Source organism: Ziziphus jujuba, chromosome 5, assembly GCF_031755915.1.
Source record: "Ziziphus jujuba cultivar Dongzao chromosome 5, ASM3175591v1".
In the NCBI taxonomy this organism is placed as follows: Eukaryota; Viridiplantae; Streptophyta; class Magnoliopsida; order Rosales; family Rhamnaceae; genus Ziziphus; species Ziziphus jujuba.
In genome coordinates, this window is record NC_083383.1 from 8,625,290 (window position 1) to 8,769,468 (window position 144,179).

General features: G+C 33.1%; 11 protein-coding genes across 33 annotated transcripts; 4 read left to right on the top strand and 7 right to left on the bottom strand.

The window, feature by feature from the left end:
• Positions 1-27,685: 27,685 nt before the first annotated feature.
• On the bottom strand, positions 27,686-30,607 carry LOC107420289 (dihydroflavonol 4-reductase). Its single transcript, XM_016029219.4, has 6 exons — positions 30,388-30,607; positions 30,116-30,285; positions 28,852-29,046; positions 28,586-28,745; positions 28,213-28,405; positions 27,686-28,093 (listed from the first exon to the last, which is right to left on the bottom strand). The coding sequence occupies exons 1-6, from the start codon at positions 30,503-30,505 to the stop codon at positions 27,853-27,855; spliced, it is 1,077 nt and encodes a 358-aa protein (XP_015884705.1). The 5' UTR covers positions 30,506-30,607; the 3' UTR covers positions 27,686-27,852.
• An 8,660-nt stretch (positions 30,608-39,267) lies between these two features.
• On the top strand, positions 39,268-42,523 carry LOC107420267 (mannan endo-1,4-beta-mannosidase 7). Its single transcript, XM_016029177.4, has 5 exons — positions 39,268-39,684; positions 39,820-40,017; positions 40,525-40,647; positions 41,607-41,800; positions 41,894-42,523. Exons 1-5 carry the CDS (start codon positions 39,355-39,357, stop codon positions 42,354-42,356), a joined length of 1,308 nt encoding a protein of 435 aa, XP_015884663.3. The 5' UTR covers positions 39,268-39,354; the 3' UTR covers positions 42,357-42,523.
• Positions 42,524-42,574: 51 nt separating this feature from the next.
• On the bottom strand, positions 42,575-47,044 carry LOC107420179 (glucose-1-phosphate adenylyltransferase large subunit 1). 2 transcript variants are annotated; one of them, XM_048475566.2, is made up of 15 exons: positions 46,480-47,027; positions 45,898-46,183; positions 45,674-45,796; positions 45,362-45,535; positions 45,084-45,176; positions 44,927-45,010; positions 44,779-44,834; positions 44,507-44,600; positions 44,170-44,355; positions 43,973-44,053; positions 43,686-43,772; positions 43,507-43,611; positions 43,155-43,261; positions 42,966-43,026; positions 42,575-42,843 (listed from the first exon to the last, which is right to left on the bottom strand). In XM_048475566.2, the coding sequence occupies exons 2-15, from the start codon at positions 46,129-46,131 to the stop codon at positions 42,742-42,744; spliced, it is 1,587 nt and encodes a 528-aa protein (XP_048331523.1). In that variant the 5' UTR covers positions 46,132-46,183; positions 46,480-47,027; the 3' UTR covers positions 42,575-42,741. The 2 variants fall into 2 exon arrangements, with proteins under 2 accessions (XP_048331523.1, XP_048331524.1); XM_048475567.2 differs by lacking the exon at positions 43,973-44,053 and having other exon boundaries at positions 46,480-47,044.
• A 4,261-nt stretch (positions 47,045-51,305) lies between these two features.
• LOC107420268 (large ribosomal subunit protein bL31c) lies at positions 51,306-52,183 on the top strand. The gene is made up of 2 exons (XM_016029178.4): positions 51,306-51,461; positions 51,606-52,183. Exons 1-2 carry the CDS (start codon positions 51,393-51,395, stop codon positions 51,936-51,938), a joined length of 402 nt encoding a protein of 133 aa, XP_015884664.3. The 5' UTR covers positions 51,306-51,392; the 3' UTR covers positions 51,939-52,183.
• Positions 52,184-59,341: 7,158 nt separating this feature from the next.
• LOC107403685 (uncharacterized) lies at positions 59,342-60,723 on the top strand. Its single transcript, XM_016010592.4, has one exon. The coding sequence runs from the start codon at positions 59,638-59,640 to the stop codon at positions 60,451-60,453; it is 816 nt and encodes a 271-aa protein (XP_015866078.1). The 5' UTR covers positions 59,342-59,637; the 3' UTR covers positions 60,454-60,723.
• A 3,613-nt stretch (positions 60,724-64,336) lies between these two features.
• LOC107420246 (abscisic acid 8'-hydroxylase 2) lies at positions 64,337-67,839 on the bottom strand. The gene is made up of 10 exons (XM_025074601.3): positions 67,538-67,839; positions 67,066-67,387; positions 66,578-66,727; positions 66,260-66,446; positions 66,080-66,159; positions 65,877-65,963; positions 65,648-65,726; positions 65,437-65,543; positions 65,215-65,333; positions 64,337-64,695 (listed from the first exon to the last, which is right to left on the bottom strand). The coding sequence occupies exons 1-10, from the start codon at positions 67,780-67,782 to the stop codon at positions 64,578-64,580; spliced, it is 1,494 nt and encodes a 497-aa protein (XP_024930369.3). The 5' UTR covers positions 67,783-67,839; the 3' UTR covers positions 64,337-64,577.
• A 41,607-nt stretch (positions 67,840-109,446) lies between these two features.
• Positions 109,447-112,460, bottom strand: LOC107403688 (probable jasmonic acid carboxyl methyltransferase 2). The gene is made up of 4 exons (XM_016010595.4): positions 112,288-112,460; positions 111,768-112,172; positions 110,121-110,393; positions 109,447-110,014 (listed from the first exon to the last, which is right to left on the bottom strand). The coding sequence occupies exons 1-4, from the start codon at positions 112,360-112,362 to the stop codon at positions 109,655-109,657; spliced, it is 1,113 nt and encodes a 370-aa protein (XP_015866081.1). The 5' UTR covers positions 112,363-112,460; the 3' UTR covers positions 109,447-109,654.
• A 3,958-nt stretch (positions 112,461-116,418) lies between these two features.
• LOC107403689 (probable jasmonic acid carboxyl methyltransferase 2) lies at positions 116,419-118,847 on the bottom strand. The gene is made up of 4 exons (XM_016010596.4): positions 118,688-118,847; positions 118,009-118,413; positions 117,227-117,499; positions 116,419-117,071 (listed from the first exon to the last, which is right to left on the bottom strand). The coding sequence occupies exons 1-4, from the start codon at positions 118,760-118,762 to the stop codon at positions 116,589-116,591; spliced, it is 1,236 nt and encodes a 411-aa protein (XP_015866082.1). The 5' UTR covers positions 118,763-118,847; the 3' UTR covers positions 116,419-116,588.
• A 3,210-nt stretch (positions 118,848-122,057) lies between these two features.
• Positions 122,058-129,809, top strand: LOC107403694 (inositol-pentakisphosphate 2-kinase). Of its 9 annotated transcripts, XR_003053855.3 has the most exons (11): positions 122,068-122,253; positions 122,530-122,652; positions 123,105-123,308; positions 123,887-124,034; positions 124,738-124,778; positions 124,898-125,008; positions 125,294-125,893; positions 126,251-126,448; positions 126,565-126,581; positions 126,683-129,189; positions 129,381-129,415. XR_003053855.3 is itself a non-coding variant. In XM_016010604.4 (9 exons), the coding sequence occupies exons 2-8, from the start codon at positions 122,551-122,553 to the stop codon at positions 126,401-126,403; spliced, it is 1,359 nt and encodes a 452-aa protein (XP_015866090.1). In that variant the 5' UTR covers positions 122,070-122,253; positions 122,530-122,550; the 3' UTR covers positions 126,404-126,448; positions 129,381-129,415. The 9 variants fall into 9 exon arrangements, 5 of the variants coding, with proteins under 5 accessions (XP_024924118.1, XP_024924116.1, XP_024924119.1 ...); XR_007241360.2 differs by having other exon boundaries at positions 122,063-122,253; positions 126,287-126,448; positions 126,565-129,189; XR_007241361.2 differs by having other exon boundaries at positions 122,063-122,253; positions 126,290-126,448; positions 126,565-129,189.
• A 2,075-nt stretch (positions 129,810-131,884) lies between these two features.
• Positions 131,885-136,670, bottom strand: LOC107403693 (bifunctional dihydrofolate reductase-thymidylate synthase-like). 12 transcript variants are annotated; one of them, XR_003053854.3, is made up of 11 exons: positions 136,414-136,670; positions 135,944-136,012; positions 134,751-135,726; positions 134,608-134,652; positions 134,203-134,268; positions 133,772-133,832; positions 133,548-133,693; positions 133,351-133,474; positions 133,096-133,202; positions 132,461-132,633; positions 131,885-132,130 (listed from the first exon to the last, which is right to left on the bottom strand). XR_003053854.3 is itself a non-coding variant. In XM_048475190.2 (11 exons), exons 4-11 carry the CDS (start codon positions 135,717-135,719, stop codon positions 132,547-132,549), a joined length of 1,605 nt encoding a protein of 534 aa, XP_048331147.1. In that variant the 5' UTR covers positions 135,944-136,012; positions 136,212-136,294; positions 136,414-136,670; the 3' UTR covers positions 132,133-132,546. The 12 variants fall into 12 exon arrangements, 11 of the variants coding, with proteins under 11 accessions (XP_048331147.1, XP_024924112.1, XP_048331145.1 ...); XM_048475190.2 differs by lacking the exon at positions 131,885-132,130 and adding an exon at positions 136,212-136,294 and having other exon boundaries at positions 132,133-132,633; positions 134,751-135,719; XM_025068344.3 differs by lacking the exon at positions 131,885-132,130 and adding an exon at positions 136,212-136,294 and having other exon boundaries at positions 132,133-132,633.
• Positions 136,671-137,049: 379 nt separating this feature from the next.
• On the bottom strand, positions 137,050-143,046 carry LOC107403691 (phosphatidylinositol/phosphatidylcholine transfer protein SFH8-like). Of its 3 annotated transcripts, none has more exons than XM_016010599.4 (15): positions 142,884-143,046; positions 142,631-142,740; positions 141,688-141,985; positions 141,481-141,580; positions 141,025-141,291; positions 140,850-140,927; positions 140,616-140,717; positions 140,470-140,519; positions 140,275-140,374; positions 140,076-140,174; positions 139,848-139,961; positions 139,223-139,355; positions 138,404-138,807; positions 137,500-137,574; positions 137,050-137,382 (listed from the first exon to the last, which is right to left on the bottom strand). In XM_016010599.4, exons 2-15 carry the CDS (start codon positions 142,662-142,664, stop codon positions 137,359-137,361), a joined length of 1,878 nt encoding a protein of 625 aa, XP_015866085.1. In that variant the 5' UTR covers positions 142,665-142,740; positions 142,884-143,046; the 3' UTR covers positions 137,050-137,358. The 3 variants fall into 3 exon arrangements, with proteins under 3 accessions (XP_015866085.1, XP_015866084.1, XP_015866086.1); XM_016010598.4 differs by having other exon boundaries at positions 142,858-143,046; XM_016010600.4 differs by having other exon boundaries at positions 137,050-137,379; positions 142,858-143,044.
• Between the last annotated feature and the right edge of the window lie 1,133 nt (positions 143,047-144,179).

The following is a 144,179-nucleotide window of genomic DNA, read 5'->3' on the forward strand; positions in this document are numbered from 1 at the left end:
GAACAAAAACAATAATTTTTATTAAATAAAATGGTTTCAAATATATTTGCAATAATATTCTAACCCTTTTAAAAGTTCATTTAAATTTTACTTTCATAGTATTTTTAGATTCAAAATTGTTTAGCATATATTTATGTATTATATATATTCAAGAAATAAACGTTAACCGTATTTAGGAAAAAAAAGATAATTACGGTTGTAATTTTTTTTAATAATTACAATACCATTCAAAGATATTAATTTCTAGTTAATAAGAAAAAAATAAAATAATAAAAGGGCTCATATTATTGCTAATTTTATCAGGCAATTTAATATTCTAATAACGGTTTTTTTTTTTTTAAAATAGCCATCTCGTAAATGGCTTTTTGAAGAATAGTAAATTTAAAAAAAAAAAAATAACCATCTTTTAGGACATCCAGACTAAAATACCCTTTATTACTATTTTTTTTTTTAATCTTTTTTCCCTACCAAAAAACTTATTTTCTCTGCTTTCCCTTTCCCTTTCCTTTTTGAAACGCAGTAAGGCCTTCGAACACACTATGGCTTTACCTTTCCCTTTCGAAACATGCCATTCAAACACAGCTAGGGCTTTCCTTTTCCTTTTGAAATAGACCATTTGACCCTACTCACAATTCCTTTCCTCCTATCCATTATTGAGGTTCAAGAAGCAACCTCTGCTTTCACAAATCCAAACTACGAAGCTGAGGACCCAAAAATCTTCGTCCTTTTCCATTGCTGATGCTGCATAGTCCAACTTCTTCAAAGGTTAGGTTCGCTCCCTTTTTCTTTTAGCCTTTCCCTTTCGAAACACACCATTCGACTCTGCTCACAGTTCCTTTCTTCCGATTTGTTATTGAGGTTGAAGAAGCAACCTCTGCTTTCACAAGTCCAAACCAGGAAGCTTAGGACCCAGAAATCTTCCTCTTTTCCCGTTGTTTATGCTGTACAGTCCAACTTCTTCAAAGGTTAGTTTCGCTCTTTTATTATTATTATTTTTTTTTACCTTCACTTTAATATCTCCGCCTATTCCCTGTAAAAACTTTCAATTTGATTCCGCTTCTCAACTGGGTTTTTGTTTTCCTTATTATTCCATCTTCATTTTTACACATTATGTACCAAAAAAGTGGTTTTTTTTTTTTGTAGATTTTTTTTTTGGGGTTTTGTACATATAATAGATAGATAGACATTGATGTCTATGTCTGATAAGGAGATCTCCAGCGTCGGCATTAGTGGTGGTGGTGGGTGTGGAGGTGATGATGGTGATGAAGACGACGATGAGAGTGGTTGTGTTTGTGTCTGATATGGTTTCGAGGGCATTTTGTTTTGGATAACATGCCTAAATATTTGATGTTGACTGTTTCATTTTATTGTGTAAGTTGGTGCCAATTACTCTCTCTAGTCTAGCCCACATGGCGATGATTTGAGGAAGGGAATTCATCAGTGCTATGCATATATATCTGGGAAGTAATGTGAAATTGAAATGGTTAGGGTGTTCTATAGGCATTTGGCATGCTCTTCTCCAAGTACTTGAATAAGTTTTTAGATGTGCAAATCATCATTTATAGTTGAAGCATATAGGTGAAGAAATCATTCCTTTACTCTCTACAGGCCCTTAGCAGATACCATAACTTGATTTTAAAAGCTTGATATGCATAATATTATTCTTGGTCCATGGATTTCTTTATTTCTAGTTCCAAGAAACCTTTTCTTGATTTTTGTGGGAGACAACACAAACACCTATAGCTATTAATGAGATATTTTCTTGAGAATGAGAAGATTTTGATTGCTAAAATCACCATAAGAGTATCTTATAGAAAATTATTTCTGCTTGGTTAAGCATGTAAACTTTCTGGTTTAACAATGCAAGGAAGATCTAGTTGTTAACTGATTTTTTGAATAGCTTCTTGATGTGTATTTGCAATTATAATATGCATGTCTTTTATAAACTTAAGAGGCTATGCAAACAGGATGTCATTTAGAAATGAACCTTTTTATGTTTCTGTGGCTTAAATTCAGATGTCGTTTAAAATTACATGTATAGAAAAACGAGGTTACATAAGTTGCAAATATGGTTTTTGCTCTTAGAAAACTGTTTGTATATGGGATTGTTGACCCTGTAATTCTAATTGGTTTTTCTGAATTAGTAACCTGTTCTAATTCAATTCGTGAATTGTAGGTATATTATATCATTGAAATTGCTTGTCATTGTTGTGGTCAGTACCTCTGGGGTCTAGCCTACATGTTTCCTTCTCTATTTTTCTGGGATTCATTGAGCATACGTTGAAAAACATATAACTTGTTGGACTTCCTCTGGTCTTTCCTGCCAAGTGACTCTTAGCTTCTCACAAGGTTCAAGATGATGCTTCCACCATTTAATGAATTTTGCTTCAAGCTCAAACATTCAATTATAGAAGACCATTTATTCAACAACAATGACAAGAAAAGAAAAAAAAAAGGATAATGGACGATCATTAAATTTCTTGATGCATTTTAGTTTAGGAGGGCATCTAGAAAATGCACCAAAAATTACTGCAACAAGAAAAAGAAAAAAAAAAAAGGGAGTAGAGCTGGGCAGCAAGCAAATAGCTAAAGAAAGTTCGAAGCATATGTTTAGTTACATAATCAATTTCAAAGATCCCTATATAAGAGCATAAGATTACAAATGAAAAAGTCTCAAGTACAAGGATTTAACCAGAGAACTTATTTTTACATCAGCACTGAAACATTGAAATTCCTCATAATATTATTTACAATGTCATTTATCTTTTTGTCTCTTATTCTCTTTCCCTGTTATAAAGAGTTCTGCTGAAACATATAATGAAGTTTAGCTTTTCATTCACATGCTGTAACCTGTTTGAAGCCTTCCCTCATTATGTAGTGAAATGAAATTTAACTTTTCATGCATATGTTGATTGTTTTTGTGTCTTTATGGTAGCATGTTGCAAAGGATGGTTATAAATTTTTCGACTTCCTAGTACTAATCTTTTACTGTTAGTTCTTCATAAGTTGATTTTTGACAAATGACCATAAAGTACAGGAGGTGAGGAGTTGTCAATGAAATTATCAGTTGCTCTTCGATGTTGTCTTTTAGGTGGTAAAAGTGGAGCCGATTATTCTCATTACACTGAAAAAGTGACCATAAAATTTCCTTTTCACATATGCATTTTTTCAACTGGAAATATGCATGAATTGCGTATTACATTTATTTTTCTACCCCTGTTGATCTTATATAGAGGTTGTTGTAATTTGTCTTCAGGTGCTGGAATTTCCCTTTCATCTTTAGTAGTTGTCGAAGGAAAGATTTTTTGGGATCCTTACTAATATTGATTTTCTATATTTTTCAGTATTGAAGGAGCAAGTGATGGACTGAGTAGAAAATTGAAGCAGAAAATTTGCCATCGTTAGAGTTACAAGTGTTTGCTGAGAAAATTACACATACACTTACAGAGATAGAGAAAGAGAGATATATATATATATATATAAATAGATAGACACTACTAAAAAAATGCCTTTTAACAACCATTAATTTGGTTGCAAAACATCCTATTTTGGCTGCCAGTGGCTTTTAGAGACCAAAAAACCATGGTCACCACGTGGTCGCTTAAACGTCGTAACAGATTCTATTTAGTAATTAATATATGTTGGTTGCTAAATCAGTTGAGATTTTAGTGGCTAGTTTTTAAGGATTTTGTGACCATAAATTAGTCTTTAAAACTCCTTGAATATTAAAAAGGACACCAATTTTAAGCTTTTACTGACCAATTATAAAATATGAGCAACCAATATTTTGTCACTCAATGCTGTGTTGGTGACTATTTATAGTCACTTTAAGCATATATTTTAGTCATAAAAACTTATAACTTCATAACCAAAAAATGTTATGGGACCAATTATTAAAATATTCATGGCCAAAATTATGGTCACTAAAAACCGTATTCAATGACAAAACATTCCAGTCATCAAAAGAGGTTTTGAACGACCATGTAGTTGGTTGCAAAAATATGGTTTTAGCAGCAATGTGATTTGGTCAAAGAATTTAGTTAGTTAATTTACTTATTATTTGGTCCTTAAATAGTGTTTGAGTGACACATTTTTGTAGTCATTAAAATTGTTGGTATAGTGGCTAGTTACAATTGGTGGCAAATTTTATTACTCTGTAACTATTATTTGATCATCGAGAAACCTTTCACTAACGAATGTTGTGGTTAATAATAATCATTGCTAATTTGAAATGCATTTTAATGACAAAAATATTAGTCACTGTATCCCTTTTTCACTGTATACCAAAATAAAGGGCATTATCAATTACCAATAGTGGGTTTCTATAAACCTTTATTTTGGTATCCATTGAATTGGTTGGTGAAATATAATTTGAGTGACCAATAGATTAGTAATGAATTATGCTTATGAATGTTAATAAATATTAATAATATTATATAATTTCAATTATATGTTTAACCAAAAAGTATAAAACTGATTATATTATTATGAATTTCATTACATACATGAAATTGATATCACACTATATTTACATTGCAAACACAAAATATTAAAGAAGAAAAAGCATCTGTATATAACATGAATAAAGCAAACAATATAATTTATACTTGTGAGATGCTACAATGTAATTTGAAAAGCACGCACCAATATCCATGGTTATTGTAATCGTACCATAAACTGTATCAACGCATGTTTGTTGTAATCATACCATCTCATTCTTATATATAAAAAAACATTAAAAAAAAAATTGAAGACAAAATACAAATGAAACAAATTAGAAACAAATTACTAATTGATTGATATATTGGGGAAAAAAATGTGCATAACTGATTCAGCTCCAATAGTATTCTATAATAAATATCCCTCACTTCCATTGAAAATCTCCAAGAACACTAAATGCATTTGTGAATATTTGACAAATAGAGGCAATAATAAAATTTAGGGAAAAAAAGACAAACTCTAAAAAATGCAATAATAATTTCACCTATAGAACATTTTCTATTAAGCCAATAACATTCATGATTGAGCATAAATTCACAAATGAAAATACATAATTAATTTTCAATCAAAACAAACTCTACACAAATATACAAGTAATTCTCAATCTAAAAATAACTTGCACAAGGTAAAACATTGAAGGAAATAGAATCACTGTTACTCTAAATATTATCATGAATTGGAATAAAAATAAATATACATATGTGTATATATATATATATATATTTATATATTATATATCTAATCCTCCTAATTCACTTTAAGAAACATCCTATTAGGATCATGTTCGGCACTGTAGATGTAATCAATTGCAACACAAAAAAAAAAGGTACTCTTTTTTGTCATTAGGTGCTTGTCCAAGGTGGTACGATGGTGCAATATATTTTATTATGATGACACCCCTGTTTTAAAAAATAAAAGCATATTGGAATTGATGATGACATAAAAATGAAGAAATTATTAAGTGACAATATAAATATAAGTAATTAATATATGCAAATAAACCACATTCAAAAGACAGCGTAGGTTATATTAACCTATAGTTAAAATGGAGCATGATCAGCATAAACATGAATATAAATCATTACACTGATACAACAGTATGATGAAGAGAAATCATTACATAAATACAACAGTACAAGTAATTAGTATATGCAAAGTGAAGGAACTTTCTAATATGTCCAAGGTGATAACATGGTGCATTATAATCATATTGTGATAAAACTTTAAAAAATAAGAGTATATGTAAAGTGATGACAATAAAAACAAAAACGAATTATTAGCTGACAATATGAACATTCTGGACTTAATATATATATATATATATATATATGCTAGTAAGCTATATTAAAAAAGCAACATATAGTTATATTAAATTAGTTTGAAATGGAGCATAATCATCTTTAACATGAACAGAAATCATTACATAGGAAACTGAAAAAAGGAAAAAAAAAATATAGTTATTTATGCAAATGAGTCAGTATCCTCACCGGTTTCACCATTACTTAACAACTCATCTTCACTATCATTGTCGGTTTCCTCATTGTACTCCCCATTATCTTCATTCTCTGTGCCACTATCTACATCTTCATAATCTTCACTCTCTGCACCACTCTCTGCACCACTATCTGCATCTTCAAAATCTCCACTCTCTGCCTCACTATCTGCATCTTCATAGTTTGTTGCACTCTTCAAATTAATTTCTATTGGGTCAATATCTTCATGATTAAGACATTCAATATCAATTGATTTAAATGAATTTTGAATGTCCATTGAATCATTTTCTTGATAAGCATCCAACTTATAAACTTCAAATGAATCACCATGATCATCACCTTCATCTAATCGGTCTGGAAAATCCCACAGATGACGGTGATGCACCTTCCAAACCACTTTCCAATGTTGACCCATCTTGTAACCATCCACGTAAAACACTTGTTTAGCTTGTGAGGCAAGAAAAAAAGGGTCGTTCTTATACCAATATGAAGTGACATTAATGCTTGTGATTTGAAACTCTATGATCATCTTTTTCTTTTTCACATTTGTGTCAAACCATGCACATCTAAAAAGTACAACACAGTGTTTGGACCTATAGTCTAACACAAGAATGTCTTCTATTACCCCATTAAAGTCACAAGATTCACCATCATGATCACCTACAACCCAAATTCCACAATTTTGAGTGACACGCCTATCATCACGAACTTTTGTGCGATATCGATCTCCATTTACTACACATCCACTATATGATCTTATTCCATAATCAAGACCACATGCTAGTGAGTACAACTCATCAGTTACCATTGGATATTTACATCTACTGAAATATTTTATCTGTGAAAATGTAATTTTAATTAATTAACAATACTTACATATCAAGCTGGAATTTTACCTTTCATAACTAAAAAATACATACTCGTTGTTCAAACCATTGTAGAAATTCCTTTTCTTGTACTTGTAGAATACTTGTGACACCCCTGTTTTGCAATAGTTTGGTGTGCTCACTACAAAAATGTAATTTAATTAGGAGTATGGATTTATAATTTACTTATTTTGAACTTCAACTAATAATATATAAGTTTTGGTTTTTACTCAAAATATGGCTGCAACTCACAGCAATTGTAAAGGATGTACCAATGAGCTTTTTTATAATCATCATCTTTCAGTTCAACAAATTGAGGTTTTCCCAACAAGTTCACAGGTTGAGTGAATACTGACAAAGTCGAAGCAATCTAATTCTCACCATCTTTATTATGTTCTGGTCGATTGAATCGAGTTTCAATACTATGAAGGTACATTGAACAATAAGTTAATGCCTCATTGACAACATAACCCTCTGCTATTGAACCTTCTGGATGAGCTTTATTTCTCACATATTTTTTCAATGTTCCCAAAGCTCTAATAATGAATGAAAAATATCATAAAAATAAAAAATAAAAAAATAAAGTAAAAAAATAAAAAAATTAAAAGAATGTAAAATGATTGATCAACTTTAATAACCAAAGGCTTTATCAACTTTAATAACCAAAGGCTTTACCTTTCAAAAGGATACATTCAACGAGTATGTACTGGTCCTGCCATTTTTGCCTCATATGGTAGGTGAACTGCTAGATGAACCATGATATCAAAAAAGGCTGGAGGGAATATTCTTTGCAATTTGCACAATGTAAGTATTATCCCCTCTTGTAACATATCCAAGTCTGAAACAGATAGAGTTCATGCATAAAGTTTTTGGAAGAACATGCACATTTCAATAATTGCTCCACAAACCTCTTTCTTAATGTAAGGTCTTATATCCACGGGAAAAAGTTGTTGCAAAAGAACATGACTATCATGAGTTTTCAAACCTGATATCTTACCATCCTTAATGTTCACATTCTTTGAAATATTAGCAGCATAGCCATCTGGAAATTTGACAGACTTCAAAAACTTACAAAACTCATGTTTTTCATCCCTTGTTAACGAAAAACATGCCAAAGGTTTCAAAACTTTACCGCCAATTTCTTGTAAATGCAATTCTTTTCGAATTTTTATATCCTTTAAATCCAAACGTGCCTTATCAGTATCCTTCGACTTACCTTTGATGTCCAACATTGTTCCAACTATATTATCACAAATGTTTTTCTCAATATGCATCACATCCAAATTGTGCCGAAATTTTAATTTAGACCAATATTCTAGTTCAAAAAATATGCTTTTCCTTGTCCAATTTAATTCACAGGCAGCACGTTTTCTCTTTTTATCCACATTGTTAGGATGTTTCCCCAGTCTGCTCTCAATTGTCCTATCTAACTGTTGTAATATTTCAGCTCCTGAAAACTGCCTTGGAGTTAACCTTCGTTCAGGCTTTCCATTATATTGTCGATTATTTCTCCATGCATGATTTATGGATAAATATCGATGATGTCCCATGTAACAAATCTTACTTCTTAAAGCTTGGGAAGAAGTATCTTCATTACAAGTCGGACATGCTTTGTATCCTTTGGTACTCCATCCAGAAAGTGTTCCTTATGCTGGAAAGTCATGTATTGTCCACAACACTGCTGCATGCATTGTAAACCTCTCCTTTTTAGAGATGTCATAAGTGGTGACACCATTTGTCCATAGATCTTTCAATTCATCAATCATAGACCGTAAGTACACATCAATGTCTTTTCCATGTGCCGTTGGGCCTGGTATTAATAGTGACATCATCGAAAAAGTCTCTTTCATGCACTTCCAAGGTGGCAGGTTATAAGGCACTAACATCACTGGCCACATGCTATACGAAGTATTCATGTTACTAAAAGGATTAAATCCATCAGTGGCAGCACCTAGCCGGACATTACGAGGATTCATAGCAAATATCGGATATTGTTCATCAAAGTGCTTCCATGCTTCTCCATCTACTGGATGCCTCAATACTCCATTTGTGTTAGGACGCTTCTCTTTGTGCCATCTCATATCAATAGCAGTATGGCGAGATGTGAATAATCTTTGCAATCTTGGAGTGATAGGAAAATATTGAAGCACCTTTTGAGGGATCCTTTTCCCCTCAGTACCTTGAAATTTGTATCTCGGTTCAGCACATATTGGACATTTATCCAATTCAGCTGATTCTTTCCAAAACAATGCACAATCTCATTTACAAGCATGAATCATTTCATATCCTAATCCAAGTGCATGAAGTGTACATTTTGCCTTGTAGTAAGACTTTGGCAATTTAGTACCCTCTGGAAGTGCTTCCTTGAGAAGTTCAAGCAACATACTAAATGACTTGTTACTCCAATGGTTTAAAGCTTTTATATGCATTAACCTGACCAAAAAAGTCAATGCAAAGAACTTTGTACACCCTGGATATAACTCGCTTTCAACTTCAGCAAATAATCCTGAAAATTCTTTATTTCTATGATCTTGATCTCCAATGTGACCTTCATATGCATCTACATCAATATCCATGTCACCTGCAGCATCTTGCAATGCTACCATCATATCATCATTATCATCTTCTTCCCTATCATGTTCAACAGCTTCATCATCTTCCTCAAAACCCATTTCAATACCTTGAAAATTCAATGCCTCTCCATGATAAATCCAATTGTGATAATCTGGTGAAAATCCTTTCACCCATAAATGTCGTTCAACTACACTTATATCTTGGAAATACACATTCCGACAATATCGACAAGGACATCTAGTCCTATTATCTTCATCTAAATGATGTTTAGCCAAGTCAATAAATGATTTAACACCATTTGTGTATTCATCTGACAGCTTATCATGACACCATATCCATTTTTTTTTCCATAACTTCCTAGAAGAAACCAATAGTATAGTTATAAGGATATAATATATCAAGCACTTAAAATAACTTAACTTGTATAATATTGAAGGTAAAATGGGTTTAAGTGTCTCAATACACAGCAAGATAGCAAAGGATAGGAAATTAAAAGAATAATAAACTAGTTAAATAGCAAAAGGAGAACAGATATTGCAATATTCATATACTCAAAGACATGAAATGGTCTATTTAAAAAAAAAAAACAACAAAAAGAACAATGATAGGTATACTAAGCATTATTCATTCCACTAATATTTGTTTTTGGAGTATATTCATAGCCATCTAGAATTAACATTGATAATCAACTTCACTTTATCATAATAAAGATAAAACTTCAATGACCTTGTGTCCAGTGTGTTTTCTTATAGCATGATCCTTTTTAAAGGTGACAGCAAGGTAGTGGAAGCACAATGTCAGGAGATGCTAATATATATTTATGTATCACATAAAAATTATATGTATGTAGATATACTTTCTTGAAAAAAATAAGAATAGAAATTTCCAGCTTACTAGGCATTAAGTTATGGCTAAACCGTGTGATATAGAGTTATCTTGTAACATAATATTTTAAATAGAATGTGGACAATGTTATTATGTTTCTATGATGACTTGGTTTACAAGCTGATTTGGAGTTTGGCAAGTATCCCTACATTTGGTTATTTCAATTGCTCTGCCACATGATTTTTGGGCTCAAGTTCGTGTAGATGCACTACTTTTATTGTTTTTGCCAAAATAATAAATTAGTTTTTTCAATCTTATTGGAGGGTAAGTCAAATGGAAAAAACCACCTCATCCACAAACAACCAAACCATAATTCCAGGAAATGACATATAATTACGCTTAGAAATTATGAAAACCAAATGGGATATGAAAATGTAATTTGTATAAGTCATAGTAACTAAAAGTATTCACCTAATCCTATATATGCTGCAATAAGCTGTAAGTTGTTCCAACAAAGAATACAGGTTACATATATCTGTTTTCCTATTGACTCATCATGTAGTTTGGTATGAACCCAAAAACAAAAATCTGATATATTTTTCAATATTTACAGTACTAGAACTCTGTCATTTACATAAAGACACCACAAACTCAGAAAGAAAAATGTCTCTTACCAAGAATGCCTTCCTTAGGTTATGAAGAACCTTTTCCCTCTCGGCTCATCACATCCAGCTGAAAATCCAACCAGCTCCTCAATCCGGTTGCTTTCGTTTGATATGTATAAAACCCAATCATTCACGTACAGAAATACCTTACAAGCTGAGCAAAAATACATATGAAGAATGACTTATTCATTCAACCAAAATTCTGCAATTGGACGAAATTTGATAGGTGGTAGCAGAGGTAATAAGCTGTATTTTGAAAAGAAAACAAAACTGAGAGAGAGGTTGAGAGTGTTACCTGTCGAAATGGACGCACAGAGGGGTGGACTCCTATCACACAAAATGTTTCAAATGGGGATTTGCTTTTGCTAAAACGTAAACATAAGGGAGAGATTGGGATTTTAGCAAAATGAAATAAATGGGAAATATGGAAAAAGGCGGCAAAACTTCCCACCAAAGTAGAAATTCATATTTGGGTTTCACTTTCCAATATAAATTTTCGTTTACTTTCTCTATTTTGCTTTCTTTTCTTTCTTTTTCTCTTTTTTTCTTCTGTCCAAATCATATGAACCTAAGAATTAACCATATAAAAATTTAATATTCATATGACAAATATTGTAATATACATTTTTATAAAACAATGTCCATATATATATATATATATATATGTTAAATAACAATGAAAGCTATATGTATGGAAAGTGAAAAATGTATTTTGTCCATCTTAATTAATCAAGTGTAAATTATTAGGAAACATATTTATAATGTGGTTAAGTATCAAAAAAATTTATGTGCATTTGCAATTATTTTATATCATGATCATGAGTTTGAATTTAAACACTAATGATAATATATATATATATATAAATGTACAAGTATCTTTGTAGATTAGTATGTAAATAACATCTTTCTTTGTATGATAAAAACTATAATAACATAACAAATGTTCCTTGAGAAAACAAAGAAGGATCAAAATCATAATAATTAAACACATATTTTATATATAATTATACGGAGACATATAGTATCTCAAATAAATTGCGGACTATATATATATATATGGGGTCGTGTTCTATCAAAAATATTTGACAAATATGTTTGACAAATCGCACTAGCAATTGCAGGATCATTCAATAGTTGAAAATTGATATATTTTAAATATATTATAATTTTGAAAAAGAATTATTTTTACTATCTATTTTAATAAAAATAAGCGATTATTTACCATTAGCTAATAACAGTTAAGGATCGCTAATATGTGTCAAACCCCTAATTTGTACACAGTACATTCCCCTATATACATATAGTTACTTATAAAAACTATGCTATAATACATCTAAGTCCTTAAAATTTGTAATAAGAGTTTGTTATAATTTGATGTTAGAAAAATACACTAAGACCGTGAATGTTAGACGTTTTCCATCAAACTATTTGTACAATCAAAATATCTTCCAACAACTTATAAATATAAATTTCACAATTAATCATTAAGGGAGTAAGAATTTGTAAATTTTATAATTAATTATTAAAATAAAAAACATATAATCATAAATAATTATTGCGTTATGTCGATAATAATCGTGGCACTAATTTGCGAAAACAAAAAAAGATATGAATATTAAGTAAAACAAAAAGATTTGACAAATACAAATCAATTACATTAAAAGTGTTTTTGCAGGCATAGAACTAATTATTAATTCACAACACGTTTATTATAAATTCATAGTCAAAAGTTAAGCATTCATTAAGGCACAAAATATATATACATATATATATAGATATATATATATATATATGTGTGTATACATATAATTTTGCCTGTGAACAGTTAAAAATACATTAAAAATTAAAAATAAGTTACTTCAAAAATAAGTATAACATTAAAGTTAGTGAAAAAAAAAAATTGAACTAGTGCAAAATAAAGAAAATGCAGCTTGCCTCCTCTCGAGTTTAAACAACATTAATATAAACAAGCTTTTTTTTTTTGTCTCATATGTTTATTCTTGTTATTGAGAACAATAAAATGTAAAAAAAATAACAGAAAAACAAAATTAAAATCATGTAGGGGAGAGATGGAATCCCACAAACTATTTTTCATTTTGCATTTTTTATCCTTAATTTAATTATTTATGTTTGCATTTTTGTCCTCAAGTTCGTTTAACCTCCTAAACCTTTAAAACATTGCAGTTAAATGTTGTTCTACCATGGAGAGGGCATAGTATCGAATTCAGCCAAAATCCATGTCATAATTATAGGATTATAAAGTAGTGTCCTTGCCTACACATAATTGTCATTGCATACATTTATATACTTACACTACAAACATAAAGTAGTGTATCAAAAGGACTGTAAGCTAAGCACTTGTGCCTATACATGCTTTGCAAAAAGACTTGTGATTGTAAATGTCTATAACCATGCATAGTGCCAAATATTCACCTGTGAATGCAAATATTTTGCATTCTAACTATGTACACTATCAAAAAATTATGTATAGGTGAATTTTAATGCTATGCATATCACAAGCAGAAACCATAACATCAAGTGATTGTTGCAGTAGGTGGTGATGGTGGCGGCGACTGGCTGGGACTTGAAGGATGCTGACTCACATCCAAGAATGCAGAAAGTCTAGCAATGAGTTCTACCTGTTGATCCATAACTTGTGCAAGTCTTTTTACCTCAACCTTGTAATCTTCAAGCTTTGTAGCCAACTGAGGGGTAGGTTGGTTAAGCAGCCTGCTATAGCTTTTTCTTGGAGCTGGTCCAACACCAGAAATGAATCCAGCATTTCTACCTAGGACTCGTGCACGAATGTCAGCTTCCGTAAAAAAAACCGGTGCACTAGTATCATCAGAAGAAGCATCATCTTGTGTCTGCTGCGTTTGTGCTTCTTGTAGCCGAACCATCTCATTCTAACAACATGAAAGGTATAAAAATGTCATTATAAGATATTACAAGTATATCAAACCAGTTAAGGAGTGATAAGTAAAACTTACATATCTTGATTCAGCTATAACATTATTCCATCCTTTTTTTTTGTGTCCAGTGTGTTCTCTTGAAAAACTCAATCTCACCAATTGGTTCATTTGGAGATGACTACAAAATAAAAAGAAAGATAATTTTACTTGCATGCTTAAACAAAGGGAAAGTCACCTTCACATTTGGGACTAAACCTTTTGTATGTATATGTATATATATATATATATATATATATGTATGTATATATAGACACTTATATAACATTATAATCATAATCTCCAACTTCAATTCAACATCCCAATGAATCACCAAGATTCATAGCTTAGAAATAGCTCACAAACAAAGGTAACAACAAATCAACAGAATCACATAGAACTATAGCTACAAGGCAGTAGAAATCCAATATCAACAAAGTTGAAGCATAAAAGGTTTGTCGAAATAACAAAGGTAGTAATAGTAAATGTCCTTTTTAGCTGATACTGTTGACATTTTTGCCTTTTTATCATGGCAATGAAACTAAATAGTCATTAAAGCCATGGAATTCTAAGCTCAAACCCAATTCTGCTATAGATACATGACACATATTATAAACTGTCGAAGGACCAAAACTAGTAAAAATCCATTAGCATCCAATGACAACCAAATTTCAATAGACATAAGATGCATGAGCAAGAGGTTTATCCTTAAAATTGCTAAGTAAACACTAAGATATCAAAGATATTAATGCAATTGGAAATTTCACTTACCAAGCACTTTATGAACCGACTATTTACCATAATATGGAAAAATAATAAAGAAAAAATAATCCATTCTCAAATATAACTAAAGTAATTGTTGAAGAATGTCAAACCAGTGCTCCCTTGTTGCAATAAACGATCTTGATCCAGCATGATGATTATATAGCCTTTTAGCCCTATTACATTGCCCTGCTTTAGAACGTTTCTGTATATATAAAATAAATGGTTTAGAATATGATAAAATATACACATGATTTAAAAAAAGTTTGAAACAGTTTAAATAGTTCTAACTCACCAAAAATTCTGGACTCTCAAAATGAGCACACAACCAACCACTCCCAATCTTCTTGACATCGTAGTCTTTTTGGTCTAAATTGCAATGGGTCTTTGCCTTGCATCTTACACAGCTTGAAATGATTGTTGCAATAACTCCTATTGTTTTTGTACCTAGCACGACAATGCCTCTCAACAATCTCTATCCATTGAGGATCATTCAGATCAATGTCAAACCGATCCTTATACACAAAAGGAAAATAAAACCTTGTTAGTTATTATAATACTGATATGGTATATTAACGATATGAGTCTAAGTTTTACTCACAGCAATATGTTTGTAGACAATTTTCCTTTCATCATCAGAAGCATAGTTCCATCCCTTCAATCTTGGTGAAACAAAGTTACACACAGCAATACCAATCTGATTGGCAAAGGGAGAACAATGGTCACCATATGCATGCATATCCCCATCACTTACTTGGACGCGAAGTTTAGTATTGGATACCATTGTTTTAAGAATTTCCAATCCTCGCGTAATGCCACGTGTATTTTTCTTCATTAAACCTACAAAGTGAAATAATGTTAATTAATAATACTATGTAATATATATTCTTAATTTACATAACATATATGATAGATTACCAACATACCAGTGGATACAGGTGTATCTTCAATACTCTCATCTACAGGATCTATAGGAAAATGACCTCTAGACGGTGTAATGTTTGGAATTGGTGTTTCCACATACTCTGGACCACTAGGTATTGATGTCTGACTAGGCGTTGGTGTTGTGGAACGATCTGGTGTTTGCATAGGTTGTCGACCTATAGGGGATGGTGTCTCCATAGGTGATGCAGTCCTTCTAGATGATGCTGTCGTCCTAGGAGACCTCCTAGGAGCCAAATTCTCTCTTTGTGATGGTGTCTTCCTAAGGACCAAAGTCTCTCTTTCTGCTGGGATCGTCCTAGGAGACCTCCTAGGACCAAAGTCTCTCTTTGTGCTGGGGTAGTCCTAGGAGACCTCCTAGGAACCAAAGTCTCTCTCCCTGGTACATGTCTTGATCTATTAGGTGGCATATTTAAAGGAATATTTTGGCAATATTTGTTTCCCCTATATTACCATCCTGCAAGCATAAAAAATAATATCAATACTATATCTAAGGGATTGATATTGTCAATAATCTTAATCATTCAATCCTTTTGTTATATGTGTATATATATATATATATACATACATGTATATATGCATAAATGAAGCAATCATCACTGATCTTGTAGAAATGTTATAGTCCCTTCTTATTCTATTTCTCAAACCCACATATTTATATATGTATATATATCTATATAAATGGAGGATGCCATCAGTATTCTAATCTCCACAAATTATGCACCATGCCTACACAAGGTGATCATAAATAATAATTAGACAATTAGTTATATATATTCAACAGGAGTTATTCTAATTTGATTTCTCCGTTCAATTCCCAATATGCAATAATATTATATATTGATATTCAATTACATTTTGCTATGTTATGGGTGTTTATTATTAGACAAGTTACAGAGTCCATTATTCAACATTCAACAATTTAGAAGTTCTTAAAAGTCCCAATCCAAAAAAACCGAAATATAGTAAAAATCTAGAAACTGTCTTATTTGTTTATAGGTTGGAAAACCATATTTACTTCTTTACCTCAAGTTTTTTTCCCATTTTTGGTTACCCTTTTTTTTTCTTTCTTTTTTCTTTTCTTTTTCTTTTTTTACATTTTGATTCAGTATCTCTCAAAAACAAAAAATCTCAAGCAATCAAATTACGATGCTTGTGTGTTTTTTCAAAAGCAACAAAGCAGTTCAAGAAAATTCCAATCTATGAAAACACATTACATTATGTTAAGAACATAGGAAAAAAGATAAAAATGCAATTATGTATCAACATGTGGGAAAAATTTCTAGAACTTTATTGTTTGAAAATATCAACCACATTGCCAAAAACCAATAACATATAGGGCCAGAGACTCCTCTCACTCAATATACCTATCTCTCACAAAACACCACAACAAACATAGAGGGAAAAAAAGAAGAAGTTATAGATGTCTCTTACCAAGAATAGATTTGCTTCCTCTCACGTCCCTAATAAATCCTTCAATCCTTCCTTTATCAGCTCATTAAATCCAGTTGACTCTTTTTCATACGTAACAAAGAACTAACCCATCTTTCACCTACATTTCATGGAATGAGCAACTTAGGGAAAAATGAAGAAACAGAGAAAAGAAAAAGCACAGAGAGAAAATGGGAAAGGAAACGCACCTGAGATGGAGCTTGAGAGAGATGCCAATCCAAGCAGTCAGAAGCAACGAAAGGTCAGAGAGGTGAGGCAATCCAAAGGGGGCAGCACAACTCTTGGAGAGAGTTTTAGAAAGGAAATAGGGCCGGTGCAATTTTATCATCTAAAAGGATCATCCATCCAAAAATGGTTCTATGGGGATTGTAACCAAAAATACAAAAAATATGGTTGTAAACATTTAATTTTTTTTTTTTTTTTTTTAGAAATGTCAATTTTGATATTTTATATGATAAATGCTTCAATATAAAATATTCATATAATAATGTTATTAGTTATATATAAAGTATCAATTGTTAACTAAAATTATATGTGTGGATAGTGGTTAATATAACTACTTCACAGAAATTTAATCAAGTATACAATTATTAAGAAACATCTATTTAAACAAGGTGGTTGAGTATACCATGATTCACACTTTGATTTTAAATTTTTTTTCTTATCATTTTACCCTAAACTCTATTGCTTACTATCATTAGTGCATAATGAATTTCATCCAAAAATATTGAAAAAATTGTCAAGTAAGTACAAACTAGAAGGGAGCAAAATGCAGCTTCATATAGGTTAGGGACTACATGTCTAATCAAATCTAAAATAATTATAAAATCTGTTTTTTTTTTAAGTAAATATTTCTTTACAAAATGCAGCTTCATTGTGGATTATTTTATTAATATTATTATTAACACCGTCTGTATCTATTTAATAGCCACTGACATGGTATCTCAAACCATTAAATTACGAATTTCATGTTTCTTTTTCTTACATTTAGTCAAGGTTCTCACTTCCCACCAAAATGAAAAAGCATGTGGATGGTTTCCCGCCCTTGCATTTACTCACCAAACATAGTTGGTCGCTGACGGCATTAAACTAAACCTATTATAAACTTTTTTTTTTACATTTTATTATTTTAAATTCTATTTAGTGACCAATATTTTCGTCACAAATATAACATTTGACCACCCAAAATAATTTGGTCGTGGAATGCCTTATGCTAACATTATTTGCTATTTTTCCTTAAAAAAAAAATTTTAACTTATATTATTAGTGATTAATATATTGGTTGAATAATTTCCTTTATAAATACTTTTAGTGACCAACAGTGGTTGGTTGTTGAAACTTCATGTTCTCGCCAAAAAAAAAGGTGGGAAAGCTTCCCGTCCTGCCTTTTTAACTACCAAATAGTTTTTGGTCAGTGAAAATTTATATTTGTGACCAAATTTCTGGTCACCATAACAGGTCAACCAAAATTCTACACGTTTCTCTTACTATCGTTTCTGCGACTAAATATCGGTCGTTGTTTTATTCATTCAGTGACCATTACTTTTTCGTCACTGATAGCATAGTCGGTAATTCCCTTTTTTTTTGTAGTGAGAGAAGCATTGGTGGCGGTTTGTCCCCCATTAATGTAAATTGCTTCTCTGAACAAAACAGAAAAATGTTGCAAACTAATTTTGCTTTAATGTAACGAACTAATCTGAGAACCTTTATTTATGCTGTATTGAATGGTTTTTCAGAATTGTTGATAATTTCCATGATGGATTATTTTAGAGATGATAAGTCATCTCTTTATAAATTGCTCAATTTCGAACCTTTGTCATTATGAGCTATGCTTATAATATTGTGTTATTTGGTATGACAGAAATGTTTGTGTTGCATGGTTAGAATGTGAAATGTGAAATTAAAACTATTATGAAGTTGTGTTTTTGTTTGAATTTAATGGGAGATTTGAATGTGAAACCATAATATATGTGTTAGAACCATAGGTTTTCATTAGGAAGCAATGTCATATGCCCATGGTTGGTTTGTTGCCTAATGTATAGTGTACACTAATAAACGAATACACAAATTCTTCGTACAGTACCCAATAAATTATTGGGCGTTCTTTTAATGGTTTCTTGATAAACCAGCGTTTATATATAGATGCAGGAAATCCACATATGCACTGGTTCGAAAAGATTCTTTAGCCATTTTCATCACAATTTTGCACAAATCCCGTTAGGTGTATGTCATTTAGGTTTTGAAAAATTTTCCGCTTGGCGGAAAACTTTTTCCTCCAAGCGGAAAAATTTTTCTCCAGGTTTTCCTCATATCAGAAAAAATGTTTCCTCCATATGTTATGCTTTGCAAATAAATGGATTCAGATTACCAACAAAGGTTTTGGGACTCGGAGATATCGAAGATAAAGGTTAATTGTAGATCGAACTTCTGGAAAGCCATGTCGGATATTAAGTTCAAGATGACTCCAGCCCAAATAAAGAAGTTCGAGGATAGCTTTTTTGGCCACTTTTTGAAAGCCAACGAGATACAATTTAGTGGCCACATCGTCAAGACCATGCTGTATAGGCAGTATGTTTGCGACAACAAGGATTCTATGGTATTTGATTTTGAAGGGCGTGGTGCTAGATTTACGAGGAGAGACTTCACTATAATTACAGGTCTACAGTTTGGTTACAAACCCAATAGGCGGGTTAACATCTCTACTCGTATTAGTGACACATATTTTGGTAGAAAACGAAAGGTCACTAACTCGAAGATAACCGAAGCTTTCATGACTGCACAGTATCAAGACGATGATGAAGCCGACGATGATAGATTGGAGTTGGCTTTATTATATTTCATAGAGATAGTTCTTCTAGGCAAAGAAAGCATGGCCACCGCACCCCATAATCACTTGGAAATGGTGGACGATTTAGAGTACTTCAATAACTATCCATGGGATACTTTATCATATACCACCACCATTAGATCGTTGAAGAGTGCTTTTGAGCATAGAGAGTCCATGGCTTTAAATAAATCAAAGAGTTATAGTGTTTGTGGGTTTCCTTTGGCTTTCATGGTAAGTTTATTACACTATTGTTTAGAGTTTGTTACACTTGTATTTATGGTGTGTATTTCTTTACTTATTCATTATTAATTTATTGTTTGACAGATTTGGGGTTTTGAGACAATTCCTTCGTTAGATCAAGCATTTGGAAAGAAGTTGCCGGACATGGCATTCCCTCGAATTCTCAATTGGCATATTTCATAAGTGCCAAGATTTGAGAAGGCCACTGAACTCTTCAATCATCGTGATGTAAGTATATGAGTTCTTCCACTTATATGTACATATATATATATATATATATATACATAAATATACATTCCAACATAGTAATATTATTTATAGACTTTTGCAGTTAGTACTTAATAATCACTTGATGATAATCCCTTTTGTCTTTTGCAGTATCCCGTTCATGACTTAATGAATGTAACTGAATTTGAGCGTGCATATACTAGCAAAATTACATGGTATGTACATCATGACACTACTCCATACAGTGTTGCACCTGCTGTCTGAGACAAGCCACCACAGGGAAGTCATGGTGAAAAAGATGAAGGTGTTCCACTTACAAGTAGTGAAGAAGAAAGAAATGAAAACAGGCGTCTGTGGAAAGTAAGGGTAAAGGAGGGAGGCGGCGATTGGGAGATAAGCCGACAGACCAGCCTTCATCATTGATTGCAGGAGTTGCTGCTCATGTTCATGTTAAACCATCGACTCCATCCCAACCTCCAACGACTCCATCCCATTATGAAGTTTAAATAAATATTATGAATGTTTATCTTTTTTATTATTTCAAGCACTAATCATTATTGTTTCTTTTAGGTACCTTTGAGAGAGAGATTAACTATCCTTGAAGGTGAAGTGGCTAATGTACGGCAAGACTTTAAGGATTTAAGAATCACCATGCTTAGAGAGTTTGCAAGTTTGGAGACCAAGCTTGATAAGTTAATGAAGCACCAAAGAGTGGGAGTTGGTGCTGACGGTTTAGGAGATGGGATGGAAGCGAACATTGAAGGGGATGAAAATAAAGAAGAGTTTGGTCCCGATGCAACCCCCGTTGATAGACAGTCACGTCCATCCATTGTAGACGATGCAGGACCAAGTGTTAAGATTATCGAGAAAGTGTCTCCATCAAAGTTTCCGACCGGGAGACGTGCAAGAAAGGTAGCAGCTGCTAAGCAAAGTATAGATATTAGGAGGCGGGATAGGAAGGCAACAGCAGCTATTACAACTCCTTACAGTGTTGGAGGCTTGTGGAAAAAACTACAGCGCACTTTACCCGGTGCATTTTCTACTTTGAAATTCGACCATACAAACCAGTACCCACTCGACTTGTAAAAAATTTTGACCAATTTATGAAGTTCGATTGGGTAGCAAAGGTTGATATGAACATTTTGTCTATGGGTAAAGACTTTTTCCAGTTGCTTATAACCAGTGAGAGGTGGCTGACTCACGATGTAAGTATTTTACGATCAAGATTTTTATTTTATAATTTGATAAATTCCATAGATAGTCGTTCAACTGCATGGATGTAATTTAAAATTAACTCATCTTTCAATGCAGCATATGAAAGTCCTGCCTTACTTATTTCGTGTACGTGCCAATCGATTCCCTGATGTTCTTTATCCTAGTTTTGAGGTGATAGATGGAGGATTTTGGGTAAGTAAAGAAGTTTTAAAGGCTAGATATCCTATATGTGGCTATTGTGATTTTGGGTAACTAATAATTTATTTTGTTGTAGGTATACATTGAGCAGTGTTATGGAAAGTTTCTCGCCAATCCATCTAATTTCCAATTCTCATATGCAATGCAAGAATATGTATTAGGGATTCGAATGAAGGAGTCGAAGCCATGGAAATGCGTAAATCATGTACAATATACATGTCCAAATTGACAGTTGTTAATTCTAGGGCACGTGGACTTGAAAAAGTGTCGTATGACTGTATATGACTCAGATAAGGCTGGCAACTGAAATAGGAGAGAAATTTATTTCCAGAAATTATGCATTATGTTACCTTATTTACTGCAGTCTGCATCCTTTTATGAGCAGCGGATGGATCTTGTAGACTCCGTTGATGAGTTTACATGTAAAGTGGCATAAAATTTTCCTCAGCAAAGTAACGGGTAAAGCCCCTTAATACGTACATATTTGTTGAATAAATATTAACTATTGAATATGGTTCTAATAATACTAATATATATTATAATAATTGTTTTCTTGTAGTGGTGATTGTGGCATGTTTACACTCAAGACCATCGAGTTTTTACATGCTAGATGACCAATGACATTCACACAAGATGACATAGAGTTCTTTAGGAGGAAGTATGCATATAAGGCTTACAACAAAAAACTAAGTATATGAGCTGGCTTACAATATAGATGCATATTCTTTATTATATTAGACTTTTAATTGTAAAGATAATGGTGGCTTATAATGTTCATTTAACAAAGATAATGATGTGTTATTGATGTAAGGATAACTAATTGACCTTATAGAAAATGTGTCATGTTTATTTATTAGAATTCCATTATGTACAAACGTCTTACGAGCTCAATTGCAGATTCTAAAAAATTTTCCGCTTGTCGGAAAATATTTCCTCTAGGCGGAAAACTTTTCCTCCAGTCGGAAATCCCATCTGGATAATTTTCCGCTATACAGAAAATTTTTCCTCCAAGTGGAAATTGTTTTTCTCTGGTTGGAAAATTTTTCCTTCAAGCGGAAATCAATTTCCTCTTGTTGGAAAAAATTTCCTCCAAGCAGAAATCGTTGAATAATTTTTTCTCCTATCAGAAACTAATTTCCTCCACTTAGAAAATCAATTTCTAATAGATTATTTAATTTAATAGTGGAGTAAAAAAATTGAAAGTGTAGACAAATATTATATAAGATGAAGATGGATTTAACAAAAAAAGTATTGACATTTAAAATCAATAACCATTTTAAAGAAAAGAAAAAAATGATACATATTTGTTTTTCTTTTCAAAATCATTTGGACATTTCATAAAATGAGATGTAAACTAAAGATTTAAAATCAACTCCAGAAAGCCTCTTTTCATTTGGGATTAAATTCAAAAAAAAAAAGATTGCTAATAAATCTTCCACCATCAAGTAGAAAATATAATATCCAAGATATGAAATAATTATCAAAACATATTAAACCATAACACTAAATTAAAACTTTCTAATTCGAAGCATAAAACAATGGATTCGTACATCTTTGCTTATAATGTCCAATACCACCGCATCGGCTACATTTACGTCCAATAATATCTTCACCTTCGGATGATATGTGTTGCATCCTCAGCCTATCGGCTCGCCTACGTGTCCATCTTGGTGGAAGAACTATACGACTTGCCATGTCATCCGGGGCATGCCACTATTTTTCATCTAACACAGGGTAAATTGACTCAACATAAATTGCATGATATGCATCCGCGGTGTAGTAATGAGAACACACGCCATAAGGAGCAATTTTGCAATCTCTGCAAGCGATAATACAATGATCACAAGGATATTGATCAAGATCGAAGACTTTGCATGAGCATGTTTTTTATTGGAGATTAACTGTACCCTTCGAACTCCCATCTTCCACAAGAAATTCATGCATATTAATGGCTTTCACACGTAGTCCGATGGACTCCAAATTTCGTAGTTTGAGTTGCTCTTCCATATGGTCAGTCACAGGCTTCATCAATTTTGCACTTGCAATACGTCGCTCATAAAACCACATTTGCAGTAAATCCCGTATGTGCTTAATTAATGCTACTATTGGCATCTCTCTAAAATTTAACAAAATACCATTCAAGCTTTCTGCAATATTGGTGGTCATGATAGTGCACCTTATACATGGAGAAAGTGAACGTGCCCACCTTGTAGGGTCACATGATCAAATGTACTGGGCAGTCCTACTATTTTTTGTCTCAATTTATCCCATATAAAACTCCAAATCTTCAACCAAATATGGTGTAGCTACGAGCATGAAACATTGTATTATTGTTTCATCTTTCGCAAGTCCATTTACTTTAATATTTCTGCTTATATGGTACGTGCATAGCGCATGGTATACATTGGGAAAAACTTTGCGTAATGCCTTTTCAATAGCGGGGTGTCTATCACTCACAAACACCAAATTCGGGAAGTATCCAATGGCATCCTTGAGGTTTTGGAAAAAACATGTATATGCTTGCTTGTTCTCTCCATCTTCACTGCCGAAATCCAAATGATATATTTGCTTATTGCCATCCATGCCCGATGCAATATACATATACCCTTTGTATTTCCCTTTCAATGTAGTCACATCAACAGCCAACACGGGTCTTATGTGGGATATAAATCCCCTAATGCTTGCTCCAATTGCCATAAAGAAATATACAAAATTTTTATTATTGTCTGTTTTGAAACGTGTAAAAGTCTCAGGGTTCTTCGACACTAACTCATAACAGTAGGCAGGCAACTTAGCAAAATTCTCCTCTAGAGATCCCCTAGCACTGTTAAGTGCATACTTTTTACTTCTCCATGCTTTGTTGTAGCTTATATTCACCCTATATTTCTACAAAAAATCATGTTGAATTTCTTTGGGTTTATAAACACGTGCAATACTTTCATATTTAGATTTGATACATTGCCCGATAATCCGGCTATTGACCTGCTTATGTTCTCAATGCACGATATCTAACGAGCAACTGTGTACATTATCAAAAATTCTCACAACAAATATTTCTCCATTTTTAAATGTGGTTGCACGTAGTCGCCATTTACAAGTATTTTCCAGCCATACAACCTCATACCGTTGTGTAGTTAACCATGTCACCTTAAACTCCTTATTTTCACGCATGCAATAGATACTCAGTTTATTCTGTAAGTCATGTTTGTTGCGAAATAATTGTCCAACTACTATGCTCTCACAGCCAGTGAACTTTGATGAAAATATGGTCGTAGAACCACTTCTGTTGCTCGATGATATGTGGTCACTTGTAGCACAATGAACCCTAACATCATCAACTCCTTCATTGTTATTTCAGGATACATATCATTATCATTGTCCGGCAACTCATGATCAAAATCTACATCATTATGATCAACATCATCCCCTACTGCATTGTAATTCTCATCATGATCAATATTATGCAACTGCTCATACTCCTCATCGTTAGGAAATCGTTCAGCATTATCACCTCCAACATCAACTCCTTCGTGGATGTTAAATGATGTCCAGGCCCCACGAACATCAACTTGATCTCTAAACTGATTTTCTTGAACCATAATTTCTTGAGATGTAGCCTGAATAGGTTCAGTACCGGAAACTTATGGTAGACGAATGCCAATTGGAGGATAAGAAAAAGAATGAAGATTACTCCCACTATCCGAAGCAAAGGCTGTTTGATGAACATTTCTAGATACATGTTCAACTTTGAAATCACCTCAACATACAATGGAGGTCGTATCATTGTCATCCCTCCATTGCTCACTTCTTGAAGAAAGCATTTCACATCTCTATCACAGCGTATTTCTGTAGGATCCAACTTTTCTGCACATCGTTCATATATCCATTTTAACTTTAGTAAATATTCATTTCTATCTATCTCAATAGAATTGAAAATCTCATCCTCTAACTCTGATTTTGTATATCTCTTGCCGACGGAAACCATTATATTTTTACCATTTCGATATTCTCAATTACCACCATCATTTTGTACCAATATTCCATTGTATAAAACCGCAATTACAATATCATCATCTTCCATTTTACTATAAAATTAAATGAATAACGTTAAACTAAATCAATAAATATATAAAAATTTGAATAATAGTAAACAAACATATTAACTGCATTAAAAAAGTTGATTCTGTTTTTTTTTTTTTTTGGCCAAATATAGTTTTTTTCTACTGGCGGAAAACTGGCGAAAAATTAGTGAAAAACTTGCGAAAACTGACAAACTGGAGGAAAATGGCAGAAGTTCATCTTTTTCGCCAAATTTCCTCCTTTTTTTACTGTTTTTCGCAATTTTTTAGTTTTACACAAATTTTCTCCCATTTTCAAACCATATGCCACTTAAGTATCTTTAAACTCGCATATAACAGCTCATAAATTAATTTCTTACATACCTATATTAAATAAAAAGCTTAAAAATTCCAAATCTAACAAAAAATATAAGAAAAAAGAGAAAAAAACACATATTTCCTCAGTTTCATCTAATAAGAAAAAAGATAAAAATTTTACCTGAGTTTAGTTTCAGATATGAGAAAATACAAGAAAATGAAAGTGAGAGGAGATGAGATGCAAAGAGTGTTTGTGGCCTGTTAGAGAAACCCTTGTACAAAACATGAATGGCTGTGTAGAGTAAGAAGGAAAGGATAAAAAAAACATATTGCGTAATTTTCAATTTTGTCAAGAGTATTTTTATCCCAAGATGACTAAATTTTTTATAAAAAAAAATTATTATTTTTTAAAAAACCATTTACGGAATGACTATTTTTCGAAAAAACCCAATTTTTGAAACTATTTTAAATATATAAAAAAATAAAAAACATATAAAATATTTGGGGCCTGATCAATTGGGAATCTTGCATACTAGGCCCATGGTCAGGGCGGCCCCTTTGTAACTCTATGATATTGTATCGAACTTAATGTTTGTTTTTGTTTTTCTAATAAATTTGAGAGGATTCCATTTTTGAGAGGCAAGTGACAATTCTTTTGTTTTTTTTTTTTTTTTTCGGATACTCAAATTAAGTTGCATTTTTTCTTTCTTTCACATTTATATTGTATTGAACTACTTTTTATAAAATTTTGATATAATTTATTATTTTAATTTAATTTGTTAAAAAAAAATTGTATATTAGAATAATATAAGAGAATATATTTTGGTGAACAAAATTGACAACATACAAAAATTAAAATTTTACCAACAAAGTACTAATTGAGTTGGTAGTAGATTGCAATCCTAATAATTTTACCTGCTCAGGGATAGAATTTGAATTGGAGTGACTTTTGTTGGAAATGAAATACCTATTAATACTCTAATTCACAAATATAGAACAATATATGGTATCTTTTTATCTTCGAGTTCGAATTGGAGTGACTTTGAGTGGAAAACAAATGCTTATTAATGTTTTAATTCATGAACATCGAATAATATATGTTATCTTTTTTAAATTTCACGTGGCGCTTAAATGTTATAGGCAATATATATATATATATATATATAGATGGAAATTCTATGGTGAGGATGGTCTGCCTGATGATCACAGTATTAGTGACGGTTTTTCATAGTATTAACGATGGTTTTTTAGAAAATCATCATCAATACTATGAAAAACCGTTACCAATATTATTCGTATGAGGACAGTCCGCACTATAAATAAACGGACTGTATATATATATATATATATATATATCATTAAAAAAAAAAAGAAAAAGAAAAAGATTTCTTTAGCTGTGTTTAGACTCAGGTGTTCTGATGCCCGTAAGCGTTACGTACTAGCAGTTTTAGTTTTTGGGCCCGCAATGCAAAGTATTCAAAGCATAACATCGACTCAGCCTGACAAGGCCCAATAGCACAAACCAAAACATGGATTACTAACGCCCATTCAGTGGAAGACAAGCTATGCATTCATTAAACCTGAAGTTTACGAATATTATTAAGATAAACTTAAACCCCATAAAATTAAAACACTCTTTTTTTTTTTTTAATTTTAAACATAAAGATGGAAGGAAACCGAAGAAACTGATCTCAATTCTCAAAACGACAGACTATTCTTTTTTTTTTTTTTTTTTCCCCCTTTAGTTGGAATCGTTAGCTTTGACTTCTTTTTCTGCCGAATCGTTGGCTTTGACTTCTATTTTTGGGGAATCGTTGGGTTTGACATCGGTACCAGGAACCGGAAGCAACCCCTTTGCACGGCATGCTTCGACAGCTCCTGTGAACATGTCCTCTAACGTATACTTGAATTCAAACCCCAAGTCCGTCAGCTTCTTCGAAGAGAAATGTACCTTCTCTATGTTTTCGTCTATGCCTTCGAACCTGAAAATTAATTAAACCAAAAAATGTTTGCTAAATTAATTAATAAATCCCATTTATGATATTATTATATATTAAATTGAATTCAACGAGAAATCTTGAAGAGGAGGGATTTTAATTACTTTGTGGGAACATTGTACTCAGGGTACTTTTCCCTTAGCAATTTGGCAATTTCGTAGATAGTGGCATCGCACTGAGATGCAAGGTAGCGACCCTCAGCTTTAGGATTCTCATACACATAAATATGAGCATTGCAGAGATCATCCAAGTGAACAAATTGACCTTGCTTTATGATCCCATAATGATCTTTATTTCCTGTTATATATATATATATATACACATTAAAAAAAAAAAGAAAAAGGCGAGCGGAATTTAAATTTTAGTGGAAATAAATTTGAAAATTTCATCTTACTCCGAAACGATATATAATATATACTAATTGAAATAGAAAAAATTGGCATTGGAAAAATAATAATAATAATAATAATAAAGTACCAGTAATGGGTGAAAGACCGGTAATGAGGCTGGGTGGCATGGATGACATGAGAAATGGACCAACAACTAAAGGTGGAATAACACTAACGAAATCAAGGTTGTGTTCCTTGGCAAATTCCCATGCAGCTTTTTCAGCTAGAGTCTTGGAAACGAAGTACATCTATAAATTAAACACAATGCAAATCCACAAATATTAATTATACCTGACCAATTGATAAAATATTATTGTTCTAAGGTCTTTTTGGTGAAATGACATATATACATACCCATCCAGTCATCTTTTTGTTGCGGCAAAATTCAACGTCGCTCCAGCAGGTTTCATCGTACACTGGCTTTGTTTGCTCTTCAACGTCAATGGTTCCTGCTGATGATGTAAACACTAGCCTTCTTACGGTCTTTGCATCAACACAGGCTTTCATGATGCTCAACAACCCTGCTATTGTTGGCTTTATTACTTCGTTCTGCCAACCAATTAAGGAATTTGGTAATCCCTCGTTCAACTTAACTGTGCCAAATTTAAAAGCTAGTTTGATAATAAATTTCTTTTTTATTTTTATTTTTTTTAAATATATATAATTGATTACTAGTTCGTTAATATTAATTAATAATAATTAAAATTTATTAAACATATTAATTAATTAAAAAAATTAAAAATTAAAAATTAACAATATTTTAAATTGTGTTTCATTTTTAAATTTTTTTATATATATAATTAATAGAATATCTAATCACTATCAATTAATATAATAAATTATTAAAATAAATAAACTATATATAATTTAAAAAAATAAATTTATTATTATACGGGATCTAAGATTTTGATTGAGTGTGTCAGATACTAATTCCATAAATTTTAGTTGGAAAATAAATATATATCTTTTCAAAATAAGACTTGACACATAATAAAATGGATTGTTTTGGAATCCTGGTGGAGTGGTCCATCAAAACATTAGCAAATAAAGAGTCCTTGGCTCCATTTTACCTATTCTCTTAGTATTCTTGTCTCTTTGTCATTTTTATATTTCCAAATAAATTTTTTTATTATATTTCTTAATCAGCATTACGCGGAATTGTGGCATTATGATGCTTTCCCAACTTTGTATTATTGGTTATCGTTTTCTTAGGCAAGAAAGACGGTCAACATTGGGTCCCACAATTCGAATAATTTATACCAAGAAAAGCAGCCTAATATCAGAATGAAATCACAGACTACGACATATTTTCTACTCACCTTCACCTAATTTGTTCTTTTTTTCTTTTTTCTTTTTTTGTTTTCCTTTTTACTTTGAAAGCTCCGGTGATCTGCTTGACCCACTCTCCGATACCCATTAAAATTCCGATCACCACCTCTCTACTGAACAACAAAAGTACATAAAAGTTTTTAAGATTTTCCTTTTATGGTTTGATTGCATGACTAATGGCCAGCTAGTAAGTCATATTAGAATTGCAAATGAGTTTGAGCGTACGTCGTCTAACTCATAATCAATTCACACTATATTTGCATCTATACTATAAACTATTTTAAGTTACCTCAGGATCCTTGGACTCGAAATCCATGGGTGTGGCCACATGGAACACTCCGGTGCATCCTTTAATAGCTTCGTCAAAGCTTCCCTCCTCAGCCAGATCAGCCTTCCACAGTGTCAGGTGGGTCTGAGCCTTTGGCAATTCCAATAGATGCTTCACCTTCTTCATGTTCGCTGTACCAAATTATAAAGTTAAATTTCACAAACACACACACAAATATTAATTAACAAAATACAAACAAAAAAATTTAAAAAGAAATAATTTGAGAGCCGGACCAGGGTCACGCACGGTGGCTCGGACTCTGTAACCGCGCTCTAGAAGCCTCATGACGAGCCATGATCCGATAAAACCAGCGGCACCAGTGACACACACTGTCTCAGACTCAGAACCCATTTGCTGTTTTCAGTTTCTCTTACAAAAGATGGAATTATTAACCGGAAAACAGTACTAAAAAAGAAGGTTTAATTTGCTGGCAAGGCCGTTCTTACTGAAATGTCTGACTATAAATACTTTATATTATAAGATTATAATAATATGAGCCTTGACCTAACACACCTCACATGCGCATTTTAGCTTAAACCCTCAAGCCTTCCATAACGTGACTACCTAACGGTTTGCACGTGGCTGGTAGGTGATAGCTGCACGCTTCACTTGAGTCAAACTTCCAAGTCAATCTCAATCTGATTTTCAGAAGAGGAAGTTTCTAAATAAAATTGAAAAATACAGACACCAAATTTGTTGCATGCTCAGACATAATTTAAGCAAGCATTTTTCTTCACATTTGGAATGTGAAATTAATGTCAAAAGATTTAAATTATTATTGGACTAAATTTTCTTCACCGTACTGATCATGAAGTAAATCACTTAATAGACAAGGTTATGGTGCCAAAACTACATGGCATATTGTAAAGGGATCCAAACATCCCTCCTTGAATTTGGTAGGCACGGTAATCCACTGCTTATGAAATAGTTAGGTAGATGTATTAAGCGGACCATTGAAAAATTTTGTTCGGTGGAGCTAGCAGAGAAAAAAAAGGATCGGAAATTGGAAGATAGTCAACACCATAAAGCACTGTATAACCCCCCAGGAAAAAAAAAAAAAAATGAAAACAAGAAAGAAAAAATGCTTTTATATTTATATATATATATATATATATATATAAAAACATATATATATTAGAATAGGAGATTCGAATTTCGATATGCCTATAGAAACAAATAATTTTTACTACTGAATTTTTATCACCGAGCTGTTTCGTATTAATAAAATAAAATTGCTTTAATAAACGCTTAGAGTAATAAAAAAAGGATTTGGATTTTTTATTAAATATAGTATACACAACGAAAACAAAATTTTTTAGTTTCTCATTTATTTAATATATATATATATATATTTGAAAGGATATATATATATATATATATATATTTGGTAAAACATTTATTTAGTAGTTTATTATAGTAAGGTTGACTCGGATTAGTATGCCAACCACATTCACATCTGAAAAATTATAAATTTTAAACATTCAAATAGAGGAAAATTTTAAATTTTAACATTAAAATAGAGAAAATTATTGTAAATAATAAATATATATCTATAGATAGAGTTTGTTGTAATTTCTTGGTTTTTTTTTTTTTTTTTTTTTACCAAATAAAGCAAGTGATATTTGTACAAATACAAGCATCGTTCACAGGCCTGGTAGTATAGCAGCCGTTTTGTAGTGGTGGGTCGCATATATCAAATGGTATACATATGCATTGCCTTGTTTTATTTTCAAAAACTTAATAATAAATACCGGCTAATAAATCATCACATTATACATGATTATTACAGATGTTGACGGATAATAATAAAAAAAATATATATATATATATATATATATATATAATATTGAATATAATTTCCATGTTTATTGTAGTGATTGGAAGAGACTTTGAAATCATGTCCTATATAATGCATGTTTCTCTTGGAAGAGATTTAAATTATTGATGATATGACGGTTTTTTTCTTGGAAATCGATATCAGGTATTTTGCACTTCATATAATTAGTCACTCGTTCGTGACTTGTACCTTTCATACCACGAAAGATTTAGACACATTTCATATATACATACACGTGTGTGTATGTTGTTTAACAATTATACGAAATATTGTCCCTTTTTTTTTTTCTAATTATCTGATATTGTAATGAGGAAAATTGTTTGTGGTATGAAAGCAACATTTTGTAAGTCAATTCACGAATTGACTTAGTATTCTAAGTAATCTAATTACTTAGAAAATTCACGAATTTACAATTCATAAACATTTTGTAATGAAGAAAATTGTTTCTAATTATCTGGTATTGCCTTTTGCAAATAAGTACTAGTTTTAATTATTATCGAACTTACCCCCCCCAAAAAATAAAATAGTATTGTATTCGGAATAGTTCAGTTCAGTTGGCAATCACAGTTATTTATAACTTTCAAATTTTGGGTTTAAGTTCTGATATTAAAATATTTTTTCCCGACTTATCGAAAAAGAGAAAAAAAGAATTTACCAAAAAAATAGTATTCTACTTGAAACCTAAAAAATGTTGCCCTGTGACTTTTCGTATACTGATTTCTCCATATAATTGGTCTTTTACTTTTCTTCATCATGATTAATTAAGAATTATTAGATCTTTATAACTGCATGATATACATAGAAATTCTAAATCAGAAATTGGTAAAAAAAAAAAAAAAAAAAACGCCATTAGAATTTTATTTATTAACTTTTGAATTACTTTAAACAAAGTTTATATATATATATATATATATATATATGAGTGCTCTTAGAATTTTAACATTTTATTAACTTTATGTAGATATCATATATATTTTTAAATTATAATCCTTAAAATAATCTAAAACTTAATAATAAAGATAGCCGTCCAAATAGAAAAATTATATATATTAACTAAAAATAAACTGCATATAATGAATAAAAATGGTGCAGAAATGTTTATCTCCAAATCTTTTCTTTATGATAGTGTTAACATTTGTCGCGGAATACTTCTTCCAAACCTGAATTAATCGGTGAGAACAGAGAAGCTTTAGCCCACAAACTTTGTCAATGGGCCTTTAGTGTAACAAATATTGGTCATTTAATTGCCCATGTCTCATCCAAAGAAAAGAAAAAAATCCATTCTTTTCACGTCAATAATTTTGCTTCCAACTTCTTTACTCTATACTAAATAAATTACCAATTATACACTTTTAATTTTTTTCCTTTAATAGCAGAACCTTTTTGGTAATCGAAGAAAAAAACAAAAAAACAACGCTCTAGGAGATGCTTTTTTCAACCTCATGATCCGATCTTTTTCAACCTCTACATACAAGTTGATTCCAATTTGTTCTCTCTCAAGCTTGTCGACATATTTCAATTCTTTTTCTGTTGGAATCATATATATAGCGAAAGTTTGATCGAGATTGAATAAAGCATGTGATAAATTATGTTATTATCCATTAATTTTACTAATCTTTATACGCAGGACCTTCCAAACTATTCGATAGATTTACAGGTGGGCACACCTGATCACAAAAGAAACAAAAAAGTTAATCTGAAAAAATCCTGAAACTCACAGTTTCTGTTTTTATCTTAAGGTGTTTTTAATTATTTACTAAAATCTCAATCTCTAGAAAATAATACATAAAACTTATTTTCTGGAGGCTAATAAGCAGTGTATTTATATACTGCTAACCCTAATCTTCCTAGGGCTTCATAACACCTTGGGCCCATTTAATGGGTTCTTTCTTGTATCTTAATAATCAGTTAAATAGGCTCTGTCCTTTAATGAGTTAGTTTGGAGATCCCACGACCCATTATTAATCAAGACTTCTGATCATGGATTAGTTTGCTCCAAGAACATAAATCCAACACTTCCCACCTTGAAGCCTAAGTCATATCTGCAATCCTTCTCTATTTCTTCCAATTCGTCCAAGCTTCAATCAATCCTTTTCTGTTTCTTCTTATCCGCCCAAGCTTCAATAGATAATGATGACATTAACTGAGGTGGGAATGAGGCAACGGCACAAGAAGCTCTTCAATTAATGATCGAACTGGTTATGATGGAATGCAAGTTCTTAAGGAGGTAGTTGATGGATGTGGTGGGTGTGATTTGAGTTGAATCAAAACATATGAATTTTTGTTGTGAAAAAAATTTGTACATCCTGCCTTTGTGGAAAGGGGTTCCCGATATAGATGCGGATAATGTATACCTCATATCAATCCGAGGTTGGAGATACAAATTCAGCCCCTGTTGGTGAGGGGGCCTCTATCATGGGACAAGGTATGTAATTGAGCGCAAAGTATATTCAAAATCAAGTAAAATTACCTTGTCCCATCAAGGATGGGCCCTTTCCTGATAAAGATAAGGTAATTTTAATTAATTTTATCTATACCCTATCCTTGTTCTCACAGTAAAGGGTTCATTTTCAATAGAGATTGTCATGTTGTTTTCAACTTCGAATTGATATGATTTTTTTAAAAAAAAATATATTTTTCTCATTCTTTTTTCATATTTCCTTCTAAATATTTACAAATAAAAATGAAGATAATCATCAAAATAAAAGAAATTTGTAAAGCTACAAATCCTGAATATATCAAACATGTTAAATTTTTTGATAAGGTTCGATAATAATGAATGATGCAAAGCAAATCCACTTTTTATGGGTTTATTTAAATAATATAATAAATGTATTTTGGATAATTTGTTGGATAAAAAAAGTGAAGGGTGGGCAAAATTATCAAACATAAAAAAAGATGGGAATATTTAATCATTTTGACTGAGGATGGACATTTTTGTATTTTCCCCTTTAGATTATCTCTACGAGTATTAAATCAGGCCCATGTCACCACTGCCACCACGAGGTCATGTCATCTGCATGCTGATGTTTCGCATTTGAAAATTGCTATAGCTCGAGTTTATGCTAGCTATACATCATTCCATATTAAATGAAAAATTAGTAGCTTTTTTTCACAGTAAGAAAATAAATAATAGCTAAATAAGTACTTCGTCTTTAATAATAATATGAATATGTATATCTCGCTCCATGCCTTTCTTTTCCCACCGTAATAATATGATAAGAGTCGGTTACTTTCCCTGTGCAACGTGCAGTTTAAAAATCCGACAACCCAATTTGAAGAACTAGACTTTTTTATGGGCCCAGCAGAGGCCTTAAAATGGGTTACCAAAACTTAGTCCATTCGAAGCCTGATAGTGTTAATCTAAAAGTAGAGTATAAATCTCCCATCGTTTCACCTAGATGTGGTAATTTGGATTATGATACGGTAATACGGTTCAAAAACGGAATAAATGGATTTGAATTTATTATAAATAGATTTGGATCATAATCGGGTTAATCTGTTTAACACGATTATTAATAGTGTTATTTTCGGATTGATCTGTTTAACTCGAAATTGACCAATTACGATCCATTTATTAAACGTATTTCAATCCGACACGATTAGACACCTATTACAACCCATTTAAATTTAATTTTAAATTAATATTTTATCACTAATATAATATTTAATAACTAAAAAATATTGTAAATTAAAAATTTTATAAAAATAATTTTCTATTACTAATTTTTTAAAAACAAAAAATACATCTTTAATAAAACAAAAACATAAAAATAAAAATAAAAATAAAAAATTCGGGTTAATAGGTTAATTTTCTTGTTAACGGGTTAATAGGTTAGTTTTCTGGTTAATAGATCAATTTCAGGTTAACGGGTTAATAGGTCAATACGACCCGTTAAAATAATCGTGTTAAACGGTTCGTGTCGTGTTGATCTGTTTATAAACAGGTCGGGTTAGTGTTTTGGATACCTGACATTATTAATAAATGGGTCGTATTCGGGTTAGGCATTTTTGACACGATTATTAAACGGGTTGACACGAACACGACCCACGAACACGAATTACCAGGTCTAGATTCACCCCTAAATGTATAAACTACATTGTTATGAATGAACCAAGAGTCTGAGTGATTTCATTTTACAACTCATATTTTGAGCTCACAATTTTTTATTTTATTTATTTATTATTTGTTATTATTATTATTATTATATTTTTTGCTGTGAATCTAGTTGACACTCTTGTATATAGAAGCTTAAGATAAGATATGGTACCATGACAAGTATCCACACATCAATAACAAGATTTCACGGACAAGTCAATTTTATCCTCTACCTTCTAACGAAAAACGACAGAACTGGAATTGTTCAGGGCAAGGACATGTGGTTCATTGCACCTTCTGCATCTATAAGACCAGTTCTCTCAATATATCAATAATGTGGGATGCATTTTGGGTCGTTGGGGTACATGCTTTTGAATTATATATATAATCCCCTCCCAACCCAAATCGATATCCACCTCCGGTTGAGTGGTCAGCTCTCCATTAATTAGCCAAAATCCAAACCCAGACACATCGTAATTTACTGTTTTTGCTAAATTATCTTTGACGCTGCAGAACTGAATAATATATATAAAATGGAAAATTATCTTCCTTTTTTTATTTTTTTTATTTATTATTATTTTTTTTTTTGGGTGGTTCCTAGCATTCTGGCCGAATCAGATTGTGGAAGGAAGAAGGCACAGGAATTTGGGCAGAGACAGTGCGTCTCTGCAGCACACCCACAACCACAATTGAAGCCACGAAAGCGCGTCGGTGTTTGCTACTAATATATTATATTTATTATTCTATATATATTTTTGGTAAATATTCTATATATATATATATTTTTTGGTAAATTAGTAAATATTATATAATATATATATATATATTATAATTTGCATTTCTAAATATTCATATATTAAGATTCACATGCTCTCAGCTAATATATCTATATATCTATGTTAAAAAATTCACATGCATTGCTAATGAATATTATGACAAAATGGTTGGGAGTGGACCAGGTTATCACGTGTGTACCATACTTGCCGTCCTTTCATAAGGTTTGGATAACCGACGTGATCTGATTTCTGATACAACTTTTTATTATGAACCACTAGTTTAGAAATTGGATTGCTCTAATTCCTTGATTTTATTTTCTGCATGACATAATTAACATTAAAGATTACTCAACAGTTAACAGCCAGTATATAAGAGTAACCAAGCAACCAAAAAGGGGTTTAAAAAAAGAAGAAAAAAAAAAAAGAATAAATGTAGAAGGCAGTTAATTTAGAAAATAACACTTATTAGTAATCTAGTTATCCGAAAAGACCAAAATGCCACTTTAATATTGTTAATTACAATAAAAAAATGAAACTATATAATTAAACAAAAACCAAAATAGTATAATGACTAATTTATAAAAATGATATGAATCTTTATTTTTATTTTATTTTGCTATCTAATTAAAACCATATTAAAAGAAAGATAACAAATTCTTGTGACTTAAGAGAGGAATTCCACCAAATCAGCACTGACCACCAATCACGCAATGGATTTGCTTTCGCTTCCATTTTCTCTTTATTCTTTTTATTTTTATTTTTATTTTTTTGGTCTTGGTAATAAATTCTGGCCTTGAATCTTTCACTTTGTCGCCATTTATGTGTTGTGTGATCGGATGGGAATGTTCCTCGTATGGTACCGCCTGCATCTGGATCGTGTTAATTTGTCGCATCATGTGGCTATCAAGATCGGTCAACATCGGTCAACATGAACCATGTTTGATTTTCTATTGCAACTTGTCCACCCCGAGGTGACTTTACAAATAACGCGTCCTAGCAGCGGGTCGCATTCTATCAAACATAGGTTCAAAACATCGCCGTGATGTACGCAAATCTTTGAATGATTTATAGCTCTGCTTTCGGCTCTGCACTTTTCGCACATTATACTAACAAATCAGGGTAATAGCTGAAAATCTTTAAAAATCATTTGAGAAATTATTTCAAAACGCGAATCAACCACGAACCTAATTTGTTTTAAAAATTAAAAAGAAATATTCAGTTACTGTAAATTTATAAAAATTAATAGTATAATATTGCTAAATAAAGAATTATTCTGTGGAATAAAAAACAAAAAAATGAATGTTATATCTCTCGAAGTAGCATTCAATTAAAAAAGGGAGGTTTAAGTAATGCCATGCAACATGCGTATGCGATACGTGTACGTATGCAATTCCCTTTTATGTCTATATCATGTTATATGTGACCTCATGACTTGACACTTACGGTAACTCTTGCAGCTATTGAATGGAAAATTTTGTCCACAAAAAAAAAAATAATAATAATAATAAATAAATAAATTACCTCTATTTAATTTCAAGAAAAAAACTCTTTTGTCATTATTAAAGTTCACAGTTTTATAACATTTATTATGAAAAATGTAATGATGATAATTTCTTTTTAAAACTCTGCCATTGACATGTTCTCAATGCGAATGTAAAATGGTTGACAATAAATCTCAACACGTTGCTAATCAAATATATGATAATTTAAAAGAATATTGTGAGAAATATACTCCAGGTTTAGGGTTTAAAATTTAACATTGATGAAATCCCCTTCTCTATTGTAATGAATTGTAAGATTGATTTAAAAAAAAAAAAAATCTATGTTTGAATTGATTTGACTAGAAATAAAAAAAAAATATCTGACTTCTGCATTACAATTTAAATGTCAAATTACAATATTCAATATATATATATATATATATATCATCTCAATCTGATATCAACATTGGAGTATTTATCAAAAACAAAAAGATATCAGAGATGCTTTTACTTTTGAAAATAAATAAATAGGCTTTTTTTTTTTTCAAAAAAGAATATAAGTTTTTATTTCCTAAAAAAAAAGTTGATATATTGCCTATAAACTCTATAATATTTCCTATTATATACTGTAATATTTCATCATTGAACCTTTTACACAGTCCATGGTAATTATTGGAGGCAAGAAACATAGTCTGACAGTGATATATGGATGGCTTTATTGCTATCGAGAATTGATTACACCCAATCCATATGGAAGGACATCGATACCCCCATGAACTTTCATAGAGAATACTAGAAGGCCAGGACATTTTTGGCTTTTCAGTTAACAATAATTACAGCAGAAATAGTAGTTTAACTGCATAATTACATTTTTCTTAGCAAATAATTTATTACAGATACTACCATAAACATGTCTTGAATTTCTTGATATTGCATTTCTCATTTCTTTATATGGCCTTCAGTGCTTCATTTCTTTAGACATAGAAATAGAAAAAGAGATTAAAAAAATGAAAATAGAAAAAATGAAGCATTATTGCGGTTTGGTTTTCATTATTCTGCTTTTCATTCACAACCAGAGAGTGTTTGCAGAAGATGGATTTGTGAGGACCAGAGGAATCCAGTTTATAATGAATGGAAGCCCTTTCTATGCAAATGGGTTTAATGCCTACTGGTTAATGGTCGTAGCCTCAGACCCATCACAGAGAGACAAAGTTTCATCTGCCTTTCAAGAAGCTGCAAATCAAGGCCTTAGAGTTGCAAGAACCTGGGCTTTCAGCGATGGTGGATATAAACCATTACAGTACTCTCCTGGCTCTTACAATGAGCAAATGTTCAAGGTTTTGTGTTTTGTATATGCCTTTTTATTGAATCTTGTTTTAATTTTATTAAATTTTTAGATTTTTTTAATTTTATGTTTTCTAAATATTTCCATTCAATTCTGTTTTTCGGAAATTTTTTTGGGTCCTCCAAAGGGGTTGGATTTTGTGGTATCTGAAGCAAAACATCATGGGATTAAGATGATATTGAGTTTTGTGAACAATTATGAGAACTTTGGAGGCAAAAAACAGTACGTGGAGTGGGCAAGAAGTCAGGGGGGCCAGTCTATAGCATCCGATGACGATTTCTTCTCCAACTCTGTCGCTAAGGAATATTACAAAAACCATATCAAAGTAAATAACCCTCTTTCTCTCTGTTTCATTTCTTCTTCTTCTCCTTTATTTTTTTTTTTTAATATTTTGTTTCATACTTGGGAAAAGTTAGGAAAATCACAAATGAGTGGTTATACCGAGCACATAAAAACCATAAATGTTACTAAATGCGTTAGATAAAGCTTTTTCAGTTTTTAGTTTGTTTATTTCTTTCTTTATGATATTCTATAGCAATTAGGAAGAGTTTTTATTAATTGTTTGGTAGTTTGGCAAATGTCAGATGGATCACGCCTTAGTAGTTGGGATTAATTAAATTCCTATAAAAATCAATATATTTTTCCAAATTCAAGAATAGCTTTATTAGCATTCTAAAGATTGTTTTTTCTTTCTTTCTTTCTTTCATTTTTTTTTTTCCCTAAATACCTGTTTTGCGGCATGTTATTTAATTATTTATTTTGGCTAATAAGCATAGTGGTTCAATTATAAAAATTTATTAATTTATTTTTTTATTTCCATATTATGTGACAGACCGTACTCACAAGAAAGAACAGTCTGACCGGCATTGCATACAAGGATGAGCCAACCATAATGGCATGGGAACTTATGAATGAGCCCAGATGCACCTCTGATCCCTCAGGAAAGACCATTCAGGTTTGGAAATCGCACCCACCTTTTGTTTAAGATGTTACAATATTCTTTGCATCAATTAATTTCTAAACTTTGCATTAATTAATTCTAAACTTTACATTAATTAATATGTTTTAAATTTTAGGTGAGCAATGCAATGGTCTTCCGTTTCTTTTTAGTCTTTTATTCTTTACCTTATTATACCAGGAATTTCAGTTTTTAGTATCTGATCTGGTCAAAAGAAAATTTAAATTAAAAAAAGATAATAACATAAAAATGACTTTTTTTTTTTTGGAAAATGTGTGAGACAATTTTTATTTATTTGGTCAATTGTAAATTTTATTTAATTTTTACACGTGTCACGTTTACATCAACCGAATTCTTTATTTTTTTATTTTTTTATTTGTTCTGTAAATAAAATGAAAAAATAAAAATAACATAGAGAGAATTTATACCTAACCTGTGAATTAGGCGTAGCGTTAAGTTTTGATTAGTTGAAGTGAAGCATGGTATGCATGTGAGCTCACACTTGCACAAAGCTGAGCTAAGCAAAAACAAGTTGCTTCACGGTTCCACCATTCAACACTGCATTGAGCAAAACAAATATGAGGGGCTTAGTAGTGGGTAAAGCATTGGCTTTTTTAGATACGAATTTAAAGAAGAAACCAAAAATTACGGGAAAAAGTCTTTGTCTATTTCTTTATGTTCCCGGACCAAAAGGAATGGAAAATAAAAGTAAACAAATAAATATTACAATATTATAAGTTTGTCTTACATGGTGGCTTGCATTACAGAGATAGCATCTTTTATGGGAAAAATAAACTTAAATCGCTTTCTCCCAATTCCAATCAAAGTATAAAAAATAAAATATTTTGGATGGAAAATTGTTTTTATTGCTTTTATATGCGTGTCAAAATCAGAAGGAAAAACTTAAAAAAAAAAAACGATATACGAATGTTTACTGTGTTATATTTGTCTCAAAGGCTTGGATTACAGAGATGGCATCCTACGTAAAATCAATAGACAGCAATCACTTGCTGGAGGCTGGTCTTGAAGGGTTTTATGGGTCATCAAAGCAGCAAATCAATCCAAACTTTCAAGTGGGTACAGATTTCATTGCAAACAATCAAATTAATGGCATCGACTTTGCAACTGTTCATTCTTACCCAGATCAATGGTAAAACTATACACCTTCTCTAGTCCATATACATATATGAAAAAAATTGTTTATAATGTCCTGAAAATTGGTTTAATTTCTTTGTATGTGCAGGTTATCTGGCTCAAGTTTTGAAGCTCAACTCTCATTTCTGAACGGTTGGGTTAGAGACCACATACAAGATGCACAAAATGTACTTCAGAAGCCCGTTCTCTTTGCTGAATTTGGCAGATCTTTGAAAGAATCAGGATATAATACCAACCAAAGGGACCAAATTTTCGACACCGTATACTCAGCCATCTACTCGTCGGCTAGGGGTGGAGGTGCAGCTTTTGGTGGTCTGTTCTGGCAACTTCTAGTTGAAGGAATGGACTCTTACCGAGATGGGTACGAAGTCATCTTGAGCGAGAGCTCTTCGACTGTTACTCTAATTGCCCAAGAGTCTCAAAAGCTTGGTCATATTCGGAGAATGTATGAAAAGCTGAGAAACATTGAGAAGTGGAAGAAAGCAAGGGATATTAGAAGGGCCCAGTGGTGGGCTGGTGCAGGGAATAAGGTTGTTGGTAAAGGAAACTAAGTAACAGAGTGCTTGTGAAATTGAGTGTTTAATTATGTGCTCCAAAAGTATACCAAGCATGGAAGCTTTCTCTAATTTAACCGAAAAAAAGAAGTACGTTTTCTCTCAGAGATGGTTTATATTCATTCAAGAGAGTTTAAGCTAATAGAGTTTTGTGACTTTATTGATCGGATTGAGTTCAATTCCTAAAATTCCTATCCTTGTAATAGTCCTGTGAATTCTAGTACAGATCAAAGCAAGCTTTTATTAAAGCAACTAGTAGACTTTCTTACATACATAAAATGCACGTTTAATTTACATCTAAAAGAGCAGTTCGTCTACATGAAGTTGAATAAGGAACTTTCTCAACCTGAATATGTGTCGCTTTCGAAGATTTGATAAAAGATTAAATAACTGTTCCATCTTTAATTGTTGCATTCTTCAGTATGACTGTGATACCAGACCTAATGTAGAATCCTTCCTTTGGCCTCTCTGCTTCTTTAACTCCCTGACAAGTCAAATCAGTTCATATGGTAATTTGTCAGTCAAACAAACACGATAAATTGATTTTGGATTGTTTAAATTCCCAACCAAATTTACTATTTAAGGGTCAACTAAAGGTATACTTACATCACCATTTGTGATCACCACATTTCTTCCAATCTTGGCATTCTTGTCAATGATACAGTTCCTTTAAGAAATTAAAAAGACAAATAAAAAAAAAAATTCAGCTATGGAAATTTAGACTAGGGTAATTCTCATCTTATCCTTTGTGTCTTAGGTGCATGTGTGAAAGACATTCAATAAATGAAATCATACCTGATTTTGGTATCCTGCCCAACACCAATTGGAACTTTTCCGTCAGCTAGCAAGGACGCAATCTCGGACTCGGTTTGGTAGTAGTCTGCACCCATCATCATAGTGTCCTGCAAAGAAAATAATCAAACTACCTCATCTGTGTCTAATCCCAAAAAATGCAAGGCAACAATGTCACGCTCATGGATTAGCTAATGAGTGGAGCTTATGGAAGCAGTTCATTAGCTTGTACCAAGGAAACATGAAGAAGAATGACCTAGCCTTCTTCCAGTCAATCTCTCATCAAAGAGAAGCACTATATTTTTAGGCCAGTATAATCCCAAACAGAAAACTAGAGCCGAAAATGGCAGCTAACCTTTAGTTCTACACCTTGCTCCAAACGTGAACGCACACCCACTATAGAATGCTCTACGCTACATTCCCGCAAGAAGCAACCATGAGAAATTATTGCATCCAAAATCTGCAAGAATCAATTTGGTCATGAAAATACATACAGCATAGATGAAGCCATAAACTGACTTAAGCAGCTTATACCCTGCATTTTTCAACTTTGGTTGGCGGCAAGAATCTAGGAGATGTGAAGAAAGGTGTCTTTGGATCATAGAATTCAAATTTCGGTGGCTGCATGGAAGAAAAATAAATGATCAATTCGCAGAGCCATAGCTGATTTAGTCATGTAACTAAACAATTCAAGTACAAAGAGTTCTACATTTTTGCATGAAGTTGATTTCTAAATTACAGCAAGTGACAAGTTAGGGCTTCAAGTTGTGACAGTGTTACAAAATAACTGGCAGTGATAAAGGTTTGACAGTATTACTGACCTGCTCTGTCAGGGCCAAGTTGGCAGAAAAAAAAGACTCTATGGTTCCAATATCCTCCCAGTAGTCATTAAATAAATATGCCTAACATTGATGATGAGTTCCAAAACTTAAATATGTCAATTATGACAAATTTGTAGGATTGAAAAGATCTAAAACTACAATGAAAAAGATGATATTTATTTGTAATGCCGTCTTACTTGGACATTGTGATCTCTCACAGCTGATGGAATAATTTCAGAACCAAAATCATTGCAAGAAGGATAGCTCCACCTTAATAGCTTTAGTAGGACATCAGTCCTAAATACATAGACACCCATCGATGCAATATAAGGGTATTTCACAGCATCAAGCTTAGAGAGACCTAGAAGAGTGGTATCAACTTGCTGCAGATGAAAAAAATAGTCATTATTAAACTAAGGCAGATAATACACAAGCTAGGATGAAAATCAGTGCAAACTCTTTTCATAATCCTAAATATTCAGTTGAGGGGCAGGAGATAAATTAACATCAAATAACAAAGGAAAGTTTAATCACCATTGCTTTAAGATCAGGGCCCTTTGGTTTCTCAGCAAATTGAATAATGCGTCCTGCATTGTCAATTTTCATCAAACCATAATCTGATGCACGACTGCAAGAATATTCAAACCCACAAGAGAATAAAATATAAGTTAAATACAAGCACAAAAACAAAAATGGAAGGATGTACATTTAGAAAACTAGGAATTGAATTTCATACTTTAGTACAATATACAACACGGATACATACACATAGATGATAGGTTCGCTATTAGTTACATGAGACATACCCGTCATCCATGGGAACACATGAAACCGTTATATCAGCATTTGTATCAATATGCCTCTGTAAGAGCAATGTATCTTGTTATTAAGGATCTTCTTATATTAAAACGGGGGTTAAAGAACTATTTTGCTAACGATGAATTGAATAAATACCTGCACAAAATCCATATAGTCCATCCGGTAAAGATGATCACCGGACAATATCAAAATGTGTTCAACATTCTTGTTCTTGGCATCCTGCAGGAATAATTGAATATCATTTACTCTACTCAAGACTACTCTTTGAATAAGCGAAACCATAGGCACCCACCTCAAAGACCCATATAAATTGCCTCACAGCATCAGCAGTTCCTTGGAACCATTTCTTCCCTCTTTCTCCTGGTGTTTGAGTTGCAGCAAGAACCTGTTTCTCCAAGAAATATTCTATTACATTATCACATGACATGCTAAGACTTCCACAAGAACTACAATCATCACATGGCATGCTAAGACTACCAATTTCTAAGTTCATTATCAGTAGATGGCAACCAACCGAGACATATAATTAATGAAGGTCTAAACTATTTCCTATTGCGTAATTTATCTCACCTCCACAAACCCATCTCCAAAATTCACGCCATTTCCAAAATTGTAGGTACGAGCAAGGTGCCGATTGAGGGAAAACGAGTTAAACTGCGTTAATATGAATATCTTTTTTATACCACTGTTGATGCAATTACTCATTGGTATATCAATCAGCCTATAACACCCTCCTATTGGAACCTGCAAATCCGACCAAAATGCTTGTAATCGTCCATGTTGAACATAAGTTTTCAACTAATATTCACAATCCACATTTGAAAACCATTGAACTTTTCAAGATGGACAGCTTGAATGAAACAAATGATAGTGGCATCTTACCGCAGGCTTGGCTCTTCTGCTAGTAAGAGGAAACAGGCGAGTTCCAGCACCTCCACCCAATATGATCGAAGCTACATTTTTGGGTTCTGCTTGTGGAGTCTCAAAAATTGGTGCCTGAACGGTCTGAAATCAAAATTCAAATTCAGTAAAAGTTGGATACCCACATCAATTTCCCAAATGCTCTTAGTGTCAAATATTTGGTAATTACAGTGATTTTGGCTTACCACACTCTCTTTGTTTATATTCGATGTGAGAACTGAATAGGACGCACCAGGCGTAAGCTTTCTAACTCTGCTTTCGCTTTTTAAACTCTTCAAAAGTTGAGCACTCAAACCTCTGCCTTTCAGACTCCCCCTGATACTCTCCCCCCAAAATCCTGTTCCTCGATTTCTAAAACCTTGTTTGCTTGCTTTAACTAGATGCACATTACCATTCAAGTTCGCACAGCAGGAATCCATGATTGAACCAACCACAAATCAAAGACCCAGACGGCTTTCCACAGGTTCCAGTCTAGTGTGCAAAAACCAAAATGAACGAGGAATCTCAGGAAAATCAATTTACAATATAGCATACCATGAAACAGGAAACAAAAGAGCTACTTTCAAAGAGAGTAAAATGTGTTCACACCAACAAAAAAGAAAACGAATTCCAAAAATAGCAAATACCCAAATATGATTACCAATGCGCAGATCACAAAAAGAGTAGCTTTTGAAAAAAAAAAAAAAAAAAAAAGGGGCACCCAAATGCAAATAAACAATAAAAATAAAAAAAATAAAAAAATAAAAAAGATCAGATTTTTATGTAACCTCAAAGTCTAAAGTCGTAAGTTCACTCGAATCGCCAGATTTTTGGAAGATTCCCAGCACCGTAATCAACTTGTCCTGCTGAAGAAAAAGCAAGTTGGCGCGATTGGATGTGTGGCAATTGTAATGAATAGGATGATGAAAGTTGATATTGCCCCTCTGATCTGTCACGAGAAAAATCTCAATCTGGCTTCAATATTCAAACTCTTTTCGCATTTTTCAATATGGGAAATGAGACTGCGGGGCTGCACAGTAGTGAGTGTTGCAAATTTCAAAGGTTTGAACGAGTCCATCATAAAATCAAACTCTATCTATTTTTAATTAAGCACTCTACCTATTTTTATTTAGCACAACTTTTTCACACACACACACACACACACACACACATATATATATATATATATATGCATATATATATATGCATAGACTACAAAAATCCTGGATTTAAAGTTAAGGTGGGTTCACAACTTATAATTTATAATGAAGATAAAAAATAAAAAAAATGCGGTGCTTTTTGAAGTTTATTAAACTCAAGCTGCGAGTAGAATATTTATATTATTATATATATGTGCACATGCAGATCCGAAAGAGGAGATGTACGGCCAGGAATCAGAGAGCGTGAGTTGTGCAGGTTTAGATGCGTCAGTGAGAGAAAGGTAGAGATTTTTTTTTTAGCGTAAGATAAGGATGACACGTAGCAATGACAGTCCTCCCGTGGCGGTCAATTAAATAATTGAAAAGGACACCTTACAGAGTCTATGTGGCTGTTGATAGTGAACCGCTATGGAAATGGATGGCTAGTATTACTTTCCAGACTGAGGTTGAAGTCACGTTCACAGTGGCTATTAACTTAGTATCTCTGTCCCTTCGCTTAACCCCACCTACACCTATTCTTTTATTCTATTGGTCAGGACCAGCCAATGTATCACGCCTTATGCTACGAGTGCACTATATGATCAAAGTCCCAATTGAAAATAAAAAAAATAAAATTTGAGCTATTAGTCGACTTGATGGTGGATGATTTATATATATGTATTTTTTTTTTTTCTGGGTGTAATTAGTACAAATGATACTTGATTAATGATTATTCTGATATATTTTTTAACCGAAAAATATAAATGCTAAATAAAACTTTAGTTATTCTCATGATTTAGATATAGCATGTTTTTCAACTGGAATTAACAATTAGAAATTCGGATAGCTCTCTTTAATTAACAGCACCAACTTTATTTTGTTTTCCTTTTATATATCATTTTTTTTTTCTGCAAACATATAGTCTTTATTTTGGATTTTATAATTAACGAACAAATCTTCAATTGGTTGTGCATTTATACTATTTAAAAATTAATATTAGCATTTTTATGGGACATCAATTGTTATTTATATTAATCATTACAAATATCTTTAATAAATAAGAAACATGGTAAATGGCAAATACTACGTCACACATCATTTAAAAGTTTAAATTTAAATTTAAATATTAATTATATCTTTACCTAATGATTAATTTTTACTAAGTGGATATCTCTGATTTAAAATCAAAGATTCTATGAGATTACCTAAAACTTATTATCTTTATATATAATATATGGAGTTTTTTTTTTTTTTTTTTGGGTGAAGCATAACATATAAGTTAATTTTAACTACTCCAAGTGACTTTCTTCCACTTTTTGAATAATACAAGTCTAGATAAAAAGAAAAAAAAAAAGAACAAGAAAAAAAAAAACTAATGTAAAAAGTTGTTAAATATGTGGAATCAAAATATTGTCGAGTCTGAAATATGATTTTAAATAAAATATATTATATTATAATATATATATATATATATAAATAAGTAATCAAAAACACATATTCAAAAAATCAGTATGAAAAAATAAATAATCCAAGCAACCCATATGCAAATAAATAATGAAAATGAAAAAAAAAATTCAAAATTTTTATATAACCTCAAAATCTAAGTTTATAGGAACCTAAGATTTTTGGATGAGCCGATGTAGCAACATAAGTTGCTTTTGCCAATTGAAAAGAAAAAACAATGTTAAATAGAGATTGAATGTATGGTATCAGCGATAATAATGAAGACGATAGGCGATGAGTTTAAGGACGGTGAGTAGCTTTGGTATACCCTGTGATTTTTTACGAGAAGAATCTCAATATGGGCTTCAATATTCAAACTCTTTTTTCATCTTAGCAGTATCAAAAAATCATATTATTGGCAATAGTAATTGTGAATTCAAAAATTTGAATGAGTTCACCTTGAAATGAAATAAAAATATATATATATATAATATGAGAAATTTGACAAATGTGTGAAATCGAAGATGTTTGATAGCTTTAAAAAAATACTTAAAACTTAATAAAAATATCATTATATTGTAGTATATATATATATGCACATGCGAATGCCAAAGAGATGTATCGCCGCTCCATATGATTAATTAAGTTGCTCCTTGAGAAAAAGAAAAAGAAAAAGAAAAAGAAAAAAAAACCTGAGAAACTAGTCAACTTGATGGCGGATGATATTTTATTTTAATGTTTTTTGAAGGTGTAATTGATACTTGATTAATGATTATTATCCATGTCACTCATCCTCACTTGATACACCAATTTTAATTTGTTTACCTTTTTTAGGGTTGTGTTGTTATTTTAAGAAATATAATAAAAAATATTAATATTTTAGATTAGCTTAATTTTTTTCTACCAAGAGAGAATTATGCATTTCATATATGGTTAAGGGAACTCATATTACATGAAAAATATCATACGAAGGAAAAAACAGAAAAAAAGATTACATGAAAATATTATGTATGTAATCAAATACAATCTGTCTACATTTCAAAAAAAGAAAAAGAAAAAAAAGGGATAAATAAATAACATCTTTCTACAATATTATATTTTTCTTCAGCATGGGATAGATTATATTGGAAATGGGGGTTTTAAAGTGACAGAGGGAGTGGGGAGCAGCATCCTATTCTCTGACTAATTGTCCGACAGCGGTGAAATTTATTACTGGGGCCCATTGAAAGGCAGTAAACACGTTTAAAACCAAAATGAGTAAAATGGTATCATTCCTTTTCTTCTCAGGTCTTTTTATTATTTTTTTGTTTGAACTACTCATGATTTTTAATTTGGCTATTTAAAATTGAGATTAATGAGTGATAACAGATTAGTAACCGTAGCTTCTCATCAACATGTTTACAGATTAAGAAAAAGGAAGTAATTATTATTTATGTTACTAAATTGATTAAAATTCTCTTTAGATATAGGAAGAAGGTAACGATTGATTTTTTTTTATTTATTTTTTTATTGTAGTTAATGATAAGCAATAGTGATAAAAGTTTGCAGTTTGCATAAACATAACATAATAAAAATTTGCAAGTTGGCAAAATATTACGGCCCCTCAGCGTGAATCACATGGATCCAAGAACATCATAGCTATGGGGAACAAAGACATCGTTTTGATGGACACACACAATACAAACGCAAGCCTCGTCTTGCTTTTCCTCAGTTGACTCAATCAGAGACATAAACTCCTAAGTGCCACGGATGCAGCAATGTTGACCATACACGTGTCATAAGTTGTGGTTTGGTAGTTTTAAGTGGGCCATCATTTGGTAACGCAATATCATTATCTTCTTGCCACTCTATCTGAGATTCAATGGACTACTTAGTGTAGGGTAGGCCCAATGGTGGGTCTATAAATAATCATTTTTCCAGTAAGACATAAAACTATTAAAGTATTATTGTTGGAATAATTAATTTAATAAGACTACAAAACTATAAGGTATTATTGTTTGGTATCTGAAACGAAAAGAAATATATTATTGTTTGGAATAATTTGTGTGGGATTTCAGTGGCAAGTTGGCGAATTGGTGTGTGGAGGACAGTGTTTGATAAGAAAGACGCACTTAAAATTCAGCGAGATTCCCAGCCCCACGAAGATTCAGTTTTCCTAAAACGTGAAAAAGACAATGCAGAGCCCTGGGAAAGAACGAAATGCTACTTGACGATTATTTTTCTGATTCTGAAATATTTACCCTCAAACGGTGGAAGGAAAACAAAATCTTCTTTGTAGTGTTCAGACAATGTTGCACTATACGATCATAGAAAATATAAGAGTTTGTTGGGCTGAATATTGGAAGCTACATTTGTGAATAGTTTTTTTTTTTTTTTCCCCCTTAAAAAATTGTTTTTAGTTGTTTTTTTTTTTTAACCAAATTAGCTAGTATATAAACTATTTAAAATTTTCCATATACTTTCATAAGAAAAAATAAAAATGTTCAATCATTCGAATTATTTGTTTCGTTTGCTACTGTTGTAAGTTAGTTTATTTTTTTAGTTGTAAGTTGGTTTTTATTAAGTGATGTTAAAATTTTTGTTTTTACATTGTTTGGTAAACACTAAATGATATTCTCTGAAATCTGAATGCATTTTTGCTTTCGTGGTGTCTATTTTTTAGAAACTAATTTAATAGCAGTTTTTTATTTTTTGTTTGTTTGTTTGCGTGTGTGTGTGTTCCTTTTCCAAATAAAAAACAATTTCCTACTCCTGGTGTTGGTTTTATAAATATACACTGAGCATCTAATTCTATTATTATTACTATTGTTTTTTGTGGAGGTCTTATATGGATTTAAGATTCAAACATACAAACCGATAAACAATGCAAAAATAATGCATTGCTACTTAAAGCCTCAACCTCCCAGCATGTTGGCCCAAAAGCTTTAACCTAACAAACATTCAAGAAGACTAGAGTAGGCAGTCCACAAATGCCAAACATTCCCTAACACTTAAGCCCAAAATATTCAAGCCCATCTGGCTGAGGCTCAGGGGTGATTCGGTAACTTCATCCGCACATTCACATAAAGCCTCATCTTTATCATCCACTAACCTCCCGTAGCTCCTCGCAGATACAGGAAATGGCGCTCAATCTATCCAACGTCTTCCTCCAAGGAAAACCCTGCCCTGCAGTCCTCCCTCCGAAGAAGGTATTAAATTACTATAATATCCTTCTCGCCTAACCTATCACCCGGCTTAATTACCCCAAAATACGGCATCCATTTAATCTGCCGAAATTTCTTGTCTTTTTTTTTTTTTTTTTTGTTTTTTTGTTTTTTGTTTTGATTTTGCAGGGCAGTGGAGTTAGCAATTATCGAGCAGTGGTGACTTGCAGGAAGAAGGACATACACCCGCAGTTCTACGAGGATGCAAAGGTGTACTGCAATGGGGAGCTGGTGATGACCACGGGTGGGACCCAGAAGGAGTACACGGTGGACGTGTGGTCCGGCAACCACCCTTTCTACCTCGGAAACCGGTCGGCTCTGCTCGTCGACGCCGACCAGGTTGAGAAGTTCCGCAAGAAGTTCGGCGAGCTGTCTGAGATTATGGAGATTCCAGTTCTCAAGGGGGAGATTGTTCTCCCATCCAAGCGCAAGTCTGCTGGCAAAGGAGGCAAGAAAAAGTAGAAGCTTTTGGATTCATTCATGGACTCTATTAGGTAATTTCAAAATTTGATAAAAAAATTTTAACAAAAAAATGTTGGGGTTTGATTTATCCAGTTACTGGCACGTGCAGTTTTGATTTGCTGATACATGCTTTTGCCAATTGTATGAAAATGCCAATTGTTTATTTGTTAATATGCTTTATTGACCTCTTATATAGAGTTGCTTGATGCGAGAACGCAATATAAATTGATGCTTTGTGTGTGAAATCATTCATTTTCTTGAGGCTAAATTGTCACTACTGGCAAAACATGATGGATGAATAACAGGATTAGTAGAATAACAAGACATGCTTGTATGTTATAAACGGAGAAAGGAAACTAGTTAGTTTTGATAATGAAACTTATGCCGGTGCACGGCCTTGTCTACAATTCTTGTTCTATGGACTTGCTTTTTTAATTAGGTTTCGTTTATTTTTGAGGGGAAGGAAAACTATGTTTAGGATGTCCATGCCGGTGTTTTCAGGCATTGAGTTGGGCTTTTAGAATCTGATCTACCAAGACTAATCATTTATGATAGGAAGAACAACTGCACTATAATTTGATCACGAATAATATGAGGCAGGCACACTCTGGTATACACACATTCCTTTTCGTAGGGGGGTTCATTATGTGAAAGAAAATGGGGAAGAAATTAGAAGGATTTCAGTGCATACCAGTGGAAATACGAAGGAACAGGAGGAAAGTGAGTAGGAGTACATAGGAAAGTGGATGTCTGGAAAGCTTGGCCATATTTGCTTTTGGGTCAAAAGTGAAACAAAGGATCTGGCTTCTCGGTATTTTAATGTTAACGTTATTTATGGGTTGATGCTTCAATTATCCCCATGCTTTCATGTCTGAGTCAATACCCAAAACCGGCTTACAAGTGACAGGTGGATCATTTGCTTTGCAAATTGCAGTATATGAATATGAGCTAAAATAGATGTCAGCTCAGGGTGGCTTTGAAGTCTTATACATGCCAGATGATAACCATGGACATATGCAACAGTTTCCACCTGATAAATGTTAATGAATAGTTGAAGTCTAGTCTTAAAATCTTTTTTGGCTATATAAGTTATTAAAAGACTTAAATTGAGTTTTCGAGCGTATAGGAAATAGAATTGGCTCCATTGGTGCGTGGAAGCACAAATTTTGCGCAGATGCATCATTGTGCCTGATGTGGCCAGTACTGGAAAAACTCGGCTATGTCATAGTTTGTGGTCATTTGATTATATCACAGCCTCACGGGTTCTACGTGACCCAGAGGTTGTGGTGATGTAATTAGTATAAAAACAGGCTCTCTTGTAATGTTGCTCCAGGAAAGCTAATAAGCAGGTTTTTTTTTTTTTTTTTTTTTTTTTTGGGGGCTCAGATATAAGAACGTATTTTTTATGTCTCGTTCTTAACTTTATCAAAATTTCTTTATCGGCCACATCTATCTTTGACTTTAATTTCTTTCCACATGTTGAAAAATTGTTATATAGATTTTTTGATAAATCGTGATTTCATCTTCGATGGTGATTACCAACTATAAGGGACAAAAATTTGTTATTCTTGAATGTGGTGTTTTTTTTTTGGGTAGAAATTTATAATATGGGCTGGGCTTTGACCTGTTATGGTAGTGGTTGTGCTGCTTGAATTGATTGTATACGAGCCCAATGTTAAACGTAACTCTAGGCCATAAAAGAATTTAGAAGGTAACTTTTTGTAAACTGGTTGATTTCCTTACGAGATGAAACTTTTGTTGGCCCACAAATTTCTTTTTATATTAGCACAAGATGAGAGAGTGCGACCAGCACATGACAAGAGAGTGACCGCCCCACTCTTAAACCACCTCCAAGTGAGGTTTCAACTCAAAACTAATTGGTTATGGATGAAGTTGTCTACTTAGGTTATAGGTGTATGTTTTTTATATTTCCTACCAACTTGCAAGGATCGTCCTTGACAATGGCTTTCATCTCCATCTCGCTAAGAGATCCAAAATGCCTACCACCTTTCAATTTTGTTCGGATTCACCTGGTAATCTTTTCCGGCTTTATCTCACTGAAAGGTTCAAGAGGTGGCTAAAAGGTCCAAGATGTCTGCCACTATTCGATTCCGTTCGGATTCACTCGGTAATCAATACCACTTTATGAGAGAATGTGACCGGCCCACTCTTTGCCTAAGTCCACTTGCTTTGGTCCGATTGAGGTTTCAATCTAAAACCAATTGGTTACGATGGAATAGCCCACTTAGCTTGTATGGTGTATACTCTTTCTACCATCGCTCGTTGTGGGACTTGGTTTGCGTTCCCAACAGCACACAATAACATCAAGATAAATTTCAATAGAAATATCCAATTACAGTAGTTTTCACGTTTAAACTACTTGTTACAAATGTCCAATTACAATAGGTTTTAAATATTTTATTCTGTAGCTTTTAGTTTCCTATTTCCTGTAGAAAAAAGCAGTGAACAAAAAGAACTTTATCTTTTTGATGGTGGGGTTTGGAGGAAGGAGACATTTTTTTATACCTTTTTCCGAATGAAATAAACTTTTCACCCCTATCACATTGTTCCTGTGTCTGGGCTTGGAGGATAACCTAATATAATGAACGATATTTGACATGGATAATTAGAGAAATAGGTGAAGACAACGAGTATAAATCATAGAGCTAATGGTGAGCCCTCCGTTGAGGGACCCAACTTTCCACAATACAAAGCATTACACCCTTAAAAAGCCGAATTTCCAAACATTGTCTCCAAGCGGACGCAGAAGATCCTTTGCGAAAACTACTTATAGACAGTAATTACAACTTTTATTCCCTTTTTTGGGCCCCATTAGGTCCATAACTAAGCATGCCTTGCAGTCTCTTTTGTTGTGTTGTTCATGAAACTTATTTTATTTATTTATTTTTTATTTTAAAGTGTTATTTTATTTATTTTTTATCCTCAATCACGGGAATTTTGGCTCTGAAGGGATGATTTTGGCTAATCATATCCAGCACTGGATTAAGATATCCTGCTTTCCAACCTGCATTATCTGAATGAACAAAAAAGAGGTTCATTTTTTTAGCAAACGAAATTGCCGCTCTTTTTGACTTTTTAGCCCCCAACTTCCATACCGTAATTATATAGTAGCTTAGCGCTATGTTTGGGATTTGCATTTGAATCACATACAATTACAAAGAAACTAAAACAAATACCGACCTTTGATCTTTCTGCTTGGACTCACTTAACCACTGCTAATTGTTTCTTTTCTATATATTAAAAAATTCTATTTAACCAACAAAATGCGTTTAACGAAATCATTAGCTTTCTTAACCTGTGGCCCACCCCTTGAATCCAAACAAGGCCCAGAAAAGAGAATAATATTCAATCAGAATGGCAATTAAACTCAAGATCTTTGTGGATTGGGTAACTTTGTCGTGGGACCGACTGACCATGTCATCATCTTTGAGTGGTTCATTATCCATTTATATTGTGCCACGTATATTGACGGGAAGGTTGGAGTCTCTCACATCAAAATCACAGAGGACAACAAATTTGAAAGAAAGAGAAGGTGTATGAATATGAAATGTGCACGTTGCATCCGAAACTAAACAAAAGGGTCGGGTCACATGCACATTACGGTTGATTGGTGGGTCATTTCTGAAGTTCAGAACAGCAATGTAACGCTATCATGGGGATTGCTTGGTGACACCAAGGTTCAATACTACGATCAAGGAGGACCCAAATGTGCAACGTGGCATAATCTTAGTGGGTCAATAATTGTTCACGTAGTTTCAGTGAAATGTTGTAAAGTTGGCAAAAAACAGCAAGAATTAGTCCTTTTTTTCACCAGAAAAAAGTCGGTGAATCTGCATAGGAATGAGTTTGTCGAGAATTTACTCCTCGGAGAAAAAGTAAAAGAACGAAATAAAGGCTTATGACTTCACTTTAATTTCCTGTGAATCAATTTCTAGAAAGAGGCTAGTTTTTAACTGCCCATTTTTACTCTATTTTTTGTCCTCACCGCTTTAATAACTAATTTTAATTTCCATTTCTTTTTAAACAAACCAAACCCCCCCCCCCCCCCCCCCCCCAAAAAAAAAACACGGGGCGCCCCCAAAAAAAAAAAAAAAAAAAAAGAATTCTATTGGCTATTCAAGTGTCACATTTTTTGCGCTTCTCTATAAACATATTATTATCTTAATGATTTGGGAGGCAATTCCAACTGGGGCTAGTTGTCATGTCAGAGTGTTTGGTTAAGTTTTTCTTCCAAAAGCAACAATTTTTTCAATGCATGGCAATTATGAAAACTTAAAAATCTTATGTATATAGTGAGAATGACATAACTATAGAGGCACAATATATTAAAATCAGGTAGTTAAATTACTGAAATGAGATTAGAAAGCGAAAACTATCTAACATAATCGTTTGGAAAAGTAAAATTAGTCAAAATGATGATGTTGTGATCATTAAACAAGTTCTTTCTACTACGATTTCAGTCTAATTTCTGTACCTAATTTATGAGTTTCATTTAACAAATAGTTTTTTCCGGTACATTTCAAATGGAATTTCAATATATTTGATATATATATATATATATATGTATATTTTTGAATATGAAATGGTTTTAACTAAAAATATTGTATTAAATAATTTGATAATGGATCTCTACTATTTTAGCAAATCAGTTGGGATTTGATTTGAGAAATGTGTGACTGATTTATGTTAAATATTTGACCGCCTAAAGAAGGGAATTTTAATGATTTTTCTTTTTCCCATTAATTGGATCTTTATAGCTAACCTTGAAATTAATGAAATGGTATATAGGAATCCTTGTGTGGGGCTTTTAGTTGCACTAAAAAGATGAGAAATAATTGATAGTGGGAAGAGAAATGATTACAAAAAACATGATGAAGACTAAAAGCTCAATTAATGTTGGCTTGGAAAGAGGTTGATCATAGCATGTTTTGGTCGGATAACTCCAAATAAACCCTAGAGATACATTATTACCTTTTCATTTTCTGGGACCCATCCAATTATCACAGCTTTTCCAAGTAACACTATAATTTTAAGAATAATCAAACATCATCTTCACCTAATCTTAATCACTCCATCATGGAAGTCAAAAGTTAAATTTGCATATGTACAGGCATGAGTTCAATCAATGAATATTTTATTTATGAATTTTCTGTCGACTTATTTGTTCAGCTGTTTGAATTACACTAACTTAATTGGGTACGTGCATCATTATCCTTGTTTTGCTTGAATCTTACATTTTTTTTTCTCTTGCATGCTCATTAATTTGATAGTTTTAAATGCAATTTTTCTTCTTTATTTTTCTGTGTTTTCATTTTATTTTAAATCGAGCAACAATAATGTCATATATATATATATATATATTTGTAAATTAATTTGTTAGGTGTCAAATACTATTCACGACAAATTACAATTAATCTTAACAAGAAGGGACAAATCAACAGTACAATTATATATCATTCTTCAATCTTAATTGCATACTCATGACTCACGCGTAAGTATGTGGTTAACTAAATATAACCTTAATTTCTATTCAAAAGGAAAAACAAAAGAATATATAGCTCGATATAATTTCTTTTTTTCTTTTTTCCCTTTTAACGAAAAGCAGACAATATAGGGTTTATAATAAGTAGGTAAATTAATATGCATATAGCGTAAATTTCTAATGATGTGATTGGAGAATTGGGAAGTGTTTATAATTATACATGGTTGGTGATTCAACAAAATATATATATATATATATACACACATTAATTGTTGGGCCCAATTTTGAGAAGTGGTGTGCAGGACAGAACAATATATTTGGCAGCATTCATATCTACGTGGAGAGGAAATAGGCTGAAATCCTCCAACATTACTTTTGTAACATTTTATAGTTGAGGTCCCAGTTGTTGAGAGAGAGTGAGAGACTCTGTCAATTTGCTTTTTGGTAGTACCATTCAAAAAATCAGGGTATGCCTCACGTGAAATCCCCTTCCAGCCTTCCACTAATTAACAACTAGAACTATTTACCAACTTCTCCTCCTTCTTAACAGTTTCTTTTTGCCTTATGCTCAGACATGTCCCTCTCTGTCTTTCTTCTGTCTGTGTTGGCCTTTCTCACTTTCTTTGTGTCTTTGCAATCAATGTTTCATGGGTTTTATCGTCTTCATCCACTATGTTTATCAGCCTTTTTATTTATTTTTACTTCTTCTTTTTTCATTACCATCTTATTTCTTCATGAGGTTTCATGAAATTTCCATGAAATACTACTTTCCATGACACTTATTGGCCTTTTATAAAATTATTATTATTTTTTAAAAGATAAATTAAACAAGTAAAACAAAAAAAATATATATATATATATATATAAATGTGCGCGATGAAACAAACACTTTCACCATCCTTATTCAATTTTTAACTATTCAATACCAAGTACATGTTCACAATAACTAGCTTGTGTAGTTCAATTTGAGATTTGAATTAATATTTTCAGATTTCTCCAAATGAGAGAAAAGAAAAAGACAACAAAAAAAAGAAGAAAAAAGAAAAAAACAAAGAAGCTACCTATGATCTATCAATTCAATTCAAAAAGAAGTATATTTTCTTTTTATAGTTTCCTTTTGGCAAATGGCAAAACAGAAAAAAGGACACAAATCCACTGCGTATTATGACAAGGTAAAAAACAAGTGTGCACTTCTTTCATTTGTTCTGAAAATGGAAACAAATTAATATCTATTTGCATCGGGACAAATTTTTATAAACATTCTTTTCTTTTCTTCCCAAATTTATTGTATTGGTGCATTATTTTATAAAATGTTTTAAATTATGCATAATAATTAATTAACATTTTCAACTCGCTCTTTTTTATAATAATAATAAAGAACTTTATAATTTTTTATTATGTAGATAACATATATATGTAAGCAAAAAAATAAAATAAACATTAAAAAAAAAAAAAAAAAAAAGATACTGTCATGCATAAGAGGGCAAGTTGGCAAGTGCAGTGTGTGTCCTAAAAGAGTGCAATCAGCGAAGCTACCAACCCACGCGTGGGCGTCTTTGGTCCGATCCAATCGTGGTTTGGTCCCTCTGCAGCTTCACATACCCACTTCCCCTCTACAAACAAAATTTTTTTTTCTTTTCCCTTTTTTCTGAGCACATAAAATAATATAAAATAACAAAATAATAAAATGATAAATTTTTAAATGGCAATTTTTTTTTTGGTAAAATAATTTTTAAATGGCAATTGTTTGAGGATGATTAATCGTCATGAGGTCTAGCAGAAGGCTAACAAATCACGGAAAGCAAAATCCTCTAAGAGTTTTCCAACCCTTAAAATAAGAAAAATAACCGCCCAATAGAAGAAGGCCACCAATACATTATTTACTTTCATATACCAGAGAGCTGTGCCTATAAATTCCCCATGCTTTCTTTTCCATTCTTATTTCTCATTTTCCAGGAAAATTTTGCTTAATTTTCTCACTTCCTTCCCATAAATATATCTCCTACCAAATCAGTCGCTACACTAAAACACTCCTCACCCCCTCTTTTATACACAAATTTATTTGCTTCGCTCTTCGAGCAGCCATTTCCATCGAATTCACTCGTCGTGAACATAATCCTTAAAAACCACACAAAACTTCTCCTTATAATCTTTCTAGTTTCTCTTTTCAAAATATACATACATATATATATATATATGGATTCACACGAATTCGATCATGTCAAAGCTGAAAAAGCCATTGCTATGAGAAGGTACCGACTCCGAAGAAAATTGAAGTGGCTTTTCGAGGCTTGCGCTGCACTCTTCTTCCTCACTTGCTCCACCACATGGCTTCCGATTGCCACGGAATTCTGTGCCGGTTTTTCCCGCCAGTTGATCGCCGTCTTCAAGAGCCACCTTTTCGTCTTTGTGCTCTTCAACTTGATCATCTTCCTCATCTACGCTCTGTCCGCCCAAGTCCCCACCGAAAAACACCTCTCCGGATCCGGATCCGGACCCGATTTGTACGACGAGTTCGTCAGCAACAGCATGTCCAGCCGTAGGATTTCCACTGGCAGCGAATCTCCGGCCCCGGCTCCGGCACCCGAAGTTGTCTTCGAAGACAAACAAATCATTTGCTCCGAGAATGTGGCTTCCCCACCATCTCAAAACAACCGAGACGTCGCGAAACCAAAAGGCTCGGCTTCTCAAGTTCGAACGAAAAGTGCTGTTTGTACGGACACAGGGAAGGCTTTGGTGGTGAAGTGTTACCGGAGGACTAAATCGGAGAATTTCAACCTAGAGAAGGTCGAGAAGCCGCAGCGGCGAGAGTTCCAGCGATCGGATACGGAGATAGAGCCCGGGAGGAGATCGAGCTCCGTGGACGACCAAATGAGCAATGACGAGTTTAACCACGCTATTGAGACTTTCATTGCTACTGTAAAGTCGATTCAGAGGAAAGAATACAAAGAAGAACAAAAAACACAAGGAGGAGACCTGCCTCTCACTCTCTCTGTCAGTAACTCCGTCTGAAAAAAAAAAAAATTATATATATATATATATATATATTAAAGGGAAAAAAAATCTACGGAAAGTAAATACGAGGCTTTTGTGTCCTTGTAATAATTTGGAGTGGAAATTAAGAGGTTCTTCTATGGGTATATGAGGAAGTAAAATTAAACTCAACGTCCATGTTCTTTTTTTTTTTCGTGTGAAATATCATTGTACAGTTTCTCTCCACCGTTTATTAGAATGCATGTATCAGAAATTTTAATGGAATTTGATCGATGCATTTTACGTTTTTGCTGATTAACAGTCCCTGTTGTTCGTTTTCAGTTGACTCTTGGATATGTGTTTTGGACTTAGGAGAGAATATAGGACACATTTTTCATATTTTTTAATTGATTATTGAAAAATCAAATTAGATTAATAATTTAAGTGGAATAGTGGGTTCATTGGGATCGGTTATGAATTAATATGGTTTTTCTTTCTTTTATTATTATTTTTTCCCGATAAGTCCTTGGTAGGTACAGTTTCTTTCTTATGAATAAAGAAATGAGTTTGAAATCAATAATTAAACGGAGGGGCTATATTCTAACTTGTTTTGGGTGATTAATGGGAGTGTTTGCTACCTATTTGCCGTATCCTATTTGAGATTCTGAGAGATCGATCAATGTAGAGTAGTCCGCTGAAAGGGACTGATCCAGATATTATTCCAATAGTTGTAGAGTAGAGAACCTCTATAACTTGTCTATGCACAAGTTTTACGAAGTTTCCTGTAGGCCGAACTTGGTTTTGCCCAAGAAATCCCAAATGGGACTTTAAAATTTAGATGAGCCAATGAGGGGAATGGAATGGAATCCCTTGAATCTTGGATATCAATGGAGTATATATATATTGATTCAATTTCTTCAATGTGTTGTTGTGTGGGCTAGCTAGCTAGGATCAAAAGGGTATTTTATTATATATTAGTCAGCTTTGGAAAACTCGTCACGGTGGGGTTGGAATAGCGAAAGTTGAAGCATCATGTTGCCGTCTTCTTTAGGGTGGATTATGGGAAAGAGTATTGGTACTACTACTACTAATGATGTTGGTTTTAATTTGGCCACAGATTTTTGTTCAAAAACAGCAAGGAAGGACAGTATGATATAATAAATAAAATCAAAATCAAAATTGTAGAAATTGGAGTGCAATTGTATTGATGACCATATGATTGATGGTCATATTCGCGGACTTTTATGGCCTTCTTTTCAAAGTTTTGCCGATTGCTTAATAATGTCAAGGGCTTGAAATGGTCCACTCTTCTCAACAGAAGACTTGTAAATATTCTAAAGCGTGTGTAATCTTCTCAAATAAAGAAAAGGGAAACAAAATCACTTTTTGGTCCGCTTTTAAGCATGCTAGAGCATTAGATTATTGCATAAAGAATAATTGGTACATCTCTTGGTTGGGTTTGTCATAATTACTTACACTAACCAGTGGGTGTCCTGTGAAACTACTATTTGTTTTTATTCTATTTTTTTCTTCTTATTATTTTTTTACAATCTCTTTAGCGTTCTAATGGATCTCTCACCCCCATGAAATACGCAAAGTCACCACAAGCCCTTTTTCTTCCATCATGATTTTTGTAGGAACGTGTCAATGTCTTTCCAATTTCTTCTTTTCTTAAAATTAAATTTCCCTACCTTTTTCTTTAACATGAAATTTTCCCTCCCTTGATTATATTTATCTGTAATGGGTATATGTAATTTTTTTTTTTGTTGGGACCCATTTAAGGGAAAGAAAAAAAAATGGGAAGGAAATGTTTTCTAGTGGTTGGTTGCAGAAAACAATAGCCTTTTGGTGAGGAGGAGAGGGTAATATTAATTTGTTATTGAGGATTCTTTACAATAAAGCAGCCTGCTCTTATCCGCTTGTGGAATTATGAATTAACAAAAGGAATCAAAAAGGGATTTTCTTGTTTATTGACAACAAACACTTCTCGGCTCCCTTTCATTTCTTATCCGCTAGCCACCAGCTTCCATGCCACCTACACCCTCCTATTTCTATATCTACTATTTCTATATCTATATCCATGTCTATATTATAGACATCCCAATAAATAATAGTTTGAAGGTAAATATCTCTATTCGTACAATAACCCCATATTTGGCCGACCCATTTGGTGACTTCAGACACTATATATATACATGTACTGATTTAATTTTCTGAGAACTATTATATATATATATATATAGTGAATTAAGGGTTCTGCTTAGCAAAGGTGGATGAGGACTCCTGTCAAGTATTATGTAATTAGATAGTTGTTCTATAAAAACGTAATAATTTTACTTTTTCATCATTCAATTTTAATAATATATAAAAAAATAATAAGAAATTAATCAAAAGGAACTAAGGTTGTGTATACTATCTACTAGATGAATAAACTCTTTTGCATGTCCCTGGGCTTTTTGTCATTTCCTGTAGCTCTACTGCCCGCTAGCTGTCAATATGGCAATGTTTCTGTGTAACTTTTTTCTATCCGCCAGATTTAAATTTTTGTGATGAACCTGGGCCTGGTCGATAACTGGTCAGCAAAAGCTTGCTTAATTGTTTTTTCAATAAGCCTGGTTTTAGTATTAGGAATCTCACGGACCATTAGAGGGATCAAACATACCCATAGTTTATAATCCTGAATTCCTAACTAAAAAGGAAAAAAAAAAAAAAAAAAAAACCAAAAAAAAAAAAAAGTGGGATGGAAAGAGGTCACTAGATTACATTGAGTTGGGTGTTGATGACAAACAAAGAAGCAATTTGATAGGACCAGTCAACATCATAAACAATATAAATTATTAAAAACCTTCTTTGCAGCCTAAATTTGCAACAAATCTTATTGAAAACAAGAATTTTGTCAACATCATGCCGAGTTGCGAGGGTCAGTAGCAGTGATATAAATTATTATTTTCATTTTATGTTTGTTGAATGACTTAAGTAAATTAATGAATTTAGAGCATCATTTGCAATTTTTTAACCATTATTTTTTCTCATATTTTAAGAAGCTGAGCCACCCAAAAGGACTCCCACACGATTATAGTGAAGTAGATAATGAATGGATAGGACAGCTTCCAAATTTATAATACTATATTAGCACTTTAATTAAAAGTTGAAAATTAATTGAAGAATCTAAAACATATAATGTATTAATAAAGTAGAAGAGGATATTAACTTCGAATTGACTAGAAAATATCCCAAACCTAAAATGCTCTCTCCTTTCAAAAGCAATGAAAAATTATCACTAACTTCTCTCAATTAATAAATTTGTGTATATATGTATATAATTGTCATATAGAATGCAGAGACAAAAAAAATCCCAATAATTAAACGTGCTATATATATATATATATATACACATTACAAGAATATAATTAAGCTTAAAAGAGGTTCCCTATATTTAAAAAATTGTGAACCTGAGATGTGTACCTTAAATTGCAAGTTTAGTTGCGTGTGATCCTAAATTGCTTAGTTAATCAACAATTCCCAAAATGGAGGACACAATAATGATTTGGCAGGGGGTCAAAATTGTTGTGCTTTTGTCCTTAATTTGCCCTTATCTGAGGCTATTCCCTTCTGTCCTGTTTTGGAATTGGAAGCCCAAACAGTTGGATTTTCTTGGCTTCTTCTGCCCGGATACCAAACATCCTATAATGCATAATATTATTATTAATACTAACTATAATAATAATGCAGGTTAACGGTATTTAATTTCTTCATGACTATATTTTTAATCACCCTTCTACTACCTTACCTACAACAAGATCTAGAGGTGATTGCTTTGTTCCCTATTCTAAATTTTCATAGAACATAGTAAAAAATAAGTAGGGGGTTTTTGCTTGTCATTTTGTAGGCAACCTGTATTACTAAATGGCAAAGATAATATATTAAATTTTGTAAAAATTGGGACAACACGTGTGCCTTCAATGGCGAATGTCTTCCAAAATTTTACCAAAACAAGTTTAGATAAATATATTTATATGTTATTTCTTACAGTTGATTAGTAGGAATTAGGTAATATCCTGCCTAATCTCAACTTAATTTAAGTATAGAATAATATTGTACAAGCAACTAGCGCTTTGCATAGTATATATTTTGGGGGTATATTATTATTATATAATCTTATATCAGTAAAACCCATCCGTGTCCTTCAAGATACGTGTCACAATCACAGGACAGCCGCTTTTCAATCTGGAAAACAGAGCCCACTTCTCAATGCTGGGGTCTGGGTCCATCACCTTCCACCTGAACATAATTCAAATTAATTCACCACTTAAATATTGCTTTCAACTTTCCAAATTATTATTTAATTTTTTTATGAATTATTAATTTTATTTTTGCATCACTGTGTTGAATTTGAAGATGGTATGCTTTTAATTAGCTATGTTATTGTTTTTTATTTGAAGTCTTTTTTTGTTCGGCCTGCAATATGATTTGTTGCAGGACGCAAACTTTCTGCGACAAAAGTGAATTATTCAATAATGCTTTTCCTTTAACGTTTGTTTCCAATAAATCAATTAAGATTTCAAACAAAAAGCTAATAATCGTGTACCTAAATCTATTACTTATACCATATGGCAGTTGTTGCCGTTCCTTTTGTTTAACACTATAAGAGGACGACAATGGTGCAGCCACAAAAAGTCTGAGAGAAATATGTTACAAAATTCAAGTGCTTCTTTCCACATTCAGCACAGGCTAAAAAGTTTCTGAAGGTATATATGGATTAATATACAAAATATATATATAAAAAAAAAGTAATCTAACCTGTAGGTGGTAATCAGACGGTGGAGAAAGACCATCATCATGGCTTTAGCCATGTTCATTCCGAGGCATGTCCTCCCTCCCATTCCGAAAGCTAAGAAGCTGTAAGGTTTTGATTCATCCTAATTAACAAGAAATTTATATTTTAGTTGATTTATATGAATTCCCCTTCTTTTTCCAATTGAAAGTGTTAAAATATTCTCAACTATTAACCAGAAAACTTACATCAAACCTTGAAGGATTAAACTTGTTTGGTTCATTGTACACCGTTGGATCAAGGTGTACTGATCTGGCATCAATATTAACATTCCACCCCCTTTTGATACTAAATCCTACAGTAGAGAATCAGAATCATTTAAAAAAAAAAGAAAAAAGGAACAACTAATTGCCATATTATTAGAATTTCTATGATTAATTTTGTGATTAATAAACGGACCGTCTATCTCACAATCCTGGAGTGCTAGTCTTGGGAACCATGGTACTACAGATGCCATTCTCAAGGATTCTTTTACCACCTGTACTCGTACACCATATCAATATAACAATTAGTACTACCCAAAAACAACATAACCAGTTTTTCTTTTTTTTTTTTTTTTTTTTTTTTTCTTCCCCTCAGATCAGACGGTCGAGAAACCGCCTTAGGTTGGTGCTTAATATTTGAATACCTTGGAAGCATATGGCATTTCATTTAGATCCTCCAAGCGGATAAATGACTCTGCTGTTGATTTACTTGCTAGCTGAAGTTGTTCATTCTGTCCAATATTCAACCAAATCAATTCTGATTGAATAACTTCAAAAATTAGAGTATAAATCAAAAACAAAAATGGCGGTCAGATAAAGTAACAGGTAAAAGCTGGTTTTTGGTTACCCTTAGTATCTGAAGGACATCTTGGTTTTCATCCAAGAATTTCACCATCCATGTTATTGCACTTGCTGTCGTATCTTGTCCTGCTCGCACATATTTTTAACGACATGTCGTTGATAACATTTAACATCAAAGTATTGTATTAGCATATCATATATATAAGGTCCAAGAATTAAGGTTGACCTGCGATGATCATGGTAAGGATATTATCTTTGATCTCTGAATCTGTTAGCCTAGTAGTGGTAGCATCGTTACATGCTTTGTCATCCTCGGTCAACAAACGTTGTAGAAAATCTTCTTGGAAAGCTCCTATGCCTCTTCTTCTTTCACTAATTTCCTTCTCGATTAGGCTCATGATTCTTTTTCTGGCCTGGATAATCAAAAATACTTCTTTCATTTTTCAAAAGGATGTTGAGTAAATATTTTGAAAATTTTTGTATCTTATTGTTTTTTAATAATCCTTGAAATAATAATAATAATAATAATTTTTTTTTGGGCTACCTGAAGGCCTTTATGAAACCTACTCCCCGGTATTCTCAAAGGGAATGCAAGCATTGCTTCGCAAACATGAGCCACTTCCTTCTGCAACATCTCTAATTCATTTCCACCTTCTAGGCTCATTAACATTTTGCACATGGCATTACAAGTTATCTACACCAAATACAAAAGATGTATAATGTAATAAGACTAAAATTTTCAATAACAATTCGGTAATCTCACTTTCAATAGAAAATTACTAATCGCAATCGACCAAAAATTTATTGACCTAATGAATGGAAATGAATCCACACACCAAAACTTGATTTGTGTGTGTGTGTGTGTGTGTGTGTGTGTGTGTGAGAGAGAGATGGTAAACAAACAAGGTGGATTGTCAATGGAACCCAAAACTGTTATTGCCCAAGAAGCCAAATGTGGGCTTTAGTGATTAATATGTGGGCCTATATATTGGGCTGCAATTAGGAGACTGCAAAGTTTTACACACAGTTTACCTGAAGCGCTTCATCGAGAACAATTACAGTGGATTTGTGTTCCCAGGTTGTAAGATTTTCACGTATAAGTTGATCAAACTGTTTGATAAACAAAGACATAGAACTGGTGGTGAACAAATTGCTGAGACGGCCTCGGATCAGCTTGTGGTGTTGGTAATCAGCGCATAGAAGGCTTTGGTATCCGACCAATTGGGCAATGGACTGTATGTATCGCTTTGTGAACTTCCCCAAGTCATTGTTTAAGATTGTTTTTGCTGACTCTGTTCCCGATACAAACACGTGTGTCTCTCCAAATATGTAGGTCCTGAAGCACCTTCCATACCTGTCACAAGTCACAACCATGGAGGTCTAATTAATATTCTTTAATTAAGCCTTTATTAATCATAAACTTCAGATTCTTATAATATGTATATATCCAACAATTAATCCTTGATTACGAGTATTATAATTGGAAAAGAGAGGTTCTATATACCAGAGGCGACGAATGCGAACAAATTCATAAAACCCCTTGCCACTTTTGATAGCAGCCATAAACTGTAGCGTTTCTCCTATCAACGGTAGTCCTCGACTGCCGGGAGGAATATCAGCCGTCGATTCTTGATTAAGGCTCTGTAGTGTCCTTACAAGCTGATACATCAAAAATAACAAGATTATACCCAAAACAAGCACTGCAAGAGAACAAAAGCAAAAATGTGCATAGGACCAAAGGGTGGCCATTCTTTTTTTTTTTTTTTTTTGTTTTTTTTCCTCTTCTGCTACTATCTTCTTCGTTTTATTGTCACACACACACACACACACACACACACACACATATATATATATATATATATATATATATGTATATATATATATATATATATTAAGAGTGAAATCTTACATTTTAAATAGCTTTAGGAAAAATAAATAAAGCGAGATGTGAAGTGTACGGTGGTGAGGGCTAAACTAGATTGGTGGTGTAATTAAATTGGCCGACAGAGTTATGTGAAAGTTGAAATTAACCAAGGCATCCACTGCGTAAGAAAAGTGGAGAATGCATTATGTGTTTGGATTGGAGGCATTAATAATCGCTACCGACACTCGTCTCATCCAACTGCTTTCTGTCCCCCTACCTAGCAAACGGAAAAACGTATAGTTTCCTGGCTCATCACTATCATAACATCCCGTTCCCGTTCATAATTAATTCCTGAGATTATCATGCAAATTATCTCCATTCGAACTTCATTTAAAAAAAAAAAAAAAATCCATCCTATTAGAATTTGAATACAGATGTTGATCACGGATTTGAAATCTCATCTTAATGAAATATAATTAACAAGTACATTTTGGTTGTGGAAAAACAATACTTGATGTGCATAGATGGGCGCCTTTTTTTTTTTTTTTTTTTTTTTTGTGTTGGTGCATTGATGATTTTGGTTGTTAGAGCATATAATCCAAATTTCTTCCATTTTTTTACTAGTTCTTCAATATTTCTTGTTCCAAAAAAATTAAAATATATAATCCAATTTCGATGACTTTTATAAATTCAAACTTTTCAGAACAATTTTATGAGATTGTGGTTTAATTTAATGCATTAAATTAACGAAATTATATACGAAAAACAAATCTAATAAAGAAAATAGTTGATCAAGTGTAAAGCTAATAAACATATCATCATATTTATCTGTGTAGGATTTACAAATAAAAAATATATATATATATATATATATATATATAAAAGAATGTTACTAAATTTATTCATCAAAAAATTAATAAAAAAATTTATAACACATATTTAAATATTATTTGTTGATATATTTATATAATTTATGAAAAAATCAACTCTTGAATAGATAAATAAATTTAAAAAATAAATTAATTAAATATTATTACATTATTTATTATACAATTTAGTAAATAAATTTGGTAAATTAGACAACTAAAAATAAAATCAAAGAAGATTTAAAGTCTTTTTGTGAAGTGTGGATATCTATAGTCGCTTTGTAGAAATTAGAGCAACATATAAAAGGAAGTTAAAACTGCTTAATCTCTATTAAATTGGAAATCTACCAATTTAAATCTGTTTTTTTTTTTTTTCTTTGGGTCGTTTACATGAATATTTCTACCTTCGAATCAATTACATGGTTTCTAATTGTATATTTTACAGGTCTACTGGTAACTAATATACTTCTCCGTCTTATTGAAATGGAGCGGATATATCTTTTTAATTGACCTAAATTTGCAAGTGGAGGTACCTAAAATTTCTGTCATTAATAAAACTAAAACTAATGATAAAATAAAATTTTATTTGGATAATGATGTCTAGTTTGCAAACACTGAATTATTCATATCTCACTCTATTTGACTTCTAAAATAAAGAAAAATCTCACTATTTTTGTCTTCATGTCTATATCGCATGTCAAAAGCATTATTACAATTAAAAATAAGATTTTGATTTGTGACAAATGACAATTTAATTACATGGGAAAGGCAATGGGGACTGGAAGAAGAGTGCACAAAATGCAAACTGTTTTTGGGTGGTTTAGCGTTTAGCCTTTTAGAAAGTTGGCAATGGCTCAAAAATCTGATTAAAGTAATTGTTAAAAAGATCATTTTGTAAAGAATCTATATTCTGGGGATGAAGGGCCCAAGAAGGAGCTTGCCAAATTATGGACTGAGTTTCAGGTCAGGATCAGCAACCCAAATCCGCTATGCCCGTGCTCTCTGCTACATTTGGGCCCAAAATTTCCACTACGGCTTCCTCAATTACCAGTTATGGATGGCGTTAGACTGCTCTGCAAAATTTGGATAGTAGGGGTAAACACACAAATGCCCATGTGAGAGGCACAATGTAGAAAAATACCCACATTTCTCAATGGTTTAATGGTTCTATCCAATAAAATACCATTTATACCCCTTTTTACTACTTCAATGGTTTGAGGTCCTCTTTAACCTCTGTAAACAAATTGATCGCTTCACTCTTTTTCAAGCTTGCCCACATCCTTCAATTCTCTCCCCACCACCCCGAAGCTCAAGCCATGTTTGCAATCCTTCTCTATTTCTTCCAACTCGCCCAAGCTTCTGTTGATGATGACGGCATTAACCTCAATTAATATTTTTATTCAGTTGAATTTATTTTATGGGGTTTATGTTTAGGCGCATATCACACAGTGAGATTGTGATGGAAAGACCTTGATAATTTCATTGCTTTTCTTCTTCTTTTATTTTATTCTTTTTACCCCTGTTGCATGCAATCATTGGCGTCTCAAGCTAACAAAAAAATGCATGGTCTTTTCTCGACTTTGTGGACATGAGGCAAAACTATTGGAAATAATGTATGAATATATATGTAAATACATATGGATACAACATAATAATGTAAAATAAAATTACATAGATATTCAAAGAATTTAGAACTTGTATTTTCTTAATTGATCTGCTTTCTGGAAGTCTAACTGAGGTCTGTGTGATACCATAGTGTCCTTAAGACGTTTTACGTCCACCGGTACAGGAGTTTTGTGACGAACATCTCCCAAGATACAACGGTTGCAAGATCTTGGACACGGCACCTCCAAAACCTTCCCTTCGAACTTTTGCGTACCTTTACTTTACCACCGTCACTATTTTCTCTCTGTATTTTTCACGTAAACAATTCAAGAATTTTTCTCTGTATATTTTCCAAAATTGAAAGAACTTTAAATCATACGTGCAAGCAACCACTTCTCAAACAAAGACCTGTAAACCCTCAAAACTCAACCCCCCACATTCAAAAAATTCTTTCATTTTAAAAAAGATTAAAATTCTCATTTTTTCAACCAACCCAAAATCATTCACACAAGTGGGCCTGGGCCCAAACTTTAACAATCCCCGACATGAATGATTTAATTTCTAAAACAAACATAACTTTGGTGGTAAAACTCTACAATTGGAACCTGCATAGGATAGATAGATGTTACTCTTTAAACCTTCTCTTGTGAGACTACATCTTCTTTACTGACTTATGGTAGATGCGATATCTTTAAACTATTTCATCTTTTATGTAAATGACAACATAGCCCACACATGATTCCTTCCTGGCACACTTAAGTTCTCACTGTTGTGTTCATTTTGGCACTAAACACCTCTTTGATTCTGCGAGAGTTTCTTAAGAATTGCTCCCTTAACAATTCTCCTTTGAAGCGGCCACTCTTCTCTCTCACATAAGTGATTCCTATTCCCAATGTAATCAACATAACTATACATAGATTACCACATACACTTATAGGAATCATTAAAAACATACTTTATGCTTAACCTCTTTCTATCACTGTTTGTCATAGGAATGAACGGAGAATTAACCCCCCACAGTGATCCATACCAGTCTTTACAATTGCGTTATCCCAATGAACCTAGATCTTGGGATCTCCAGTCAATTAGATTGGGTTTCCATTGTATCAACTTTACTCACGGGCTTCAATCCTATTCCCCTCGATGATTTCTCAACTAGTTCTCTATTTAACCCTTTGATTAGCGGATCCGCAATGTTATCTTTTGACATTACATAGTCTATTGAGATAACTCTAGTTGAGATTAACTGTCTTATGGAATTATGTCTATGACGAATGTGTCTAGACTTTCATTATACATAATATTATGTGCCTTGCAAATTGCAGATTAACTATCACAATGTAAACTTATTGCTGGCACAGGTTTAGGCCACCTAGGAATGCCCTCTAAGAATTGGTGTAGCCATTCTGCCTTTTCACCACATTTATCCAATGCGATAAACTCAGATTTCATCATGGATCGAGCTATCACAGTTTGTTTTTGAAGACTTCTATGTCACGACTGCACCCGCTAATGTGAACACATAGCCACTAGTAGACATTGAGTTCTTAACATCTGATATCTAATTTGCATCACTGTATCCTTCTAATACAGTAGGATATCTTGTATAGTGCAGACCGTATTCATGAGTATATCGCAACTATCTTATTACTCTGACGATTCCTTTCCAATGATCTTCATTTGGATTACTCGTGTATCAACTCAGTCTACTTATAGCGTAGGCTAAGTCTGGTCTGGTGTAACTCATCAAGTACATCAGACTTCCAATCACCCTAGCGTATTCCAATTGAGATACACTTTCCTCTTTATTTTTGGATAAGTGTAAACTCAAATCTATCGGTGTTCTGGCTATACTAGTATCATTATTACTAAATTTAGCCAGTATTTTATCTACATAATGAGTTTGACTAAGAATGATTCCATTCGAAGTTCTTGTGATTTTCATATCTAAAATGACATCAGCAAGCCCCATATCTTTCATGTCAAATTTGGAATTTAACATGGCTTTTGTAGTTCGGACCATATTGTCATTACTACCTACTATAAGTATGTCATATACATACAAACATAGAATGACATATCCATTCTTTATATCTTTTACATAGATACATTTGTCACATTCATTTATTTTAAATCCATCTTTTAGCATAGCATTGTTAAATTTTTTGATGCCATTGCTTTGGAGCTTGTTTAAGTCCATATAAAGATTTTACCAATCTACAAACTTTCTTTTCTTATCCCGGAGCAGTGAAACCCTTAGGTTGCTATATATAGATCTCTTCATCTTGATCTCTATTAAGAAATACTGTTTTCACATCTATTTGATGTACTGCAAGATCCTGCAATGCAACGATTGTTAGTACCATCCTCATGGAATTTATCCTTGTTACTGGAGAATAAGTGTCAAAATAATCAAGGCCTTCTTTTTGCTTGTATCCCTTAATTACAAGCCTTGCCTTATATTTATCTATTATTCCATTTGCTTTCAACTTCCTTTTAAAGATCCATTTGTAACCCAAAGGTTTACAACCTGGAGGAAGATCTACTAATTTCCAAATGTGATTCTGTAAGATGGAATCAATCTCACTTTTTACAGCTTCTTTCCATAAATTCCCTTCAGGAGAATTTATAGTTTTTTGGAAGCTTTAAGGTTCACTTTCTAGCATATATGTAAGAAAATTCGGATCGTAGGATTTTTCGGTTCTTACTCTTTTGCTACGTCCAATCTCATCCTCAGTCTCATCTTCATTCTCTTGCTCTCGATCACTATTGTTATCATCATCACCGATAGCATCGTAAGCTCGTTTAGACGAAATCGATCCTTTTTCCACTTTATACGGAAAAATATGTTTGAAAAATAATGCATTTCTCGATTCCATTATTGTGTTCTTGTGAATATCAGAAATATCTGACCTATGTACAAGAAACCGATATGCACTACTATTCTGTGCATATTCTATGAAAATGCAATCAATAGTTTTGGGACCTATCTTCACCTTCTTAGGTGTAGGTACCACTACTTTATCTAGACACCCCCACACTTGTAAATATTTGTAGGAGGGTTATCTTCCCTTCCACAACTCATAGGGTGTCTTTACTTGATCTTTCAGGGACATCTTATTTAAAAGGTCATTCGCCGACAAAATGACTTACACCAAAACTTATCAGCATTGTATTAATCATTTCTTTCAAAGTTCTATTTTTCCGTTCAGCCACACCATTTAATTGTGGCGAATATGGTGGAGTAACTTCATGTATTATACCTTGTTGAGCATAATACTCTCCAAATGGAGTCACATACTCCCTACCATGATCATTTCTGATCACTTTAACTTTTTTGTTAAGTTGATTTTCAACTTCCGTTTTATAGAGAATAAATTTCTCTATAGCCTCATCCTTGCTCTTTAGTAGGTATACATAGCAATATTTCGTGCTATCATCAATAAAGGTGATAAAATATTTATTACCACCTCTAGTCGGTGCAAATTTTAAATCACATACATCACTATGTATTAAATCCAAAGGTTCATTATTTCAATCAATTGTTTAATATGATGACCTCGTTGATTTTACTTCCACACAAGCTTCACACTTATGACTGCAATCAATTTCAAACGTGGGAATATGATTTAAGTTAATTAACCTCCGCAGAGAATTAAAATTAACATGTCCTAGTCTACCATGCCACAAAATGGAAGACTCAAGCAAGTAAACAGAAGAAGTACCAGCTTTATTTATTTGTTTTGGCTTTACAATCATTCCATTGAGTTTAAATAAATCATTGACTACATAGCCTTTTCCCATAAATATCCCAAATTTGGACAAAAAAACATTTTCAAACTCAAACACTAAATGAAAACCATATTTGCTCAGCAACAATCCAGATACCAGATTCTTGCAAATGTCTGGAACATACTGTACATTATTCAGAGTCAATTCTTTCTCGCAATCATCTTCATGATTACTTTGCCCTCACCTTGGATTTCTGAGGTAGCGGAGTTCACCATGAACAATTTTTCCCCATTCTTCTTAAGATCGAAGGAAGTGAACATACTCCTATATGAACACACATGGTGGGCCGCACCAATATCTACACACCATTCTTTGGAATTGGATCCCACCAAGTTCACTTCAGAGATCACAGCACTAAGGTAAATGTCATCAACGTCTCGAGTGATCTCTTCCATCACCTGTGCTTGGTTCCTCTTTTTATATGGTAGCCTGCATTTCATAGCTCTATGATCCATCTTTTCACAGTTAAAGCACCTGCCTTGAAACTTGGCCTTTTTGAAGATTCCTCATTTAGGCCTCAACTTGGAAGCTTTTCCAGTTTTCTTTTTATTTTTGGATCTCTGACCATGCTCCACAACATTGGCCTTCAATCCGGCCTTCGAAGCTCTCTTATTAGACTTTCTACTGTCCTCTTCAATGCGAAGCTTGTCAATAAGAGCCTCCATATCCATCTCCTTTCTTTTGTGCTTCAGATAATTCCTGAAGTCACTCCAACTTGGAGGTAGCTTCTCAATCATACAAGCCACTTGTAAGGCTTCATTCATGATCATCCCTTCAGTAAGCATTTCCTAAATCAGCACTTGCAACTCATGTACTTGGTTTATTAATGGCTTCGTATCCACCATTATGTAGTCCATGGCTTGTAATAAACTTTTCGCACCTAGTATTCTCAATCTTGTACTTGCTGTCTAGTGTTTTCCACAGCTCCTTAGCTGACTTCGTGCCACAGTACACTCCGTACAGGGCATCAGAAAGGTCATTCAGGACATAATTCTGACATAGTTAATCGGAATTATTACATGCATCCACTGCCATGAGTGTCTCCCCATCACTCTCTTCATTACTGGGTGGCGTATCTTCAGTCAAGTACTTCGCAAATCCTAGAGCGGTAAGGTAAAATAGCATTTTCTGCTATCATCTCTTGAAGTTTGCTCCATTAAACTTCTTAGGCTTCTCTGCATGACTTGCAGAAGGAGATATCTGAATCCCAGAAGTCTGAGTAGGCACAGTCCTATTGTCTTCACTTGCCATTTCTGTACTATCACAAAACAGATATCAATTAGTTGTTATTTTTTTTCACAACAAACTAATTATAAGCAATTTCCAAAAGGAAAACACACAAAAATGTGATTTTTAGGATTTCTGAATACACTATAAAAATTATTGTATACACCCAAAAATACTGTTCACATGTCACTATTCACTGACATGTGGCACTATGCTGACGTGGCATGCTGCCACATGGAACTCCTGACGTGGCATGCTGCCACATCATCATCCTACTCACGTGGCACGTTACCATGTCATCACAGCTGATGTGGCATACGCCATATGGCCAATAAGGCTGACGTGGCGCACGGCCACGTCATCAATGGGCTGACGTGTTAACGCCATGTGGAGACAGGGCTTCCGACCTTGTCCGACACGTTTCACCGCCAGAGGCTGACACGTGTCACTTATATCAGGTCGACACATGGCATATCTAGAAGGCGACATGTGGCGCTCTGTGAGACCGACATGTGTCACCTGTAATAGGTCGACACATGTCTGCACTCATTGTGTAACACGTGGCTTAACATCTAGTCGACACATGACCTAGCCATGGGATGCCACGTCACCTTGCCACTGTGCGCTATTTGTCAACATTTTGTCTCAACATGTGGTGATTTCTCGTCGCGACACATGACGAGCCCAATTGCAATCGAGCCGTTTCACTTGGGCCTCTATATTAGGCTGAACAGTAGCCTATCCTAACTGCGGGCTAGGCTGTGAGACTGGGCCAGGTCCAACAGAATTTAAAATTTTGGCCTACTGATGCAGATTCTTACCTAAACTCGTTTTTTTGACCCATTAACCCGAATTTTGACTCGTCTTTAACCTCTAGCTGGGTTTTCTCGATCCGTTTTACTGGTAAATGGGTTTTTCAGACCTGGTTGGTCAAAATCTATTGTTCCAGCGATCAAAAATTGTAAAAAATTCACCAAAATGTTTAGAAATTCATGGGCAAATCAATTTTGGAAACAATTTTAATTTTAAAATAAAATTTAATAAGTGCCTAAAAAAAATTTTCAAACCTCACGGGTTTGATGATTTTTTTTTTCTTCATCAAAAACCAAAGCACACAGACAAAAAATAACATATATACGAAATAGAAACATGGCATGTATCTGTTTGGGTAAATCAATTTTGATTAAAAATATAAATATATAAATATATTATATACATGCCCAAACATAAAACAGTACATGGGTATGAACCCTTTTTTTTTTTTTTTCAATGAGAAACGCATAGTAAACACAAAAATAAAATTTCCACATATATATATATATATAAAATCAGTAAAACGTCTTAAGATTGTTGGAAATAATGTATGAATATATATGTAAATACATATGGATACAATATAATAATGTAAAATAAAATTACATAGATATTCAGAGAATTTAGAACCTGTATTTCCTTAATTGATCTGCTTTCTGGAAATCTAACCGAGGTCTGTGTGATACCACATTGTCCTTAAGACGTTTTACGTCCACTGGTGCAGGAGTTTTGTGACGAACATCTCCAAGGATACAACAGTTGCAAGATCTTGGACACGGCACCTCTAAAACCTTCCCTTCGAACTTTTGCGTACCTTTACTTTACCACCATCACTATTTTCTCTCTGTATTTTTCACGTAAAGAACTCAAGAATTTTTCTCTGTATATTTTCCAAAACTGAAAGAACGTTAAATCATACGTGCAAGCAACCATGTCTCAAACAAAGAGTTGTAAACCCTCAAAACTCAACCCCCCACGTTCAAAAAATTCTTTCATTTTAAAAAAGATTAAAATTCTCATTTTTTCAACCAACCTACGATCATTCACACAAGTGGGCCTGGGCCCAAACTCTAATAATCCCCGACATGAATGATTTGATTTCTAAAACAAACATGACTTTGGTGGTAAAGCTCTACAATTGGAACCTGCATAGGATAGGTAGACGTTACTCTTTGAATCTTCCCTTGTGAGACTACATCTTCTTTATTGATTTATGGTAGACGCGATATCTTTGAACTATTTAATCATTTGTGTAAATGACAACATAGCCCACGCATGATTCCTTCCTGGTACACTTCAGTTCTCACTGTTGTGTTCATTTTTGCCTCGAACACCTCCCTGGTTCTGCGAGAGTTTCTAAAGAATTGTCCCTTTTACAATTCTCCTTTGAAGCGGCCACTCTTCTCTCTCACATAGGTGATTCCTATTACTATTGTAATCAGCATGACTATGCATAGATTACCAGACACTCCCTTATAGGAACGATTAAAAGCACACTCATTGCTTAACCTTTATTTCTATCACTATTTATTCATAGAAATGGGTAGAGGACTAACCCCCACAGTGATCCATACCAGTCTTTACAATTGTATTGTCCCATTGAACCTAGATCTTGGGATCTCAAGTCAATTAGGTTGGGTTTCCATCGTATCGACTTTACTCACAGGCTTCAATCTCATTCCCTTCGACGATTTCTCAATTAGTTCTCTATTTAACCCTTTGGTTAGCGAATTCGCAATGTTATCTTTTGACTTTACATAGTTTATTGAGATAGCTCCAGTTGAGATTAACTGTCTTATGGAATTATGTTTACGACGAATGTGTCTACACTTTCCATTATACATAATATTCTTTGCCCTGCTAATCACAGATTGACCATTACAATGTAAACTTATTGCTGGCACAGGTTTAGGCCACCTAGGAATGCCCTCTAAGAATTGGCATAGCCATTCTGCCTCTTCACCATATTTATCTAATGCGATAAACTCATATTCCATCGTGGATTGAGCTATCATAGTTTGTTTTAAGCATTTCCACGTTATGGCTGCACCCGCTAATGTGAACACATAGCCACTAGTGGATTTTGAATCCTTTATATTTGATATCCAATTTCCATCACTATATCCTTCTAATATAGCAAGATATCTTGTATAATGCAGTCCGTATTCACGAGTATATCATAAGTACCTCAGTACTCTAACGATTCCTTTCCAATGATCATCATTTGGATTACTCGTATATCTACTCAGTCTACTTATAGCGTAGGCTAAGTCTGATCTGGTGCAACTCATCAAGTACATCAGACTTCCAATCAGTCTACTGTATCCCACTTGAGATACACTTTTCCTTTTATTTTTGGATAAGTATAAACTCAAATCTATGGGTGTTCTAGCTATACTAGTATCATTATTACTAAATTTAGCCAGTATTTTATCTACATAATGAGTTTGACTAAGAATGATTCCATTCGAAGTCCTCATAATTTTCATACCTAAAATGATATCAGCAAGCCCCATATCTTTCATGTCAAATTTGGAATTTAACATGGCTTTTGTAGTTCGGACCATATTGTCGTCACTACCTACTATGAGTATGTCATCTACATACAAATATAGAATGACATATCCATTCTCTGTATGTTTTACATAGATACGTTTGTCACATTCATTTATTTTAAATCCTCTTTTAGCATGGCATTATCAAATTTTTGATGCCATTGCTTTGGAGCTTGTTTAACTCCATACAAGGACTTCACCAATCTACAGATTTTCTTTTCTTGTCCTGGAGCGGAGAAGCCCTCAGGTTGTTCCATGTAGATCTTTTCATCAAGATCTCCATTTAGAAAGACTGTTTTCACATCCATTTGATATACTTCAAAATCCTGCAATACAGTGATCGCCAGTACCATCCTTATGAAATTTATCCTCGTTACTGGAGAATAAGTGTCAAAATAATAAAGGCCTTCTTTTTGCTTGTATCCCTTAATTACAAGCCTTGCCTTGTATTTATCTATTGTTCCATATGCTTTTATCTTCCTTTTAAAGATCCATTTGTAACTTAAATGTTTATAACCTGGAGGAAGATCTGCTAATTCCCAAGTGTGATTCTGTAAGATGGAATCAATCTCACTTTTTACAGCTTCTTTCCATAAATTTCCTTTAGGAGAATTTACAGCTTCGTAGAAACTTTGAGGTTCACTTTCTAGCATATAACTAAGAAAATCCGGACCGTAGGATTTTTCGGTTCTTACTATTTTGCTACGTCTAATCTCATCCTCAGTCTCATCTTCATTCTCTTGCTCTCCATCACTATTGTTATCATCATCACCGATAGCATCGTAAGCTCGTTTAGATGAACTTGGTCTTTTTTCCACTTTATAAGGAAAAATATGTTGGAGAAATAATGCATTTCTCGATTCCATTATTGTGTTCTTGTGAATATAAGAAATTTCTGACTTATGCACAAGAAATCGATACACACTACTATTCTGTGCATATCCTATGAAGATGCAATCAACAGTTTTGAGACCTATCTTCACCTTTTTAGGTGTAGGTACCACTACTTTAGCTAGATGCCACTACACTCGTAAATATTTGTAGGAAGGTTGTCTTCCCTTCCACAACTCATAAGGTGTCTTTACCTGATCTTTTTGGGGCACCTTATTTAAAAGGTCATTCGCCGACAAAATGGCTTCCCCCCACAAGTTTTGAGATACTCCAGAACTTATTAACATTGTATTCATCATTTCTTTCAAAATTCTATTTTTCTGTTCAGCCACACCATTTGATTGTGGCGAATATGGTGGAGTAACTTCATGTATTATACCTTGTTGAGCACAATACTTTCCAAATGGAGTCACATACTCCCCACCACGATCACTTCTGATCACTTTAATATTTTTGTTAAGTTGATTCTCAACTTCCGTTTTATAGAGAATAAATTTCTTTATAACCTCATCCTTGCTCTTTAGTAGGTATACATAGCAATATTTCGTGCTATCATCAATAAAGGTGATAAAATATTTATTACCACATCTAATCGGTGCAAATTTTAAATCACATACATCACTATGTATTAAATTCAAAGGTTCACTATTTCTATCAATTGTTTGAAATGATGACCTTGTTAATTTTGCTTCCATACAAGTTTCACACTTATGCTTGCAATCAATTTCAAACGTGGGAATATGATTTAAGTTAATTAACCTCCGCAGAGAATTAAAATTATCATGTCCTAGTCTACCATCCCACAAAATGGAAGACTTAAGCAAGTAAACAGAAGAAGTACTAGCTTTATTCATTTCTTTTGGTTTTATAGTCATTATGTTGAGTTTAAATAAACCATTGACTACATAGCCCTTTCCCACAAACATCCCAAATTCGAACAAAACAACATATATAGAGTATATGCATGTATGTTTCAGGAAAATGACAACTTCATCATGGCAATGGCCATGTATATTGGGCATCCATGGATTGAGTCTCTATAGGATCAAATCAATAACTCCCCATTTTCATTAAGTCTAGATCTGTTATGTCAACTGTTGCGGCATATGTGAATTGACAAGAACAGCTTTTCGAAGTCGTCGAGGTTGATGACATAGGTGGTTTTTGCCGCAGCAGGTTCATTACCTTCATCTCTGGACAAATATCAAATTCAACCTAACTTAGAAGTTTGGAAATTACTCAAGAAGTTGCCAACCATAAGCTATAGGCTGAGAAAAACCTTGCTGAAGTACATGCAGACGGTTCAACATACATTATGAATTCAACTTGTACGTAGATATAGTGCTGCTAACTGAAATCATTTAAGTCTGGACTTGCTCCACTCATTATAACAATTACATTGTCATGTATGGGCTATCTCTGATATTAATTGGTTCGAAGGTCCATCCAGCCAGCCCAACTTTGACGAAAGTGTTGGGTTTGTGCTTTTTTCCGTAGAGAGAGAATAAATAAATAATACCATGTATAAAAAATTGTTAGGGACCAATTATGCTTTTTTTTTTTGGGTGAAATTAGGGACCAATTACGCTTAGTGATGATTTTTTTTGGCAGTTTATAGATTGGGTGGGTTTGTCCATACTCGTTGGCTCTCTAGCTAATTCATGTTTAAAAAATACTTTTTGTTATTATTCTGATGATTATATGCCATTTTAATTGGTTATTTAAAATGAATTTAATTTTTATTAAATTTTTAATATAAAATCATTATATAATTTAAAGCATCAAATTAATATTCATAATCGCAACATGATTCTACGGGTGCCATTAAGTTGCTACACATCGTATTATTAACTTGTTTAACTCTTTTTCTCATATTTTCTTCTTCAGCCGATCCTTCCCACTTTGCTCTCTCGCTCTCTCTCTCTCTCATCTTTCCTTCTCCCCTCTGGGTTTCAATCTCTCTCTAATTTTTTTTTTCACTATATTAATATCTTTGAGTTTTAAATCCACTACTCTTCCTTTTCCTTTTAGTCGGCTCAGACAAGCTTTTTAGATTCCCCCCACCTTATATATAGAGTTTACAAGGTAAGACATCAAATCTACTTTAATCCAAAACCCAATTGTTGGGGACCCAATAAATATAAAAATCCAATGAGTGTTTAATGCAATTTTTTATTTGCAACCAAACATTTTAATTAGTTTTTTTTCAAAAAAATCTATTATATAAAATTTTACAGACAAAACATTATTTTAATCAGTTATACCAAATAAATATGTAGCCTTTCTATATATATATATATATATATATATAACTTTGGAGCTTCTACATGTGGCATAATTCAACATATATTAGAGTGGGGACGACATACCCTATTATGATGTATTGCATTTTGGACATGATATTCAAATCTATTGGCATAATTACTTATTGCCCATGCTTAGAAAGATTATTCTATTTATTTTAGAAAGATTATCATTTAATGTCCTTACTATTAAATTTTGGTTAAATTAATTTATAAAAAGTATATTTTATCCTTCTAAAGTAAATATAAAATTTATATTATTGTTCTCTCATTTAGTTTGTTAGAAAGACATCATTTATTAGAGATTGCATTTATATAATAACTAACAGTATAAATAGAAAAACAAATAAATCGTATATTTTTAATATTTATTCTCAAATTATAAAAATGATAAAATAAGGTTTGATGTTTATCTTGGAATAGAAGGGTAGATTAGATATTTCATAAACCAATTTACTATTCTAGTCAAAAATCAAACCTCAAATATGGTAACTGGTAATTTTGCAAACTTTAGAATGAGTAAGTCACGATTTTTCAAATCTCTACAATTTTTCAACTCAGGATATTTAAAGCATATATTCCTTTTCTTTACAATACTGCTTTCTGACCTTCAAATAAATTAAACACATATCTGAATCCTAGTTTTAAGTTAATTTATTAAATTTTAAGAGTTGTTCATTTTCTCCAACTTTATGGGTAAGTTTGTTTTCGGTCAGTTTCATATGCCTACTTGTTCATATAGGTTACAGTTCTCAAGTCTCATCTAAAACTTCAACTTTTTTGAAGTATCATCTTTGGATTAGATTAATTTAGTGAATATGTTTAAGGATAAATGGATTCAGAGGCTAAAACTGCAGCAGAGACCTAGTGTTGGTCATGGTCAACAGCTCAGGTACTTAGAATGTAGAGCTTGTTTTCTAGCCCTTCCATTTTTAGCGAGTTCATTTGAGTTATTTGTGACGAAGTTCATTTATTCAGGCCTATAGTAATGCAACTAATCACCCTTCTTGGTCGAACCATTTTTTTTTTTTTGGTTTTATTTTGTCCAATTGATCAAATTTTTTTAGAGAGAACTATTCAACTTACACTAAAAACAATAAATTCTTGTTTCATGAAGTTGAATAATATTGTTGTGGACTATACATGGTTATCATTTTGTCAAATATGGGGAAAATTGCATTATAATAATTCTAATCAAAGTAATCAACCGAGCAGGTCTACATTCTTCGAAATGGTGATGAAAATTATTTCCAATTCATTTTTGGAAGTTGACAATTGGCATTAAAGTAAAAAATGGATGCAATAAACATACATGCTCTATATATGCATGACTGTAATGGTGCAATTTTGTATAAAGGCACTTTTTCAGTTGCATTTCCAAATTCTAATAGCCATGAAAACTCCATCAGGACAAAAATCCAAACATCATGATAGTGTAGAGTCTTTTTTATGGGAAGGCCAGTGGGAGAACACTATATATGAGGGGATATGTACCATCTTTAAATTGTTTCAAGCTTCTTGATTGAAAAATAAATGTACACAAATAATTGATATTATTCATTCGGTCATAAAAATTGGAAAAAAAATAAAATAAAGAACCCAAAGACCCTACATTATTTGAGAACCTCAATAGCAATGGAAAGACAAATGAATAGGAAGTTTGTGTATATGAGGTTAAATTCAAACAAATGCACGATTTTAAATCTTAATTTGTATCTATCAAGCAGGAGAAACTAATGTAACATAGAAAGTTTGAACTGGCACCTGTTTTGTGGGTTTTGAATACTTTGCGACCATGCCCTTTTTAGGTTTTGTACTTGATAAAAGTATAAAGCGAATGGTCCTTAGATACCATGTGAGAAAAGATTACAAGTGTTGGAAACATATAATTGAATATATATGTAAATACATGTGGATACAATAGAATAATATAAAATAAAATTACAAAAATAATCAGATAAGTTAGAATTTGTAATTCCTTGAATTGATCTGCTTTCTCGAAGTCTAACCAAGACCTGTGTAATACCATAGTGTCCTTAAGACATTTTACGCCTACCGGTGCAGAAGTTTTGTGACAAATGCCTCTCAGGATACAACGACTACAAAGAAATTGGACAAAGCACCTCCAAGATCTTTTCCTACGAACTTTTTGTGTACCTTTACTTTACCACACTGATCAAAATTACTGTAATTTTTCCTCTCTGTGTTTTTCACGTAAAGACCTCAAGAACTTTTTTTCTGTGTTTTTCCAAAAACTGAAAAGAACGTTAGAAAGGAACGTGTGTAAAACCAACTCTCCACTCCAAAGTCCTTTTTCCCTTCAAACTCTCAACTCCTTATTTTCAAAATATTAATTGATTTATTAATTCAAAACCAACGGTAGAAAATAAAACAAGGCCCAAAAACCTAAAAACCTTAAGGCCCAAATCATTCACATTGTTAGATGTTACTCTTTAAACCTTTCCTTGTGAGACTACATCTTCTTTACTGATTTATGGCAGATGCGATATCTTTGAACCATTTCATCCTTTGTGTAAATGACAACATAGCCCACACATGATTCCTTCCTGGTACACTTCAATTCTCACTGTTGTGTTCATTTTGCCTTTGAACACATCTCTAGTTCTGTGAGAGTTTCTAAAGAATTGCGCCTTTAGCAATTCTCCTTTGAAGCGGCCACTTTTTTTTTTTCACATAGGTGATTCCTATTTCCAATGTAATCATCATAACTATGCATAGATTACCACACACACTTATAGGAATCATTAAAAGCATACTTTATCCTTAGCCTTTTCCTATCACTATTTCATCATAGGAATGGACAGAGGATTAACCCCCACAGTGATCCATACCAGTCTTTACAATTGCGTTGTCCCATTGAACCTAGATCTTAGGATCTCCAGTCAACTAGATTGGGTTTCCATTGTATTGACTTTATTCACGGGCTTCAATCCCATTTTCCTCAACAACTTCTCAACTAACTCTCTATTTAACCCTTTGGTTAGTGGATCCGCAATGTTATCTTTTGACTTTATATAGTCTATTGAGATAGCTTCAGTTGAGATTAACTGTCTAATGAAATTATGTCTACAACGAATGTGTCTAGACTTTCCATTATACATAATATTTTGTGCCCTGCCAATCGCAGATTGACTATCACAATGTAAACTTATTGCTGATACAGGTTTAGGCCATCTCGGAATGTCCTTTAAAAATTGGCGTAGCCATTCTGCCTCTTCACCACATTTATCTAATGCGATAAACTCAGATTCCATCGTGAATCGAGCTATCACAATTTATTTTGAGGACTTCCACGTTACGGCTGCACTTGCTAATGTGGCCATAGAGCCGCTAGTGGATTTTGAATCCTTTATATCTGATATCCAATTTGCATCACTGCATCCTTCTAATATAGCAGGATATCTTGTATAATGCAATTTGTATTCACGAGTATATCGTAAGTACCTTAGTACTCTAACGATTCCATTCCAATGATTATCATTTGGAGCACTCGTGTATTTACTCAGTCTACTTATAGTGTAGGCTAAGTCTGGTCTAGTGCAACTTATCAAGTACATTAGACTTCTAATCACCCTAACGTATTTGTAACAACCCAGACCACTCGCATATGATATTGTCCTCTTTGGGCCCAACCCGTATGGTTTTATCAAAACGAGTTGCAAGAAAAAGGTATCCACAACCCCTTATAAAGCGTGTTTCGTTTCCTTTTCCAACCGAAGTGGGACTTCACAATCCTCTCCGCTTGGGGCCCAGCATCCTCACTGGCACACCCATCGGGATACTGGCTCTGATACCATATGTAACAGCCCAGACCACCAACATGAGATATTATCCTTTTTGCGCCTGGGAAATCCTCTTACAACCCAGCCCTTAAGGTTTTAAAAAGCCTGGGTCCTACCCTTTCACCTGCCAGTCCCATTGGCCTGGGCCTCTCAAGCCCAGCCGAGATATTGTCCGTTTTGGAAGCTAAGTGGTGATCCCAATCCTACCACTCACGATTTTACGTTTCCTATCACGAAGGCCTCTCTGGGCTCCTTTGGGGAAGGCCTTTTAAGGGTTAGGGATCCCACCCTTTCACCCGCCAGTCCTACCGGCTCGGATAACCAGCTCTAATACCAACTGTAACTGCCCAGACCACTCGAATGCGATATTGTCAGCTTTGGGCCCAGCTTGCACGGTTTTGTCAAAACATGTCGCAAGGGAAACGTATCCACAGCCCTTTATAAGGAGTGCTTCGTTTTCCTTTTCAATCGATGTGTGACTTTATAGTATTCCACTTGAGATACACTTTCCCCTTTATTTTTAAATAAGTGTAAACTTAAATCTATGGGTGTTCTGAATATACTAGTATCATTATTACTAAATTTAGCCGGTATTTCATCTACATAATGAGTTTGACTAAGAATAATTCTATTCGAAGTTCTCATGATTTTCATACTTAAAATGACATCAGCAAGCCCCATATCTTTCATGTCAAATTTGGAATTTAACATGGCTTTTGTAGTTCAAACCGTATTGTCGTCACTACCTAAAATGAGTATGTCATCTCCATATAAACATAGAATGACATATCCATTCTCTGTATCTTTTATATAGATACATTTGTCACATTCATTTATTTTAAATCCATCTTTTAGCATGGCATTATCAAATTTTTGATACCATTACATTGAAGCTTGTTTAAGTCCATATAAGGACTTTACCAATATACAGACTTTCTTTTCTTATCCTGGAGTGGTGAAACCCTCAGGTTGCTCCATGTAAATCTTTTCATCTAGATCTTTATTTAGAAATGTTGTTTTCACATCCATTTGATGCACTTCAAGATCTTGCAAAGCAACAATTGCTAGTATCATCCTTACGAAATTTATTCTTGTTACTAGAGAATAAGTGTCAAAATAATCAAGGCTTTCTTTTTGCTTGTATCCTTTAATTACAAGCCTTGTCTTATATTTATCTATTGTTCCATCTGCTTTCAACTTCCTTTTAAAGATCCATTTGTAACCCAAATATTTACAAACAGGAGGAAGATCTACTAATTCCCAAGTGTGATTCTGCAAGTTGGAATCAATCTCACTTTTTATAGCTTCTTTCCGTAAATTCCTTTTAAGAGAGTTTACAGCTTCTTGGAAGCTTTGAGGTTCAATTTCTAGCATATAAGTAAAAAAATCTGGACCGTAGGATTTTGTGGTTTGTAACCTTTTGCTATGTCTAATCTCATCATCAATATTATCTTCATTCTATTGTGCTCGATCACTATCATTATTATCATCACCGATAGCATCGTAAGTTTGTTAAGACGAACTCGGTCCTTCTTCCACTTTATATGAAAAAATGTGCTCGAAAAATGATACATTTTTCGATTCCATTTTTGTGTTCTTGTGAATATCAGAAATTTTTGACCTTTACACAAGAAAACGATACGCACTACTATTCTGTGCATATCCTATGAAGATGCAATCAACAGTTTTGTGACCTATCTTCACCTTCTTAGGTGTAGATACCACTACTTTGGCTAGATACCCCTATACTCGTAAAAAGTCGTTCACCGACAAAATGGCTTTCCCCCATAAGTTCTGAGGTACTCTAGAACTTATCAGCATTCCATTCATCATTTCTTTTAAAGTTCTATTTTTTTGTTCAGCCACACCATTTGATTGTGGCGAATATGGTGGAGTAACTTCATATATTATGCCATGTTGAGCACAATATTCTCCAAATGGAGTTATATACTCTCCACCACGATCATTCCTGATCATTTTAACTTTCATGTTGAGTTGATTCTCAACTTCTGTTTTATAGAGAATAAATTTCTCTATAGCCTCATCCTTGCTCTTTAGCAGGTATACATAGCAATATTTTGTGCTGTCATCAAGAAAGATGATAAAATACTTATTACCACCTCTAGTCTATGCGAATTTCAAATCACATACATTACTATGTATTAAATCCAAAAGTTTATTATTTCTATCAATTTTTTGATATGATGACCTCGTTGATTTTGCTTCCACACAAGTTTCACACTTATGATGACAATCAATTTCAAACGTGGGAATATGATTTAAGTTAATTAACTTCCGTAGAGAATTAAAATTAACATGTCCTAGTCTACCATGCCACAAAATGGAAGACTTAAGCAAGTAAATAGAAGAATTACTAGCTTTATTAATTTCTTTAGGCTTTACAGTCATTACATTAAGTTCAAATAAACCATTGATCACATAGCCCTTTTCCACAAACATTCTAAATTTGGACAAAATAACCTTATTTGACTCAAACACTAAACGAAAACCATGTTTGCTCAGCAACGATCCAGATACCAGATTCTTGCAAATGTCTGGAATATACAGTAGATTATTTAGAGTCAGCTATTTTTTCGAGGTCATCTTCAAGATTATTTTGCTCTCACCTTGGATTTCTGAGGTAGCGGAGTTCCCCATGAACAGCATCTCCCCATTCTTCTTTGGTTCGAAGGAAGTGAACATACTCCTATCTGAACACACATGGTGGGTTGAATCAGTATCTACCCATCACTCTCTAGGATTGGATCCCACCAAGTTCACCTCAGATATCACAGCACTAAGGTCAATGTCATTAACCTCTTGAGTGATGTCCTCCATCACCTGTGCTTGGTTCCTCTTTCTTTTTGGTAGCCTGCATTCCGTAACTCTGTGACCCATCTTGTCACAATTAAAGTATCTGCCTTGAAACTTGGCCTTATTGGAGATTTCTCTTTTAGGCCCCAATTTGGAAGCTTTTTCAGTCTTCTTTTTGTCCTTGGAGCTTTGACCATGCTCCACAACATTAGCCTTCAATTTGGCCTTCGAAGCTCTCTTATTAGACTTTTTGTTGTCATCTTCAATGCGAAGTTTGCCAATAAAAGCCTCCATATCCATCTCATTTTTTTTGTGCTTAAGATAATTTTTGAAATCACTCCAACTTGGAGGTAGCTTTTCAATCATATAAGCCACTTGTAAGGCTTCATTCATGATCATCCTTTTAGCAATCATTTCTTGAATGAGCACTTGCAACTTATGTACCTGATTCATTAATGGCTTCGCATCCACCATCATGTAGTCCAAGAATCAGCTTGTACTAAACTTGTCGGACCCAGCATTCTCAGTCTTGTACTTCCGGTCCAGTGTTTCCCACAGCTCCTTAGCTGACTTCGTACCATAGTATACTCCGTACAGGGCATCAGAAAGGCCATTCCGGACATAATTTCGACATAAGTAATCAGAATTATTCCATGCATCCACCGCCATGAGTGTCTCCCTATCACTGTCTTCATTATGGGTGGCGCATTTTCAATTAAGTACTTCGCAAGTCCTAGGGTGGTCAAGTAAAATAGCATCTTCTGTTACCACCTCTTTAAGTTTGCTCCATTAAACTTCTCATACTTTTCTGCATGACTCGCAGAAGGAGGCATCTGAATCCCAAAAGTATGAGTAGGTACAGTCATATTGTCTCCACTTGCCATTTCTGTAAAATCACAAAACAGAAATCAATTAGTTGTTATTTTCTATCTTTACAAACTAATTATAAGCAATTTCCAATAGAAAAACACAAAAATTTTGATTTTTAGGGTTTCCGTATACACCACAAAAATTACTGTGTACACCCAAAAATATTGTTCACAGATATTGTTTACTGCCACATGTCACTATGCCGATGTGGTACCACACCACATCATCAACATGCTGATGTGGCACGATGCCACATCATCAACACACTAACGTGGTGCCATGCCACATCACCAATTGATGATGTGGCATAAAACCATATCATCCCTCTGCTAACGTGGTGTCGCCATGTGGCAGTCACCGCTAACGTGGTCAGGCCACGTGGCAAGTAGAATGTCTACTGTTTCCCGACACATGTCACCTCCACAAACTTCTACATGTCACCTGTATTAGATTGACACATGGCATATCCAGAAGATGACACGTGGTGGACATTAAGGCTGACACGTGTCACCTATGGCAGGTCGACACGTGTCCCAACTCGTCGTGCGACACGTGACTTCACGTCGGGTCGACATGTGGCCTCACCACAGTGCGCCACTTCACCTTGCCACTGTGCGACACTTGTCACTGTTTCGTCTCACCACATGGTGCTCTATCATAGCGACACATGGTGAGCCCATTTCCATTCGGGCCGTTTCTCTTGGGCCTGGCTCTGAATCAGGCCTGGATCCTGGGCTAAATAGTAGCCTTTTCTAACCACGGACTGGCTGAAAAACTGGGCTAGGTCCAATGACATTTTAAAATCATGCCTATTTCACCTAGAACCTGCCCATACCATTTTTTCGACTTGTTAACCCGATTTTCGACCCGTCTTCAACCTCCAACTGGATTTTCTCGACCCCTTTTACTGGTAAATGGGTTTTGGCGATCCGGTTCAATTTTTCCACCTCTTTTTCACTTTTCCGGGGACCAAAAAATACCGAAAATTCACTAAAACGTTTAGAAATTCATGGGCAATTCAATTTTGGAAAGAATTTTGATTTAAAACAAAAATTTAATAATTGCCCAAAAATTTTTAAACGTCACGGGTTTGATGAAATATATATACATTTTTTTCCTTTATTAAAAACCAAAGCACACAAACATAAAATAAAACAAATACAAGAAATAGAAACAAGCATGTATCAGTAGGTAAATCAATTTTGATTAGAAAAAAAAAATTATATATATTATATACAAGCCCAAACACACGGGTATGAACCATATATATATATTTTTCATTTAGCGAGAAACACATAGTAAACACAAAAATAAAATCTCCACATATATATACATATATAAAAATCAGTAAAACATCTTAAAATTGTTGGAAAAATATAATTGAATATATATGTAAATACATGAGGATACAACAGAATAATATAAAATAAAATTACAAAAATAATCAGATAAGTTAGAACCTGTAATTCCTTGAATTGATCTGCTTTCTGGAATTCTAACCGAGGCCTGTGTGATACCACAGTGTCCTTAAGACATTTTACGCCCACCGGTGTAGGAGTTTTGTGACAAACGTCTCCGAGGATACAACGGCTACAAAGAAATTTGCCAAAGCACCTCCAAGATCTTTTCCTACGAACTTTTTGTGTATCTTTACTTTACCACACTGATTAAAATTACTGTAATTTTTCCTCTCTGTGTTTTTCATGTAAAGAATTCAAGAATTTTTTTTTTCTGTGTTTTTCCAAAAACTGAAAAGAACATTAGAAAGGAATGTGTAAAACCAACTCTCCATTCCAAAGTCCTCTTTCCCTTCAAACTCTCAACTCCTTATTTTCAAAATATTATTTGATTTATTAATTCAAAACCAATGGTAGAAAATAAAACAAGGCCCAAAAACCTTAAGGTACAAATCATTTACATTGTTAGGCCCAAAATTCAACAGCAAGATCCATATCTGATAATCCCTTTCTATTCATTTTTGGGGAAAGATCATAATCACTTCCTTGAATGCTAGTCATAAATATCAAACAAAAAATTTGTCCATGACCAAACTTCTACAATTACATTTACCCAAAAAAAAAAAAAAAAAAACTGTGCACATCCAAGACACAATTCAAGATAATCACTTCCTTGAATGCTAGTCATAAATAACAAAAACAAATTTGTAATCAAACTGTTAGAATTACATTTGCATGAGGATGCACCTGGAGTATTTTTGTTTTCAATTGCTGTGCACATCCGATGCAGAGTTTTTCATATTGGTTATCAAATTCATCTTCATGATTATACCAATATCCTCTTTCTATCTACAAACTTAAAGGCACAAGCTGAATGATTATATTCTCCACTCGCACAATATTCTTGAGTAAATGCAACAAAAACTCAACTTCATTTTTGCACCTACCAAAATTATTCAATTTCACTACCTTGACGTATTGACATAAATGTCCATTCACCTTCACTTTCTCAAGGATATATTCATCCAACCACTGCCAAAACCATACTCAAATAAATATGACATGGATATTTTTCTGTAAAAAATAATATCATGACATTAAAAGTATAAAATTGATACCTTCAAGCCATTGCATGCACCAGGATGTCCCGTTTTGTAGAACTGCCAAAAACTTTACAGAATATATCATACCTCTCACAATATTTCATAATATAGTGCAACATAAAATAATTGTTTCAAAACAGAAACTTGTTCCCAAAACAAAAAGATTTTGCTTGTGAAAAAAATTTGCAAAACAAAAGTTAGTAACAAAACTCAAATTGGAACATTCAAATATTTATAGACAAAAGATTTTTAGACTCAATACTACTAGATCAACCAATAGATTGTAGATTGTTACTGACCTCGAACGTGAATATATTCAAGAAAGGAGCCGCAATTAGAACATTCGGCAAATGGTGAATTGGTATTGTGCTACCCAAAACCATTTCCAATTCCAAATGCTCAACCTTACTAAATTGAGGAAATGGAAACGTATCCAATATCTCCTCTGGGCAGGCCTAATTAAATTAATCAAATTAAATAGAAGACAAACATAAACATAAACATAACTCAATAATTAGCAAGGGAGAAATAAATAATGATAATAGTAAGCTACCTCAATAAGCAAAGTAAGTCTTTTGACTTGATTAAGTAAAGACAGATAAGAGTCAAATTTGAAGTGCCAACCATCAATGCTAATAATTAGGTGGGAGAGATTTGGGGTAGATATGTTAACTCTTTGCAAAGCAAAGGCAGCTCCTATTTCAATTGTATTAAGATTCTGTGCAGAGGAGATTTCAAGGTGTTGCAGATTATCGAGACTATATAATCGCATGAATTTGAGATTGGGAGCATAAACAATTAATTTATCAAGTTCACTTGAGAAAAGAAGATAAAAACGTTCAAGAAGTGGAGAGTTAAAGAACAAACAGTGAATAATATTTTCAGTGACATTTATGTCCTCCATATACAAATCCTTGAGGCCATGGAAATTATCAGCTACAAAAGTAGCATCATACTGCTCATTCAGTTTCAAATGGAGCCTTTTGACATTCCATCCATGTGTTGATATGGTGATGATGCATTAAATCCAAAGTAGAAGCAAATAATGAGAACTCATCCAGGGTTAGTGCCTTATGCAATTCTACTAATTCATTCACCACATTTATCTTCTTGTTTGCTTTCTTTTTGGTCCTCAACTCCTCCTCATCCACCAGTGGACCATCATCAAAATCAAAAGTCAAGGTAGGCGTAATCTGAATTGTAGTCTTCCAAATCCTTTTCCATCTCTAAGAGAGCACACTCATTCTTGCTGCTTCTTTTGTCGTCAAATGATACATGATTGATTCTAGAATTTCATCCGGTAATTTACCTATCATGTCTTCCTTGGTTTCCTCCTCCTAATTAAAAGCAAGTTTTCAATTCAATTTTGTTTTTTTCTACCAAAATAAAACAACACCAAAAAAGCGTGCAAGTAGAAGTAGAAGATTAAAAAACAAATATTTTTTTTCCCCTAAAAAAAAATCAAATTTTTAAAACAAAATTTTAAAAATAAACAGCCTTCCACCTTTTTGCCTCTTTTCCTAAGTAATGGATCCCATAAAGCATGTTCCTTTTTACGAAAAAAGAATTTAAAAAAAATTTTGAATTGGACATAACTGAGTTTTTGATAATTCAAAGGAGTTACAGATAGATAGTTATCTCCAGCATCAGCATATCTACTTGGCTAGACAAAGAAAATTAGTAAAGCACATTCCTTTTATATATATATATTTTATATATGATAGAATAGAACAAATCTTAAATGGATTACATACCTTCAGCCTCCACCTTTTGCCCTTCAACATCAGCCTCTCCTGAATGCATTTATTTGGCTCGATAGAGAAAATTTGTCCCTTTAAATAGGAAAATTAAACTTTCTTAAAATTTTAAAAAAAAAGGAAAGAAAAAAAAAAGGAACATCTTAAACAGTTAATTACCTTCAACCTCTTTTTCCCCTTCAACAGTAGCCGTTTTGATGTGTATTTATTTGGCTAGATCTTTAACATGTATTTATTTGGCTGAAGCCGCTGAATGGAGACCCTCCATCCCTTCAACCTCTTATTCATCATTTGTACGATCAGCGGCTCTGAACTGATGGATCTGATCTAGTTTAGTATGCTGGTTTTTATTCAGTTTACATCATATATATATATATATATAAACACTAAACACGAATAGGAAATAAGTATGCATTTCCAATAGGAGGAGACTCTTTATTCCAGCTTTAAAAGATCAAGCATTTGGCAAATGTCTTGGGTTGAAATAGGAAAGGTGCTCATCGATGAATTCACTAAACTTTTCATGGCGGAGGATTTACGAAGGAGTGAGAGATTGGGTGATTTTTTCCCGGAGTGCATCTCAAAGGAAAAGAATCTAACATTGGAAGCGATCCCTTCAGAAGCCGAAACCTAGCAAGCGGTGAGAAGTATGCATCCGACGAAGGCTCCGGGTCCTGATGGAATGTCTGCAGTCTTTTTTCAGAAGTATTGGGATATCGTGGGCGGTGATGTTACTAAGATGATTCAGAATGTCTTCTGTTCTGGTCTTCTTCCGCGAGATATTAACAAATTCTATGTAGTGTTGATTCCCAAAGTGCAGGGTGTCTTGGAATTCAAACATCTAAAGCCTATCAGCCTATGCAATACGATCTACAAAATTCTTTCCAAAATATTGGCAGGAAGAATCAGGCCATTACTAAAAAAGATTATTTCGCCCAACCAGTCAGCCTTTTATGCCCAGACGCTAGATTGGTGAGAATGTCATTTTAGCGAATGAAGTTTTACATTCCATGAAGATCAAAAAAGGTTTGCACGGTCTTTTTGGCATCAAAGTAGACATGAAGAAGGCCTATGATTGAGTAAATTGGGCGGTGATGTCTAGGATCTTAACCCTTTTTGGTTTCTTGGTGAAATTTGTCAATCTCGTAATATCCTGCATTTCTTCAATCTCTATGGAGCTACTGCTTAATGCTAGTGTTTTCGACAAAATTCCAATGGAGAGAGGATTAAGATAAGGGGACCCGATCTCCCCTTTCTTATTCATTATAATGGCAGAGCTTTTGTCTCGGATGTTTTAAAAATGGGAAACCGATAACAAATTCCATGGAATGAAGATTGGTTAGCTCTCTCCTTCAATCCACCACATAATGTTTGCTGATGACATCATAATTTTTTGTAGATAAAATTTAGAAGAAGTTAGAAATGTGCAAAGGTGTCTCAGGTTGTACTGTAAATGGACCGGCTATGCCTTTAATAAGGATAAATCCGGTGTTTTGTTCTCTCACAATTTCCTAGGGAGAACTAAAACCAATATTAAGAGATATTTGGGCATGAAAGAACTGGATAAGAAGGCCGAGCATTTAGGCTTGAAGCTGTTTGTGGAGAAAAACAAGAAGTCCATGTTTGAGGAGTTTAAAAAGCAGATAAAACTTAAATTTCAGGGATGGAAAGCTAAGATCCTATCCCAAACAGGTCGTGTTACACTAATCAAGCATGTGATCCAGTCAATTCCGATCTACGCCATGTCTTCTTTCCTTCTTTCAAAAGGCTGGTGCGAGAACCTAGAGAAAATGGCTAGAGCCTTCTTATGGTGAAATGGAGAGAAAGTGACTCAAGGTTACTGTCCAGTGGCATGGAAAAAAGTATGTCGACCCAAGAACAAAGGTGGATTGGGAATAAGAAATCTATGGCATTTTAACAAAGCCTTTGTTGCTAAGTTTGGATGGAACTTAGCCACTGAGGATGACAAATTATGGGTGCAAGCTCTTAAGTCAAAGTATTTTCCTCACATGACCTTTATGAGGAGCAAGAATGTCAGCACCCGTCTAAAATTCCTCACCGGAACACTAGACAAGCCCTGATCCCAGGGAAACACCACCGAATCTTCCAACGGAAAATCCGACAGCATCTCCCCTAAAGGTAGGACTTACCACAAAATTGCCTGCACAGAAAACACACTCCAATAAACACCACCTTATTCCTCCCACCTTACTACAATTTGTTTCCACAAATTTATAGCACTCCAAAATAATAACAGAGAATCAGTAAGCAATTAAACAAATATCTATCCAAACCGTATACAAAGCGTTATACAAATAATTATGAAGTTAATACAGTGACAGATGAAGTAATACAAGATAGAGAGGAAAAAGGGAGAAAAAGCTTCTTTTGGACTTTCAAAAATGAATTGAGACGTCGGGCTCACCCCGGACGATCAACGTCTACTAACCTGAACCTAAGGGAACAGAATTTAAAAATATGAGATGCTAATCATCTCAGTGAGTAACCCAATCTACTATACAATAATAATAATAATAAAAGGATAAGTAACTTAGTTATTTGATTAATAAGAAATAAGCAAATAAATAATAGGTAGATAAAAATAATATTTTCCCTCAAAACCCTCACGATTCACTCAGTTGGAAAAGTTTCCTTTTTAAAACGTTTTATAAAACCCGCTATTTGTATGTCCCGAAAACCAAGGAAAACAATTAGTCAATAGTTTTATAATAAAATACGATAATTCAAGAATCTAAATTTATAATGAAATAAATTGAAATAAAAATAACTTATAACAATTACTAAATAATTAATGCATGTCATAACAATTAATACCGAAATATTAACAAAACTCACATTAAAACAATTCATGAAATAATTAAATAATTAAAATAAATCAATTTATTGAATAATTAAGCAAAGGAAAAATTAAATCAAATTAATACCTCCATTTGAAATAAATAATAAAAACAACATTAAATATATTCTAATTTAAATATAATTTCAAAATATTTATTTTGAAAATCATGTTCCGAAAACCACTTGATGCACCCACTATATACCAGTGGCGCCAACGGTACCCAGCGTCCCGAGCACCGCCAGACAGGAGGTTAAAAAGAGAAACCGGCATACGGTCGCGTAACATCCCACTGCGCCGTTACAAACAGGCGTCTTGGCCATGGAAGGGCGGCCTACCCTCATCCGATGGCAACCACAGGATAACCCCATAATCACCTATGCGCTACTCACACCCACCTGCGCACTCACCACATCCACCTGCACGCTAATTATATCCATGTATAAAGAACACCAGTACGTGTATGGTGCATCTAAAAAATCATAAACCAATATATTTATTTTCAAATCTCAAAATCTCATAAAAACTACCGGGTTTATTCCATACAATTAAACCCGTAAATTTTCTACAATTCCTTTATAAATCATCGTCATAAATTCATCGTATAAATTCCATCAACTCTCAATTCCATCAATTTAAATATCCAAATTTTCCAATGGCATAGATATTTTTGAAACATAATAAATTGAATCAATATTTCTTTCTCAAATATTCAAAAACCAATTTGAATCAAATATGTCATTTAAACATCATAAAATCCACAATAATCAAAATTCTCATAAATATACATTTCAAACACATAATAATTCCATCAATGAAATTATCAATAATTTAAAATAAATATTCCTTAAGTTTATCAAAATCAAAATATGCTTTAATGCACATATACATTTCAATTTATTCAAATTGTGCCATCAAAATTTCAAATATAATTTTGCTAAATATTTAACACATAAATATTAAATCCAAACATTTAATTATCACAAAATAAATATAATTTGTGTAACACCCCGTCCCAAATCGCACCGGAATCCGTGCATGTTGACCGAGGTTGACCGTTGACCGAAAGGGATCAAAAGTTGACTTTTTGACTCGGTGAGAATTTTGAGTTGACTAGGGTACCGTGGCGAAGTGCACGATGCCACGAGTTCGTAGACTGGTAGCATGTCGAAAACGGAGCTACGGTTTGAAAGTTATGAGCAAAACAAGTTGAGGTCCAAACTGTCCAAGGGGTGCCGGAGTTGACTTTTTATTCATGCAAGGTTGAGCTTTGACTCATGCATGGTTGTGAAGTGCTCGTCGATACGAGTCCGTAGACTAGCGGCACGTCCGATTTGGACATGTGGTTTGAAAGTTATCGACCTGTAAAGTTTTTCAAATACTGTATTATTTTAATATTATTTTTACACGCATAACGAGGTGCCACGTGTGATTCAATGAAGGTGGCCATGTGTCACCATGGTGAAATGCCACATGTCAACCATGTGAAAAAAAAAAAAAATCAAATTATTTTATTATTTTTGAATAATAATATTATTATTAATATTATTTAATTATTTCTTTTTTATTTCTTTTTCTTTTCCTTTTTCTTTTTCTTTTTCTTTTTCTTTTTCTTTTTCTTTCCCCACGTGGGAAAACACCATTCTTTCTTTTTCTTTTTGTTTTCTTTTTTCCCTTCTTCTTCCCCGAAATACACACACACACGCAGCTTTTCTTTCTTCTCTCCCGACCGTCCCTCTCTCTCCTGTGTTTCAAATTCCGGCCACCCATAGCCCTCACGCGCCAGCCACCAAGGAAGCCCGCCACCTCGCGAGCTCGGCCGCCAAGTTTCACGGCCATCCGCCGCCGGACGCGCGCCGATCGGGCCGGAGAAGCCGCCGGCCGGCCAAGTTTCTCTCTCCTCTTTTCTTGTGTTTTCCGGCCAGCCCACTCCCAATTGAGCCTCCTATCCCCCTATTTTGGGTCCTCTGAATCCAAAAATGGCCTCCAATCCCAGAAATTCGAAGCGGTTTGCGAGATATGGGGAAGTGAACACCGGCCGAAACTTTCCGACCAAATTCCGGCCACCTCCGGCGGAATTGAGGTCGACGGAGACCGGATTGGTGATCCTCGTCCCACAAGCTTCGATTCGGTATATCATTCGACCATTTTGGTTAAAGTTTGTGTTTGAGCCCCCGGGTACCGGGTATTATTTACCCGAATAAAATATTAATTTATTTGACTGTCTGTGAATTTTGTTTTAGGAGCACCGGTGAGTCGTAGAATTGATCCCGTAGTGGATCGTGGGTTAATTGCGTGCTCCAGGTGAGTGACCCACCTTCAATTTAATTTTGGGAAATTTAATTGGTGAATATATTATGTGTGATTTAAATATTTGGAATTTAATTTTTATGTGCCAAATATTTATTGGATTTATTGTAGAATTATTTATGAATTTATTGGATTTAAGAAAATGCGAATTCTACAAATTTATGCCATGTGAAATTAATTTATGGTTTTGAGGATTTTGAAATTGGTGTGGTTTTAATGTTAAATTGGGCACGATTTGAATTTCAAATATTTCAAGGAAAATATTTGGTTATGTTGGTGATTTCAATTTTTATAAAATATGCCCATGAAATATTATGAGATTTGATTATGATATTTTGAGCATTATTTATGCTATTGGGAAAATGTGGATATTTGAATTGATGGATTTGAAAGTTGGTGGATTTGAAAATCATGGAATTTATGGCATTGATTACAAAGAAATTGTGGGAAAATTCCCGGTTCAAGTGGATGGATTATGCCCGCTATGTTTATGAAAAATGTGAAATTTGTTTTATAATTTAAATTTATGGATTTTATGATTTTTAGATGCACCGTGCACGTACTGGTGTTCTGATTATGTGATATGGTATATGTGATATGGATATTGTGCACACGGATATGATTAGCGCGCAGGTGGGTGTGAGTAGCGCGCAGGTGATATTATGAGGGTGTCCTGTGGATGCCATCGGAGAGGGTGGCCACCCCCCTTTGGCCGGGACACCAGGTTAGCAGCGGCGCAGTGGGACGCCATGCGACCGTATGCCGGTTTCTCTCTATAACCTCCTGTCTGGCAGTACCTCGGGACGCTGGGTACTCTGGCGCCACTGGTATATAGTGGGTGCATCAAATGATTTTCAGAACTATGTTTTAAAAATAAAATGTTTGGAAACTGAATTGGAATTAAAAATTTAATTGTTACCGCTTCTGGTATTTAATTGATGTCTTGGTTTTCGGGGAATATGGATAAAGGGTTTTGTGAAAATGTTTTAAAAGGGGAATCTTTCCAACTGAGAGAATTGTAAGGGTTTTGAGAGAAAATATTATTTCCAAATAATTATCATTTATATACCTATTACCGTGGTATTATATTGTATAGTAGTAGGGTCGCTCACTGAGATGATTAGCATCTCACACTCTTAAATTCCGTTCCTCTAGGTACCAGGTTGTCGGTGTTCATTCGGAGCGGACTCGATCTTCATCGCTGTTTTGCTTCGTGAAGTACCCTGTTCTTCTTTATTGCAGTTGTACTATTTCTTTCACTCTTGTTGTATTTATCTTGCACTGGATTACTGTATTTTTGTTTTGAAGTGCTGAAATTTGTGGAACCAATTTGTAGTTTGTGGGAGGAATAAGGGGATATTTTTGAAGTGTGTTTTCAGTGCAGGTAAATTTGTGGTAAGTAAATCCCTTAGGGGAGGTGCTGCCGGATTTTCCGTTGGAAGGTTCGGTGGTATTTCCCTGGGATCAGGGCTGTCTAGGGTTCCGGAGGAGGAATTCTGGACGGGTCCTGACAATTTGACACCCGAAATTAAGTTTGAAGGTGGTTCACTCACCTCGAGCACGCAATTAACCCAAGATCCTCCATGGGATCAATTCCACGACGCACATGTGCTCCTAGAACAACAATATTATATAACTCAAATAAATTAATATTTTATTCGGATAAATAATATCCCATACCCGGGGGAGTTTAACACAAACGGTATCCAAAATTCATAAATAAGGTGCCTATGGAAAGCTAAGGAGACGAGGATCACATTACGGACCTTCATTGGACCCAATTTGATCGGCAGGGACCGGTAGAATAGATGAGAAGTTTTGGCCAAACTTCAACTTGTCGTATCTCTCAAACGATAAGGAATTGAGCTAAATGGACCTAAAAATCGAGCTCAGAAGGTCTAAAATAGATGGAAAGGAGTATCAATTTGGCCGGGTGGTGGCCGGATTGCCGACGAAGCCAACCTTGCCGTCACCGGCAACAAGCCCGATTCGGCCGCATCCGGCGACGGTTGGCTGCCATTTTCCAGCTTTTGGTTGGAATCTTCCCCCTCTTCCTCCCCATCAGGCGCGTGTGGCTTCATATGATCCAAAAAAAGAGAAACGGGGTGAAGCCGAGAGGGAGAAGGAAGGAAGAAGGAAGAAGAAGAAGAAAAGAAAAGAAAAAGAAAAAGAAAGCCATTTTTCGTGGGTGTTTCCCCACACGAGGAAAAAAAAAAAATTTTTTAAATAATAATAATAATAAAATAATAAAATAACTAAATAATATTAAGATAATATAGTATTTAATATGGTTGACATGTGGCATCTTCTCATTATGACACATGGCACCCTTGATTAAGTCACACGTGGCACACTGTTCACATATTTAAAAATAATATTAAAATAATACTGTATTTGAAAAACTTTACAGGTCCATAACTTTTTAACAAAATGTCTAAATCAGGTGTACTGCTAGTTTACAAACTCGTATAGAGGAGTAATTCACATTTGTACATGAGTCAAAGCTCATATCCCCAAAAATAAAAAATCAATCCAGCACCCTTGGACAATTTGGACTTCAACTTGTTTTGCTCATAACTTTCGAACCGTAGCTCCGTTTTCAACATGCTACTAGTCTATGAACTCGTGCCAATGTGTTCTTCGTAACGGGACCTCGGTCAATGTGAAATTTCATCAAGACCAAAAAGTCAACATCTGACCCCTTCTCGGTAAACGGCGATCAAACTCGGTCAACCTTGGTCAAATTTTAGAAATTTCCGATGTACTTCGGGATGGGGTGTTACAAAGAAGAAAAAGAATTCCTTGTGGCTTTGGAAGGGCATTTTTCAAAGTAAGTCTTTATTACACAATGGTCTTTGTTTCCATGTGGGCAAAGGTGATAATCTGAATTTTTGGGAAGACCCCTGGATTCCCAGTCTTCCTGCTTTCAAACCTATCCCAAGAAATTTGGATCACACTCCTATGGGTATGGTAAACTCCTTAAAATTGCTTAAGGGAAGTTGGAACAAGAATCGTTTGGAGGAACTATTTGATCAAGATTCTGTCAAATGTATAAAGGAGATGTTCTAGGCCCAGACCAATCTCCAGGATAAACTCATATGGACAGGTATAAGATTAGGTGTTTTTTTCATCAAATCTACTTATGAGATGGTAGAAAACCTTGAGGAAGGGGAAAACTTTTGGTGGACCACTTTATGGAGAAGCAATGTGCATGAACGCACTAAATACTTCATGTGGAAGTTGGCTAATGCGAGTATAGCCCTGCGCTCAAATCTTGCTGCCAGAGGTCTTCGTGTAGATAGCATTGAGTGTGTCATGGTTGCCAATGTGTAGAAGATGAGCTTCATGTCTTCTTTCACTGCGAGATAGCTAGAAGACTTTGGTTTACGACCCCCTGGGGAATTAGATGGGATCGAGTAACCAGCAACGATTTTTTTGATCATCTTCTCTGCTTAGCCAATCCATCCGATATTCTTTCAGTTCATCCAGAGGATAAAGATGAGTTCTTCAACTTCAGCACAATTCTAATGGAACATTTATGGTGGTTAAGAAACAAAAAGCTCCATGAAGAAATACCAGCTATCGAATTGTCCCCGAGGACTGTAATGATTTGATACAACGAACTGAAGGAAGCCAGAAAGAGAGATGGCTGAGCTGAAATTCAAAATCAGACCATCAGTGCTTCTATTAGTACCGGTTGGAGAAATCCTCCAAGGGGTACGATGAAATTAAACTCTGATGCAGCTGTGCCAAAACATGGTAGTCATCTTGCTGTGATTGCAAGAATGATCACGATAAGCTCCTCCATATTCAGACTTTCAAATCAGCTGTTCACAACTCTGAATCTGTAGAATTAGAAGCCATCTTGAAGGCCATACAATTAGCAAAGTTTTTTGATTGGTCCAATGTGATTATGGAATCAGATGCGTTAACAGTTATCCAAGCCTTAAATAAGAATGATAGCAAGTCTCTTCACTGGGCCTCAGAACCGATCTTCCAAGATATAGTTTTACTTTTATCTACTTTCAATATGTGTACGTTTTGTTGGGCTCCAAGAACAGCGAATGTGCTAGCGCACTCTGTTTGTCAATGGGTGGCGAGCCAAGATATTTATGGGCCTATAACTGGCTCTGGTCTTCTCTTGTTGCTTTACCCACGACTCGGGAGAGTGTACATGAGGAAGCCTCCCGAGTCTAGGGCTTGATGTTGTTCAAGCCTTTTGTTTTGGTTTGTAATGAAGCCCCACTTTCAGCCAAAAAAAAAAAAAAAAAAAAGAACAGGAAATATGTAGGCACGTGGCGTGGGAGATTAGAAACTAGGAAATACAATACGCACGTGGCGGAAGGTTACATGATTAATATTTTAATATTTTGTTCAATTTTCCAAATTATTAAAAAAGAGAAAACAAAAAACAAAATAAACCTAGCAAACTATTTTTTTTTTTCGATTATCGGCATTGCCGCGCTGTTACATATTCGAACATGAAACATACACTTGCCAATTCGGCTGCAACCTTGACTGCTTGCAAACTATCTCTCGAATCCACGACGTCTATCCCACTTAACAATTTTTCAAATTGTTTGCTTTAATTTTTTTATAGAAATATTTTTTTAAAAAAATTAGTCCATTTATACTGAACCTTCCTTGACCAAACAACAAAAGATAATAATTAATTATTCACCTCTAACACCTTTTTAGCCTCTTCCTCCCTGGCCTTATTAGACATTTCTATAACCCACTACAGGCTATAACATAACAAACTCAAGAGGTTTACTTATAATTAAATTTATACGAAAAATGATTAAATTCCTCAAAAAAAAAATCAAACAAATAAACAAACTAATGACATGATTGTTAAAATAATTATATGAACTTGTTAACTCACTTATTGACCTTGATATTCTAATGATGAGTTTGGATGTTTTATTTAACCAAAATTGTAATGAGTCTTGTTGGGATCACTCACTCTTGATTTTTGATTGGTTTATTAGGTAAAATGAACCTTGGAATATTTTTATAGTCCTATTGTAAACCCTAATACATATATTATTTTATAAATTTGTAATTTGTGATATTAATTTTCTTTAAAAATATGATAGATACTTATTTAATGTAATTTTGGATATTATTTGTTAAATATAATTTTTTTTATTTACCTAATTGTTGGAAAATAGTTAAAAGGTTAAAAAAAAAAAATCTCATATCTCACTAGAAGGCCTTGGGCCTTTATTAATGTCACAATATGAAATTTATAAGCCTTCACTTATTCCTAGTGAAATATATCATCCATGGTTTTGTTTGAGCTCAACACTTTTTTGTTTGTTGATTACAATTTATAGAATGAACCTTACCCCACCCACCCCCCCCCCCCCCCTCCCCCTCTTATCTCAGCTCCTAGTTAGAATTTAAGAAGAAATCGAGAAAAAAAATCCAAATATATATATATATATATATATATATATATATAACCGAGTTATGAGTGCAAGTTTTGTTGATGTGGAGGATATAAACAAGACAATCATATTAGTTGAAATAGACGGACGAAAGGTGAACATGTAAGAAAGAGAAGGACGAAAGGTGAACATGTATAAAATTTATACGAAAAATGATTAAATTCCTCAAAAAAAAAATCAAACAAATAAACAAACTAATGACATGATTGTTAAAATAATTATATGAACTTGTTAACTCACTTATTGACCTTGATATTCTAATGATGAGTTTGGATGTTTTATTTAACCAAAATTGTAATGAGTCTTGTTGGGATCACTCACTCTTGATTTTTGATTGGTTTATTTGGTAAAATGAACCTTGGAATATTTTTATAGTCCTATTGTAAACCCTAATACATATATTATTTTATAAATTTGTAATTTGTGATATTAATTTTCTTTAAAAATATGATAGATACTTATTTCATGTAATTTTGGATATTATTTGTTAAATATAATTTTTTTTTATTTACCTAATTGTTGGAAAATAGTTAAAAGGTAAAAAAAAAACATCTCATATCTCACTAGAAGGCCTTGGGTTGTTTGAGCTCAAAACTTTTTTGTATGTTGATTACAATTTATAGAATGAACCTTACCCCAAAAAAAAAAAAAAAATTAAACCTCATTTTGTCTCAGCTCCTAGTTAGAATTTAAGAAGAAATCGAGAAAAAAAAAATCCAAATATACATACATATATATATATATATATATATATAACCGAGTTATGAGTGCAAGTTTTGTTGATGTGGAGGATATAAACAAGAAAATCATATCAGTTGAAATAGACGGACGAAAGGTGAACATGTATGAAAGAGAAGGACGAAAGGTGAACATGTATAAAAGTTGCGTAGAAGATGTCAATATAAAAATTTAAATCCTATCCATGGTGTAAGATAATGAGAGGGAAATATAGCGAACAAGAAAGAGAAGGAAATGTTTATTACTGAAAAAAAAACAAAAAAAACAAAAAGGAAGAATAAGGAAATATTTTATTGTTTTCTATTGTTAACTTTTTATACATATATAATCCATCAATTGCTCTCTTATAAACTGAGGTTAATCTTCTGGCATCCTTGCTATAATTGGTTCTAATTGATGAAAATAGAAAATTTATCTTAATGGTGATATGTTGTAATAAAGAAATAGGAAGATTTTTTTTTTTTTTTGGGTAGTAAATATAAAAATGGAAGAGACATGTCCAATCCTTGTAAAACTTGTTCATTTTCTCATAAATAATTACGCAATAATTTTTCATCCAAAAAAAAAAACACCATAATTTTAGAATCTAAAAGAATTAAACGGTGGCAATAAAAAACAAAAGCATCGTTCAAAAGAAAGAAATAACTAATCAACAAGACAACAACCAATTTTGATAATAATTAGGTAGAGAAAAGGGCAAAAACCAAAAAAAAAAAAAAAAAAAAAAAAAAAAAAAAAAAACAGAAGGGTAAAATCGTCAATGGAAAAAATGCAGTCCAACACGAACTTAGGTGGTCAACGGATACCTCAGGGCCACCACGGATAATCAAACAAAAAATGTTCTAGTGATGATTATCAATAGCACAAATCGATAAGTTTGTTTGCAAAATACAAAACCTTCCTTTTTATTTTTTATTATGATTTGTACATGTTCGACCACTTAAAATAAAAATCGATCTTACCACACCAACTTTAAAACCAACTACAAAAAATAATCTCTTAACCAATGAAATCTCTTGATGGAGATGCATCAACATAACTCGGCAGCTCGACAATTCAGCAGCAACATAGCTCGACGGCAACACAATAGCTTGGCAACAGCAGCTTGACAGCAACACAGAAAGCTGGGCAACTGCAACAATAAGCTCGGCAGCACCAGCAGCAATACAGCAGCACCAGCAACAGCAACAGCAAACTCAAAACAGTAGCAACTTCATCATAAACAGTAATAGGGATGTCAACGGGGCGGGACTGGGCCGGTTTTTAAAATCCCGTCCCCGTCTCCGCGGGAAATTTTACATCTCATCCCCGCGAATTTTCCCGTTTATTTAGGTGCGGGGCGGGGACGGAGCGGGACGGTTTTCCCCATTTTGTTTTTTAATTGATATTTTTTTTAGAAATTTATATAAAAAAATTATTTTATGATTAAAATATAAAGAAAATGACTACAATGCAATAAAAATATCATAAAATACATCAAGGAACAAATTTACAATTATAATAAAATACATATTTAAAAAAATAAATGAAAAGAAAAGAAAAAAATGATTTTATATAAATGAAATTTTGTAAAAAAAAATAATAAATATATATATATATATATATATATATATATCGGGGCGGGTTCGGGACGGGGTTATTATTCCCCGTCCCCGACTCGGTTTTTAGGCATTTGCCCCGAATCTGCCCCGCATCCTCGAATTTTCAGGAAAAAACCGCCCCGTTAGGGACGGTGCACCGCGGATATCAGGCCGTGCCGGGCAAGTCGATGAAGATTCATTCATAAGAGTGGGTGGCTTGTCTGGCGTGTTTCCATTTTTCTCTGGACAATGAAAATTTTCTTTCAAATGGATGGTTTAAAATAAGTCTTCGAATTGATTAGGAGGAAGCCAGCCACCTCGATCCTGCTTGGTTCAGCATTAACCACATAAGGCAAGTGGATAGGTGGCAATTTGTGATAAGAAAATCAGTTGTGTCGAGTTTTTCAATCCTTACATAAGCTTAGAGCATTTTCTAAAAATGTTTTGTAAAATAAAGATATATCTTTTTAATAATAAATAGCTTCTATCAATATAAAAAGTATAATTTTAAAATACTTTCCAGCAATATTTTTTTTTTATAAACATTTATTTTTACACTTCTTTCTTTATTATGTATTTAAATTTCTTCTTAATTATTAGTAATTAAAAAGTTAACCATGTCACCTTGATCTTGCTTGGATCAGTATCAACCAAGTAGGGCCATAGGTGGCAATTTGTGCTAACAAATCATGTCTCGTGTTAATCTTGTTGAGTTTTTCAATCCTTATATAAGCTTAGAGCATTTCCAAAAGAGTTTTTTTTTTTTTTTTTTTTAAAGATAAATTTTTTAATGATAAACAGTATTTTTCATTATTGAAAAATAATATAATTTTAAGAAGTTCTCCAAGCATTCATATATGCTTTTTATTTTTATTTTTTCTATAAACATTTAATGTTATATTTTTTTTTCCTCATTCTTTATTTAAATTTCCTCACAATTATTAATAATTAAAAGATAGAATAAAAATTAATAATTAAAACATAAAAATGGCATAGAAAGTTGTTACTATATTAAATTAAATTATATAATATTCAATATGGAGAGTGGATTTAACTTCTTATATTTGGAAAACAAATTTGTTATTTTAAAAAGTTAAAATAAAGGATGGATTGAATCATGTTTTTAAAAAACAATAATGTACAAATTTTCAACTTTTATATAGTTCATTTGTCAACTATCAAGATATATTTATTTATTTTAGGGACGGAAGCAATATTATTGTTATGCATCCCATTTGTATTTGTATTTCAAAAATCATGTGATATAATAAAATTTAATTCATCCTTCAATGATATATATATATATATATATATCCTTGAATGATAAAAGATGCCATGAGGACTTATTTAGGAAGTCATATTATCATATTGGTTGTCACATAGAAAAAATAAACTGTCAATCAAATTTGAAAAAATCCAATTAACCTTTTATAACAATTTTAAATGGATGCCATACAAGTATTATATAATTGTTATTTCCCTTTTTAGATTTTATTTTAAAAAACATATTTAAAAGACGAGCAATGCTACAATATCAAATTTTTTTACTAAAATTTAGTAACCAATTATGTGGCAGATTTTTAATGGTGTTAAATTAATATTGTTTTATATACATTGATAGATAAGCTATTTAAAAATTATCAAATCATGGATACCAAAATTTTAATAAAAAAATTTAATCACTCTATATTTATCTTTAAAATAAATTGTACTATTTAAATGATATAACTTGTTACATTGACTATTATTATTACTGTAATTTTTTTATTGCATCCTAATTATATTAAAAGTAATATCATTGTTTTAGGTTAAATTCACAAAGGATCCTAGATTGCCTTGTTATTATAAACCTGGGTGTGCAATCCTTGTGAAGCTTCAATTTTCTCGTACACTTGACTATCTATCCCGCATTAATTAAAAGGCAAATTGTGATATATATATATATATATATATATATATGCCTTTTATATGTTAATCATTAAAAAAATATATTTTTTTTAATATTAAAAATTTAAAATAGAAAAATAAACTCTTAAACATAAATATTTAATATGGATTTCATTTTTAATCTCCACCTAAACATACCTAAACATAGGTCCCAATAGAGATTTTACCATGAGAAAAAGATGACGAATGCCAACACGAAATTTAAATGGCTTGGCTCCTTATCTTTTTGAGAAAAACTTGTATAAAGTGTAAGTTTTCCTCCTAATTTACGTCGTTGGCCGATGGCCTCTTATATGAATGTTGAAATATAGGATACTACCAAAAAGCAAAAAATGTCAACTTAAAGGAGATTGCATGGTGTATATATTTGACACATGCAGACGCAACCAAGTCACCAAGTCCAATGAAACTTTCTATTGAAAAAGAAAAAAAAAAAAAAAATCATCGGAAACCTTCTTCTTTTTTTTCCCTTTTTTTTTTTTTTAGTATATACTTCTGAATGGCTGCTTTGGATTTGAACATCATTCCTCGAAGCATATCGAGAGAGAAAAAAAAAAAAAAAAAAAAGATCATCGCTTGAAGAAATTAACTTTCATTGAACAGTATTTCATTGCTTGGATCATGTTTAAATTACAAATAATTAATGTTCTGGTCAAAATGAATTCGTGTACACAAAAATTACACGTAAACTCCGTATAAAGTACTTGAATGTGCAGATCGTACAGCTTCATTCACGAGGTACGCACTTTTTTTCTTTTTCTTTTCTTTTCCATTTTTTTTTTTTTTTTTTTTTGTTTTGGAAGAATAATACTTTCAATGGTCACCATAATGTGAATAGATTAAGAAATAGGTCATACAAGTTATTGGTAAAATAAAATAAAATAACACGTATGTTTTTTTTCAGCAGTACAGGAAAATAAATGAATTACGAAATTACAATAATAATACGATAGGAATTTTTTTTTTCCCCAAAATATCTCCAACCAAATAAAAATAGAGCTTTCAGAGTAGGGCTTTTAATTCCTTGTAAGTGAAACTACGAAATTCATGTACTTGGTTTTGTTCTTCGATAAATAATCGCCGACCATCTGTTCAAACCTTCGAAATAATTCATCCATATTCATATCATTACCGAAATGAGATTCTAGCATGGATTCAACCACGGCTCTTATAGTCTTGGCGACTCGCCGTCCACGACATTGTGTTTCAAACGTGTCATATACATGTCCACCGTCGCCATCCCAATCGATTTCAAACGCTTCGAGGTGATCCAATACGAACGACCCGTCGTTTTGTATTTCCCTCTTCAATTCTTCAGCGCATGGAGCATAATAGGGAGCGTTGAAAGAATCAACTTTTTCCTCTTCAATTAAACCCTGCAATACCCCATATTTGCAAGAATTAAACTAATTTAATATAATTTGATTAAGCTCTCGTTTGGTAAATGCATGAATGAATTAGTTTCGATCGGTTATATGTTACCTCTGAAACCATGCTCATCAATGCTTGGGCTAAGAGCTCCCATTGATAGCAACTATCTTCAGTGGTGGGATCAGATGTGCTCCTCCCCATCAAAGACAAAACCATGCGACCTCCTGATACTATTTCTTCTGAACGAGAATTGAGAAACACAGAAAAATTATTGTGGAATTGAAGTGAGTATGCGTCCAGTACACATTGTGGACTGCTTTTAGAAATGTAGAGCTTTCCTTTGTTTAAGGCCGTCCTAGCATTGCTCTCCAGACTGGGAGGAACCTATAATTTTTTCATATTTCACTTTGATTAATTTTAATATGTAACAGTATAGTCACATATATATACTCAAATATTACCTCTATATAGCATGCACAAAATTTGTGCATATTCTCTAAATTTTTTTTGGGAAAATTTTTTTCTGATTAATCATGTCATTTTGTTTGAGCATATATATAAATTATAGAAGCTTAAATTTGTGAAAAAAATAGAGCCTATATAAACGTTGTTAGATGGAGTTGAAGCTTAAATTTGTGAAAAAAAAATAGAGCATATATAAACGTTGTTAGATGGAGTTGAACATCAAATCTTATAAATTAAGCAAAATCTTTTCCTGTCCACCCCAAAAATATAAATAAATAAATGAACAGAAGCAAAACGTTTGAAAGTTTTATTATTGGTAGTCTTTGCGTTGAAGGATCACAATATAGATATTCTCTTATTATTTTATTTATAATGTTTAACACACAACAAAATATATATATTTTTCTATTTAAATTCAAAATTTTGCACAAATCTTAACCATTGGATAATTTAATTGACATGACATGTGGGAATAGAATCAACTTCTTATTCCACCATTTTATTATTGAAATAGTAATCTAAATATGAAATTTGATATGATATGGCCACTAAAACTAAATTAGTGGTCCGCCAAAAAAAACTAAATTATAGTGGTAAGTCGTAACTCAAAACTAAGTTGGAAAATAAAGTTTTTGGTTTCAGACACTTAATTATTCGTAGTTTACTATATTTATTTATGTTCACAAATTTATTCATATTATCCATGCTTGATAGATTTGAAACCACCTTTTTTTGTTTTTTTTTTGTTTTTTTGGCTGAAAGATAGATTTGAAACCACTTATTTCACCCACTTGAAGTTGTCGAATAAAACAAAAATGAGGTTGACTTTCCTCTCTCTTCTTCATCTTCTTTTCTTCTTCTTCTTTTATCTTTTATTTTCCCCTTTTGTTGGAAAAAGGATAACCTAGCCTAAATCGAATAATCCCCATCATAAGAATATGTATATATGTAGATATATATATATATATATATTATCACTAGGTAAAACGGTTTAAACTTTGTCTCGGTGAATCTCTTCACCAATTATAATAAGTTTAGTGATGCCAAAATAAATAAATAAATAAATAAAGTAAGTTTTAAACTTTTATAGATAGACCCAAATTCAAGCTGTTTGCAAAACTAAATGAAAATTTTTGTTTGCAAAATAAAAAGTTTTCTTAGATTAATCATGATAAAATCATATATATGTATCTATATACAATAGAGATTGTCAAGCCAAAAAAAAAAAAAATATATATATATATATATATAATAGAGATTGAAAAGAGAGGACAATATATATAATTTAATTACCTGAGAAAGCCAGTGGAGACTGGAAGAAGAGTGGACAAAATGCAGACTCTTTCTGGGAAACAATCGACCATAAAACGAACCAGGAACACCGGAAACAAAGAAGGGTCCGAATTCGGGACCTTTCTCTTTCTTGATGTTTTGGTAGAACCTGGGCAACGAGGCGAAAATATAGTTGAAATCGTTGTTAAAGAGATCGTTTAAGAACAAACTAAATTCTGGTGATGAGCAGCCTAAGGAGCAGCATTTGGCATGAACCACGTCTATTATCTGAGAAATCACTGACAAAGTGTTGGGCCCTGATGAGCAACCCAAGTCTGCTATGCCCATGCTTTCTGGTATGTTTATGCTCAAACTCCCTATTATGGCTTCCTCAATCACTGGCTTTGCTATGGATATTATTTTGCTCTGCACACAGGTTTTTAAGAAAAGCTTAATTTAATAATCTCAGTTCATAGAAAGTTCCTAATAAATTAATTCAGAAAAAAAGATTTAAAAAAAAAAGAAAATGAACAAGAAGTACCTGAACAGTGGAGTTTTGAGCATAACTGGTGTCTCCAGCACCTTTGTTCATGTGAAGTATTTGGATTGTTTCCATATCTTCTTGATTTCCTCTACAAGACTGATTTACAGAAACAAGCCTATTATATATTTCGCCAATTAAAATAACCTTATTGTGAAATTTTGGTGTGAGGGGTGGTCTCTATATATATATTATACGTATACGTGGATAGTCCATCGACCAGCTAATTAAGTACGACATAAATAGCTACATGTGGATGGTGCAAACTAAATTAAACGATACCATTCCTTACCAAAAAATTTAAATTATACCATGCAATTCCACCTAACGTACCGGACCAGCAGCAGTAGTAGTGGACCCATCTATGTATAGGTAGGTTGTAGCTTCTGAGTAACCACGTTGTTTCGATACATATGCTAACCACACGTTTTCCAAACAATGTGGTCACTTCGTTATTTATTTTTCTGCGGTTTAATGTTGCTGGCTTGATAATTTTTGGTACTTAAAAAGAGTTTATCAAAAGCACTTGTTTTTTAATTGAACAATATATCAAATAATAAAATTTAAAATTTAAGATAAATTTCATTTGTAATTTATGTGTGAAATACTTATTAAAAGTCTCGATTGACCGACAGAACTGCCCAGATCACAATCACACATGGACAATGCCAGCACCGCCATGTACTATAGGCACTAGGCAGTACGCAGTGCACCGCCCCGGACAATGGTTGGTTTGTCTTGATAGGAAAAAAAGGTGGTGTGGGTCCTCAACGTAACGCACAGTTAACAACCTACGACGACCATAAACCTCAATCCCAAGGAAATCAATTTGTTTTTTTGTAAAAGAAATTGTGAGGCATAAGCTTTTCATATTTTGGGTCCACGGAAATACTTGGAAAAGAATAATAAGAATAATAAGTTTTTAAAATAATTATTAGAATAGAATTTTGTATTATGTTGTTTATATAGATAAAATATATGGCTAAAAAGAACTTTATTATCATCATCATCCTCATAACAAAATGGATGAAGAATGAATTGAAAAAATTTATTATAATTTTTATCAATTTTGATTCAAAACAAGTTATATTTTAGATTTTAAAAAAAAGACAATTTGATATTATATCATAATTTATAATTAAAATTTTTTAATAGTGAAGTTAAAATAGAAGCGCAAACGCATGAGGCATTTTGTAATTTTCCCCAATTAAATTTTAAGAGAAGCCAGACTTGTCGTATACTTGGGTCACTTGGAACCACGAAAGTATGTGGTTAGGATTATATATAACCTTGTTTTCCTTCTCACACGGTCTGATAGCTATGAGCATAATGTTTAAAAATAAAAAATCTAATAATAAACCTGCCAAGTCTCTTAAGTTTGAAAAATTATTATATGTATGGTTACGCTCAAGTCTTTTAGTTATTACGTGTAGCATTGTCTAACAATATTTATTTTGCATTTAATGTTATGAATGATTTTCGTGTAAAGTTAGATGTTTTAAATGGCAATCGAAACATAGTACACTATGTTCCCATCATTTCTCATAATTAAAACGTGTTATTGTTATGATGAAAAAAAAAATGAAAAATGAAAAATGAAAAATGAAAAATGAAAAAAACGTGTTATTGTTCACCTCGTCAACTTAACGATCTATCACGTGGACCATCTTAGAAGCTTTATCCAGCATTTGATCAATTTCGCTCCATGAGATCTAAGGAATTCAATATGTTCTCAAGTAGGTGATTATTAATTAATTCAGTCTCTTATCGCTTATAAACTTATATTGCTGGGATTGTTTTAAGCTACTCATTATGATTATCAATTTTTTGAAAGGCTTGGAACTTAATTATGTGGTAAAATTTCTAATTTTGTTTTTGTTTTCATTTTTGATTCTCCAAAAATGTTTAATGAAAAAATTATTGTTCATTGACTCTAGTCAAAAAATATTTTTGGAGTCAAAAACACTTTTTAGAATTTATCTAAACAATTACAAAAATAGTTTTTAAGTCTTAAAAATTTCTTCTTTAAAAAATTCTGCTAAATAGAGCCTTAAACTAAAGTGGATAATTAGCAAACTTACTTACAAGTAAGCTTTGTACTCTTTTGATTCTTATATGGTTGTTTTTTTTTTTTTTTTTTAAATGAAAGTTTATAATCTCTTGCTAACTTTTGATATCAAATTGAATTAACACTATTTTTTAAAATTTAAACTTTTGAAAGGTAAGTCATACAAAATGGCTACAACAATATTTTTATAGATTAGAGCATTGATTATAATGACTTTTTAAAATTGTAAAAAATAAATTTTTGATATATAGATTACCATGACTTTTAAAAATGTAAAAATATAAATTTTTGTTATATAATTAGAAAATAGTTTTTAAGATATGATGTCTAGTAAGGTTTTAAATATCGAAATTTTTTTCAAAATTTTTATTTTTTTAAAGAGTTGAAATAAAATTTAGATTTCAAATGGAAACGGATAAAATTTCCATAATATCCATTGAAATTTCTGACATTTTATCAGAATTTATGAAATTTTGTCGAAATTTCTGAAATTTTTCCAAAATTTTCATGGAAATTTCTATCAAAATATCAACATCAAATCCTTAACAATTTGGGTAAAAAATCCATAATATCCATTCAAATTTCAAAATTTTTTATAAAAAATTCAAAAATATTATTGATGTTTAGTAAATTACTTTAACAAATCAACTTTAGTGATTTTTTTTTTTAAATTTTGATTGTCTTTTAAGTATTTAATGATATAAATGCAACGGAATGAATTAATTTCAATAACCTTGATAAGTTCCATTCATTGATAAAATATATATATATATATATATATATATACTTGCGGTATATTTTGTATAAGATAGATTCATTAGAATTCCATAATTATAAGTTAATTATTAATTATATAAGAATGAAAAATAATATCATAAAATAATAACATGAAAATACAATATTATGTAGAATTGGTATTGATAGTATTTGAATTAATAGCATTAAGCAAATAAAAATAAAAATATGATAGAATATATTATACTAAACATTAAGAACAACTATATTTAATACAAGATCCTTATGGTTGATATATTAATAATTACATGAAAATTATTAAAAAGATACATCTTTTAATAATTACTTTCACATTCCAAATTTTAAAATAAGAATGAAAAAGAGACCAACAATTTTCAATTATCTCAGAGTTTTGTAAGTATTGAAATGATATTTAAGAAATATAATATAATTGTAATGATTGTTATCTTAATTAATAAATAATTTTTCAAATATATATATTTTTTGTCTATTTTTATCAATAATAGTTTATTTATTATTGTTACCGTTTATTATAAATTAAATTGATTAAGAGAAATATAATATATATTCAATATTTTTACAATTTTTATAATCAATTTGATAATTAATTTATTGTTTAAATAGACTAATGCTAAAGTTTCATCAAAATTTTTTATTTTTTAAAAATAAATTTTCATCATTTATTGTAAATTTTTATCAATATTCAATATTTTTCAATATTTTCATATTTTAAACCTTTAATATTTCCACCAATATCAAAATTTTGAACCTTGATGTCCAAAACCAAACAGGAAGACTTCTAATTTTTTTTTTTCTTTTGGTAAAAAGGCTTTCTCATTTTGTTGCTTGCATATATAATCAAAGGATATTACAGGGAATTAATAAACTATTGGTTTTTTAATAAAATATTTTAACTTTCGTGCATCTCACAGGGACAAAAATACTAATTATAAGCCTTTATTTTCTTTTTTATAATTAATTTATCATTTTCTTGACCTTCTAGCCAAAAAAAATAATAATAATAAATTTGAATGTTGCAATTCTTTTTAGTTGTATAAATAATTAAAATTGAAAATTAAGAATATCTCCTATTAATGCTCTAATTTATTTATCAATTTTTCTTTATTTTTGATGGTTAACATAAAAAAAATGCATTGGAATTTCCTATTTACATGAACAAAAATGCTATTTGTTTTAAAAATTCAAAATAAAGATCAAGAATATAGAAAAACCAATCTAATATCTGTTGAATATTATAATAATAAACACAAAACTAATTCAACATTACGCCAAAAAAAAAAAAAAAAAAGAACTTAAAATGGCAACTTTTATTTCCATTTGTATGCAGCACTGCCTAGCTACAAGACATTAGTCTTTTTTTTATAAGAAAATTATGGGAAAAATGAGTGAAGCACTCACTATATCGGCCATTCATGGAAAATAACAATACAATTAACAAGAGTCCTTAAGCACTTGTCTAATAAATTTTGCTCATTACTTTAAAAACACTCTTAATTTGTCTTAGAAAAGATGCTTTCCATTTCCTTAGCCTTACCGAAGAAATTCTAAGAGCATCTGAAATACAGTAGTCTTTATTCTCTTGAGCTCTAAGATCCTTCTTCACGAGCGAAACAACCAAATTTACATACTTGGTTTTACTCGAGGCTAAGTAATCGCCAACTAACCAAGCATACCTCCTAAATAAATCATCCATTATATGTTTTCCAAATTGAGATTCAAGCATAGACTCAACCACAGCTCTTATGGTTTTTGCAACTCTCACACCTCTTTCAAATGGATCATTCATAATTCCACAACCACCATCCCATTCGATTTCGAAGGCCTCCAAGCGATCCACCATGAATGAACCATCATTTTCTATCGCCATCTTCAATTCCTCAGCACATGGAGCATAATAGGGTGCGTTGAATGAATCAACCATTTCTTCTTTTACTAAACCCTGAAAATTAATTAATTATAATTTATAACATTATAAGAAGCTATAATAATGTATGTTTGAATTTTACCTGGCCTGTTTGGGCCGGGGAATTAAGAATTTAAGCTCTAATTGTGTGGATATGAATGAATTACTTCCTGTTTTAAACTAAATGCTACCTCTGAAACCATGCTCATGAGTGCCTGTGCTAAGAGCTCCCAGTGGTAGCAACTGTCTTCAGTGGTGGCATCAGATGTGCTCCTCCCCATCAATGTCAAAACCATTCGTCCTCCTGATACCACTTCTAATGAACGAGACTTGAGAAATGAAGAAAAATCATTGTGGAATTGAAGTGAGTATGCATCCAATACACACTTTGGGCTGCTTTTAGATATGTAGAGCTTTCCCTTGTTTAAGGCTGTGCTAGCATTGCTTTCGAGGCCCGGAGGAACCTATACAAGTATGCTAATAATTAATTCATTTTGTCTAAATTCTTTTGAAAACAATTAATTTATTTTGCAACACATGTAACATGAACTTTTTTTTTCCTTTTTTTTCTTTTTTTTGTTTGGTTTTTTGTTTTGTCTTTACATGTAACATGTACTTAATCATAAGAATTTCACAACAAACTGTTCTACCTACCGGCCACCTTGCGAGAAAAACTTGGATAGGACGGCACTTATTTTTATTGTCAAATCCTAAGAGATATTTTGATTTTCAGAGTCAACTCGTACTTTTTATTATATGATATAGACCAAGTAAAAATTATTTATTATCTTAATTACAATTCTTTATTGAAAAATCTTAATTAAAATTCATAATTAAATGACATTAACTATTATTATTGTTGTTGTTGTTGTTTTTTTGGTAAAAATGGGAGGCAGAGCGCCAAAGAAATGATATTAATTTCAAAATAAAGCTATTAAACTTAGCATGGTCAACGATAAATACAGTTAATTACCTGAGAAAGCCAATGGAGACTGGAAGAAGAGTGAACAAAATGCAGACTATTTCCCGGAAACAATCTTCCATAAAACGAACCGGGCGCACCGAAAACAAAGCAGGACCCGAATCCGATACCTTTCTCTTCCTTTATTTTGTTGTAAAATGCGGGCAACGACACAAAAATGTCATTGAAATCATTGCTATAAAGATCGTTCAAGAACAATCTGAATTCCGGAGAAGAGCGACCCATGTGGCAGCATTGGCCATGTATCATGTACATTATCTGTGAAATTACTGACAAGGTGTTGGGTCCGGATGAGCAACCCAAGTCTGCTATTCCCACACTCTCCGGTATATTTTTGCTCAAAATTTCTACTAAAGCTTCCTCGATCATCGGCTTCGCTATCGATATTATTTTGCTCTGCAAAAATTGGATAGAGAAAATACGTGTATATATATACCAAATTAGCATGGTCATCATTCCAGGATTAATGCTAATTGATTATGAACAATATATTTATATATAAAATTTTGCTACTATAGTGTTAACACATATTATGGTGGAATTAGCACCTAATTATGTAATATTTTAAGTATAAAGCTTATGCAATATCTTTATAAATTACATGTAATATGGATGTTGATGCTCATTATAATAAAAATGGTTATGTATATAGTTTGGAATAATAACCAACCTGAACTTTGGAGTTTTGAGCATAACTAGTCTCGCCAGCCCCTTTGTTCATGTGAAGTAATCGTACTACTTCCATATCTTCTTTAATAAAAATCCTAGCTAAGAAATATAGAGACCCTTACTACACCAGATATTGGAAGACTCCAATGCAGCTTCTATGTTTAGTGGTTCTCTATAAATAGACTCCACAAGAAATTGACTATATTTGATACACACATGTGATCCTGTGGGGGTATCTCTTCGGATTTTCTTCCTTAGGATAGCATAGGATAGAAAATGAAATCTAAGTTTAGTGGTTCTCTATAAATAGACTCCACAAGAAATTGACTATATTTGATACACACATGTGATCCTGTGGGGGAATCTCTTCGGATTTTCTTCCTTAGAATAGCATATAGGAAGGAAAATGAAATCCAATTATTGTAGAGAATTAATTTTATTGCCATGCTTTCCACATTTTGTTGGAAGATATTTGTAATATTATATCTCTTAGGGCAAACATGTCTTTGTATTCTATTTTTTATATTTTTTTTTATGTAATTATGTATAATTTAATTATTTTAAATATTAGTCGGCTGATGAGGGAATATATATATATATATATATAGATATATGTATTAGTTATTAATAGTCAAAATTTATTAGGTATTTAAATTAACTTTTAAAAAATATAAATATTAATTTAAATACAATTTTAAATTGTATTTTTTTTTCCAAATTTATAGTTGTTTAAAATATCTAACAACTTATATCTACCATTAATTCTTTATGAGAAATAACAAGCATTAAACAAATTTTACATATGTAAATAAAAAACTTTAAAAAAAAAAACTAAAAATTAGCCAGGTAACTGACGTTACCTAATTATTACTTGGCGTTCAAGGTTGTTGCCAGCAATTTTTTAATTATTACTTGGCGTTCAAGGTTGTTGCCAGCAATTTTTTTTTCTTTTCTTGGGTAAATCCCGCGATTTCCTTTTCTTCATACCATAAAATTGCCCCATACATGATCGTACGGTATCATGTTATGATCATTCTCCAATTCATCGTCATTGAAAAGTAGAAGCGCAATAACACAACTTTTAGGTACACTGATCAGTCATTCAAAAAGTGCATTGATCAGTCAACATTAGCTCCGACCTTGGGTGGCTTTTTCATTCATAAAATGAAAAAAGAACAGAAAAGTTGTCTCTTTTTTTTTTTTTTTTTCAAAAACCAATAATAATAATAAACAAAAAGGGCTATCAGTAATTTAACATATAACTCTAGCCAAGCAACGACCGCTTTATTTTGGGTTGAAAGCCTGGTAATCAATTTCCTTTTCCCCAATTTATCCCAAAAAAAATAAAATTTTCTAGCGAAGCAAGTTTATGCCCTCTGTTCGTATAACCAAGTCAAAACCAATTATAATCTATCTAATAAATGTTGAATGTGGAAAGCTACACTATGAGAACTGGATATAAAGAAAAATCTCTTCATTATTAGAATATTTTGCACGTGATTTTGTTGTATCTTCAAACATATAAAAAAAAAATTTGAGGACCTCAATTAACTACAAAATCAAAGGTTCTTAAGCTAAAGTAGAAAAATGAGAAATACTTATAGCTGGGTACTGAGCAGGAAAAAAAAAAAAAAAAAAAGGGACTTTTTTGTTCTTCCACATTAGAAAAATACAACGGTACAAAGAAAAAACAGCCGACTTTTTTGTTCAACCATATTAGAAAAATGGAATGGCACCCAAGTCGAATTTGGAATTTTTCTTTTTATTATTATTATTATTATTTATTTTATTTTTTTTAAGAAATTAGCAGTATCCAGAAAATGCGAGTGGGAATCGAACCGCATGCATTGTGAACAAAGCGTATGCTTAATCTGCACGCGATTCAAAACCCACTCCAACAATTCCAATATTTAACATGTGTTATTCTTCTTCTCTGCACCTCCAAATTCCATAAATCATTTTCCAAAAAATCAGCGTATGTTTAACCTCTAATTACCTCTGATTGTGATATTTATATACATACATATATATATATATATATATATGTTATTTATATCGTGTCTGCAATCTTGTCGATTCCTAACTATTTTCAAACCTCAACTCAACTAGGTGGGTTGTGAGCATTCACTATTTCTTAAGTCTTTCGGTTCATTAATTAATTCTACGAATATCTGCTTAAATATATGCTCAAACACGCATCAAAGTGCTATTGGTTGTGGAATAACATTGCAGAAGCACCATTATCTTTGTGGACTGCATTTTCGGGTGAAAGAAAATCGATAATTGTAGCATTATGGACCTTCAAAAATATTTTCTACATTCTTTCTTTTCCATTTGTCTACCATAAGAGAATAATTTGGTTGGATAGTCAATGATATGATATGATTTAGAGCACTTTAAATAGGAATAAAGTGTATAAATAAAAAACATACTAATAATAATAATAATAAAGAATATATATATGAGTCTTATCCATCCATCATCAGAAATCAAATATACCGTTAAGTCCCCCCAACCAAAAAAAAAAAAAAAAAAAATGTTCTCAAATGATCATTGGTCCACGTATGTATAAAAGAATCTACAATCCGGCCCAAGGTCATTTCATTGAACTTTTCTTTATGGTTTTTGAATGGTTGTGATCTTTTCTTTTCATTGTAATCTTATATATAAAGTAAGAAAATAGCAATAAAAAAAATTGAATAATATTAGACGGATCATTTTGTTTATTAAAAAAATCAATCTAAGTGTATACGGTTTATATTTAATCACGAATCTTTCAACGCTCTAATAAAATAATAATACTTATATAATTAGAAAATATATTGGTTCAATGGTGTGTCCATCATTATTTAAAAAATAATAAAAAGTAATCTAAATGCAAAAAGTTAAAAAGGAAAAAAACAATTGAAGAAAATTTTCGTAATTTTCACAAAGAAAAGTAAAGTTATAAAAATTAATAAGATTTTAATGTCGTAATTTTCAAACATTTGTGGTGTATATTTTTCAAATGGTTCAGTTCTAAGCCCATAGGCTGATCTTTGCATCATTTCCTTTGATCCAAAATAGTGGCCTAGCTGGCTCGGCCCAATATCCATGATAGCAACTAGAAATTTTTGAAAAAAAATATATATATACATATATATTTTTGTCTCCATTTATTATCCCTTCATCATGGTTTTGGGTTTAAAGCTTCCATAACATATGCGCAAGTTCAGAAAATCAGGTACCTGAGGACCAAACAAATAGCTTCACGTGTACACATATACAAGTTTTCCCAAAATGACGAAGTATGAAAAGACGCTTTGGTCCCTTTATACAACCTACATAAGCAAGCACTGCAGCACAAGAAGGAGTAAGGGATGTATGGGAAGATTTCCCATGCACATAAAAAAAGTAACGGCTAACGAAGTGTTCTACGCGGAATCGCATTTCCCGAAACGAAGTCCTCCTCTTTTCTCCGAAAAAGTACGAAGGCATTCTTCTTCGGTCTCTCAATCACCAAGTCTTGAGTGTGAGACTCCCAAAAAATAATAATAATAATAATAAGATTCCTACTGTCACTCTCGGGTACGCACTCTCTCTCTCTCTCTCTCTCTCTGTGTAAAGCATCTTTTATGTGGATTAGATAGTTAGGGTTCTGATGTTCCGTGATTGTTGACGGATCAGGAACTTGGAGATTTAATTTTTAATTTCTAATTGCGTATGCAAAAAAGTTTTCTTTAAAATAAACTGTGATATATATTTTTTTCTCTTTTTTTGTTTTTTGTTTTTTGGGGGATTACTTTTTAGAATAAATAGTAAAGAAATTATAATGTGGTCTTAATTGGCAAGTTTGATCAACAGAGACCGCGAAGATTCCATTAGATGGAGGACATTCTAGAGCAAAAGGACGCTGCTGATTGGGTTTACAGAGGGGAAGGGGGTGCTAATCTTGTTCTCGCTTACACTGGATCCTCTCCTGCTTATGTATGTTGCTTCTAACCTTTTCGTTAATTTACTACGATTGGATGCTTCTTTTTTTTTTTTTTTTTTTTTTTTTTTTTTTTTTGACAGCTTAGGAAATATACAGTCCTTCGTAATTTTCTTTGCGTGGAATACATGGTATCTGAAAATGAATATATAGAATTTATTTTTGGAGGAATTCTCTTCTCAGAAAATAAATTTCTTTGTAAATTTCATATGAATTCTCTGGTTAGTTGCTGCTTTCATTTATTTTCCCTATCTTGTTTTATTCCTTCTGGAAAATGAACCGTCATTGCATTATTATTATTATTATTTTTTTTTTTTTCTTTGAATTCTTTCTTTTGGAGGTGAGGAAAAAGAAATATGAAATCCATAATTGTTCAAAGGCATTTGTGGATTGGAACTTAAACCCATATTTTTGAAGCACAAGATATGGCTGTACCTTGTTGTTGTAGATTGGGAAAGTTATTCGGATAAGGAAGGCACTGAGGAATGGATCGCTGACCGCAAAGAGGCCCGCAGCTTTAACCATGCATGAACGCCGTTTGTGGAAAGACTTGGAAGACATTGTATCCTCTCCTAACAGAGAACTTGTATCCCAAATGTTTGTGCGGAATGTAATGAGCCCATTATTGGGTTCTAAATATGTTGATGCTGGGGTATGTTGCTACATTTTTATGCATAGAGACATACTCACATATAGATGCATACAACCATACATGCATGCATGCATACATACTAATGATTGATGTAGAACCTTGGTGCTACTTTTTAATTGAACCAAATTTAAAGTTGACAATGTTCATGTTCGTATGCTTACAATTTGAATATAGGAATGGTGTTTGAAGAATATAGTCGTTTCTCTTTTGGAGTTGGCATTATTGTTAGGTAACTTATGGTTTGGTAAGTTCGATTTTAGCTGAATTCTCAACCAGGTTAATGAAATATGTTTCATTCCTTCTGCTTGTGATCGTTGATCAATTATCTGATGAATTGATTATCATATTTCTTCTTTGCTCCAAACCTTTAGCTAGAGGGAGAATAAAATGAATTAGCTTAGGATGCCATTAAATAGAGTTTCGGAAACTGATGGTTCATCCAATGGTTGTTTATTGCTACGGAGGAACTCAGGCAAAACCTATTGTAACATATGGTTTTTTGCAATCTCAAAATTTAGATCATTGTGAGAACATTGAATGTTTAAGACCTCTGACCTTTGTTCCTTTCAATCTGGCAGAGACGTGTCCTTGTCTCAAGGCAATTCTTGGAGTCGGTAGAGAAAAATGTCATTTGCCAGCGTCCTGTTTGGCGTGTTGATGCTGCCAAAGTTGATACAAGTTCTGATTCCGTGCTTCTACTATCTGATCATTCTCTGTTTTCTCATGGTAGTTACTATTTGATTGTTTGGTTGTTCTAATCGCAACTTCTATAAGTTGCACTTTAAAATTTGAAATCGCTAATTTTGCACTAGTCATTCTTCATAGAAAGTCATGTGGATGGGCTATTTGCTCTCATGTTTGAATTTATTTCAGAAGAGAAATGCCTGGTTTCTTTCTATATAGCTTAGTATTGAAGTATCCTTTTTGACAATTGACTTAATTTCTCCTACTTGAAGTTTTCCTTTCCCTCTTTCTTTTCCTTGATGGTATAAGTTCTTTGTGTTAGGGAGTTTCCACTTTAAAATCTAAGTTAGCAATTGTTGAAGTAGGGAAAGAAACTTTGGAGGCAGCATCCTACCCTAATATTTTATCCAAACTTCTTTCTCATTCAGTTTAGAAAATTGTATTAACTCTTGCAATATTTTTCCTAATTTTCTGCTCAGTATGGAATTCTTAGTCATGTGTCAGTTTCTTGCATTATTAATAGATTTGCAAGATTGGGAATTGTAAAGAAAATCCTAGATGATGCTCATATATGCTCCCTTCTAGAGAAATCGTCCTATATCACAAATTTGATAGGCAAGTTCTTTTATTTTAAGGAGAATCATCCAGTATTTATGACATAAAGGTATTCTTAGTTAAGATTCAGTGTAGTGTTTGGAAAATAAGATGTTTCATTCCTTTTTTTTAATTTCATTTTATATTTCAGGTATTTGTGAAGGTGAGCCCTGCATATCTGTAGAGATAAAGGTGCTTCTTTAAAGCAAGATCCTTTTCAAAAGAAATTTTTATGGTGTTTATCCCTTTTCTGAGCAATACCTTTGTAATGCAAACTATATGACTTGTTCTCCTTTCCTTCCAAAACATAGCCCAAATGTGGATTTATTCCGGTCTCAAAATTCATAGATGAAGGAAAAGCCATCAAACGAAGTATAACTCGTTTCAGGATGCACCAAGCCCTTAAATTACACCAAGAAGAGGTACACTTTATGATCTTTTTGTGGAAAAGGAATGAAGTTGATTATAATGAATTCATGTATGAATTTAGTTCTATAAGTTGCATATCTCAATTAAGGTTGAGATTTTGTTATAACAATATCCATATACTTTTGGTCCAGTGAATTCCATAATCTGGGAATGCTATCTAGTCTTGCATCTAGAACTTGTGTGCATCACTTTTGGCTTATCAGAGCCTTTGAATCAGATGCAAACATTTTTCTTCTCATTTAGTTCTGATTCAGACACATTTACAACTTTTATTGCAGATATTAGAATGTAGTAAATATGATCCTATTGATCTGTTCTCTCAATCCAAGGACAGAATACATAAAGCCATCATGGATCTCTTCACCACCCCTCAGAACAATTTTCGTGTATTTTTGAATGGTTCTCTAATATTTGGGGCCTTGGGTGGTACTGCAAGCACTACCAATTTTAAGATTGGAGAAGCCTTTGAAGATGCACTCAAGGATGTCATTTTGGGGGATCATGGCCTGCGCACCAGGAGTTTTCTACAGCTTATTGCTGAGACAGTTTACAAATCTGGAATAATGTCTAGGCTTCTTGAAGTCCAAAAACTTGATACTCTTGACATAGAGGGGGCAATTCATGCATATTATAACATTATCTCTGAGCCTTGCACGGTATGCAGAGAATTGGGAGAAGAAAAAGCATTGGACAGATATAAGTCTTTGCACTCTGTTCCCTTGGATGAAAGCTTGAAGATTGTGAGGGACTTTCAAATTGCTACAACTGCGAAGGACTGTAGTTTGCTGATTAGTTTTAGACGAAGAAAAGATGGAAATTCAGGATCTTCATATAATAGCATGTATTTGGAATCAACTAACCAAACGTTTGATTACAAGGTACAGTTATTTACCCTTTTTGTTTGCATTTTAATGTTTAATTGTATTATATTTCATACGAGGCATGTAGATATATTCACAGATTATTAGCGTCTGCAGTCTGTTTTGCTAAAAATATGGAAATATGTCAAATGAACTCAACTTCAACATTTTCCATTTAAAAGCTGTGATTAGTCTTATTCTGATTCAATATTAAATCTGTTACAGGATATTACGGTAATACATTAATCTTTTAACCACTTGGAATATAAATTAGGTTGCTGAAATGAGTGAATCTAATTGGGTGAAAGTGAAATTCCTGTTAGTAGGTTCTTTTATTTTGGCATTGATACCCTATTTAAGTGATAATTTTCCTAGATATCTTTCATTGATCTGGATTTGAAACCTGTAAAGAAGATGGAAGCATATTATGAACTAGACAATAAGATTGTGAGCTCCTACACTAAGATGATGGAAGCAGAGGAACGAGAAGGTAAAGTTACAAGTATGGAAGTTTATAATGCATTTTGAGTTTGAAGACAATGCCATGGAGCATGCTTGCTGAAGATCTAGTTGGTAAGTGCAAGCCACTTGACATAACTTAATTTGTTATTGTAATAGTTTTGAGGATGCATATATGAACTTTATTTCCTAAGATCCCCATCTCATTCTTTTTCTTCCTCTTTGTTTAGGGGCAGACCAGAAATAGGTATCCTTTGTTTATGTAAATGGTTTTCGTTTTTGTTCCTTTGTAATTTAACCAATTTATGGGGCACTGTTCTTCCTCTTATCTTTTTTTCTCTTTAACAGGCCACATGCCATATTTGGTTTGAGTGCTGGTATATAGACAGTTATCAAAAGCGGTCTATCCTATTTCTGTAACCCTTTATAATGTATTATGGGATATCATGGAAGTTAGTTATGACAATATGCTTCATTTTATTGATATTGTGCTAAAACTTTTTATATATGTGATGGATCTGAGGACATGTTGCATTTTCTATCTCATAAGTCATTTTTTTTTTTTTTTAAATTAACTTCTTGTTAGGAAGCAAATAAATTAATGTAACCTTAATTATGCATATTTTGTTAGTGCATTTATGCATTAACTACATATGGTAATTAAATAGGTGTCCTATCTGGCTATTAGATTAATGGAAATCAATGAGAGAAGGGGAGAAAATGATGGAACACTTGGGGTTTTACTAGACAGTGATGTATCAACTACTTCACTGTGAATCCATCCCATGCCCACATGGCCTATTTATTTATACAGCTAGCTGGTTTTCAATTAAACATGGTACTTGTTCAGGGGAAGAGAAATATTAATCAGGGTATTGGACAACTGAGTATTTTTGCCTCGCATTGATGAAAATTGTCATCGGTAGACATGATTTTTAACTTTAGGAACTGTTAACTGAACAACTCTCCCTTGGATTTATTTTGGTATGTGGCAAGGAAATATCATCATTAAGTTATTATAAGTTTGAGAACTATGTAACTAGTATACTAAATTGAACTCTATACGGAAAGGCTATCATAAATTATCCAGAGGCTAAAATATATAGACTGGAAGATTTACTTATTTTGCCCTTCCTAATTTTCAAATTAGAGTTTTAGCTTATTTTGCCCTTCCTAATTTTCAAATTAGAGTTTTAGTTCTTTTATGTTACTGGAGAAACCTTTACACCACCGTCTGTGCTGGCACTGGTGTCCATGGTTTCCTTAGTCGTAGTCTGTATCAACACTAGATTTTAACTTTCAGCCTAGTGATTTTAATGCTCAACCTCGTTCTAGGGCCTGGTTTGTTGCCATACATCAACAATTCTTTGAGTTCAGATCTACAATAGTCGGCTGTTTCGTAGTAGCATGGTAATAAAAGTGCCTTGAAGAAGTTTTTTAATTGTTGAAGGTTTGGTGCTTTCTGTTGCTAAGTTTACATGCCCTATGGTTTAAAGAATTTCGGTGTTTCTGGTTTGCATTTTACATGTACAAAGCTCTTGCTAATTGTACTTTCAAACTTATTTAGTGCAAGGGCATTAGTGAATGATCTTGGAAGTAATATTCCTACATTTTGCGTATGCATTGAGTTTGTAAGACTTGTGATATTATTTTTCTTCCTTGATTATATCTGTCATTTAATGTTTCAAATAGTTATGTACATATCAACTAAACTGATTTAAGTTTTGAGCAGCAAGACATTGGATTTTCTACTTGGGTTGTGGGAATTTTTTTTTTTTTTTTTTTTTTTTTAAAAAAAAGAAAAAAAAACGAAGGCATAAGGGCTATTGGAGAAATTTGGGGATTACATGTTTGTGACTTTATGGCTAAAAATGAAAACGTTTAATGAGCATATACTGCTGAAGAATCATTGAGCTGATTCTGGAGTGCCTCTGTACATCAGAAGCTGCAGGAAATGCATATGGCTTTCCGCATTATTGCTGAGCTATTTTGGTATTTTTTTTCACTATAGTAGAACACTTGTATGGTATTAGATGATCAGCTACCACTTGGTTGGACGATGTGCCCAACAATGAGCTCCTGAACTGCTAAAAAGTCTCTCTCTCTCTCTCTCAAAAAGAGGATCTATTTAAACCGAGTTGATGGTTAGGAAAGGACAAAAAGGGTATTTAAATAGATTGCTGTTGTGGGTCAAGTGTGCCCATTCACAGAGCCCACTGAAGGGCATTTATTAGTTCATACCCAATTAACTTAGACATTGTGTAATTTGAGGTCTGTCATAATTTTATACAGACAGCCTAGTCTAAAGCCAAAGAAAAATTGGACAGCCATAGTGAAGTTAGACAGCCACCAGTTGCCCTTGTAGAAATATCCTATATTTATAGTGGTTAAATATTTTCATGTAAAATCTTTTTCTCTATGTAGCATGTTAAACTGAGAAGTGTACAATTTAAAATGTTTTTTTTTACTGATGTTTGAATCTTCATTCAGATGGGTAAAAAAAGATAAGGTACCCACTTTGTGGAGTTATGTCTTAGCCTTAAAAGTCTTGGGGTGCATTAATTGCACATTGGAAGGCATAGGTGATCCAATCAAGAACCTTCTGACTGGCATTTACTTCTATCCAACTACTAACACTGTCACTCCCTTTAGTCTTGAACCTAACTTCTCTGCCCTTGAGCATGAGAAAAAGAATGCGCAAGTACTTGCCAAGAACCTAACTTGATGAAATTAAGGGTTATAGCATTTCATATATTGCAACTCTAGATTCATCCGCATTTTCATTGTTAGCTTGATCCAGTTTACTTTCTGTGAGTTTTTCTTTAGTGTTGTACTTCACCAAGATCATGTCCAAGGTTTCATTCACATACTCTTTATTTTCAACAAGTATTATAATGTTGTTGTGATGCTTTTTATGCAATGTAATAAATTTCTGACCGTTCTCAGACCATTCTATCTTTTCACTGACAAGCTTCAGTAGTTTCGGATATAATTTATCTCCTCTGAGCACAGTAGTACTGAGGGATATCTGACTTTCTTGTTGCAGAAAACTGTAGTGTCAGTGGAACTTCTCTGCTCAAAGTGCAGGCAAAAGGTGATGAAGTTAATTGCAATGATAGAAGGGATAACTTCCATTGTCCTCGACCCGTCGAAAAATACAGTGACAGTGATTGGTGAAGCTGATCCTGTAAGGATTATTAAGAAGGTAAGGAAATTCAGAAAATCTGCAACAATTGTAAGTATTAGTCCTTCCAAAGATGAAAAAAAGGATGATAAAAAAGATGCTGCTGTTGTTTACACTACTCCAAAGACATGTCAGAGATGCGATGTTTGGTATGTCATTAACGACGATCCTTACTACTACTGTTCCATTATGTAATTAATATATATATCATCAAAATATTTAAACTGTTTATCAACTTGTAATTTCATTTATGTTAAAAACATTCAAAGAAATGGTTACCCAGATTCAAAATGGTTCCATATGCTGCAATAAGCAGATTTTTTAATTTCACTCTCAAATCTGCTGAAATCTTGGCTGTGATTCATTCAATTCATAATTCTTAGAGTGGAAAGACGTTCTAACTTTTTGGTTAGCCATCATAAGGAACCTAGTTAATCGAGGTATATTAGTTTTAGTAAACTAAGCTTTGCTGCTTTGTATTGCTCCTTAAGCAACCAAACCAATAGGCCTATTATCTAGTTTGTGGTAGCCTAGTAAATATTGATTGAAAATATACAACTTGGTCATATGAAATATTATATTAACTTTCTTCAATATATATATATATATATATATATGTATTGTTCGTGCTTTAGTCATTGATTCGGAGTTGTGAAGGCCAACCGTATAGGTGTTTTCGTGTACGTAATCATGTCTCTACTTTGTAGGGCCATTACAGGAAGAACCAAAAAAGTATAAAAAGTAAACAAGTAAATAAACGAGTTGTGCAGGTGTTCCTGTTTATATATGTATATATATTTTTGGATGAATAGTTGTTACTGTTACTACATCATCATTGCTTATGACATTTTGAAGAATGTACCAGAATTTAATGTTTCTACTGTTTACTTCCAAACAGTATATTACAGAATAAAATAAAGAGTAAAAAAAAAAAAAAAAATTGTTAGGTTATTTTTAAATGTCTGAATAATAATATTAGTTGCTATTGAAGGGAATATTAATTAGGTTTTTGCATGGATGTGATTACATATGCACGTACAATCAATAATCATAATTGCATGTCCTACATGGTCAACATCTTAAACCGGTGGGGCATGAATGTTAGTTTTTCATCTTAATTGGAAAACAATTGTTTTAAAAAAGGGTGTATGTGATTGGTTACTTAACATAACAATTAAATGTGTGAGGATTTCCGACAAATCTTCACACTCGTCACTATTTCGACAATTGATACATCAATCAAAGTATCAAAGCTATCTCTCTTTTCACATCCTCAAATCTCCAACATTGTTTTTTAGTTTTTGGTTTTAAGGAAAAAGACTTTGGAAGAGATGGTTACATTTTGGATCTTGTTCACTTTCAGACAGCTAACAATCGATATGACAACTCTTATACCCTTTCAATGAAATAAATGAAAATCGTTGAATTTTTAAATGAAAACAAATGAAACACTGACGTGTAATTTGGTTTTAAAAATTTAACAAATAAAACTTATTATTTTCTTGTAAATGGATAAATTAAAGATATTACAATTTTTATTTTATTTTTTATTTCCATTGTAAATTCCTCTTCCTTAAATTATAGAAATATAACTACTTTGTTGTCTTTCGGATATCAAATTGTTCTTCTCTACATGCAATGTTCTTGTGGTGTATATCTACTCATTTTCTGATGCTCCCAGCCACCTACCGTTTTCTGCTCTGGGCGCTTGGGAACCTATAACTCTCAATATGGGCCAGACCCAAACCATGTGCTGTGTTAGCAGGGTAAAACCCCATGATGGAATCCAACTCGGCCCATGGACGTAAAGTTTGATCCATCCAAACCCATGAACAAATCCACAGAAGCGCCATTTGCTGACTCACTTCGAAACGCACACCACCAGCGTTTTTTCCACCAAAGCAGATTCAAAACACAACGTCTTGCTTCTGTCAAGACGATACACACCTCCGCAGAAAATGTGGATGAAGCTTCATGCAGCAGACAAAAGGCCCATTTCCCCTGGGAATACGGTGCACAAAAGGCCCAATTTACCTGTGGATTCAGGATCACTTCCCCTTTGGAGACATTTTGACAATTTTCTTCAAAACCCTTTTTTCTTCTGTTTTCGAAAACCATTTCAATATCATCTGGTTCTTTTATTCTAATCAACATTGAAGGAAAAGTTCTTGTCAGTTTTTCGATTTCTTAAATTAGTATAACAAAGCCGTATTAGTGTTTCAAGATTTTATCATGTTAAATGTTATTACCATATTTGTTCGAAGTATATTTTTAACAATGTGGCAGTAAATATTGAAAAGCAAAAATGGTGTAACTTGGTATATTTTTACCATCAAGTTGCCTCTCATATACGAAATAAAATATACCTTCAGCGAAATTGCTTGCTAAGTTTGATTTTTGAATTATAGTGGCTAGATATTGACCATCTCAAACTTTCTCCATAAAGCTCTTAAAATAGGTGTCAAAAAACTAGCCATTGCAAGCATACATTGATATAGTCTAACTTCAAAAGTTGACTCTTTTGCAGCATCACAGAAAATGAAAGACGACCCGACCAATTCCAAGCTTTTTCTTTTTACCAAACATTACACCAATTTCAATCCATCAGATGGCTGTATCAAAAAATAATCATCATATCAGACCATTGAATATCTATTCAAGCTACAATGAGGTTTCTGAAATTTTGATTGACATTTGAAATTTGAATCACGGTACATGCTGTTGCAAAAACATTTTAATTCTTTGAAACTACAGAGATCCAAGAAATCATCAAGCGGCCAAGTGCAAGTCCATTGGAACACTTTAAAGCAGCAATTTAGGTTTTCCATAAAATATAGGCAAATAACCTTTATGTTATCCCATATTATCCCCATGAGAGACTCCAAAAGCCCTTCAGACTCCTAGTGTCATAACTTCTAGGCGAGTTGGATGATGATACTTACCTTGAAAAATGGCATAAGTGATGAGCCATACTCAGAGAGATAAACATCTGAACGCTTTTACCGCCAATTACTGTATCGCATAATATCTAATTGTGAGGATCATAACCTATGAGTTCAAAGTCAGCTGCTTCAAATGTACGTATGTCCTTTTTCTTCGGATTGATCTTCAACATCTGCATAGCAGAGAAAATAGAATAGGTTAGTTTGAGAATGTAAACATTATTCTCCATCTGTCGTTTTCATTATTCAGCTAACTCTACTCAAAATCTTCTGTCTAGTACTTTAAAATCACCAACTCACACCACTATTCTGCCTTAAATTTTCATTTATCATCTTTACTCCTTCTCACATAACCATAAAAGCAATCATGAACCGGTCAGTGGACTTCCAAAGATCAGCTAGTATAAAAGTCATAATATCTTTAGTTGGAGAAAAACAAACTTGAATAAAACAGGATTCCATTAGATGACAGTTTTTTTCAAATATATACATTCATACATATACATATATATATATATATATATATAGAGGTCAAGCATACTTCAAAACCAGATATATATGTAGTTTTTTAGTCTCTTACATCTAACATTTATAGCTACTTGAATTGAAATTTGTTAATAGTTTGACCAACATACAGGTAAAGGTCTAGGAAGTTTCTGAAGCTGCTCCTGCAGAGAACTGATATGAGCTCTAGACAGATAAGCATCACCAATTATATGGGTGAAATCACCGGGAGTGAGCCCTGCACAGGAAAATTGATATAAAAGAATCCTTAGCAAGGCCCAAGAAAATAATACAATTGATAGCAAACAAGCGACTGCTGAAATAAAAAGGAGACAGAAACTAGACAACTGATTATCTAATAGAATATCAAAATAAATAATATGTACCACAAGCATGAGCAATCATGCACGTCAATAGAGCATAAGATGCAATATTGAATGGAACACTCAGACCCATGTCAGCAGAGTGCTCATACATTTGACAGGATAACTCCCCATTGGCTACATGCAACTGCAATAATTAGGTTATTACAATAAGTATCAAACTATAACACAGAACAATGATTAACTTTAGCAAGCATTACTTCAACCTGTGCAAACGTTAAACAAGTTGGGAGAGCCATCATCTTAAGATCAGAAGGATTCCATGATGATGAGAAGATGATGAGCTTGTCATCTACTCCATTCCTGATCTTGTCTACGACATCTGACATCTTGTCAAATCCTTGCCCTGCGTAGTCAATAAGAAAGGATGAACCAAGGGCAAAATAGAAATTATGTTTCATCATGGAAAAATTTAACCACTGACCTGGCACCAAATTGTCTTTACTGGAATCTACAAATGGGTCCCAAATAAGTGTCTTTCCTATCTGAAACCAACATTGATATGTGTGCATATTAGTTGGATTAGCATATCCAAAGATGCTATATAGCAAATACAAATTTCATAGCAAGTATTTGCCTTCAAGGTTGTCTCTAAATGCATTCCCATTCAATATATCAATGGCGTCTTTCTACAACCATGTTTACTTTCAATTATAACAAGAGATCTAGAATTATAAATAACTAAATAATAATAACTAGTTACACACTTTGGTATACCAGATATTTCTTTTTCTTCTTCTTTGGCTAACTTCAAAAATCCGACTGACTTGGTTTGCAAATTATCAAGTGAGATAGCAAAATAGCATTAAAAAGAAGTAGCATAGTGCTTCACATAAATAGTAAAGATGACTTTACCTTTACATTCGTTGAACCACTAATACACCATAAAAGTTTTCCAACAACACCTTGCCAAGAAACTGTCTGTGAAATTTGGAATAAGTTAAAGAAAAAATAAATAAATAAATAAACAAATAAGAAGAAGAAGATAGACAAAGGAAAGAAAAAACCCATTAGTACCAAAATAAATAAATAAGAAGATAGAGAAAGGAAAGAAAAAAGTACCAACCTGAGACATAGACTGAACAAAAAAAAGTACAATATAAAACTGGAAATATTTATAATTGAAATAGATACATTAACAAGTAGACTTGTCCAGAAAAAGGAAAAAGCAAGATCAGAAAGTCATCATAGAAACAGATATCATGACAACTGCAGTGCCAAACATATGGAAAAAGGAAAAAGAAAAAGAAGAGCTATTACCTTAGTAGTAAGAAGAGGAAAAGATCTGCGAAGATTGAACCGCATCTGTAGATTATTAATAAAAGAAGTATAATGTAGAAAATCCAATACATGAAGGCATGAACAGAAAGCACGTGACAATGGCAATCTACAATGTACATTACCTGGCAACCAAATTTTGTTAGAGTATCACCCCCCGTACTGTCATTTTTCTGAGTGCCACTTGAGATGATTTCTTGAACTAGACTCAGATATGAATTCTCTTCGTGTCTTTCAAAAATCATCTTCGGAAGGAACCTAAAACTCTCTACTTCATGCTTAACAGAGTTAGAACGAGAACAACATTTTACCCCACCGATGGAAGTATGAAGTTCAGTTGCTGAACTTCTGACACGTACATAAGTAACAAAAGAAAATCGAATATTGTTCTCTACCAATGGTAGAGATGAGTACCATGGCCGGAACATGGAGAAATCAATAGGAGGAATGAAGGTATCACAATCAATACTTGTCTCAATTTCCGTAATGTGGATGGCATCACATTGTGGAGCATTGAGTGCTTCCTTTAGTATTTGGCCCCCACCAATGACGAAAACTTTCTCTATGGACTGGGAATAAGGAGGTTGTGTCAATAACTCCATAGCTGATGCAATGCTTCCACATAGTACAACATTCACTGCAGTATCAATACCAAGGTTCCCAGAACGAGTCAGCACGACATTAAGGCGACCAGGTAGCGGTTGGTACTTAAGGGGGATACTTTCCCATGTTTTCCTACCCATTATCAATGCATTCTTTTTTTTGGGATCTACCGTACTCGTTGTTAGCTCCTTGAAAAATTTGAGGTCAGAAGGCAAGTTCCATGGTAGTTTTCCATCCTTCCCAATGCCCATATCACGAGTGGCAGCAACAACAACTTGGTATGTCCTCTGCGGGTCAGAATGCATGTTAACATCACCATTGGGACTGCTTGTGCTTATGTGAGCAGCCATAGCAGAAAATCTTGAGTAGGCTTTACAATTTGCAGCTCCGTTTAGTATGCCAAATAAACGTGACAATACATATATAGAAGCTAGATTGCTGAAGCGATTCTCCAAAGAATTTCGTACAACCTGATAACAAAGTGTGTACATCTGCGACCTTGATTGTCGAACAAAACCATACAAGGCCAAACACGTTATTAGCAAAAATTGGACAGGAACAGCGAAAAACAAAAACAAAAAAAAATTCCAACTTACTGGTAAATAGATTTTAAATTTGACCATGTATAGTTTCAAAAACTTGCAAGAATAACCTCCATTCAATCTACACAGGCTTCGTAAAGAAAAGATTCAAAATGTATGCCATATGAACTAACCTGTTAATGGGTATGCAATGGAAACCTTGGAAGGAGTATATTTCCTTCAGCACAACGTTGTATCGGCATCTGTATCAAATGCCAAACCTTATAAAATCTTTTAATCCATTCCTAATAGAATCAATAAACTTGGTTGATATATCTCAGGCAAAACTTATTTCAATCAAAAAAAAAAAAAAAAAAAAGTTTTCTTTAAATCAGCTAATTAATCTGCCAAAAAAGTTAGTTGAAAAAAATTCAAGAAATGAAAACAATTTGGAAAGTTTACAAATATAAGAGTGGTGGAGGGAAGCTAAAAAGAGCACGCGTATGGAAGTGAGTGGAGTCATCAGAAAGGAGTAGAACGTTGACCTACCATCATTTGTATTCAGAAACAAAAATTAGGAGACAAATTAGGAGACTCTCACAGATGATGTTACGAAAGGGGAATATATATATATATTCATAAATACAATATTTATAACTCAGACCTGTGACTATATGAGCGCCTGTGCCTTTCTTTCTTTTTCTTTCTTCTTCTAAACGCTTCCGAGGTAAAACTGCTGGTGTTTTGGTTTTGTTCGACAAAACCTTCCAATCCTTAAAAAAATAAATAAATAAATAAACAAAGGAAGAACCGTTGCTGTTTGTATCGCTCATATATACACGCGTGGCACGCAGGTGAGTCCCTTTCACCATCTCTCTTTTTATTAAAAATATTTGTTTGAATTAGGTAGAACCGATGATAGATTAATAGACAATAACTTACTAGTAATTTCATCTTTTTTTTTTTTTTTTTTTTGGGTGAATAACTGATTAGAAAATTTGATTTGTCGTAATTCAAGCCAAAACCAAATTTCTCCCAAAAAAACCTAACTCAGATCCAAAGCTTTTCGTAATAATCCACCTCGTATTCAAAATTAAAATAATTAGTAAGTTAAACTTTTCCAAAATATCAAATTCAATTATTTAAGTTGCCAATAAAAATTAATACAAAAGAAATATTTAAATTTTAATCTCATTTATATATTCATTTGTGTATAAGCTTTTACAAAATTTTTAATTTTTTTTTTAAAAAAAATACAAATTCTATTTAAATCCACCGACTTCAAATTTATACACGAAGATAAATAAATTTTAGATATATTCATCGTATATGATAATCACAAACACAAAAATACAGCCATCGACCCACCTATATCCACACAACCTTTACGTGCAAAAGCTTTAGTATGGAGAAAAAAAAGTTATATTTTCCTCTTATTTACAGAAAATGTAATCGCATTGTAATTATATATAAAACCCTTAACAAGGGATGCAACAGCATATCTAGATGACAAACTTCGTAAGCATCTCAAATTTACAACCACCATACAAATGGAACCTCACAGCCGCATCAATCATCGCCACATTATTCACCATGCACACCAATTACCTCACCAGCAAAACTTTTTTTTCTGCTTCACGACCAGGGAGAACACACACCCAATCATCAGTCTCATGAAAAGATATATATATATATATATATATTTTATTTTTTTTTCAGTTGCAGATGGAAAGCAAAACTTTGAAAGTACCTGAAACTTAGCCTGTTCTTGTCTATCTATGTACGCAAGTAATTCTTCCTGCCTCATTAAAGCGTCATACAAAGCCTGTTCATAAGGAAGAAAAATGACAAACATGAGTCGACAAACAACTAAAATATGCATGCAACATACAAACGAAAAGGCATAATGCTAGAAATACACGATTGTATATTATTAATTATACATACAAATGACAAAAGACAGGCAAGCTAGTTTCGCCAAAGAACATAAAGACAACAGTAGAATTGGCCATATGTTAGCTTTTAATTAATAATTATTAACAAGTTAATAGATAGACTGATTAGCAAAAAAAGGCTGCTTTTAAATGCTTCAAGAGAGTTCTACCCCTGGAATCAATAACAAATCGAGCCATTGGGAATCTGAAGTACACAGCCAGCAATAATGGGCCTTTCTCTCAAGTAGTCATCTGAACATGGACATAAGTTCCTCCAGCAGACGGTGGATATAACAGGAATCAGTGCCCCATCCCACCCCCACCACAACGACGACGGTGACGATGACCCCAAAAAAAAAAAAAAAAAAAAAAATGAAAGAAAGAAAAGAAACCCACCACTCTAGTCAATTTCACATTCAAAGATCAATTGCCTTGGAACTTAAGAGAATTTGGAGTTATATTTAGGGAAGGTACCCCCTAAATTTTACTAACAAAGCACAGCTAAACTACGTGTCATAAAATACAGAATTAAAAAGATGCAGATTTGTAAGTTGTGAACTGTTAGACCTCATAGATTCAAATTAGGGTAAAACAGTGTGAATATTTTAGCACTAAGAACACCCTTTAAAAGAAAAAAAGAAACAAGGAAAAAGACAAGAAACATATTGGTGCCACAACTGTCATCACAGACTAGAGTATCAAATAATAAGATACAATCACCTTTTTTGTAGCAATTAGCTCTGCTTCTAATGCATCCACACGACAAACAGCAGCATTTAGCAGCTCCTCTTTCTCATAGGGCATTTCAAATGGCTTTGCCTGTAGCATATCTACCTTCTCTTCAAGCTCACCAAGCTTTTTGAAAGCACATGAAAGGAGATCTGCTCTTGTTAACTTTGGAGCTGGTGATGGAGGACGGAAATCCTCCACTGGAACTGATTCAATAGCCAGGTTAGGACTGTCATAGCTAGTTTCAGACACAGTGTAAGGGGGCTTCTTGGCCACCCACAATGTGGCTGATCGGATGAAAGTAACAAGAGCAAGAAAGATTGACAAAACCACAGAGCAGATATAAGCACATATTCCTTCTGGAGCTTTTACTACAATTGGCAGAGAAGTTGGTCCTGCAATTGATTACAGTAAATTAGATGGATTCTTAAATAAAAAATGAAGCCAAAAATAAAAATCAACTATTTTCCATGAGGGAGATCTATATGACACAGAGAGAAAAGCCTGATGTCATTATAAAATTGCATTATGGTATTTTAACCAATGTTTTTAGAAAAGATAAGAGTACCTAGCTATCAGTGATATTTGTTAAGTAGAATAAGCAAACAAACTGGCAAAGTAAATTAGAAACACTCAGAAAATATGAAAAGATCAAAGTATTCCCAAAATGCAGGCACCCTTCAGTGCAGGTAGGCTTCAAAAATAATAGTAAGTTATAAATTAGCATGGAGGTTGCAACATATGCTATGTTGACTATGCCATATTCAACAGATAAACACCGGGTTATAGTGTTCTATAAAAAAATCTAACCTCCAGAAACAGAAGGATTCTGACGTGACACTTGTTTCTCCCAAGCTGAATCGACAGCCTTGTCTACCATAGGAACATGTTCGTCATACTCAGACAAGCCACCAGCACTGCTTGCCTTACCAACCCCCCTTGTCTAAACAAACATCAAATGCTATTTACTGTTAGTTCAATAATTTCATGACATTATATACAAACTTACAGATAGTTCATTCCTTATTGCCAGATGGATAATTAGCATGTTTTAACGTAGGTGATTTAAAAAGATGCTTATAATTTAAGGCTTCCATGCAAAAGATGAGCAAAAGGTAAAACATTTTGTTAGACTGATGTAGAATTTAAAGGCAGTTTCCTATAAAGCAAATGAGGTTAACCTCCAACAGTAACAAATTATAGAGACAGCATAGAGAAAGAGAGAGAGAGAGTATATTTAAATACATCAAAAAAGCTTCACAAAAACAATTTAAATACATCAAAAAAACTTCACAAAACAAACTGGTCTTAATATGTTAATATATTTTTCTGCTCAACAATATATATATATATATATATATTTTTATTTTTTTATTTTTGTGGGTGTGGGGTGGTGAATATCAACTGAACAGAGTTATCAATTGCAAATACTTACCTCCTCACAAACAGGAGTCAACCTAGGTCGTAAATAGCTCAAACTTGACTTGGGAGAAGCCATTTCTTCCACTTCCGATCCTGACTCAGCAGTAGAAGTATCACTACTCCTCACCTGAATCAACAACATAAAAGCTAGCTTTAGAGAACAGTGTGGCTTGAACTGAGATTAATATATGCAATGCTCAGTTCCCATGGAAAGATGGAAAGAAGCTCTTGCAGACCATACCATAGGAAAACGAGGCTTATCACAAGCAATAACTCTGCCCTCACTGGTTGAAACTGTTACAATTTGTCTGGAACATTGTGCTTCACCGCTAAGTATCATCTGCATCCAATCAATCATTAAAGAACCATAAAACCACAATTTCAACAGAAATAGGGAACCAAAGAAAGGAATCTAGAAACATCAAGGGTCAGACCCAAACCTTCAATATGTTTGGATCTTTCCATGGCCCCTTATCAGACCTCATACAACCTCCTTGATCGGAACAGGTACAGTTACCACCCAAAAATTCTGGCAACTCGCTATGAAAAAGTTCCAAATTTATTAAAAAAGAAGAAAAAAGCGGAATCAAATGTAAAATAACCAGCATATCAGAAAACAAAACCCAACTAATTACCTCGCATCGATTATTTCAAGCAATTTGCTCTGGTACTTATTACCAAGAACCTGAGAGAAACTCCCATGTTAGTTGATCTTAAAATTTAGTTAACCATGAGAATTGACACTTATATGTACATTAAAACTTCAAATTTTGGAACATACATGAATCTTTGTGGTTGTTCTTGGATCAAGAAATGATTTAACTGTGTTCCAGAGAAGTTTAAAACCAGGACCAGCATTTATTATAAACATCCGACAAAGTGTCTGCAGAAAGTTCAGACATTAGGAAACAATCATAAGAAGATTTTACATAAAACCTACAAAGAGATATCAGAAACTGAATACATTGACAATATTCAAAATCATCAAAGCGCATTGGATATCAAATCTACATACCTCGGGATAGTTGTCATTATCAATCTTTTGTAATCGCATGATGAGATCCCGTGCATGTTTCGTTAGATTTTTAAATCCCTGGAGATAATTGGAACACCAATGGAAAATTGTTCTAATATACTAAAATGGTGGCAGAAAATATTTTTTAATTAATAGATACAACAGGACAACATACCACGCCTTGAACATCTAAGATCGTTGTACTTGAATCTATGTGTCTCTTTGCAGCAATAGAGCATGCTGGAAACTTGATTGCAAAACACCTTTCAAACTCCCTTACATGGTATCTCACATACCGTTCCAAAGTGGTCACATTCATAAGCTTGTTGGCATCAACTTTTCCCAATCTTTCAATGTAAACAGGACGTCCTTCCTTGTCCACACCATGATAACCCTGAGGATAGTAGTTTAGAACTTCATCCAATTCGTTGAACTCAAAATCCTGGAAAATAAAAACAACAATCATCAGTGGTTCAACACATAGTTTCTTCCTTTGTTTTCCCTAATAGGAGTCTTCACAAAATGTTATTTAATAGTTAACAAAACTAGCCACTGAAAGATAATTAGTTAACAAATAAATTGAAAGGCAAGATCATGCCTCAAATGCCAGCAAATAATCAGATGAAATTACCTCCAAAATAGTGTCAGTACCATACTCCTTCCGCCACTGAATCATGTTGGCCCACATGTGCTTAGCTTTCTCAATATCAAACTTTCTTGCTGTCAAGAATCTGCAACAAAATTATAACTCTTGAGATTCAGAGAATGAAAAGCCAGATAGGAGTAACGCAACAAGCTAAAACACCATATCTCATCTTCCATGTGGAATGACAAATACCTCAACAACATATGATAGTCGTCATATCTTGGAGGTAGCAACTCCTCCAAGATAAGTGCCTGTCGAAATGCATCTACAACCTGCAGCTCCTCAACATCGCGAATATCCTCAATAGAAACAGAATTAAGGGTTCCACTTTTCCTCCTATTCTTTTTCTTAAGAGAACGTCTGAATTTACTTGATGCATGCATTGCTTTCTTTTTCAGGTTCCCAATTCTTGTGCGCTTGTCATCCTCTGAGTTTTCAAAATCTGATTTCCTTTCTTTCCTTTCATCATGGCCAGAGAACCCCTCAAAGCCTAAAAATCAACACCAAAATAAGCAAATCACGTACACTAATCAACATAAGCAACCTAAATTCTTATGAGGGACTTCCATATACCTTCCAAAGGCGGATATTTATTTATTTCAACCTTAAATGGCCAGAATTAACAAATATGCACATCTAAATTTACTGTGTGAGTTGCAAACAATAATCTTTTAGGGCATCTTTGAATCTACTGCTTCAAAGAAAATTACAAGTAATTTGAATAAAATATAAAATTTCTCTATAATATTTTTCCAGTCCAAACCAAAGATCCAAAAAAAGGCCCACTTCTGCCAATCTTTAAACATCATTACTGGTGTACTCCAACTGTGTCGGCTAAAGTAGTTGAGGCGGCCGGATGAGAAAATTGGGGAATCGCATTCGGATACCCACCGAAATCAAATTAACAACAAAAATTTCTCAATTCGGGAGAAACAACCTCCAAATTCAGTACTCTTGAAACTCCCACACACACACACACACACACACAGACACACACATACACACACAATTGAAAACCCTAGAGATCGACTAGACAACATGGAGAAGTGCAAAGTATCTGAACGATGAAATTAAACCGAAGTAAAATTAGAAAACAAGAAGGATAAAATTTAAAGGTTCGGTGGAAGCAACTCACAAGGCCTAGCGAATCGATCAAGTGGACCAGACATGATTAGAGTCCTCAAAGTTCAAGATCAAAGACGATGGAAAAGCATTTCGTCAAAGGCAGCAACCAAGTTGTGTTTGCTGTAGAAAAATAAAAATAAAAAAGAAAGATTTCAGATCAAAACTGAATTAGGGACCATTGAAACAGAAAACAAGGAATTGGGGAAAAAAAAAAAGAAAAAAAAAAGGAATATAAACCAGTCGCAAAGTGCCGTGCTTCAGACCTCCAATGGTTACAGACCGCGCGTTTCAGCTGAGATAGAGAAAGGAGTCTTTGTGAAGGAGTGAATTTAAGGAGACTTCAAATTTTGTTTTTGGTATCAATTAGTTGATCAATTAAGTAGTAATTAATTTTTATTTTATTTTATTTTATAAATTTTCCGACAATTAAAAGGAAAACGAAAACGAAAACGAAAGCGAAAGCGTAAGGGATTGTAACGGGAAGAAACGGTGAATGAAAGAAGACTAGAAGCGGCAGGATTCACAGCCAATTTGATTGGGTCGTACTTCGGTTATTAGATGCCACGTGTCAAGAATATAGCACTTCTAGCTTGGCGGGAAATCGCCGCCGGTTGTTGGCTCCGTTTCACTGCCTTTTTTCCGTTCAAAAATTTAAAAAAATATAATAATATTATTATTAAAAAAAAAATTATATATTTTCTTCAGAAAATTACCTTCTTTTTTTTTATTTTTTGTGTTGGGTGAAACAGAAAATTGCTTGTTCGGTACCCAGTTTGTTTTCTGTTGTTTCAGTACAAATTTAATAATAATTTCTTCTTCTTTTTTTCTTTTTTGAGAAAAAGGTAAAATAACAAGCCTAGAGAATATGTGTGTAATTATCTTTAAAACGATAAAATATGTTTTGCTGATAAGGTGATGCCAAAAGACAATGATTCTTTGGTGTAAAATTCAAGGAAGTTTGATTCCAACAATAATGCAAATCATTTTTTTTGAGTGGTTTGGCTGAGAATTATGCTTGTTGTAGTAATTTTTTTTTTTTTTTCTTTGGCGAATATTATGCTTATGGTATCATTACAAAAGCTTGTCTTTGTAATTATAAAAAGTCATAATGGACTCTCAGGTATTCCAAATTTAAAGAGTCTTGGTTGCTTGAGAAACCAGCATTTTGAGTGCCGTAACGGATCTCTCGTTTGATTCTCAATGTCTGGATTGTTCTCAAACTACCAAATCCCAATAAAAAATGAAATTGGCGAATTTACCTAAGACTATATTTTTTTCAACACCCATACAGTATTGCGTGTCACACATCATAGGCAAGAAAATGGCAAAGCAGAAAAGTTGTAAACGACCAATCTCGTTTGTTTTGAATTCCAATATGGCCCCCTCCCTCTTCGTGCATTCAAAATAGGCCTAATTATGGCTCCCTCCCACTTCGTGCATTCAAAATATGCCTAAATACCGCGATTTGATATTCTATCTTGTCCATCTCCAACTTCCAATTTCCTTCCCCCTTTTTTTTTTTTTTTTTTTAAACCAAAGGAAAACGCTTACAATTTTTT

What these genes read in the sequence shown, in the direction of transcription:
- LOC107420289 (XM_016029219.4), bottom strand. Translation starts at nt 30,505, where the DNA reads ATGGGTTCTGAGTCTGAGACAGTGTGTGTCACTGGTGCCGCTGGTTTT. An exon ending in CGGTCTTTCACCCATTACTG is followed by an intron (nt 28,406 to 28,585) that starts GTACTTTATTAT and finishes TATATATAACAG; the next exon opens with GAAATAAAGATCATTATGGG. An exon ending in GAGTACAATGTTCCCACAAA is followed by an intron (nt 28,094 to 28,212) that starts GTAATTAAAATC and finishes ATTAATTTTCAG; the next exon opens with GTTCGAAGGCATAGACGAAA.
- LOC107420268 (XM_016029178.4), top strand. Translation starts at nt 51,393, where the DNA reads ATGGCGCTCAATCTATCCAACGTCTTCCTCCAAGGAAAACCCTGCCCT. An exon ending in CAGTCCTCCCTCCGAAGAAG is followed by an intron (nt 51,462 to 51,605) that starts GTATTAAATTAC and finishes TTGATTTTGCAG; the next exon opens with GGCAGTGGAGTTAGCAATTA.
- LOC107403688 (XM_016010595.4), bottom strand. Translation starts at nt 112,362, where the DNA reads ATGGAAACAATCCAAATACTTCACATGAACAAAGGTGCTGGAGACACC. An exon ending in CTCAAAACTCCACTGTTCAG is followed by an intron (nt 112,173 to 112,287) that starts GTACTTCTTGTT and finishes ACCTGTGTGCAG; the next exon opens with AGCAAAATAATATCCATAGC. An exon ending in GTCTCCACTGGCTTTCTCAG is followed by an intron (nt 110,394 to 111,767) that starts GTAATTAAATTA and finishes AAAAAATTATAG; the next exon opens with GTTCCTCCCAGTCTGGAGAG.
- LOC107403693 (XM_048475189.2), bottom strand. Translation starts at nt 135,719, where the DNA reads ATGTACACACTTTGTTATCAGGTTGTACGAAATTCTTTGGAGAATCGC. An exon ending in TTCCTCTTCTTACTACTAAG is followed by an intron (nt 134,269 to 134,607) that starts GTAATAGCTCTT and finishes CAAATTTCACAG; the next exon opens with ACAGTTTCTTGGCAAGGTGT. An exon ending in GTGGTTCAACGAATGTAAAG is followed by an intron (nt 133,833 to 134,202) that starts GTAAAGTCATCT and finishes TGTTGGTTTCAG; the next exon opens with ATAGGAAAGACACTTATTTG.
- LOC107403691 (XM_016010599.4), bottom strand. Translation starts at nt 142,664, where the DNA reads ATGTCTGGTCCACTTGATCGATTCGCTAGGCCTT. An exon ending in TGATCGATTCGCTAGGCCTT is followed by an intron (nt 141,986 to 142,630) that starts GTGAGTTGCTTC and finishes GTTGATTTTTAG; the next exon opens with GCTTTGAGGGGTTCTCTGGC. An exon ending in CTTGAAATAATCGATGCGAG is followed by an intron (nt 140,375 to 140,469) that starts GTAATTAGTTGG and finishes ACTTTTTCATAG; the next exon opens with CGAGTTGCCAGAATTTTTGG.
- LOC107403694 (XM_025068348.3), top strand. Translation starts at nt 122,551, where the DNA reads ATGGAGGACATTCTAGAGCAAAAGGACGCTGCTGATTGGGTTTACAGA. An exon ending in CTAAATATGTTGATGCTGGG is followed by an intron (nt 123,309 to 123,886) that starts GTATGTTGCTAC and finishes TCAATCTGGCAG; the next exon opens with AGACGTGTCCTTGTCTCAAG. An exon ending in TTAAATTACACCAAGAAGAG is followed by an intron (nt 125,009 to 125,293) that starts GTACACTTTATG and finishes CTTTTATTGCAG; the next exon opens with ATATTAGAATGTAGTAAATA.
- LOC107403685 (XM_016010592.4), top strand. Translation starts at nt 59,638, where the DNA reads ATGGATTCACACGAATTCGATCATGTCAAAGCTGAAAAAGCCATTGCT.
- LOC107420246 (XM_025074601.3), bottom strand. Translation starts at nt 67,782, where the DNA reads ATGGCCACCCTTTGGTCCTATGCACATTTTTGCTTTTGTTCTCTTGCA. An exon ending in ATGTCCTTCAGATACTAAGG is followed by an intron (nt 65,964 to 66,079) that starts GTAACCAAAAAC and finishes AATATTGGACAG; the next exon opens with AATGAACAACTTCAGCTAGC. An exon ending in AAATGCCATATGCTTCCAAG is followed by an intron (nt 65,727 to 65,876) that starts GTATTCAAATAT and finishes GTACGAGTACAG; the next exon opens with GTGGTAAAAGAATCCTTGAG.
- LOC107403689 (XM_016010596.4), bottom strand. Translation starts at nt 118,762, where the DNA reads ATGGAAGTAGTACGATTACTTCACATGAACAAAGGGGCTGGCGAGACT. An exon ending in CTCAAAACTCCAAAGTTCAG is followed by an intron (nt 118,414 to 118,687) that starts GTTGGTTATTAT and finishes CAATTTTTGCAG; the next exon opens with AGCAAAATAATATCGATAGC. An exon ending in TCATGAGCATGGTTTCAGAG is followed by an intron (nt 117,072 to 117,226) that starts GTAGCATTTAGT and finishes ATTAATTTTCAG; the next exon opens with GGTTTAGTAAAAGAAGAAAT.
- LOC107420267 (XM_016029177.4), top strand. Translation starts at nt 39,355, where the DNA reads ATGAAAATAGAAAAAATGAAGCATTATTGCGGTTTGGTTTTCATTATT. An exon ending in ACAATGAGCAAATGTTCAAG is followed by an intron (nt 39,685 to 39,819) that starts GTTTTGTGTTTT and finishes GGTCCTCCAAAG; the next exon opens with GGGTTGGATTTTGTGGTATC. An exon ending in ATTACAAAAACCATATCAAA is followed by an intron (nt 40,018 to 40,524) that starts GTAAATAACCCT and finishes ATTATGTGACAG; the next exon opens with ACCGTACTCACAAGAAAGAA.
- LOC107420179 (XM_048475566.2), bottom strand. Translation starts at nt 46,131, where the DNA reads ATGGATTCCTGCTGTGCGAACTTGAATGGTAATGTGCATCTAGTTAAA. An exon ending in ACTTGGCCCTGACAGAGCAG is followed by an intron (nt 43,773 to 43,972) that starts GTCAGTAATACT and finishes TCTTCCATGCAG; the next exon opens with CCACCGAAATTTGAATTCTA. An exon ending in CCAAAGTTGAAAAATGCAGG is followed by an intron (nt 43,612 to 43,685) that starts GTATAAGCTGCT and finishes TGATTCTTGCAG; the next exon opens with ATTTTGGATGCAATAATTTC.